Here is a 139,091-nt window from a genome sequence, read left to right as displayed (position 1 = left end):
TAGTCTGTGGACTGAAGGGTCCCAGGTTCAATTCCAGTCAAGGGCCTGTACTTTGGTTGCGGGCACATCCTCAGTAGAGGGTGTGCAGGAGGCAGCTGATTGATGTTTCTCTCTCATCAATGTTTCTAACTCTCTCTCCCTTCCTCTCTGTAAAAAATCAATAACACATATTAAAAAAATAAAAGTAAATAAAATAAAATAAAAATCAACGGAAAAATATCCTCAGGTGAGGATTAAAAAAACAAAACAAAAACTCTTGTATTTCCTAAGTAAGAAGAGCGTAAAGGTGTCTTAGGGAAAAAAAAAAAAAGACTTGGGGTCAAGAAAGAAATGGCCTGTTGGAGAGAAGCAAGTACTTTTGAGTCGGTGGAGCCAAGGAGAGTGGCAGGAAATGAGGCTGAACAGGTGAGCGGGAACCAAACCTGGAAGGATCCTGTACATCATGTAGAAAAGAGCAGACTTCGTTCAAGGGGTGGGGAACCCCTGAAGGATCTTGATCAGTAACATGCTTAGGTTCACATCTGAGTGAAGAAAAGACCATGACCCTTGAAGCAAGGAGATGCGTTAGCAGACTAAGCATTTGTTTAGGTTAGAGAGGCAGTGGCCTAAAATAAAAACCAAGTTACAAGGGGGAAAAATGAAAAAGATTCAGGGGTAGAATCAGCTGGCCATGTTGATTGATTGATACTAAGAGGAGGGAAACTATTTTATCTACAAATCAAAAGGAAATACGTTTCAACTAACTGTCTCCTGCATTTGTGATGAGCAGTTACGCATTCTCTGTGTCTCTGCCTCCCATGTCCTCTCCAAAGCCCAGAGGAGCACTGAATAGTCTTTGGTTGGAGTCTTCCTCAGGGTGGTTGAGGAAGGATGCTGCTCAAAAGCCTGCTCTAGAGTAATATAACTTAACAGGGGTTGGGACTCTCGGGAAGTGTTACATAAATGAAAATCACAATACTTTGTTCATTCAACAAATATTTATCAAAGGCCCAGGATGTGCTAGATACTCTTCTTGGCACAGGGGATACAGCGATGAACCAGAAAATCTTCATTCTCATTTGCTGCAGCAGCAGAAAATTAAACCTTTTCTCTTAAATGTTTATTGAGTCCACTTGTGTGTCTTCTATAGGTACTGCAGGGTACAAAATCGTTCAGTCATTATCAAATATTCAAATGTCTCTTCTGCTCCAGGCACTGTGTTAGGCAGGAGAATACTTAGGCATGCTCAGTCCAATGGATGATTATGACAAGTACATAGGGAATTTCAGTTCCAAGTAGTAAGTTCCTCCAAGAGGACAACATTCAGGGAGCTGGATGTAACAGAAATGGGGGTTCTCTGGGGGAGCTCCAGGTAGTTCTGGATCGCCACAGCATAGACGAGGAGGTAAGAACTGTAGATAGAAGTGAAGAGCCGGACATAAAGGACCTCATGGGCTATGCTAGCGAGATTTACTCTAAGAGCAATGGGAAGGGATTCAAGGGCTTCAAACAGAGAATTAACATTATCATATTTATATTTTAAAAGAATCAAAGCTGAAAGAGTAAAGGATGGATTGGAGAGGGGAAAGAGATCAAAGGCAAGGAACCTGGCCGGTGTGGCTCAGTGGTTGGGCATTGACCCATGAACCAGAAAGCCACTGTTAAATTCCCAGTCTGGGCACATGCCGGGGTTTTGGGCTCAATCCTCAGTAGGAGGAGTGCAGGAGGCAGATGATCAATGATCCTCTCTCATCATTGGTGTTTCTCTTTCTCCCTTTCCTTCCTCTCTCTGAAATTAATTTAAAAATTTTTAAAAACATATTTTTATTGATTTCAGAGAGGAAGGGAGAGGGAGAGAGAGATGAAACATCAGTAATGAGAGAGAATCATTGATCGGCTGCCTCCTGCATGTCCCCCACTGAGGATTGGGCCCATAACCCCAGCATATGCCCGAACCAGGAATGGAACCGTGACCTCCTGGTTCATAGATTGACGCTCAACCACTGAGCCACACCAGCCGGGCAATAAAATAAATTTTTTTTTTAAAGATCAAAGGCAAGGAGACCAGTTACAATGTGGTTACAGGAATCCATGTTAGAGATGACAATGATGTGAATTAGGGATGGAGCAGTGGAAGTGGAGAGTAGATGTACAGTTGACCTTTGAACAACACAGGTTTGTACTACACAGGTCTACTTATACATGGATTTTTCCCCCCAATAAATATAGAGTTGGCCCTCCATATCTCCCTGTTTCACATTCATGTATTCAATTAACCTTGGGTCAAAAACAGTATCTTCATTTTGTGGTTATGATTCTGTGGATGCAGAGAGCTGACTGTGTGCATTGTTCTACACTATTTTTCATAAGGGACTTGATTATTCAGGATTTTGGTGTGGGAGGTGGGGTCCTGAAACCAACCCCCCTTGGATACCCAAGGAGGATTGCAGTTAAGTTTCTGGGGAGACAAAAGTAGTATGCACATTTTCAACTGCACAGGGATGTGGGATGGGGTTGGCATCCCTAACCCCATGTTGTTCAAGAATCAACTGTATTTAGCATTTACAAAATAGCATTAGCAGGATTTGGTGGTTAATGGTGAGAGAGTCAAGGATGGCACATTCCTGTTGGAATACAGGTGAAATAGATCAAGAAAAACACTGGCTCATTTTTGTTGTTGTTAATCCTCAACCAAAGATATTTTTTCCATTGATTTTTTTGAGAGAGTGGAAGGGAGGGAGAGGAAAGAAGGGAAGGAGAGAGAGAGAGAGAGAGAGAGAGAGAGAGAGAGAGAGAGAGAGAGAGAAACATTGATATGAGAGAGACACATGGATTGGTTGCCGCCCGCATGCGCCTCAACTGGGGCTGGGATTGAGCCTGCAACCCAGGTATGTGCCCGTGACTGAGAATTGAATCTGCAGCCCAGTGCTTGGGCTGGTGTTCTAACCACTGAGTACAATGGCCAGGGCAGGATCATATATTTTTTTTTTTTCAGGATCATATTTTAATGTCTTCTCATTGGTGTGGTTCAGACTGGGTTGAGTTGGCTCCTCGGTCTTTGTCACCCTTTCTATTCACTCTCTAATACTTAAGATTCATTGCTAACCCTTGAGGAAGACATCCCCTATGCTTTTGGACTCCATGCCTCTAATGGCAGAGTAAATACCCATTCAGTGCTATTTCATCTCCTCCCTGACCTATTCGGCCTCTGGAGTATTCCTTGTGCCTATAGCCCTGGGAATGAAGATATCTCAGTTGCCCTCATTTTACATTTCTGTCAGAGTAATTCAATAGTTGAACAACTATTGGTATAGTGCTTTTAAGTTTCTATATTGTAGTTAGCAATTACAAAGAGTTCTCCTTCCTGAGAAATCCATTGGTGTTGAACACTTCTGCCCATTAGTCAAAATCCAATCTATTCTCAGATCAGGATTTAGCCACTGGCTACCTGAGAAGTCGGGGTCTTCTTTTTAGTTTCAATATGCTTCAGTTCTGGTCCAGATCATCTCCTCTTTTCCTGGCTTCCCATAGTGTCTCTCCTGGTCTCCAGTTCTTACTCTCAAACTGGAATTCTTCTGTTCAAAGGGTGTACATAGCCCAAGTCCTGGAAATTGAGAAACGAGGAGCTTATTCCTGAGAATGGGTCCACACCCTGCTTGGAAAAATAACAGAATGAGACAGGTTCCCTGAAATAGTTTTCCTGGTGTTCAGCTTTCACCAGTATGGAAACAACTTGCTGCCTTTTTGAAACCAGCCTAGCCGCTTAAATTCTCCACTGGGCTTTTGCTGCTGACTCTCAAGGATCACTCCTCTCCTCCCGTCCCCCCAGAGGAGCCGGCACCTAAGGTGTTGAACTCACCCATTAATTGCGTCTGATAAACTTTTAAGGGCTAACGTGACACACCACATTTATATCCTATGCCCAAGAACATAAAATCAGACCACTCACAGAGTGAAGCCTAGTGGTGCTGGGAGCTTTGGGAACAGGAGAGAGGGCAAGATTTGTTTGTTTTGAGAGTTTAGCAAGCTTGAGCACAAGCTGTCCTTGGAATTGGGTTATAACTGGTGTTGACATAAGAACCTGTAGAGAACTTTTATTAAAATTTATTTGAGTTAAACAGAAGATGCACCTGGAAGCAAGATCTCAGAAGACTGAGATAAATGCTTCTGAGAATAACAGTTTGCTATTTCTTTTATGCATTTCAGATTAAGGAGGGAATGTAAGGAAGATTGCATGAAGGCGGGAGAAAGCAAGGCACGGATTGGATTACAGGATAGTTAAGATTATGTTCTCATGCTTTAGAAGCAGGGGTCTGAAAGGGTGGTCAGGTATTAGAAGGAAGAGTCTAAAAGGGGACATTTCAAAAGTGTGTTAACCTGGATGCAAAGAAACAGTGCACAGGGCTTGCGTTAGGCAAAGATAAGCCTTTTACTAAAGAAGTTACATGCCTGGGGCATGACTACTTATCATGACCTGCCCAGTTAGGAATTTATGATCAGACCACCCTGTGCGGTTACTTTCCCCAGAATCCCTTTTTTCATCCACACTGTCCAGTCTTGAGAATTCTGCAGCCTGCGTTCAGGTTTATACACCAGGTTTATAGACCGTTTGACATAAGAGACTTGAGCATCTGCAGATTTTGGTGGATACTATCTGAGGATGAGAGAGTTGGACTAGCCCTCCCAAGCTCTGTGCAGACGCCCTCAGAACTCTTCCCACCCCCCTTCTCCAAGTCTGGGAGGCATCAGCCCTGAGAATTGGGGTGTGAGATAACAGGAGTTACCTTCAGGCCTGGGCTGGAACAGTAATGAACAGGATTAAAATGGGGCTCCCCGAGGTGGCAGGGTGCACTCTGTCTGTCTCCCTGCTTTTCAAGTGTCCCGTTTTTCTCTCCTCCTCTCAGCTCAGGAGCCTTGCTAAGCTCATGCTGGGGAGAGAACTATTCAGCTCTTGGAAAATGCTGAGCAGGGTGTTTGGGCTTCTTGGCTGAACTCAGTACTGGATGGTGATTCAGCAAAAGCTCCAGGTCCAGCAACTGGCACTTGCCATTGGAGGGATTAGGATAAAAAGGAAGGGGAAGGGAGAGCCATCAAAGGAAGGGGTAGAAGTAGGAGCTTAGCTGAAAGTTCCAGGAACAGCTGTGATTCAGGGCCTCCAAAAGCTCACAGCGTCTCTGCACCACTCCTCCTCTGCTTGTCATTGGAGGAGAGAGGCCCTTCCAGAAGGCTCAGCACAACTCCTCTTCTCAGAGGGGCTTCTGAGACTTCTCAGTGTTTCAAGAAGAAAGGGGCTGGGTGAGCGGGGCAAAATGTTACTGTGGTGTGGGTGATGGGCTAGATCTATTTCAAAGCCTGTTCATGGACCTAACAGGAGCTGGGAGCAAAGCTTAGTTTATAAGTACGGGCTACTTTGATATTTTGGGTTGCTGTTGCTTTGTTCTGATAGATTTGTCTTTCACCAATCAAATTATTTACGCGTACAATAATACTAACGTTTGTTTTTAGAGACTCGAGACTTTATAAGGCGGCTCCTCACCCCATATGAAACCGCCTTGGCCCCAGGCGAGCAGGGAAGGATTAGGACGCTGGCTCTGTATTCACAGTCCTACCACAATCGTCCTCCAGCCTTTTTGAGGAACGAGCTCGGGCTGGTCTGCACGGGCGGGCGGAACCGGGACCTTATCTGAGCCTTGGGTTGCGTGCCTTAGAACTCAAACAGGGCTCCGTGTTTTCTTTGCCTATCAGTGCCTTTTGGCAGCCGGCACTAGTTACCTCCTAGATCTGGAAACGGTTAGGCAAACCAGCCCAGAGCAGCCTTTCCACAATTAGAAACACGTGCCCAGTTCCTTCCAAGAGCAAAGGGAGCCGGCCAAGGAGCCCGTCCAGCCTATCACAGAGCGGAGCGTCGCCACACCCCTTCCCCTCCCGTCCTCTCCGCTGGCTGGGTGCTCTCCGCACGGCTTGGGCACAGGAGGGCTGCTCTGAGGGGCGGCAGCTCGCCCCTTTTGCTCCAGGTCCAGAGGGAGGGAGTCAGGGGAAGCTGGCCAGAGCGTGGCAGAAGGCAGAGAAGGGCACACACAGCCAAAGGTGAGACAGACCTGCACTCTGCCAGGCACATAACCAGGTGAAACTTACGCTGCTTGGGAGGGTGAGGAGCTCCTTCCCAGAAAGGTGCTTACTTTGAAGTTATGAAAAGGAACAGGCTGTTCTATTTCTACAAAGTGGTGTCACTAGCTTCCCTGTTCAGTAACTGCCTGCTTAGTACATTCCATCTTTCTTTTTTCTGTCCTGGCCCCTTCTCTCTCTCTTCTGCACCTCAAGATCTCTCTCTCTCTCTCTCTCTCTCTCTCTCTCTCTCTCTCTCTCTCTCTCTCCACTCTCTTTCCCCATCCCTCCTTCCTCCCTTCTATTGTTTCTCATGCTCACTCTTCTCTCTTCTTCACCATCTGTCTTCACCCTCCCTACTGCCTGTTTTTTCTGAAAAGACAAGGAGAGGCCTGGTTTTGGAAATTCTAAAGGAAAACAAGGCTTTCCAAGTTCCCTCCAGCCCAGTCCTGAGAAAGGGGCAAGCCAGCAAGACCAAGAAATCCAAATGGAGTTCCCTGAGTTCCAGGAATGTGTGACGATGACATTGACAAGGGCCCAGGGGAGAGGACACAAGGCAGAGAAACAAGTCTGCCTGTGAACAGTTATGTTCTAAATCCCTGAGGATAATGGACATGACTCTCTTGGTTTCTGAGGAGCAGTCATCTTAATCTTCACCTTTTTGCCACGTCTTATGTCCAGCTGCCCAGAAAGCAACCTGGTCAGTGTCTTCAGGTAACAGACTCAGAGCCCAGTGGCACTGTCAGCAATGCCCATGGGCACCACTGACAAGAGCCGGGTGTGGAAGAGCTGGGATGCTCATGTGGTGTGAAAATTTGCCAACTAGATCAGCACATGGCTGATCTCCCTTTCACTGCCCACTTACAGAGATCAACACCACTTCCCTCCACTTGGTGTCTTGCAAGGCAAGAGAGGGACTCCTTTGGGGTCCTGGTATATGCTGCCTGGTTGCTCTTTAAAAGCTTTTCTCTTTAAGGATATGTAGTCGTCCTGCTTCCTGGTCTATCTGTATGGTGTTTGGCCCTGTATTAGTTTCCTGTTGCTGCTAGAACAACTTACCACCAACTTAGTGGCTTAAAACTACACAGATTTATTATTTTTTTAAAAATATATATTTTATTGATTTTTTTACAGAGGAAGGGAGAGGGATAGAGAGTTAGAAACATCGATGAGAAAGAAACATCGCCCTAGCTTGTTTGGCTCAATGGGTAGATGCTTCTCTCTCGTCAATGCTTCTCTCTCGTCGATGTTTCTGGCTCTCTGTCCCTCTCCCTTCCTCTCTGTGAAAAATCAATAAAATATTAAAAAAAAAAAAAAAAGAAACATGGATCAGCTGCCTCCTGCACACCCCCTATTGGGGATGTGCCCGCAACCAAGGTACATGCCCCTGACCAGAATTGAACCCGGGACCCCACAGTCCGCAGGCCAACACTCTATCCGCTGAGCCAAACCAGTCAGGGCCCACAGATTTATTCTTATAGTTTTGGACTCCAGAAGTCCTAAATTCAAGGTCAGGAAAGCTGTGTTCCTTCTGGAGGCTCTGCAGAGAATTGTTTCCTTGACTTTTCCAGCTTCTAGAGGCCCCCTACATTCTTTGGCTCATGGCCCCTTCTTCCATCTTCAAAGTCAGCAGGATGGCATCTTCAAAGCTTTCTTTCTCCTCCTTTGATCTCTGTTTTGGTCATCATATCTCCTTTTCTAACTCTGACCCTCCTGCCTCCTTCTTAAAGGATTCATAATTACATTGGGGAGAAATAATTACATTGGACCCAGTCAGATAATCCAAAATAGTCTCCCCATCTGAAGATCCTTAACTTAGTCACATTTGCAGAATTTCTTACATTATGTAAGGTAACATATTCACAAGATTAAGATTTTGACATTTCTGGGATGCGATTCTTCTGCCTGTCCCATGAGCTCTGATGCTATTGTCAGAGGGAAGAAGTAAATTAGAGGCTTTTGTGACTCCCCAGGGAGCAGAGTCTGGGGCTCAGAGCTGAGAGGGGGCCAGAGACGCCTTCTCTGCAGGAAACTTGGAGCCCACCCCTCCTACTTGGCAGTTGAGAGGCCCTGGGCCCTGGGCTCTGGGCAGGGCATGAGATTACTGGGGTTACTCTTGCCTGACTCATTTTTTTTAATCCCTCCTGTCACCTTGACATTAGGCTTTTCAAACTGGGCTAATTAAAACCAACCCCTGACTTAAGCATCTTCTTGATAGTCTTTTCACCTTTATTTTTTTAAGCCAGGAAACAAAGAAGAAAAAGCCCAAGAAATACAGACAAGCCTGGGCCTCCATGGGGACCTTTAGAGAAGCAGCACCTGCCCTAACAGGCAGATTACAATGAACAAGAACCAGAGTTTTATGCCTTTTTATTATCTTGTCCAGCTGGGCCAAAATTATAAAATTCTCCCTGTTGCTCAGGTCTCCCCTTCATATAGGAAGCTTCTCTGATTCCCCCGGGCTGAGTTAGGGACTCCTCATGGACACACGCTGGCTTCCACGAGAGCTCTACCATTACCACATTGTTTTGTGATTGTCTTTTAGCTTGCCCATCTCTCCTCTTATGATGTCAACTTCCTAAGGTCAGGGACTTGAATCTTATTTATAACTCCCCCACTTACTAGAGTGCCTAGCATGTGTAGGCCCTTTATAGATGACAGCTGCATGGATGGATGGATGGATGGATGGATGGATGGATGGATGGATGGATGGATGGATAGGTGGATGGATGGATGGATGGATGGCTGACCGGCTGGATAGATGGAACGATGGATGAATGGATGGATGGATGGATGGATGGATGGATGGATGGATGGATGGATAGGGGGATGGATGGATGGATGGATGGATGGATGGATGGATGGATGAAAACCCTCACATTGCAAGCTGCAGTGGCCACTGGTCCCCATCCACATGTGGCTTCCCTGAGATCACTGTATATCTCAAGCATACAGAATTCAGGATCTGGCTGAGAAGAGAGAGAAAACATAGCCGTCAGCAACAGAAAAGGATGCTGGATAGCAGACCAGCAGAGTCAGGAAGCCTGAGCAGGGCAGAGATTTGGCAAGCACCTGGCAAGTGTTGCCTTCACTCACTGACCTTTCCTCTCTGGATGGAGGCTCAGGTTTCAGCTGCTGTGAGGGAAGCTGTCCTTTGGTACCAGGAGACTGAAAGTCCCTCTTTTCCTTTGGTCACATGCTGTGGTGGCCTAACTTCGGGTGAAAGGTCACCCAAGGCCTGCAGCCATTGTTCCAAGGAGATTAGTGTCATAGGCAGCCTGTCTCCCCACCTCATTCTCAGGAATTCTCTTTTTATTTCTGAAAGATCCCTGTAAAGGGGAAAAGTTAAGTATTAGCCAAGGACTGGGTTCTTGTGAAGTTGTGGCGATAAGCAGGACAGAAGACACATACCTCAAGTTTGTTTGACAAGTGTCCCTTCTTTGAAACATCTCTGATCCTCCCAGGCTACTGTGGGGCTGACCTTTTGAAGGAGTCTTCCTGACTGCTTTAACAAGGAGATGATTTTGTGTTTTCTATCCCAGCACGTGGAAAAACGGCCACATTCCCCCCCTGCTTAGTTGTCCTGCTCTGTCCTTATTTCCCTCCATGCACTTTCTTGGCACATCCTTGCCTCCCGCTCCTCCCATTGGTGGAGAATAATTTTCTTCTCTGCCCCTTGTTCTGTAACCCTTACCTATGCCTGAGCCACATGCATAGCTTTTATGTTCTAAACTTCCTTTCTTTCATAAATCAATCTCCTTTATCTTTTAGTCATTATTACTTATATCTGCTGAACTCCTGGCACCCAGGGGCCCAGCCTCAACCCTAGCATGCCTCAGAGCCCTAGGAAGAAACCCAGTTGCTTAGAGTGATTTGGGTTGGATTGTCATGAGGCATGTGATCCTGAAATCCTTATTGAATTGAGTAAGATAAACCAAATGTGTATTTATCAAGGACATCCCAGTCCATCTGGAACATTCGAGTATCTACTAAATGCTCTCCCTGTTCAGGCGCTTAAAATCCTTCCTCCCGCAACATGTGTTGGTTCTCCTGGTATGACATTATCTTGGATAACAGCCCCACGACGAGTTCAGAGCTTCTACTCTTGAAGTCAAGTTTCCTCTTGCTCTTTGGCTCTGTGAAAGCAACTGAGGATTGTGTCTCCTTTTGATGAGTTTCTTGGAGAGCAGGGGGATTAGTGTGCATTGTGAAATGTGTAGACTGTTGAGATTGGAGGGCTAATGAACTAAGACATTTTCTTTATTCAAGTATCAAATATTTGCTGAGCACCTAGCAGCTGCAGGCATCAGTAATATGCTCTGGGATTAAAAACATGAAAAAGTCACAGTCTCCGCCCTCCTAGTCTACCAGGAGACAGAGAAATAGAAACATCATTATAATATAAAGAAATAAATGCCAAAATTAGATATAATCAGAGTGGTCTGGGAAGACAGCGGAGGGACAAACTTTGGTCCTTGTCTATAAAATGCAGCTGATAAATCTTACCTAACAGGCACATTGTCAGGAATAAGTAAAGTAATAATGACTCATGGAACAGGTGACATTTGAGCTGGTCTTGAAAGATGAGGAGTTTGCCAGGTAGAGATGGCACAGGGAAGAAGGTTATAGAAGAATAATGTCAGGTCCTTACTCTGTCAAAATGTTCTCAGAATCAAGGTTGGAAAATATTTGGAAAGTAAATGCACACTTTCAGGATAAGCTATTGATAGAACTTGATCAGCTGTATACTAGTATGTGAAATCAGGCCTGGTTAGTGGCTTGAGGGAAGAGAACGAGTCTTGTGCTTTTACGCATATGAATTGTACCCTTGGAGAACTAAGGGGCATCCTGGTCACTGTTTCAGAGGGAGAGGAGGAGGATTTTAACTTTCCCCCCTTTATTCTCAAGCACTTCATAACCACCAGGAAGTTGACTGAGACTCCTGTTCCTGTATCACAGAGCTCCCGTGGCTTACTTAGGGACTGTGATGGTAAAGCAGTGGGCCCCTCCATCGTAGCACTCAGCCTGCGCTCTCCTGCAGCCCCGGAGGTTACACATTCTTGGGATCTCTGTGAGAGCCTATGACTCCTAGGAAAAGAGGCAGATTAAAAGTCCCCCAATCCCCTCCAAGAAAATATAGGGATAGTAGGAAGAAACACAGGAAAACATGTTCAACATCATTAGCCACTAGGGAAAGGCAAATCAAAACTATAACAAATAAGTGCCCATCAGCAGATGAGTGGATTAAAAAACTGTGGTACATCTACACAATGGAATAGTACGCCGCTATAAAAAAGAAGGAACTTTTACCTTTTGCAACAACATGGATGGAGAGCATTATGCTAAGCAAAATAAGCCAGTTGGAGAAAGATAATATCATATGATCTCACTCATATGTGAGATATAATGATCAACATAAACTGATAAACAAAAATAGATCCAGAGACAAATGGTAGGGGAGCTGGGGGGGGGGGGGGTTAGAGATCAACCAAAGGACTTGATGCATGCATATTAGCATAACTAATGGACACAGACACTGGGGTAGTGGGGGCTTGCCCTGGGGAGGGGTGAGAATGGCTAGGGGGGGAGTCAATTGGGGTGGGGAGGAGACATATGTAAAACTTTAGACAATAAAAAAAAAACTATAACAAAATGCCACTTAACACCTATTAGAATAGCCAGACTTTTAAAGCCGACAGTAGTAAGTGCTGGCAACAATGTAGAGCAGTGGGAACTTGCACACATTGCTGTTGGAAATGCAAAATGATGCAGCCACTTTAGAAAAACAGTTTGGCAGTTTCTTACAAAATTTGATATACATTTACCATATAGCCCAGAATCCCACTACTGTGTATTTACTTGAGAGAAATGAAAAACCCATTCAAAGACCTCTACAATCTACTTAAAGATTTCTGTGCAAGCGTTCACAGCAGCTTTGTTAATAATAACCAAAAGTGGGAGCAACCCTAATGTCCACCAGCTGCCAAGTGGAAAATCAAACTGATTCATTTATACAACAGAATACTACTTGACAATAGGAAGGAACAAACTAATATATATAGATAGCAACGTGAATGGGTCTCAGAAGCATGATGATAAGTGAAAGGAGCCAGACATGAGGCTACACATTGTATGATCCCATATATGTGACATTCTGGAAAAAGCAAAACTATAGGGTCAGAAATCAAATTAGTGATTGCCAGTAGGGGGAGGGACTGATGTCAAAGAAACACAACATACAAGAGTGTTGGAAATAGAAAGTGTGGTAGTGACTAAACAACTGAATACGTTTGCCAACTCTCATCAAATTTCACATTTAAAAAACGAATTGTATTTTATATGTATAATGCCTAGGTAACAAACAGTTCCCCTAAACCTCTGTTGCCCCAAAACCAGGCTCAGAAAGATGAAATCAAGGATCCCACCAGCTGCTCAGAACACTCCTTGAATATACAATGGCTTGAAAACAAAACCTACAATGGTGCCCTGATCAGCTACTGATTTCCCCTCCAAAGCCAGGGTCCACACTTCCATGCCTACTTCTGGCTTCCAGCCCTGGGCAGGGCATATTCTGACCAAGCTCTAATTTGTGGCATGTAATCCCCATTCATAACCCACTAACCGAGCCAAAGTTTCTGGACACTGGGGCTGAGCTTGCAGATTTGGCTCGTCTACTACCATTCCATCATTAAGAGCAAAGAGCATTTCTGCTTCTGTGCAGAGAGTGTCCTGCAGCTTCGTTATGGCCCCTGATGGTATGTTTGGGGTCTTTCATTTCAGTGCTGCTCACGTGGGTCAACTGCTCCAGTGTGCGGTGGGCCACCAGGGTTCAAGATATTTTCACAGCTGGGAAGCTCCTGGCCCTGGCCCTGATCATCGTCATGGGGGTTGTACAGATCGGCAAAGGTGAGTGTCATTGAAACCACAGGGCCCCGCCCCTTGAATGTACACCCACCCACCCCTCATACTGTCTTTGGGTGAGTGCCCACCCTGAGATTTCCCAATTCTGGCCTTAAATGACTTCCCTTCCTCACTTGCTTGACAAAGGGGAAGAGAAACCATTTTCCACAGGAAGTAGAATGTGCCTTGCCTATTAGCAGATTCAGTCTTTCCATGCTGACCTCATGACTCTGAAGACCCCTGATCTCTGGACTCCTATTGCCCTCTCACCCCAACCCCAGGGAAGCTACCTGCATTTTATATCATACCTTGTCCATATCTTCAAATGGGGGGACAGAGGAGGAGATTTTATATGTTTTTAAATGCCTCATAAAATCTGCAAGAGAGAGCTCTGCGTTCCTGGGGCCCTTGCCAACATTCCCCACTGGATTTGGCCCTTTTCAAGCCTCAGTCTGTATTTGGTTTCCATGGGATCCGAAGCACCACAAGGCTCTGCCCAGTGTCACTGCCTCCTGGAGAAAGTCAGATGACAAGCCCGCAGGCAGTGTGGGTGCCTGGATTTTCACTCCAGGAAACATAATTAAGGTTCTGCTATATAAAATGTCCGCAGTTATTTTAATCAGTTGGATTAAGTTCTTTAGCAGGTTATATTGTTTTCAGGAATTTAGACTTAAGGAAATCACTGTGCTGTGTTTTCAAAATAGAGTCCCTCCTAATCTGGCCCCAGTGCTTTCTCCTGATCATTCTAATCTCCTTATTACTGTCCCAGTGCCAGATCACAAATGAATAAGTAAAGTGTGAGCAGTTACTCTGTGTCTCACTACAACCTCAGTCAGCAACCTTTCTGGAGGGACCTCTGTGTGCAGGGCACTGTGCTACAGGATGGGAAGGAAACGTATAAACTCTTGGCTGAAGGTCCCTGTCCTCAGCAAATCGATGCCATGAAAAGGGAGACCAAACACACCCCTTAGAGACCGTTGGAGCTTGTCAAAGAAAGCAGGGCAGGTTTGAGCTAATATAGCATTATGGAAGCTTATGTTTTGAATGTTTGTTGTTCTTGACACTTTCTTTATGAAAATGTACAAATTTAAATATCAGGGAAAGTGCTCAGGAGACTGCAAGGGCTCTAATCCTGCCTCTCCAAATCCCAGCAGGCCCGCTCCGATTTACCCTGCTAGTCCCTCAAGTTACTTTCCCCTCCCGGTGACCTTCCCTTGACCTTTCCTTTCAAGTCCCTTTGCTTTGTAAAAAAAGAACATTCAGAGCTGCGCTTTGAATCTGAGCCCCCATTGAACTAATGGTTAACAGGTTTGGGAGGTCCTCAAGTCGTATTTCCCTCCTCCTATATGGGTCCCACTTCTCCAATCCTTGAGGCTGACTGGAGACAAGACAAAGAGCTGGATCATCACTGCAGGGAGAGGTGGAAACCAGACCAGGGAGGCCAGTGGCTGCCAGGCCTCTGACTGGTCTTGCTGAGCAGCCTCCTGCCTCTTGTGTCCACAGGAGAATACTTCTGGCTGGAGCCAAAGAATGCATTTGCGACTTTCCAAGAACCGAGCATCGGCCTCATTGCACTGGCTTTCCTTCAGGGCTCCTTTGCCTACGGAGGCTGGAACTTTCTCAATTACGTGACTGAGGAGCTTGTTGATCCCTACAAGTGAGTTGAAATAGCCCAGCTCTTCCTCTCTCCCTGGAAAGGCCGAGGCACCTGCTACTGGAAAGAGGGAACCAGGTGTCCACTGCCCAATTCTCCTCCTCCTATCCCCGATTCTGACTATGACCTGGTCTATCCTGAAGAAACCGTTATTTCCCAGGAACTTAGACCACTTGCCACTCAATCTGCCAGGAGAAGAAAAATGACCTGGTGACTCTACCAGAGTAGGTTAAAGGCTGAACATGGTGCTGAGATAACACTACTGCCTTAGAGAATGAAATGTGCCCTGAATGGTTTCCAGGCATCTTACTCACCTGTTTTGGGACAGGTGGGTCTTTATGTCTTGAGGCAGGGGAAGGGGTGCATTGTGGAGATTCTGGTCAATAAAAAAATCAATAGGCGTGGAATGTATTTCCAGCCTAAGCTGTTTCATTTCCTTTAAATTATCGTGCCCATATTGAGATAAATTCCTCCCCCCACCCCTTCAGGAGGAGGAAACATCACAGAAGGCTGCAAGGTCAGCTTCATGCAGCAAAACAGAAGGCACTCCCTGGACCTCATGATGAGGCAGATGGTCCCAGGTGCCAGCCCTTCCCCCTCTCACCTCCTCTCCCTCTACAGGAACCTTCCCAGAGCCATCTTCATCTCCATCCCACTGGTCACATTTGTGTATGTCTTTGCCAATGTCGCTTATGTCACTGCAATGTCCCCCCAGGAGCTGCTGGCGTCAAACGCAGTCGCTGTGGTAAGAAATCAAACTCACAGTCCCTCAAACCAGGAAGGTTGACATAGATTTGCCTGCTGAGCTACCCCCACTTTCCCCTGGCCCATGGATTTGTGGAATGGGAAGTCATCCCAAGTCCTTAGGGCAGAAACCACACCTTCAGGTGCCCAGAAGCAAGCTGATGGCCACGCTGAACCTAGGAGAGCCACAGCGGCAGAGCTGAGTAGTTACCACAGAGACTGTATGGCCTACAGAGCTGAATTATTTGTTATCCGACCTTTCACAGAAAAAGTTAGCTGACTTCTGATCTAGGGCACTGTAAACTCTAAATGTGATGATTGTATAAAGGGGACAGGCTTCTCCCCAGAAAGATGCAGTCTTGCACAAGACATGCCATTTCTCTCTGCCTCCATTTGCACCTCGGGAAAGCATGCAATCTGACTCCTTCACTCATCAGGGAAAAGTGTATGCCAGTAAACAATTAGGAAGTAGGATGGATTGTGCTCTTGGGGAAAGAGATCATGCAGGTCCAAAGCTTTGGGGTCCTTGATATCCAGGAAAGACCTAGGAGACATGCTGCGCCCTCACCTGGCTTCACCTGGGCCATGACCTCTCCCTGCCAAACAATGTCATCATTTGTCTCATTGAAGACTAAAGGAAGAGGCCCCCCAGTGACCCATGGCAGCGTGTTCCAGGCTAGCCTTCCCCAGCAGAATAGCTATTTTAAACAACCACTCCCCATAATATGCTATAGGTCAAGTGTGTACTTGGTTCAGAGAATATAGAAACACTGGTCCCCTGATATTTTATATTCCTTCCATGCATGAAGACTAGTCTATAATTTTACCACCTTTTCTTTCTCAGTCTACCTAATAGCCTCTTCTTATCATTCCCCCCAATATAATTTGTTCTATGAATTTAGAAATTCTTACCCTATGAATTACAGATGGGAAAACTGAGGCTCAAAAATTAAGAACCTTGCTCAAGATCTTACAGCTCCTAAATCTTGGGCTGAGATTGGAGCCCTAACCAGCCTGCCTCACCAATGTACAATGTAGTGAGGCCTGGATTCACATGGCTGGTGTCCAGTCCTGGGTGTATAATCTTTTGCTTTGTGCCTCAATTTCTTCATCCATAAATCAAGGATAACAAGTATTAGCTCATTATTAGCAGTATTAGTATTGGTATTATTACCAAACACTGCTTCCTTCAGTTAGCTAGCCCAAACCAGTTATTGACTCCCTGCTGTGTAGTGGTCTCTGTGGGAAGTGGTGGTGTAGGATGGGGGACAGGGCATGAACATCTCTCCTCTCAGGGGCTTAGTTAGAGACTCAGTAAGGGTGGACCTGGGAGGGAGCATTCCTAGCAGTGATGCACAGGTGCAGAGATATAACCTCTCCTTTTCTGCTCATCCCTTGTTTTCTCTCCTAGACGTTTGGAGAGAAGCTCCTGGGGGTCATGTCCTGGATCATGCCCATTTCTGTTGCCCTGTCCACATTTGGAGGAGTCAATGGGTCTCTCTTCACCTCCTCCCGGTGAGTGCTGTCCAGGTCCATTCAGGGCCAGGGGCCACACTGCTGTGCATATTGCTCTGTGTATATGTAGGGGGCTTGTCTCCGTCAGCAGGGTCTGTGTGGACACCTGGGCAGTGACCTTGCAGAGGGTGATTGCTCACATGAGGGCATGTGTGTATCAGTGTAGACGTGGAAAGGTGTATGCTGCTTATGTGGTTACTTATGATGTATGTGCCTTCACATGTAGTGGTAAAAAGCCCCATTCCACCTCATTTCAATAGGAGCAGGAGGCTGAGGAGGCCCAGGCTGCCTGACGCAGTCCCAGGTCAGGGACTGCAATTGGTAGCAGGACTGTCTCCAGAGCCCCTTTTCCACCCTTCTGGAAACAGGCTGTGCTGGCTAGAAAGGAACCCCACTCTGAAAGGGATCAGAAGGGACCTGTGCCTGGGGCCTCTGGGCTGGCCTCCCAGGAAAGTTCTGGGACCAGTCTACAGGTGGGATAGGATCATCTTTGAATGCCCTGTGGGCGCAGGCTCCTCTCTGCTCCACAGACAGGCAGCTGTGGGAGGTCTTCGAGTGGCCACCCCTGAGACCCAAGTGGACTCACTCATGTGAAACGAGAGGGCTGGGAAAGAGTGAAAAGAAAGCATTTGTCTAAAGCTATGTCCCTCATCCCTCTTAGGGAAGCCAGAAACTCAAGTGGACCCAGGAGTCCCCATCTCTCGCCTCCATATATCTGCTGAGAACAGCAGATGCTGGATAAATTCCATTAGTGTAGTTCAAGGGGTCTTCCCAGGGTTCTTAGAAAGCCCCTCTGCACCCGGGGCACAGTCCTACTCAAAAGATACAGCCAAAGGAGTAAGTCCCTGAGTTCAGCTACTTCTAAAGCCACCCATCACGTCAGAGAGGAGTTCCTGTGGGATGACAAAGGAGTGCCATGTTTTCAGGATCCAGGCAGGAAAAAGGGAGTGTGGGTATCCCTGTTCCCCAGGACCCTATGACACACCCAAAGCAACCTCGTGTTACACAGGAGCAGTGGCCACCTGGAGGCCCCAGCCAAGGTCGAGCGGTGGAAGAGCAATGACCCATGAGGCTCTCTGGGATCTATTGGAGGAGAGGGACTGGCTACAGTCACTTTAGAGTGGGGTTTGTCCCTCAGGCAGGCCAAGCAGTGGTCTGCGTGCATGTGGTACAGCTGTGTGTGCATGCAGGAGATGTGGCCTGGTGTGACCTGGTGTGATCAGCCTCTGATTCAGAGGCACAGCTCACCCACCAGGCCTCCTCTGCTCATCTTCCAGTTCCTTCTTTCCTTTTTCCTCTTTCCCTCCTTCTCTTTCTCTTACTCTTTCGTGCTTTGGAGTATGGAGAAGATGATCCTTCCTGAGGAGTAGGAGTGTGTGTGGGTGTGTGTCATGCTTACTGTCGTTGTCTCCTCCGTTGTCAGCTAGCTGGGCAAGGATTGCTACTTGTGAACTTGACACCACCACTTGCAAATGCTATTGGATCTGGACAACCCCACTTGGTCCTGGCTGCCTATGGAGGAGGGATCTGAATGTGGGACCCTGGCTATGTGCATGATGAGGCCCACAGAGCACCTGGGGCTCAGATGGGTGCATGAGGCTGCATTGTAGAGGGCCAGTGCCATGTGGTTGCATGAAACTAGTGGCACTGGCCTAGGCATTTGATGATGGCAACTGATGGCACTCAAAGGAAATATATTCCCTATAGTATGTCTCCAAACCATGACATTATGAAAAGGTCCTAATGCCATTTGCAGAGAATGACCAAACAAAATCAGTTCTCAGCAGTCTTTGATTCTAAATATCCAAAATTCTACTTTAAAATAAGTAAGCTATTTAGTGACTGTCAAGTACTCACTTAGCATTCATCAGATGTGAACACAGATTCAACCCTAAAATAAACCGAAAGAATAAGAAAATTTTCACTCAGAGAAGAAAATTTGGGTATTTGGGACCATAATCAACTCCCACATGTCTGATGAGCTACTGCTTTTAGCTTCACTCTCCCCATGCACAAATTACAAAGTAAATGACAGTTCTCTTTAGAACACCCAGTGTGCTGGTTCTATGCATTTCTGTCTCCATCACATCCTCCCCTTTCTCTTAGCCCTTAAGCACTTCTTTCCCTACAAAATCTTAGAAAAAAAGGAAAAGTGGCCCTAGCCAGTTTGGCTCAGTGGACAGAGTGTCGACCTGCAGAGTGAAGGGTTCTGGGTTCGATTCCGGTCAAGGGCACATGCCCGGGTTGCGGGCTCAATCCCCAGAGTGGGATATGCAGGAGGCAGCCAATCAATGATTCTCTCTCATCACTGATGTTTCTATCTCTCTCTCCTTCTCCCTTCCTCTCTGAAATCAATTTTTTTTAAAAAGTGGTATAATTCACACTAATATATAAATGACTCCTAATAGTTTATAGTATTCTCTTTTATTTCTGGAGAGGAAAGGGGAAGAAGGCCTGTTTTTTATGTTAAAATTCCTCTTTTTATAAATAACTCGAATACATCAATATCTTGATCTTAATATTATACTATAGTTTTGCAATATGTTATTAATGGGAGAAACTGGGTAAAGGATATGTAAGATTGCTCTATATTATTTCTTACAATTGCATGAGAATCTATAATTATCTTAAAATAAAAAGTTTAATTTTTTAAAGTTAAAATATAATATTTATTTTGATTGCAAAATTTTTTTCTATTTTAGAATTTTAAAATTGCTTCTATAACATCTAAGGAAGAAAATTTAAATAACTCCTAATCCCACTACCTAGAAATAATTAGTTGGCATAATAATGTATCTTTGTACATGCCCCATAAATAATTTTTCAATTAGTTGGAATCATAAAGTATGGAATCATCTGCTTTCTTCATTTACCATTATAGTGTGAGCATGTTTCATGTAACCAGTTTTTGTTTGCTTATTTGTTTGTTTTGGTTAATCCTCACCTGAGGATATTTTTCCACTGATTTTTAGAGAGAGTGTAAGAGAGAGGGAAAGACAGAGAGAAACATCTATGTGAGAGAAACATATCAATTGGTTGCCTCCTGCACGAGCCCCTACCAGGGCCAGGGCAGGGGAGGAGCCTGCAACCAAGGTACATGCCCTTGACCAGAATTGAACCTGGGACCCATTGGTCTGCAGGCAGACGCTCTATCTGCTCAGCCTAACTGGCTTTGGGTGTAATCAGTTTCGTTTCTATAACATTGTTATGACTGCACAATATTCCATAGAATGAATATACCATAATGTTATCAATCTCCTACTTTTAGGCATTTCGGATATTTCCCTTTTTTTTATTATCAGAATATCTTTGTATATACACCTTTCACTAACTCTCTATTCATTTCATTAGGATGGCTTTTTAGGAAAAGTTAAGTAAGTTAAAGATATAAATTTTTAGGTACAATTTACATACAAAAAAATACACAGACCGTAGATGTTCAGATGGATGCGTTTCAACAATTGTAGACAGACTTGTAACCACCATCCACAAGCTCTAGGACAGTGGTTCTCAACCTTCTGGCCCTTTAAATACAGTTCCTCATGTTGTGACCCAACCATAAAATGATTTTCGTTGCTACTTCAAAACTGTAATGTTGCTACTGTTATGAATCGTAATGTAAATATCTGATCTGCAGGATGGTCTTAGGCGACCCCTGTGAAAGGGTCGTTCGACCGCCAAAGGGGTCGTGACCCACAGGTTGAGAACCGCTGGATTAAGGCCTTCGGCAAAGGAGAGAAGCACTCCCACGACAGCACTCTAGCATTAAGAGAGACCCACAGAGTGACAGCACAATCATCAGTAACCCCAAGCCACTCAGGCCACACTCAGGGTCTCCACACACCCAGGGTCCATCCACTTACCTACGGCTGCTTCCGGTTTGCCTGCATCTGCATTTGGGATTGTGGGTCCTGTGACTAGGGGGCTGAGAGATGTGCATGGGAAGGCGGTTATCTGTTTGGAGGGGCGATGCTCCTGTGTGGGCAGAGGCGGGGGTGGGGGCATGGATGAGGGAGCCTGGTCTGGGGAGGGAGCTTCCTTTTGTCGTCTGAGGGCCATCCCAGGCTGATCTGCTTTTCTCTCTGCCAGGCTGTTCTTTGCTGGAGCCAGGGAGGGCCACCTTCCCAGCGTGCTGGCCATGATCCATGTGAAGCGCTGCACCCCCATCCCAGCCTTGCTCTTTACAGTAAGGGCCCCTCCTTCTGCCAGTCCTACACACACCCTTCCCCTTGAGCTTGCTCTGAGCTGGGAGTTCACACTCCCATACACACCCCTGTAACCCTTCCTCTGTTCCTGGGTTTCACTGGTCCTAGATAGTCTGGCAATGGCATGCATAGGCTTTACTAATATCAAGAGATATAGCAAGGAAAGAACCTGAGTTGTGAAAGACTTTAAGGCTCTCAGGCCAGGTCATTTCCATTCTCCCATCTTTTGGGGTAAGAATGAAGTGATTTCCTCAAGATTTTATAACCTCCCAAAGAAACGTCTTTTTTGGCTCTCCTCTGCACCTGTTGCCACTTTGTGTCTCTGCTCCCAGCCGATCACCACACACTCCTACCCCTCCCCATTGATCTTCATGCCCTAGGAGGCTCTGCTAGTCTCTTGGGAAATATCACTGAAACAAATTCAGTGTTAAGAGTACACCAATAAGGAAAATAAAGAAAGGAAGACTGGTACACTGAAAATGGAGGAAAGGAAACTTGGGATGGGGGCGGGGGGGGGGGAATGGGAGTAAAATGACCCCAGAGTAGAATCCTTTAGAGAGAGCAAAAAAGAAGGAACAAAGATTTATCCCCATGAGCCTTATAAGTTCTTGTTTTTCCTTCTGGATCCTGAATAAAACATTGGAAATTACTGTGGTCCACCAGAGAAGCTGTAAGACTAGGATAGTAGAGCTTCTGGGAGTCAAGGGCATTCGTTGTATAACATTGAGGGAATTTCGGAATGTTGGGCACAGAAAGGTCATCATGATTGGTTAGTTGTGAAAGGTGGCTGGAGAAAACTCAGTATTCCCAGCGGGCCACAGAGTTTTTTCAGTTTGAGCCACTGGTGCAGCACCATAACTACAAGGCAAGTACAGTAAGAATCTGGCTTATTTATTCATTAAAATCTTCTCAATTATTTTCACCTCAGATCTCACAGGAAAACTGAATCTTCTATTGGCCTTAACATATTAAGGGGCAGCTGAAGAACATTGTTCCGAGAGCCACTGAGATGATTTTGAAGTTGGAAAGTAGATTCTATCAAGAAAACTCCACAGGGATGTTATGAGGGTTAAACACGTTACTATTTGTAGAATGTGAAGAATGGAGCCTGGCACCTAATAAGTGCTGTAACTGTTTATCATGTTTAAAAAAGAAAGAAAAGGAAGGAAAAAATAAATTCGATGACTCAGACAGGAGAGGAGGATGATAAAGGCAAGATAAAGCCTTAATCTGCAGTCAACAATCTTCCCTAAAATGATAAAATGAAATTAATTAGAGCTATACCCAAGGAAGAAATATAAATCAGACTAGGGTGGACATGGAACCGGGTGCCATCCGTGTGGCCAATCCAGTTATTTTTGGCCAAATTCTATTCTGGCTGGTTAATGCCCATGCCAAACCAATGATTAAATATTTTGAATATCCCCCCTGCAGTCAAAAAGAACTTCCTGGCAATGAAGGTGTTAGCAATGACCTGGGTTTCTAGGGGAGGTTATACACTTTCTGTTTTGAGACCTCCTTTATGAAATGGCACCATCTGCCTGAAGCAAGGGCACAGTCCTGACCTATGAACAGCTCCAGTCTCCAAATACCCTTTCTATCACTGACATGCTTCTCCCACTCCCCACAGTGCATCTCCACCCTGCTGATGCTGGTCACCGGCGACATATACACACTCATCAACTATGTGGGTTTCATCAACTATCTGTTCTACGGGGTCACAGTTGCTGGACAGATAGTTCTTCGCTGGAAGAAGCCCGACATCCCCCGCCCCATCAAGGTGGGAAAACCTCCTGCTGAAGGCCCCCCCTCCCCCGCCCCTTCTGGTTCCAGCTGCAGCACAGATTTGTCAATCACCCTGTTCTCAGCTGCTGATCATAGATCATCTCTATGATGGTAACAGACCCTTTGGGAAGCAAAGCCATATGTGAATGGGACAGCCATTTCTTTCCTTTCTCTGCTGGGGATAGGACCAGAGCAAACTGTAGCTGAAAAGATGAGTTAGCTTAAATTCTGTTTTCATCGCATCATTCCTTTGTTTCCTATGGCTGTCTTAAACTCCACCTGATTGTTCAAGGCTCCTTTATCTCTCCAACATTTCCCTGGACCCCCTAGTCTGGCTAGTCTCCTCCTTGTCCCTCCAGATAGCTAGAGCCACCTGTGCAATGTTTCTATCCCAGAACAAGTTTCCTCCTCCCATCTGCCTATCCAAATTCTAACCATTTTCCACATAAGCTTCAAGCACCTCCTCTTCTTTGAAGCTTCCCAGTTCGCTCCAGCCATCCATGAGTGAGCCTTCCTTTTTAAACTACTATGGCTCTACACGTAGTAGGGTACCCACTGAGCCTATTCATACAAGAAATAACTTTGTGATGGAAATGACAAGATTGCTCAGAATGAAATATGCAATCGTGCTGTGGTATTCCTGCAAATTGGAAGAATAGAGTATAATCCTGAATTATTTGAACAATTCTATTTTGGAAACAGAGGGAGATTAGATGCTTCTAGAAGATTCTTCCAGTTGAGAATCAAGGGCTCTCCAAATCTCTGTTTCCACTACCACTTTCTACCACTCTTAGGAAGCCTGCTAGAGGAGGAGGTGGTAGAAGAAGCCCATCTCCCCACCACATGCCCTATCCCTGGGAGGAGAGGACATGGAGGAGAAAGGCAGTCGAATCTAGATCAGCGGTTCTCAACCTTGGCTGCACATTAGAATCACCTGGGAATCTTTTTAAAATCCTGATTTCTGGGCCTCATCCTCCAGAAATTCTGTTTCTTTGTTATGGGGTGGGGCCACAACATTAGTAACAAAGAAACAGAATTTCCGGAGGATGGGGCCCAGAAATCAGGATTTTAGAAAGATTCCCAGGTGATTCTAATGTGCAGCCAAGGTTGAGAACTGCTGATCTAGAGGCTTGATGAGGATGCCACTGGGGACTCCCACCTATGGTTAACAAGAAGGAATGAAGCTCAGAGAGCGGTGCTTCTTTCTGAATAAAGTCAAGGCCCCAGACTGCCTTACACTATGCTAGGTTTCCTGATTTCTTGGGTCTTGGAAGATTTTTCATACTGCTTGAGAGAAACAAATTGGGACTGAACCTGGAGAGGGATGGTTATTTGCCATGTGCCCAGATGAAGGCCCTGCCTAGATGTGGGCGAGGGGCAAGGAGACTGACTGACCCAGGCCGTTTCCTCCTTGCCCCTCATTCATTTCCCCACCTCTCCTCCACCTTAGGGTCTCAGCAAGCATATACCGTACCAATGTACCAGCAAGCTTCCCAGTCCCCTTGGGCTGCTCAGGCTGCCACAGGCACATGGCCTGGGTGGCAAGGCCTTGATTTATCCTACCCAGGAGGGAGGAGATAGGCAGTGAGGATTGTTCCTTCCTTAGATTCCCCCTCCTCTTCTTGTCCCACGGCCCAAGTTCACCAACATCTGCTGACACAGCATTGCCCTATCATCCCTCAGGGCGTGGGAGCCTCGTAGCTGAGTGAAGCCAGCCTTTGCACTCAGGTGCTCCCTGCGGGTGAAGAAGAGGGAGGTTGCCGTGATCCTGGCGCCATGGGACCCACACAGCTAACCACGCCTCTGCTCCACAGATCAGCCTGCTGTTCCCGATCATCTACTTGCTGTTCTGGGCCTTCCTGCTGGTCTTCAGCCTGTGGTCGGAGCCCGTAGTGTGTGGCATTGGCCTGGCCATCATGCTGACAGGAGTGCCTGTCTATTTCCTGGGTGTTTATTGGCAACACAAGCCCATCTGTGTCCATAACTGCATCAGTGAGTTGAAGGCCCTGGGTGGCAGGAGAGCCTCCTGGTCTGGGACAGAGTGGTCAGCAGTCTGGCAGGAGAACCCCACCAGAATCAGGAGGCCACGGCTGGGCCACAGAACTCTGGGGAAGGAGTTGTGGGCAGGAAAGGGCAGGTGCCTTCCCAGGTACCTCTGAGGAAAGAACGACTGCCATTTCCACACAGACTTTAGGCCTGCACGAATAGGCAACTTGATCGCTATCAAGAGCTGCCCTGGGCTAGGTGGAGACCAGTGGAGACCCTGGAATTGGTAGTCAGTGGGCAAGGGGATGGTGGAAAACTGGGATCTTGCCCAGAGATATAGGAGGTGGGTGAGGGTCATCCCCTGGAGGGAGAATTCTCTGAAGGCAGGCGTGGCTCTGCTAAGGCAACAGCCAGGACAGGAGAGCAGGGAAGAGCATGGTGGGACACTTGGCACTGACCTAGTTTTTGTGTTACCTCTTCCCACAGAGTTGATAACCCTGGTGAGCCAGAAGATGTGTGTGGTTGTGTACCCCAATGTCGGAGAGAGCTCAGAGACAGAGATGATAAATGAGAACACGGAGGAGCAGTGGCAGCCCATCAACCAACCCATTGCCTCCAAAGACAAGAACTCAGTGAAATAGCCCCAGCCTTGAGTACCCTCTCAGTTGCCTCTGCCCTCCTTCACCCCCTTTCTGCCCTCCTTCCTTGCCTGGGGCCCCCCAACACCTGCCCCCTCTGCTTCTGTCAAGCAGGGGCAGGACCTGGGGGTGAGTGGTAAGAAACTATAAACAAAGACACTGACATTTGTATCCAAAGAACCAGCCCTTCACCCCCAGGACCTGTGCCCCAGACCAGGGCTGCCCATGTGCAAGCTGTGAGAGGAGAGTGGAGCTGCAGGAGTGCCCTCCTGCCCTCCGGCCCACACCTGGTTGCCTCCTCAGGAGCCTGAGTTCAGTTCTGCCTTCTCTTTCCATCCCTGAGCCAACGGCCTCAGCTCTGAGAAAAGTGGCAGCAACAAGCAACAGTGAGTAGGTTGGGGAGGGACAGACTCGAGCAAATCTGTCACCATTAAAAGTCATCTGGAGAGACCTGTATTCCCTCCCTTCACTAGGGACCCAAGAAATCCTCTGCCCTCTTCCCCACTCCTCCCCGCAAGCCTCTACCCACCCCAGTGTGGGCTCCCTGTACAGAGTAAGATTCCTTAGGACACTACCCCCACTCCTACAACCCCCTACTTAACCTTCCCCCACACCCCCTCTGAGCTAAGGACCAATGAGGCAGGGGAACTATCCCTCCCATGACCCCAAGCCAGGCCTATAGAACAGATTGGGAAAGGCTCAGATTGCAGAAACCCAGCCCTGTCCCTGTCCCCTGCATCCTGCCCCCAACTGGGTGCCAAAGCTTCCTGAAGCCAGAAAGTTCTCTCCTAATGACAAAGCGGCTCAGCTCCTCCTCCCTCCCCACCCCCCTGAAGGAACAGTCACCTGTCACCCAGCAGCTATGCTCCCAGCACATACCACGCAGCCAGCACTGCCTGCGCCCCCATCGTGCCCTTTTCCTCCTCTCTGGACCTTGGCTCCTGAACCTAGGACTGGGTGTGAAGGTTCCCCAAGCCCTTCAGGCCTGAAACCTGAGCCAAATCTGCCTTAAGTCACCTCCCATCCAAGAACTGGACCTAAAAATACTCCCTTATTTCTAACCTTCAGGGCAGACCTGGTATGAAAAGTTTTCCCAGGAGAGAGGGTGCTTTCCCCGTCTCCCCAGAGGTGCCATCTGGGGCGAAAGTGTGTTCTGAAGGCCAGTTCCTCCCTCCTCCCCCAACTCAAACAACCCTTCCCTCTTTCGGGTCTCACCACTGTCCTGCCTTTGGATGGCCTCCAGGGCAGGGTGAGAAGGCAGTGGCCGAAGGCGCCCTCTGCGGAGGTCCTCAGGAAAGCCTGTGTCCATGGTATGAGGACTGACCGAGGCGGCCTTTCCCTGTGCTCCAAAGGAAGGAGGTAGTGTTTGCCCTAGTCCTTGAGCCTGCCCACCACACCTGTTGTGCTAAGAACTAGGACCCTTTATCCCAAAGCAGGAGTTCCCCCAATTCCTTAGCCCATCTGATTACACCGGAACACCCAGGGAGCCCCTCTGGCCCACTCCTGTCTCCCAGCTTCCTGCCCAGCCTGCCTGCCCCTGCCCTGGTGAGATGCCAGGTTTGGTCTGAGTTATGGTCCCTCTGACTGGACTCCAGGCAGACTGGGGCTGGCCCCTGGAGGGTCAGGGGACCATCCTCTTATTCCTTCTTCTCATTCCTCCAACCTCCTTCCCACCTTCAATTTATTGTTTTGTGTGTGTTTTTTTAGTGGATGCCTTACTTTTTGGATAAATATTTTTGAAGCTGGCATATCTATTTCTTTTGGATTTTTTAATGTAAGGTTGTTTGGGGGAGCAGGGAGTTAGTTATATCTGGGTAATAATTTGTCTTTGAGTTGGTTTAAGTTTTAGAGGGTTGGTTGGTTGGTTTTGTGGAGGGCTTGGGATTTTTCCTTTTGATGTAATAAAATTTTTAATGGAAATGAGGTTGGTGGTGTTGATAATTCAATGACCTTCTGAGACAGAGTCTCCAGGCATTTCCTATCTTCTTCAGGAGGTTGCCAGTTTCCTTCCAAGATGGCACTCCTGAAGGCCCTCGCTCTGTCCCAGGGACCCAATGTTAGTACTTTCAAATAGCCACCTCTCAGTTTGAACCAAAAACCTTCTCTCGTTTCTTCTGTGAAGTCACGAAGTGTTATTAAGCTCCTGCTCTGCACACTGTGCTGAGAACCTGCAGACTAGCAGGCTGGGAGGAACCTCATCATTACCCAAGGTGGCAATGTGGGCACCAAGCTGAGTGGAGGGAGGTGAAGGCAGAAGTGGTCCCCACAGCCTAGTCATCAAAGGCCTCTGGTGGCAGGACAGCCAGAGCCAAATGGAAAAGGGACAGCCTGACCCTGTGGGGAGACACAGAGGGCGACTTAGGAGAGCACCCAGCTGAGTCCAAGGGGCTTGATGGGAGAGGCTGGGGATGAAGTGGGGTCTGCTTAGCTGTACAGAGCGCCTGAAGGAGATTTCTAGGTGAAAGACTAGGAGGGCTGAAACTAAGCCTAGTTAGACTAGAACAAAGGAAGAAGTGCTTACGGAAGGGACAAGGACCTCCTGATGCTTTGGGTTAATTGCTAGAGGAAGTTGATGGGATTAGACCCTGTCCTTGTTTGGAGTCACTCCTTTGCGGGCAGCCCTCCCACTGCCTGTCCTGGGACGGCATTATTCCAGAGCCAGCACTGCTGACAGACATGGGCAGGAGGGGAAGTGGGGGTGGGAGGGTGTTAAGACATCACCTTCCACCACCTTGGCCACTGTGAGGACACAGACAGGCAAGATGCCTCCATTCCCTGTCCTGGCTGGTCCTAACACTCTGGCTTTATGGCTGATGTTCATCTAGACCAGTGGTTCTCAACCTTCTGGCCCTTTAAATACAGTTGCTCACGGTGTGACCCAACCATAAAATTATTTTCGTGGCTACTTCATAACTGTAATGTTGCTACTGTTATGAATCGTAATGTAAATATCTGATATACAGGATGGTCTTAGGCGACCCCTGTGAAAGGGTCGTTCGACCGCCAAAGGGATCGTGACCCACAGGTTGAGAACCACTGATCTAGACTGAGGTTGGAAGCTTGCCATTAACAGGGGCACAAACACTTGGCTCTGAGTCCCAGGTCAGCCACCAAACAGCTGTGTGTCCTTGGGCAAGTCAGTTAACATACTTAGCACTTTTAGGGGGTGGGGATAAAAGAGCATGGACTCTAATCTCACAGTGTTCCTCAATCTCCCAGCCCAAGGCTGTCCCGGAAGAGTGAGGGACAACTGGACAGAGGCCAGTCTTCTGCAAGAAGCCCTTCTCCAAGCTTCACAGCCCCCCTGTGAGACCCCTTCTACCCCACAACACACTTTGCCTTTCCCTGAGTGGCCCAAGGTCTCCTCCATGTTGCCCCATTCTGGCAAGTCTAGACCTCGCCAACCGCCTCTTGCTCCATGGAGACACTTGTCCCTGGGGCCCTCTGTCTCGCTGTAAGATGACACTTGCTGATCTGTTCAACCTGGTCAAATGAGTGAATGTGGGTCTCCTCCTGAGCAACATGCATTTATTTTTAACCTGGGCCTTTCACCTGTCTTAATCCTGTCAGTCACTTTAATGCTAGGAACTCAGATGCTCAGACCTTAGGGAACTTGGGGGACTTTTGGAGGTCACTGAAATCGTAGCTGCTTAAGCATTCACTTATTAATATAAATGAATATATATATATTAATATAGTCACAAACCAATTTTTGTGTGAGTATATTGTGTACAAGAATTTTGTTATAAAAAAAAAGAATTTTGTTATATGCTGTGGAATAGCCAACTTATTCCTGAATTTTTCAAATCAGCACAGACTTCACATATTTTGTTCTGTTTTTCTCATAAGAATATTCATACATGTCAATCCACCTGTTCTTATTTAATTCAAGCAACATGGTCGTTACAGCTGAAGAGGTCCAAAAGATGTATCTGACCCTCCCCTCAAAGAGCAGATAGTCTATGGGGAGGAGAAGGCAAGAACACACATGGCAGCCCTGGCCAGGTAGCCCAATTGGGTAGAGCATCATCCCAATACCCTAAGGTTGCAGGTTTGATTCCCAGGGTACATACAAGAATCAACCAATGACCTAACTGGTGTAGTTCAATTGGTTGAGTGGTGTGGCTCAGTTGGCTGAATGTCATCGACCAAAAGGTCGATGGTTCAATTCCTGGTCAGGGCACATGCCTGGCTTGTGGGCTCTATCCCCAGTGGGAGGCATGCAGGAAGCAGCTGATTGATCAAAGTTTCTCTCTCTCTCTCTCTCTCTCTCTCTCTCTCTCTCTCTCTCTCTCTAAAAATCAATAGAAACATATTTTAAAAAGAATCAACCAATGAATGCATAAATAAGTAGAACAACAAATTGATGTTTCTCCCTCCCTTCTCTAAAATCAATAAATTAAGTAATTAAAAACAAAGAAAGGCACACACATGGCACAGATGTGTGCCCTTCACGGCATCACTGACTGCCCACTCTGACTGGACTCCAGCTGCTACAGGCAGGGGCTGATCCTGCCAGGCCCCCAGAGCCCATGCAGTGCCTGGTACCTAAGTGTTCAAAAGCGCTTGTCAAATTGAAGGATCAGATGAGGCTGCAGACTGTATCCCTTTATCTGACACAGATAAACTGTAATGGGTGGTCAAAGGAAGGGCAGAAAGAGACCGAACACTACTTTCCTTGCGTTATCTTATTCAAAGTTTAATTAAACAACCTGATCAAGTAAGCACGACTACTGCCATTTTACAAGATTAAGTAACTTGTCCAAGGTCACGGAGCTGGTGACAAAGGCAGGATTTGAGTCCAGTTATCTCTGACACTTCCCCGCCGTGCTCAATTGCCTCCCTGTTCGAAAGACTTGGTAAAAGAGGCGGCCTTTGAACTGAGGCAGGTTAGAGTCAGTAAGATAATACACATGCATTGCTTCAGTTAATGCAAACAGGTAGCAACTGCAGGAGCTGGGAGAAAATGATCCTGCTGACCAGGGAGGGTTTCTTTCGGCTTCTGAACAATTATGCTGAACCCAGGTATACCCGAGCCCTGGATTGGCTCCGCCCTCCCCACCCTCCTTCCAGCCCAGCTCCCACTCCTCCCCTGCCCAAACATCCAGAACAGCTCTAGCCTGGCCAAACCCCTCGGTTACTGGGAAACACTGATGTCAGTGAGCCAGCAACGTCAGCCACCAGCCTGGAAGGTGAGAGACCTGAGATCACTTATCTTCCCACCAGAGCTGTGCGACTTTCTCATTTCCTGCCGGCTTTATTTGCACACCTCCCTGCTTCTTCCAGTGCCTGTTCGCTCACTGCTGATGCTCCCCCCGTCCCCCAGGGTGGCTGACTGAGCCAAAGAAGGCTCTCTGAGCCACACAGTTCCCCCATTTCCCTGTCCCTTCTTGCTGAGGATATCAAGAACTAACCCATTGCCCTTTCCCCCAAGATCAACGCAGCATGCTTGAATGACCTTGGGCAGCTCCGCTTGTTTTCCTCGTTTATAAGGCAACAATAAAAATATAATCTGTCTTGCTTACCTTCCTACTTAACTCACAAGGAAACTGTCAGCATGAAAAAGTGTATGTTTCAATGATTGAAAAAGCATAACACCAGAAAATGCCAGGTCTTCACTGCCATCACTAGTATTTTCAAAGTTGGGGGGGGATAGAATTTCTCCTCATTGAGACAGGCCCTATGAGCCTGTCCACTCTCCCAGTAACTGTACCATAAGTCTTCATCCCAGCTGTGCTCCCTCTTCCTCCTTCCCTACAGACCCCCGGCTGTCTCCCGGGGTCAGGACTGTGGGAGACTGCCCTCTGTCGGCCACCTGATTCCTGACCACAGCAGCCCCTCAAGTCCAGATTTTGGGCCAACATTGCCACCTAATGGTCCACAGAGGCACTGCCGCCAAACTGAATTGGCTCAGCTGTGGTACCTGTTTGCCGCAGGGTCTTGAGAAACCAGGAGAAGGCGGAACAAATCTCCCAATTTGGTTCCTGAGATCTGTCTCTGGGATGCACACAGATCTTCCCATGCCAGGTCAGGGCTTTTATTAATTTACTAGGGGCCCGGTGCACGAAATTTGTGCACTGGGTGTGGGGGGGGGGGGGGGAGTGTCCCTCAGCCCAGCCTGCCCCCTCTCACATACTGGGAGCCCTCAGGTGTTGACCCCCATCACCCTCCAATCGCAGGATCGGCCCCTTGCCCAGGCCTGACGCCTCTGGCCTAGGCATCTGGCCCGGGCAGCGGGGACCCACAGCTGCAGCGGCCCCGCAATTGTGGGCTTCGCTTTAGGCCCAGGCAAGGGACCCCTAGCTCCCGGGACTGCCAGCTTCGACCGTGCCCAGCTCCCATCGCTGGCTCCACCCCTACTTCCTGCTATCACTGGCCAGGGCGGAAAAGGCACCTGATTCTCCGATCATGGCTGGGGGGCAGGGCAAAGGCGGCCCCAGGGCCGCCTTTGCCCTGCCCCCCAGCTCTTAGCTCCCCCCTGGGTTTCTGATCACTGTCAGTGGCAGGGGGCTTCTTCCTGCTTTCCCTTTCCCCTCCCTGCATTGTGCCTACATATGCAAATGAACCGCCATCTTGTTGGCAGTTAACTGCCAATCTTAGTTGGCAGTTAATTTGCATATAGCCCTGATTAGCCAATGAAAAGGGTATCGTCGTACGCCAATTACCATTTTTCTCTTTTATTAGTGTAGATTTTTTAAAATATATTTTTATTGATTTCAGAGAGAAAGGGAGAGGGAGAGAGAGAGAGAGATAAAAACATCAATGATGAGAGGGAATCATTGATTGTCTGCCTCTTGCACACCCCCTACTGAGGATTGAGCATTCAACCCTAGCATGTACCCTTGACCAGAATCGAACCCGGGACCCTTCAGTCCACAGGCTGGCGCTCTATCCATTCAGCCAAACCAGCTAGGGCCAGGTCAGGGCTTTTGTTTATTTACTAGAGGCCCGGTGCACAAAAACTTGGGCACTCCTGGGTGGGGGGGTCCCTCAGCCCGGCCTGTGCCCTCTTGCAGTCTTGGACCCCTCGGGGGATGACCATCTGCTGGCTTAGGCCTGCTCCCCAGGGGATTAGGCCTAAGCTGGCAATCAGACATCCCTCTGGCACCCCGGCAGCCCTCAGGGGATGTCCACTTGCCAGCGGGGAGCAGACCTAAGCTGCAGTCGGACATCCTTAGCACTGCTGAGGAGGCAGGAGAGGCTCCCACCACCACCACTGTACTGGCAGCCATCAGCCTGACTTGTGGCTGAGCAGAGCTCCTCCATGTGGGAGCTAACTGACCACCAGAGGGCAGCTCCTGCATTGAGCGTCTGCCCCCTGGTGGTCAGTGTGTGTCATAGTGACCAGTCATTCCCAGTCTTTCTGCTGTTAGGGTCAGTTTGCATATTACCCTTTTACTATATAGGATAGAGGCCTAGCGCACAGGTGGGGGCCGGCTGGTTTGCCCTGAATGGTGTCCTAGATCAGGGTGGGGGGTCCCACTTGGGTGCCTGGCCAGCCTGGGTGAGGGGCTGATGGCTGTTTTCAGGCTGCCCACACCCCTTCAGGGTGGGCGTTCCCACTGGGGTGCCTGGTCAAGCCTGGATGAGGGGCTGATGGCTGTTTTCAGGCTGCCCACACCCCCTTCAGGGTGGGGGTCCCCACTGGGGTGCCTGGTCAGCCTGAATGAGGGCTGAGGGCTGTTTTCAGGCAGGCCAAGCCTGCAACTGAAGCTCCCAGTCTCTCTTTTCTTTTTTTTCTTTTTTATTCTGGGATTTATTTACCTTCTGTAATTGAAACTTTGTTGCAGCTCCAGCTCCGAGGCCAGCTGGCTGAAAGCAGGTACCTTGGGATTGTTTAGCTTCTATAATTGCAACATTGTTGCTTAGAGTGCAACTCAGAGCTGGGCTGAGGCAGGCGGGGAACCTTGGCTTCCTCCATCACTGGAGCAAGCAAACCTCATGTTCGCTTCAGCTGCCTGGTTGCCGGCCGCCATCTTGGTTGGCAGTTAATTTGCATATCCTGCTGATTAGCCAATGGGAAGCGTAGCAGAGGTATGGTTAATTACCACGTTTGTCTATTATCCTATCTAACTAGAGGCCCGGTGCACGAAATTCATGCACTGGGGGGTGGGGGTTCCCTCAGCCCAGCCTGCCCCTCTCACAGTCCAGGAGCCCTGAGTGGATGTCCTACTGATGGCCACAGTCTGGCAGCAGAGGCTTGGAGCAGGTGTCCCATGTGTGTGTGTGTGTGTGTGTGTGTGTGTCTGTCTGTCTGTCTGCTAGGGCCTGCCCCCAGCCGTGCCACATAGGCTCGAAGCAGTTGCAGTGTGTGTGTGTGTGTGTGTGTGTGTGTGTGTGTGTGTCCCCACTGGGGGTCTGCCTCCAGCCACATTGGAGGCTCAGAGAAGGCACTGTGTGTGTGTGTGTGTGTGTGTGTGCGTGTGTGTCTGCTGGGGGCCTGCCGCCAGCCACACCATGGAGGCTTGGAGCAGGAGCCCCTCTGTGTTGATCTCTCAGGCTCCTGGCCTCCACTGCATGTTGTACCCTTCCTTGAGCTATGGCCAGGATGGGGGTGCTGCTTGCAAGCCGGGCTTTCCTGCTCCCAGATTGCCATAGCAACTGGGGAGCAGGCCCAGCTGGGGGCTGCCCTCAGGCCAGGCTTGCTTTCCTGCTCCCGGATCACCATGACAACTGGGGAGCAGGCAAAGTTTGGGGCTGCCCGCAGGCCAGGCTTGCATTCCTGCTCCCGGATCCTCATGGCAACCGGGGAGAAGGTGCAGCTGGGGGCTGCCTGCAGGCCGGGCTTGCTTTCCTGCTCCTGGATCAGGCGCAGCTGGGGGCTGCCTACAGGCCACACTTTTCTACCTACCAATGGCCAGATCACCACAGCGACCCAGGGCCCAGCAGCACTTTCCTGCTCTCCAATAGTCATAGGGTCCCAGCTGGGGGCGGGGCTTATCAGTGCGGGGCTTAGGCGGCACAGGGGTCCCGGCTGGGGGCTCAGGTGGCACACAGGGGTCCCAGCTGGGGGCGGGGCTTATGCCCCGCTGCCCAGGGCTGCACATGGGGTCCGGATGGCAGCTCGTGCTGTCCTGCCCTGCCTGTAGTATAGGATAGAGGCCTGGTGCACGGGTGGGGGCCAGCTGGTTTGCCCTGAAAGTGTCCCGGATCAGGGTGGGGGTCCTGCTTGGGTGCCTGGACAGCCTGGATGATGGGCTGAGGCTGTTTGCAGCTGGTCACACCCCCTTCAGGGTGGGGGTCCCCACTGGGGTGCCTGGCCAGTCTGGGTGAGGGCCTGAGAGCCGTTTTCAGGCTGGAGGGCAACTTAAGCTCCCAGCCTCTCCTTTCTTTCTTTTTTTTATTCTGGGATTTATTTACCTTCTATAGCTGTCACTGGAGCTGAGAGCCGGCTCCAGCTCTGAGGGCTGAAAGCAAGTTTCTGGGTCTGTTTGGCTTCAATAATTGAAACTCTATTGCCATCACAGCAGCTCTAAGCTCTGAGGCCGAAGCTGGCTGAAAGCAGGTCTCTGGAGCTTATTTAGCTTCTATAATTGCAACATAGTTGCTTAGAGTACAGCTCAGAGGCTGGCAGTGGCAGGCGGGGAACGTTGGCTTCCTCCTTCACTGGAGCAAGCAAACCTCCTGTTCGCTTCAGCTGCGTGGCTGCTGGTCGCCATCTTGGTTGGCAGTTAATTTGCATATCCTGCTGATTAGCCCATGGGAAGGGAGTCAGGGTTATGGTCAATTTGCATGTTTCTCTTTTATTAGATAGGACTAGAGACCCAGTGCACAACAATTTGTGCACTCGGGGAGGGGGGGGTCCCTCAGGCCGGCCTGTGCCCTCTCGCAGTCTGGGACCCCTCGGGGGATGTCCGGCTTGTTTGTTCCCGCCTCCCTCAGCCGCCCAGCCAGGTTGTTTTGATCCCACCTCCGCCGCCCAGCTTGTTTTCGGTCGCCTGGCTTGCTATGCTCCCAGCCGACATATGCAAATTAACTGCCATCTTGGCTGGCAGTTAATTTGCATATCTCACTGATTAGCCAACGGTAATTAACCATAACTTCGCTACCCTTCACATTGGCTAATCAGTGAGATATGCAAATTAACTGCCAGCCAAGATGGCGGCCGGCAGCCACGCAGCTGAAACGAACATGAGGCTTGCTTGCTCCAGTGATGCGGCCCAGCTCTGAGCTCCGGATGCAACAATGTTGCAATTATAGAAGCTAAACAAGCTCCAGATACCTGCTTTCAGCCGCCAGCGGGCTCAGAGCTTAGAGCACCAGTGATGGCAACAGAGTTTCAATTATAGAATCTAAACAAACCCAAATACCTGCTTTCAGCCAGCCACGGCCTCAGAGCTGGAGCAAGCTCTCAGCTCCAGTGACAGCTATAGAAGGTAAATAAATCCCAGAATTAAAAAAAAAAAAAGAGCCTGGGAGCTTCAGTCGCCTGCCAGCCTGAAAACAACCCTCAGCCCCTCACCCAGACTGGCCAGGCACCCCAGTGGGGACCCCCACCCTGAAGGGGGTGTGACCAGCTGCAAAAAGCCATCAGCCCGTCATCCAGGCTGGCCAGGCACCCAAGCGGGACCCCCACCCTGATCCGGGACACCCTTCAGAGCAAACCAGCCGGCCCCCACCCGCGCACCAGGCCTCTATCCTATATAGTAAAATATGCAAACTGACCCTAACAGCAGAAAGACTGGGAATGACTGGTTACTATGACACACACTGACCACCAGGGGGCAGACGCTCAATGCAGGAGCTGCCCTCTGGTGGTCAGTGCGCTCTCACAGAGGGGAGCTCTGCTCAGCCACAAGCCAGGCTGACGGCTGCCAGTACAGCAGTGGTGGTGGGAACCTCTCCTGCCTCCTCAGCAGCACTAAGGATGTCTGACTGCAGCTTAGGTCTGCTCCCCACTGGCAAGTAGACATCCCCTGAGGGCTACCGGGCTGCCAGAGGGATGTCTGATTGCCATCCTGGCCCAATCCCCTGGGGAGCAGGCCTAAGCCAGCAAGTGGTCACCCCTGAGGGGTCCCAGACTGCGAAAGGGCACAGACCGGGCTGAGGGACCCTCCTACCCCCGAGTGCACAAATTTTTGTGCACCGGGCCTCTAGTTAGATAGGATTTTCTTGTATTTTATTGATTTCAGAGAGAAAGGGAGAGGGAGAGAGAGATAAAAACATCAATGTTGAGAGGGAATCATTGATTGGCTGCCTCCTGCACACCCCCTACTGGTGATTGAGCCTGCAACCCTAGCATGTGCCCTTGACCAGAATCAAACCCAGGACCCTTCAGTCCACAGGCCGGCGCTGTATCCATTGAGCCAAACCGGCTAGGGCCAGGTCAGGGCTTTTATTTTTTTTTCTTATATTTTATTGATTTTAGAGAGGAAGGGAGAGGGAGAGAGATAGAAATATCAATGATGAGAGAGAATCATTGATTAGCTGCCTCCTGCACACCCCCTACTGGGGATCAAGCCTGCAACCCAGGCATGTGCACTTGGCCGGAATTGAACCTGAGACCCTTCCCTTCAGTCCACAGACCAACGCTCTATCCATTGAGCCAAACCAGCTAGGGCAGGGTTTTTATTTATTTATTTAATATATAAATATATTTTTAAAATATATTTTATTGATGTTTTACAAAGAGGAAGGGAGAGGGATAAAGAGTTAGAAACATCGATCAGCTGCTTCCTGCAGACCCTCCACTGGGGATGCACCCGCAACCAAGGTACATGGCCTTGACCAGGATTGAACCTGGGACCCTTCAGTCCGCAGGCTGACACTCTATCCACTGAGCCAAACCGGTTAGGGCCAGGTCATGGCTTTTAGAGAAAGCACCTCAAACCCTGCATGGGGTATTGTGGTGTTGGGAGGGAGGAAGAGGACACTAACTGGAGGGGTAACTTGTCTGACCTTTAGGCGGCTCTATTTGCATACTTCATTTTAGTGTTTAATGACACGCCTATCGCTTCTGCATTTTCCCCACTGTGGCCTGGCCCTTGGTGTGCCTGACCTAGACTAGTAAAACCTTCTAGCTCCCCACAAAGCACTCCCAGCATTTGCTGGTGATAAAAGAGCCAGTAACACACTTCTGTGTGTCCTTCCTTTTCACTGAGCTATATAGTCCCTTTTATAGATATAATTCGACAGGTGAAAAAAGGGACACAGCTGGTGCCTCTGCCAGAAAGGAGTGGGGAGTTCCCAGAGAAAAAGAAAAGGGAAGGAAGAAGGGACCTCCCATGAGACCAAAAGTACAGAGAGCAAGCCCTGAGCTTCTCCTGAAGACCCTGAAACAGAGCCCCAGGAAGAGGTGATGACAAAAGACACGGCTTCTCAAGCCTCACAAGAGGAAGTGGACCCAAGAGACATGCATCGAGGTCAGAAAATGGCATTGCAGAAGGAAAGACAGCAAACCGAGCTGTAGAGAGTGCCCGAGCCCTGCAGCCAGGGCACAGGGAACGGGGCAGAGCCCCAGGACCAGAGCAGGGCAGAGCTCCAGCCTGAGGCTCTGGCAGCACAGGCAGCAGGAAAAGAGGCTCTGGAGCCACCAGAAGAGCGTGACAGTCCATCCTTAGGGCAGCAACTTGCCTGTGCCTGAGGCACAGGGTCCAAGACCTGATCAGGAGCCTCAGCCAAGCCGGGCCACTCAGGGCCAGTGCCAGGCTGCTAAAGCTAGCCACAGCTGGAAACATATGAGGGTTTGGGCTATTGCACAGACCTTGTGCAAAAACCTAGCAAATGAGCGGGCTCTGTGACTCGGTCCCAGAACCTATCACTGTTTCCTAAACCCCTCAAACGCCCCCTGGCCTGCACCAGGAGAATGCCCTGGGAGGTGGGGCTACAAAAGGAACTGACTGCCCCTGGGAGTGGGTGGAGCCCAGCCTTTTGGGGGACTGAGCGAGAGGTGTGTTGAGGGAGGAGCTCAGCCAAAGCTGGGGGTCGGCACTGGAAGAGGGTGTTCTCTGTTCATTCTGACTTGGCACCTCATTCTGCACAGAACTTTTTGGAAGTTGGAGGGAAGAGGACACTCAGAGGGAGGTGTTGCCCTCAGCAAGGACGCTGGCATGCCCTGGACTCAACGGGAACAGGGGAGGTGTTCCCAGAAGCACCAGCTCCTGGACAGCTCAGAACTCTGACTTGGATCCTGACCAAAGAGTGCCCAACCGCTAAATAGGCTGAGGGCCCATTTCTCTAAGGCCCGCATCCCTCCCTCGGGGTGCGCCCTGCCCCTCCCTGAGTCACCCCAGGGAGAGAGGGGGGAAAAAAGGGAAGAGAAAAGCTGCATTGACTACAGCGGAAGGAAAAGGAAACAGAGGAGGGAGGAGAGAGGCCAGGCAGGAGTGGGTGACAGAGAAGCCCGAGAGGGCAGATCTAGGGCAAATCTAGGGCAGGGGGAGGTCGAGGAAGGGCAGACCGAGCATCCCAAGGTGCCCCAAGAGCAGGACCCGGGGGCGGGGAACCCAGGGGGCGGACCGGCCATGTCCCACGGGACCTACTACGAGTGTGAGCCCCGGGCTGGCCAGCAGCCACTCGAATTCTCAGGGGCCCGAGCGGGGCCTGGGGAGCTGGGGGACATGTGTGAGCATGAGGCCTCCATCGACCTCTCTGCCTACATCGAGTCTGGGGAGGAGCAGCTTCTCTCGGACCTCTTCGCTGTGAAGCCATCACCGGAGGCCCGAGGCCTCAAGGGCCCCGGAACCCCTTCTTTCCCCCACTACCTGCCACCTGACCCTCGGCCCTTCGCCTACCCCCCACATACCTTCGGCCCCGACAGGAAGGCGCTGGGACCCGGCATCTACAGCAGCCCGGGGAGCTACGACCCCAGGGCTGTGGCTGTGAAGGAGGAGCCTCGGGGCCCCGAGGGCAGCCGCGGGGCCGGCCGCAGCGGCTACAATCCTCTGCAGTACCAAGTGGCACACTGTGGGCAGACGGCCATGCACCTGCCCCCGGCTCTAGCAGCGCCCAGCCAGCCCCTGCGTGTCCTCAAGGTAAGAGCAGGTCAGTTCTCCTCCGTGCCTTCCAGGGGCTGGAGAGAGGTCGCCGTGGATGGGGGAAACTCTGAGCTTCCTGCTTATTCTTAGCGAGTCTGTGTTTGGTGTTGCTTTGTGAAATTGGCTCACCCCAAAGCTCTCTGCACCCACCACCCAACCACGACCCCGCTTCCTTCTCTGTGGATCCACTCCCACCTTGAAGCCCGTGTGCTGCAGTCCCTGTGGCCAGCTGGCCTGCCTGACCTCAGGCCCCCCAGCTTCTCTGCCGCCCACCTCTTGTGTCTCTGCCGCCTGCTTCTAGAAGAGGAAATGCCGGCTGATCACAGAACTGGAGACTCAATATAGACTGAAGGAAAGTGTCCTCAGAGAGTGTGGAGCATGGAAAGGAATTTTAGTCAGAGCAGGGACCCTGTGCACCCGGCAGGCAAAGGCTGCTCTGACTGGGACCCAGGAGCTGGCTCTGGAATCCCTTGTCTCTCTGAGGCCCAAGGGTGCTCTGGCTGCCGGCATTCCTGCTCTGCCTCCACTCTGCTTCACTCTGCTTCCTGGCCAGCCCTCACCTCTTGTCCCTCTGTGCCTTCCCCTCCAGGCCCCTATGGCTGCTGCCGCGGCCCCCTGCAGCCCCCTCCTAAAGGCTCCCTCTCCAGCTGGCCCCTCGCACAAGGGCAAGAAGGCGGTCAACAAAGACAGCCTGGAGTACCGGCTGCGGCGGGAGCGGAACAACATTGCCGTGCGCAAGAGTCGGGACAAGGCCAAGAGGCGCATCCTGGAGACGCAGCAGAAGGTACTGGAGTACATGGCGGAGAACGAGCGCCTCCGCAGCCGCGTGGAGCAGCTGACCCAGGAGCTGGACACCCTTCGGAACCTCTTCCGCCAGATCCCCGAGGCCGCCAACCTCATCAAGGGTGTGGGGGGTTGCAGCTGAGTCCAGCCGGCAGACTGTGGGCACCTTACCCCCCGGCCTGCCCCTGGGGACCCCTGCTCTGCTGGGGTTCTAGAGCCCCTCACAGGCCAAGCCTAAGACATACATCCTGGACAAATGGCAGCAGGTGGCAAGGGAGGAGGGCGGGCCTCAGCATTATGATTCTGAAGCTGAATAAAATTGCACTATGACTTGGTACTGGGGCTGTACACCGGGCCTGGGCCTGTGTGAGTGTGTGTTTGTGTGTGTGTGCCTTGGCCATGCAGAGGAAAGACAGCAAGTGCAGCTGTAGCAAGCGCCTGGGAATGCATGTGGCTAGTTCTGCATGCCTCTTGCTTCCGTGCCCAAGGGAATATTTGGGAATATTTCCAAACATTCAGCAGATACGCTGCCCACAGCTCTCCCCCAAAACACCACCTGGACAGTCAGTGTGTCTGTCACTCTGTCTTCTCTCCTCCCCCCTCCCACCGCCCCCACTTTGTCCTCTGGACACTGAAGGCACCCTCCTGCCACCCCACAGGACCTAAAGTGGCCTCTGATTACTGTCCTAACAGAGCTCTGTGGCTTGGAGGAAGACCTAGCACCACCCAGATCCTGCTGACCCAAGCCCTGCTCTCTGTCCCCTTGAGGTATCACCTGGGAGCTCCCCATACTTGCGGACCCTTAGCTCTTGATCCAGGACTCAATCCCTTCTCTCCAGATCCACAGCTTCAGTCTACCACGTGCGGGCGTGCACGTACAGTGCGATTGAAACTTCGTGGCCCATGCGCAGAAGTCGGTATTTTGTGGAAGAGCCACACTCTAGGAGCCAAAGAGCCACATGTGGCTCGCGAGCTGCAGTTTGCCGACCACTGGTCTACCCAATTGACACATCCCCATGGCTCCCTCCCACCCGCTCCCATCTTTGTCCCTCATCCCCATGGGCCCTAAAGCATGAGCATCTGAGTGCTTAGGGGATGAATCCATTGGGAAAAGTCCTGAGGCCTGTTTGTATATGAGAAAATGGATCATGAGGAGGACAACAGTGAAACCCCATGTTCAAAGTATTTTCTTTTTCACAGAACTCTCATGTAAGACGCACAGTAGTCCAGTGCTTGAGGGCCTCCATTTGAATTTCCCTCTGCTGCTTACTAGCTGTGTGACCTGGAGCCAGCTACTTCTCTCTGTGCTGCAGTTTCCTTATCTGCAAAATGGGAGTAGGCCTAGCCCCCACCTCATAGTGCTGTTATGTTCATAGATAAACAGGGCCTGGACCAGGGTCAGTGTGAATAGTTATTAGTCCATTTTGCTAGAACTGACAGGACCTCAGAGATCTCATGTAAACTTCACATTTTTTCAGGTAAGAAAACTGAGGCCTCAGAGAGGGGAAGGGACTTAGAATCACACGATTGGTTAGAGACAGAACCAAAATTAGCTCCATAAAATTATACATCAAAAGAGGAGCTAGAAAAGACCTCAAGAGATCATCCAGTGGTCTTGGCCCTCAGAGAAGCAAGATAATGTGAGCCACATTTTATAGATAACGTGGTTGAGGGCATAAGAGACATTGTCCTAAAGCTCACTCAGTCCCTTTGCTGTCTCAGCACAGGCACCTGTCTCTCTACTCTGAGCTCACACCTCCCCTCAGAGGTATGCAGCACATGGCAGGGCAACTAAATTCATTCATAAGTGATCAGGAGTGCCTGACAGACACAGGAAGAGAGACACAATACAGGCTAGAGTCTCCCCTAGACCACCAATGACTTGCAAGCCACTGCTGAGAAAGCCTGCGTCAGACATCAAGGAAACACTCTGTGAGACGCAGAAACACTGGGGTCCGGATCCTCCCTGTTCTCTCTTTCTCCACATCCCCAGGGTCAGAGCCTTCCCACATCCTGGGCATTCGTGGGCACCATGCCTGCCTTACCCAGGACTCATCCCTCTCCTGCCTTTGCCTCGGTGTCTCTCGAGCACCATCTCTCCTACATCTGTGCCCTGGATCCCCTGCCCCAGGTCTGGTTTGGGCCCACAGATCTGAACCTCACCCACTGGAGCCGCCTGAGTTTGGAAGGGGGAGGTGCCAGTTTCTGTGAATGCCTGGGAGAATCCTGCACCTTCCTTTCAGCCCAAGGGGATGGGTTGCATAAGGGGGGTTTGTACAGAACACACTGAGTGACTCAACCTCCGGATTTCCTCCTCCCACCTCAAGACCACTGTCCCTTGACTTATTTTCAGGGTTCTGGGTAATGGGACCTGGGTTGCTTAACCATTAACCCCGCGCTTCTTTCCCACAGCTCTGAATTGTGTCTCCTCCCAGCCCCCACCACCCCAGGGGCTCCTGAGGGCCAGGCGGCTGGCACCAGGACTGGAGAAGCCCCACTGGGAGAGAAGGGTACACCCGGCCCAGTGAGACACAGAGTGACGAGCACATCCCATCCTCTGTGGTACATCATATTCCAGGGGGAGATGACAGATAGCCAGATGTCACACCTTTTAAATTTTTCTTTTATTTTTTAAAATATATTTTTATTGATTTCAGAGGGAAAGGGAGAGGGAGAGATAGAAACATCATTGATAGAGAGAATCATTGATCAGCTGTGTCCTGCATGCCCCCTACTGGATATTGAACCCATAATCCAGGCATGTGCCCTGACCAGGAATCGAACAATGACCTCCTGATTCATAGGTGGAGGCTCAACCACTGAGACACATCCACCAGGCTATTTATTTATTTTTAGAGAGAGAGAGAGAGAGACAGAGAGAAACACCGATCGATCGGTTGCCTCCCATATGCATCCCAATGGGGTATTGAACTGGCAACTTAGGTATATCCCCCTACCAGGGACCAAACCCAAAACCTTTTGGTGTACAGGATGATGCTCCAACCAACTGAGCCACTGGCCGGCGCCAGAAGTCACACTTTTTGAATGCGGTTTTTAAGCCGACCTCAACTAGTTTGGGCCAAAGTAACACTTGACAAGTATTTGTTGAGCATCTTTCCTGTGCCAGGCCTTTGCAAGATGTCCAGAACACTGTGGTGAATAAGACAACCAGCTCCTAGCTGAAGGGGTAGAAAGAAAAAGGCAGCAAAAAATGTGCTGAGTGTCTTCCTCTGCCCCTCCTTGTCCATCTTGCCACGTACCAGGTAAGACAGGAGAGTGAAGTGAGGCGCTTGTCCCCAACCCTTCCTAGGACAAGACAGATACTCTTCACAGCTCCTTTTCACTGGATTCCTGCCCAAATGGCCTGGGGGTGATGCCCCTCCTGCTGCCACCAGGCCTACTTTACCACTCCTTGCTGCCTTCCCTTAATCCTGTTTGTTCTCACTTCTGCAGAGCACCTTCACTAAGTTCGTTAATTACTCCATTTGCATATGCCCATTGGGGAAACCAAATAAACTAATAGGTGGAGAAGCTATTTTAGCTGGAATGGTCAAGAAATGTCTCTCTTGTCCAGCCGACATGGCTCAGTGGTTGAGCGTCAACCTATAAATCAGGAGGTCAGGGTTCAATTCCTGGTCAGGGCACATGCCTGGGTTGCAGACTTGAACCTCAGTGTGGGGCCTGTAGGAGGCAGCTGATCAATGATTCTCTCTCCTCATTGATGTTTCTGTCTTTCTCTTCCTCTCCCTTCCCCTCTGAAATCAATAAAAAATATATTATCTACACTAATAAAAGAAAAACATGCAAATTAGTGTCACTCCACTATGCCCACCAGCTGATCGGATGACTATACAAATTAACCCAACAAAGATGTTGGTTAATTTGCATACGCAGGTGCAGAGCAAAGACTGGGTGGAGCGGAGACTGAGGGCTCCGGAAGGCTCCGGTGGAGCAGAGACTGAGGGCTCCGGCGGACCAGAGACTGAGGGCTCCGGAAGGCTCCAGTGGAGCAGAGACTGAGGGCTCCGGCGGACCAGAGACTGAGGGCTCCGGAAGGCTCCAGTGGAGCAGAGACTGAGGGCTCCGGCGGACCAGAGACTGAGGGCTCCGGAAGGCTCCAGTGGAGCAGAGACTGAGGGCTCCGGTGGAGCAGAGACTGAGGGCTGAAGAGGCTTGGATTCTCTGCTGTGGCCGGAGTGAAGGCCTGGGTCCTGGGTGCTGGAGGAAAAATGGTGCCGGCAGCCAGGGTAAGGGAAGGCCTATTGCACGAATCTCTTCGTGCATTGACCTCTAGTATATATATATATAAAGGTCTCTCTTGGGGAGGAGATAAGAGGGGGTGGAGGGGTGTTAAGAGGTGGGGGGAAAGGAGGGACATCTAAAGCATTCCTATCGCTTTAGAATCCACAGCCTGGACCCACTTTCCTTCATGAGCATAGCTGGGGAGCAGGATGAAAGTCCTGAGCTGAGAGATAGGATGTCAGGCCCCAGGGAAGCCGCAAGGAGGAAGGCTGTTTGGAGATACCTCTGAGAGGGGGAAGCTGCCCAAGGTGAGCCTCCCAAGGTCAGTCGGTGGAGGCTGCTTGTGAAAGCCTCTCCCCCTGCTCCGTGCACACCTCCCCACCCCACCCCACCCCCCATGGATTGCCACATGCCTGGGCCCCCAGGGCCCCCATCCCAGTGTTGCAAGATCCCGGTTGGGGTTGTGGAGGTAGAAAGGGGCCTCTTCATCTCCACCCCCTACCCTGTCCCAAGCCAGTGAGGGGACTATGGGATGGAGGGGGCTGCAGAGGAGATGCTGAGGCAAAAAGAGCCAGGGCTGGCTGAGGGCCTGTGCATCTCCTTTTCCACAGGCCAGTCACTTCCCATCACTCTCACCAGCCCCCAGCAGGCAGACCTCTCTCTCCTCTCAGTACTCAGCCTGGGCTGCTCCAAAGTAAGAATGGTCCACCTGGGCGGGACTCCTGGTGGCCACTCTCAGCTGCTCCTATAAGCAGGCCTGGCCTGGCCTCAGAAAAAACTTCAGTGGCACATAAAAAATTCCCCAGGGCTAACCCATGGAGAGATGGCGGGTATTTTCAGAGGAAAATGCTTGCAACTGGCCACCAATTCTGGCTTCAGGGAGCAGCAGAAGTATCCTAGGACTTGGGGAAAGGAAGGCTTCCTAATGAGGAGAGACCCACCTACAGAGCCTCCCCCTTCTCTTTTATAAACAGAGATCTGGGGTAGGTAGAGGCAAGCCATACACAGATTGGGTCCATTCCCCATGCCCCTCAAGCCAAGCTTTGCCCCCAACCCAGCCTCAAACTGTCCAACCCACTGCCCCCACACCTAGCACTGTCACCGCCGGCCAGGCCATCCAACCCTGCTGCAATCGGGACGGTTTGCAAAACGTCTGCGAGCTCCCGCTTTGTCACCATCTGAGGTTAGGACTGTACTCAGGAGATAAGCCCAGGCCCCACCCGCCTGTCCCGAGTGAGACTGCTGGCCTGCTGCAATCGGGACGGTTTGCAAAACCCCTGCTGGCTCCAGCTCTGTCACCATCTGAGGTTAGGGCTGCACCCCAAGATAAAGTCTAGCCCCGCCCACCAGCTCTGCCTTCCAACCTCCCAAGCAGCCTTTCTCAGACCCAGAGGTCCTCTCCTCATCTCTTCTTCCCTCCATCCCTAGCCTCACCTTTGCTCATTTGCCTCATCACCATCTTCTCTCCTCCCATCTCCCATCCTCATCCTTCCTCCTCCCTCAGCTCCCTCCCCGCCTTCCCACTACAGTCACCTGTTTGCCCCCAAAATACTTAATAACATCTACTCCATGCCAGGCACTTTGCTTGTTGTGGGAGCTGTGGGATAAACAAGGAGGACGGTCCTTGTCCTTGTGGGGCTTACAGATTTGTGAGGGGGGCAGACTAACGGAATCTCACAAGTAAATGTATAACTCTAAATTGTGGACAGTGCAATGTGGCAAAAGTAAAAAGGTGACTGTGACAGATATGTATAAGGCTCTCGATTTGAAAGTGTCAGAAAAGGCTTCTTTGAGGAAGTAATATATAAGTGGGTATCTAAAAGGTAAGTAGGTGTTAGTCTGCAAAAAAGTGGGGTTCCTAGCAGAAAGAGTATGCAAAGGTCCTGAGCTGCAGGTTCTTCTCAGTCACTGACAGAGACCGGGGAGGGGCAGGCAGACTAGACAGGGACGGGGGGAGGAAGGGGAGGTCAGAGAGGGGCCGAGACCACATCCTGCTCCAATAGATGGGATCCAGAGCACCAGAGGGAGGAAACACCTTCCAAAGGAAGAAGGTTTTTTTCCTCCTAATGGGAAAAAGGGATGGCAGCAGACACAGGTGGGTTAGTAGCAGGCAGAGGCTGACTTCTGTCTCCCGGGGGAAGAAGAGGTGACTGCAAGTGACTGACCAGGAGGCTCAGAGGAGGCTTGAAGATATAAAATCCTAGTCGCTGAGGGTGGAAGAGGAAGCTGATCGCTGGTATTTCTGACTGGGAAGCACACAGCTAAAGTGGATGATGACAAATTTGGAGTGACAGCTACCTGTTCTGGGCTCGATTTCCTTCAGTTGTCCTTAGCGGCTCGGCAACAAATGGATCTTATCCAGGGAGTTGGGGTGGACAGGACAGACTGGGAAGGGGACCTAAACAGGGGTTGAGTGGTGAACCTGGAAGCTAAGGTGGACAGGAGAGATGAAAAGACAGGAAGGGCCAGTGGTTCCTCAATGAGCTCGTAGAAGAGCTGCAATGAGCCGACTTGAGCAAACAGACCATAAGGAAAGGAGATCATATCAGAGTGGGATGACTGATTCGGTTATTTCATAGGTGCTACAGTTTCTGGTGATGATAAGGCTCTGGGCATGACTCTGGGAGTGGCTTGCTAAGGTGGAATTGAGAAGAGTGTTCGAGATAAAAGGGTGAAAGAACTGAGAGATCAGCATCCTAGGTGGATCAGCCCTGTGGTTGATACACCACGTAGGACAACTGCTCTGCTCAGCCCCATTCACTCTCCGCCTCCCACATTGTCCAACATCCCACATCATCTCTTTCACCTCTGCCCCTTCCTCCTCAACATCCCCTCTCCTTATACCTATCTAACTTCCTATCTCCATGCCCTTCCTCACCTTCATCCCCATCACTCTAACTTCCATTCTCCTAACTCCACCCTCTCTTATCATAGCCTTCACCTTCTCCTTGCCCATGAGCTCTCCTCATCTCCACCTTTTCTCTTCAGCCTCATCTTTCTCATTCTGTTCCTCTCATCACAGCTTTATTTCTCCTCCACGCTGGGCCCTTGAGGAGCACTACTGCATGATGGGTTGAAGCTTGTGCTCAGGAGCCTTCCTATGTGGGTTCAAATCTCACATTTTACCACCTACCTATGTTGACTAATTTCGCTGTGCCTCAGTTGTAAAACTGGGACTATAATGATACCTACATTGTATGGTTGCGGAAAGTTTAACATGAGTCTAAAGTGCTTGGAACAATAGGCACAAAGGAAGTGCTCAATAAAATTATTATCCTCACCCTCTCTCCTTATCCCCTTGCTCTAGCCTCACTTTCACCTCTCACCTCCACTACCTCTCTGCACCTACTTCATACCTCTTCAAAGAAGCAGAGCTGAATCAGCTTCAGCCCCCCGCCCCCAAGTCTAGCAAGGAAACAATCACAAAAATAAGTGTCAGGAGACTATAATAAGAGCTACTTCAAATATGTGGGGGAAAAATGCTATTAGTGACCAACCAGAGGATGTGCAAACTAACTCAGCTCGGGGAATAAAGTCTCCACAGGCAGATACCCTCTCTGCTGGGTCTTTAAAGATGAGGAAGAATTTGCCAGGCACATTCAGCAGAGAGGTATTCCAGCAGAAGGCTTTCCTTGGGCTTCCTCTGTGAGAAGGTAGGGAGTTGTGTGAGTGTGTGCGAAGTTAGGGTGAACCCCTACCCTGGCAGGGCATACCCTCCTCAGTATGACCACAAGGGGGCAGCAAAGCACAGGCGGGGCTCCAGGTGGGAGCCAGAAAACCTGAAGAGAGCCACACAGACCTTGAGTCCATCACCTCGAAGTTTTGTTCACAGTTGCCCCGTCCCAGCCAGGAGAGAAAAAGGCTTCTTCCAACACTTGGAGAAAAAGACTAGGTTTGTCTTAGAGAAAAAACAAGAATCAATTTTTTAAAAATATTGCAAAAAAAAACAGACAAAAAACAAGAGTCCCCTAAAGATTTTTACACATGATAAGAATGGAATATTTCTCCACTGAGTTAAAATGTCTATAGAATATGCACGCTTTGACTTCGTTACCATAAACCAGACATTGTTCTCAGCACTTTACAAATCTTACTCCTCATAAAAACACTATCAGGCAAGTGCAATGATCCCCATGTTTTAAATGGAAAAACTGAGGCATGTGTTTAACGTTACATAGATAGAGTGGGCCAGAGCTGGTTTGGCTCCAGAGTTTGGATACCTCCCTTGTAATGGATAGTGCCAGCCACAGCTCTGGACTGCAAGAGTGTAACATTCAGTCTCCCCAGCCTTCTCTGTCAGGAATTAGCTATTCTGTCTTACGTCACTGCACCCTGGACCTGCCTCTTCAAAAGTTAAATAATAGGGTTAGGTTCTGTCCCTTGTCCACAAACTGAAGACTAAGCCCTCTGAGCTATGCCGAGTGCTGTGGATACAAAGCCAGCCAGGAAGCAGGCACACCTTGAAAGGGTGCAGGATGTGCAGGGAGAGCCACTAAGCCAACAATTATAAAAGATGACAAGTGTTCTGTTGGGAGCAGGAAGGAGAGGCTGCCTCCCCCTCTGGCAGGTGTGGAATTTTGGCTGGAGGTGTTAAGAAAGGCTTCCCAGCGTAATTACAGGGAAGGTAGGAATTAACCAGGCAGGCGGGGAAGGAGGGGTATCCAAGCAGAGTCAACAGGATGTGAAAGCACAGAATGAGCAAAGAAAACAAAGGGAGTTCCAAGAGTTAGGTGAGGACATCTTTGAATGTTTTCCATCACTGTCCATTTTAAGAGTCTCCTTTCCCTCCCCACATGCCCGTAAATGGCTTCTGTGAATACAACAGCCTCTCCTTGGAGCTGTTAGTCAACCAACATGTATTTGTTTTTAAATATATCTTATTTATTTCAGAGACGAAGAGAGAGATAGAAGCATCAGTGATGAGAGAGAATCATTGATGGGCTGCCTCCTACACACCCCAACTGGGGATAAAGCCTGCAACCCAGGCATGTGCCCTTGACTGGAATCAAACCGGGACCCTTCAGTCCGCGGGCCGACACTCTATCCACTGATCCAAAACAGCTAGGGCATATTTGGTTTTTTTAAATGCTCACCCGAGGATATTTTTCCATTGATTTTTAGAGATAGTGGAAGGGAGGAAAGAGGGGGGAAGAAAAAGAGAAACATCAGTGTGGAGAGAGAGACAAAATTGGCTGCTTCCCACATGCACCCCAACCTGGGCCTGGGATCAAATTGCAAACAAGGTAAGTGCCCTTGACCAGGAATCCAGCCCGTGCCCCTTAGCTGCCCAGGCCAATGCTCTAACCACTTAGTCAAACCAGCCAGGGCCCAACATGTATTTGTTAAGCACCTACTAAGTCTCCTGCACAGATGGAGGAGATGCACTAACCCAGGGGTGGGCAAACTTTTTGACTCGAGGGCCACAATGGGTTCTTAAACTGGACCAGAGGGCCGGAACAAAATCATGGATGGAGTGTTTGTGTGAACTAATATAAATTCAAAGTAAACATCTACACTAATAAAAGAGAAAAATGGTAATTGGCATACAACGCTACCCTTTTCATTGGCTAATCAGGGCTATATGCAAATTAACTGCCAACTAAGATGGCAGTTAACTGCCAACAAGATGGTGGTTAATTTGCATATGTAGGCACAATGCAGGGAGGCGAAAGGGAAAGCAGGAAGAAGCCTCCTGCCACTGACAGTGATCGGAAACCCAGGGGGGAGCTAAGAGCTGGGGGGCAGGGCAAAGGTGCCCCTGGGGCCGCCTTTGCCCTGCCCCCCCAGCCATGATCGGAGAATCAGGCGCCTTTGCCGCCCTGGCCAGTGATAGCAGGAAGTAGGGGTGGAGCCAGCGATGGGAGCTGGGCACGGTCGAAGCTGGCAGTCCCGGGAGCTAGGGGTCCCTTGCCTGGGCCTAAAGCGAAGCCCACGATCGCGGGGCCGCTGCAGCTGCGGATCCCCGCTGCCCGGGCTGGACGCCTCAGCCAGAGGCATCCTGCAGGGGCAGGGACGGAGCCTGCGCGATCGCGGCGCCCCCCGCTGCCACTGCGGTCCCCGCTGCCCAGGCCGGACGCCTAGGCCAGAGGCGTTAGGCCTAGGCAGGGGCAGAGCGGGAGATCGCGGGGAGCTGGGAGTCCCCTGCCCAGGCCTAATGCCTTGGCCAGAGGCGTTAGGCCTGGGCAGGGGCGGAGCCTGCAACCGCGGGGAGCTGGGGGTCCCCCACCCAGGTCTGACACCTCTGCCGGAGGCCTCAGGCCTGGTCAAGGGGCCGATCTGGTGATTGGTGATCGGAGGGTGATGAGGGTCAACTCCTCTGGCCGAGGCATCAGGCCTGGGCTGGGGGCTGGGGGTCCCCTGCCCAGGCCTGATGCCTGGGCCAGAGGCATCAGGCCTGGGTGGGGGGCGGAGCTGGGGATTGGGGGGATATGATGGTCCCCTTGCCCAGGCCTGAAGCCTGGGTCAGAGGCGTCAGGCTTGGGCGGGGGGTGGAGCAAGCGATCAGAGGGAGATGGGGGTCCCCTGCCCAGGCATGATTCCTGGGCCAGAGGCCTCAGGCCTGGGCAGGGGTCAGAGCCAGTGATTGGGGGGAAATGGGGGTCCCCTGTCCAAGCCTGACACCTCTGGCAGAGGCGTCAGGCCTGGGCAAGGGGCCGATCAGGCGATCGGAGGGTGATGGGGGTCTACGCCTCTGGCCGAGGCATCAGGCCTGGGCTGGGGCCAGAACCAGTGATGGGGGGAAATGAGGGTCCCCTGCCCAGGCCTGCAATTGGAGGGTGATGGGGGTCAACGCCTGAGGGCTCCCAGTATGTGAGAGGGGGCAGGCTGGGCTGAGGGACACTCCCCCCCCACACACCCAGTGCACAAATTTCGTGCACCGGGCCCCTAGTCATTACATAAAAGGGTACGGTCTTTTTTTTTTTTAGTTTTATTCATTTCAAACGGGCCGGATCCGGCCCGCGGGCCATAGTTTGCCCATGGCTGCACTAACCTCTGGCAGTTTAGAGTCCACCGGCTCTGATATGGGGCTGGTGAAGTGCAGGTGCCTTGTTTGCCCATCTCCATGGACTAGGCAGATACTTATGAAGCAAAGAATGTCCCACCACACACACACACACACACACACACACCCCATTATGTTAAAACCCACATTTTAGTTCTGGGAAGGTTCTGAGGTTGCCCACTCAGAATGGCAGGGGAGCCCTGGCAGGTTTGGCTCAGTAGATAGAGCGTTGGCCTGGGGACTGAAGGGTCCCAGGTTCGATTCTGGTCAAGGGCACATGCCTGGATTTCAGGCTTAATCCCCAGTAGGGGGTGTGCAGGAGACAGCCAATCAATGATTCTCATCATTGATGTTTCAATCTCTCTCTCCCTCTCCCTTCCTCTCTGAAATCAATAAAAATATATTAAAAGGAGAAGGAGGAGGAGGCGGGGAGGGGGAGGAGGAGGAGGAGGAGGAGGAGTGCTGCAGGGGAGTTAAGATAAGAGAAGGAAGCTTGTTAGGTGAATTCCTTCGCAGGTGGGCCAGGCCTTGGGAATAACACTGCCCCTCACCCAGCTCTCCACCTCTGGCACCTCTGGGAAGAGACAACTTTGGCTCTTGTGATTCACATCCGACCTCCTGGCAGGAATTGTAGATTTAGCCAACAACACTCAAATCTTGAAAAAATAAGCAAAAGTGGTGGGAGGAGATATGCAGAGAGATGGTAAAGAAAGGAAAGCCAGAAGTCAGTGAGGCAGGGAAGAAGGGGCAGGAAGAGAGCCTCAGGGCAGGCTCTGGAAGACACGACAGAAGATGCTGCTGCTGCTGCTGCTGCTGGGGGCTGCCACACGCAGGTGTCTACATGACGAGACACAGAAGTCTGTGAGCCTTCTCAGGCCACCTTCCTCCCAACTTCCCTCGAACATCCGCTCTTCCCCTCTCACCTTCCCTGGCTCTCGTGATCCTCAGCCCCTCCGAATCCAAACCTGCCATATAAGAGACCCTGTGTCAGGTGGAGCTTGGGATCCTGAGGGAGATGGGATGGGTGGGGAATCCCGAGCCCTGGCCGCAGTGAGAGAGGCTGCTCAGCGACTCCAGGGTGTCCTAGCAGGTGAGTGGATGAACAGGAGTCAGGGAAGACTGAGGAACAGAGGGAGCTGAGGCAGAAAACCACCACAGAAGAGGACTGGAACTCCAAGATACTGAGGTGAAATGGACCTTTCATCTTGTTTAGTGCCTCCGGTGCAAGGACCCCTGCTTTTGAGCCGAGACCCTGCACAGTACTGCCATGCTGTCTGGGGAGACCCAGATACTCCAAACTACCACAGGTGAGTTCATGTCATTGTGAATGTATACAATGCCTCTTCAGGGCACCCAGAAATGTCTCCAGCTTACCTACAGATATTCATTCTTTGCAGATGCAGCCTCTTGAACCCAGGGTACAAAGGAGAAAGTTGCCTGGGTGCAAAGGTGAGATTACATTCTCAGCTTTGGAGATCTGAAGATCTAGAGCAGCCGTGGGCAAACTTTTTGACTCGAGGGCCACAGTGGGTTCTTAAACTGGACCGGAGGGCCGGAACAAAAGCATGGATGGAGTGTTTGTGTGAACTAATATAAATTCGAAGTAAACATCATTACATAAAAGGGTGCGGACTTTTTTTTTTTTTTTTTTAGTTTTATTCATTTCAAACGGGCTGGATCCGGCTGCGGGCCGTAGTTTGCCCACGGCTGATCTAGAGCCTGCTTAGATCTCTCCAAGACCAACAGCATCAGAATTACTTAATGTGCTCCCTAGCAATACAGGTTCCTGAGCCCCGTGTCCCCCTGGCAATTTATTAAATCAGAGATTTGGGGTAGGGTGGGTGATGGTAGAATTCCTCATTCTAACCAGCCGCCTAGATGACACTAAGACACACTGGACATAGAAACTCTTTGCCCCTCACTCCTAGTACCCAGTTTCCTATTGTCATATCTTCCAGCCCATCTGCTAATTTAGATGTCACATTTCACTCCCTGCCAGATCCCTGATGCCCATCTCCGTGGTTATGCTTTGTGGCCAGAGCAGGGTCCCCCGCAACTGATCCAGCCAGATGGGCCTGGGGTCCAAAATACCGATTTTCTCCTGTATGTGCGGGTTGCCCACACTTCCAAGTGCCACCGAGAGGTGAGGTTCAAATCAAATCCCTTTTCCCTACTCTGCCTCTCTTAATCTTAAACGAGGGGCAAGGAGCATAAAAGCAGTTTTTATTAAATTGTGCTTATTTGGCGTAACTTTGGACATGCTGATGAAGTTTAGGTGATGGTTAAAAACCCTCTAAAGTTTAAACCATCCCTTGGTAACACTGAACCTCCATTTTCAGGAAGATTTTTTCTATGTTACCCCACTTCTCCCCTTTCTGCCCATACATTGTCCTGATTCATCCACCCACAGCCCTCTATCATTGCCTATGCTGCCTGCTGCCAACTGGACTCAGAAGACAGGCCCCTTGCTGGTACCATTATCTACTGTGCCCAACATCTCACCAGCCCCAGCCTCAACCATAGTGACATCGTCATGGTGACTGCTGTATAGTGACAGGTTGGGTGAGGTGGGGCAGGTCACTCAGCTTCCCATGAAGTGGAAGAACCTATTAAGGATGGAATAGGCTCTCTCCCTCCCCAGAGCACACCTGCCCATACCTTTCCCTTCCCTTCCCTTCCCTTCCCTTCCCTTCCCTTCCCTTCCCTTCCCTTCCCTTCCTTTCTTTTTCTTCCTTTCTGTTCCTTTCCCTTCTCTTCTCTTCCTTTTCTCCTCCACCTCCCCACCCAAGGCAAGTTTCCATTAGCTTCCTCATTCCCAAGCTCCAAGGACCCTTTCATTATCTCAATAAAAGGTGTCTCAAGTTCTAAGTGATGGGGCAGAGGGGCTATAGAGTGGCTGGCTAATCCTGTTGCAAATCCAGTTCCCTCTCTCTGCTGTCATTTGTCCTTAGGCAACACTACATGAATTGCTCCATGCCCTGGGTTTCTCTGGACAACTCTTCAAGAAGTGGCGGGATTGCCCCTCAGGACCCAGCGGTAAATGAGAGGAATGAGGAAGAGGCCTTCCCACAATGTCAACTACAAGGAATCACTACTATCTCATGAACTTCTTCCTTCCAATTCCACCTCACCTTTCCTCATATTGCCTTCTCCCCTTTCTGTACTCAGTTGGAGAGAACTGTTCTACAAGGCAACAGGTGACAAGGCGAGATGAGTGGGGACAGCTACTTCTCACCACCCCAACTGTTAGCCACAGCCTGGCCAAACACTTGGGAGTGCTAGGGGTTTCACTGGGTGCCCCCTTGGAAGAAGAGGTGAGAATAAGAACACCTTGGGGTGATGGAAGGAAGAGGGAGTAGCCAGGTAGCAACCAGCTAACTCCTCCACTAGGGCCCTTTGTCTTCACACTGGGAGGCCCGACTACTCCAAGGCTCTATAATGACGGCTATCTTCGATGGTGCCCAGCGCACTCGACTAGACCCAATCACTCTTGCTGCTTTCAAAGACTCAGGCTGGTACCAAGTCAACCACAGTGCTGCCGAGGAGCTGTTGTGGGGCCATGGTGAGAAATACCGGAGCATTACAGAGGGCACACATGACCGAAGTCAGCTTGGGGGAAGTGAGAGAAGCTGGAAAGAATATCTGCTCCTAAGATGTAATGGAGGCTGTAAGCATAGCTAGCACTGGAGGAATGTTTGGGGCTTCATTTGTTTTGAATGTTCTTTCTCCCTATCTCTCAAAAAGGATCTGGCCTGGAATTTGGCCTGGTGACCACATGTGGGAGTGGCTCCTCAGACTTCTTTTGTACTGGCAGGTATGTGTGTTGAGTGGTTGAGGGGCTGTGCAGCTGTCAGTGATCCGAGTGTCACGCTACCATTCCTCCTGTACAGTGGGCTGGGCTGCCACTACCTGCACTTGGACAAGGGAAGCTGCTCTTCAGACCCTGTGCTGGAAGGCTGCCGCATGTACAAGCCCTTGGCCAACCGGGTGAGTAGATTAGAAAACAGTGAAACTGAATGGACAAAGAGAGGAGTCAACTTCAAAGGCATCGAGACAAACACTATTCTGTCTTCTGCCCTGCTCTTCAGAGTGAATGCTGGAAAAAGGAAAATGGATTCCCACCTGGGGCAGAGAATCCCCATGGGGAGATCTACCATTCCCAGAGTCGTTGCTTCCTTTCCAACCTCACATCACAACTGCTCCCTGGGGACAAGGTCAGACATCCCTCTCAGATCCCACACCTGAAGGAAGAGGAACTCACTGGCCACTGCTACTTACATCAATGCACAGAGAGGGGAGCCTACAAGGTGCAGTTGGAGGGATCCCCCTGGGTTTCATGCCCTCCAGGAAAGGCTATTCAGGTGGGTGTCATAGGTGAAAAAGCTGTAGCACACTGGCTAAAAGAAATTTGGAAATGTTTGTACAGTGGTCCTAACCAAACTATTTTCTGTTCAGTTTTTACCAAGTAACCTCTGAGCCCAAGACTCTGATCTAGACCGTACATTTTCTTAGGAGGACTTGAGCAAGTAACTGACTATAACCTGCTACATGTTTCCTTGTAGATACCTGGGTACTATGGTCTTCTCTTCTGTCCCCGGGGTCGGCTGTGTCAGACTAATGAAGATACAGATGTTGTTACTTCCCCATCTATGAGTCTTTCAACCCAAGACCTGTTATTCAGGCTGTCTTTCGGATTAGCTGGGCCCCCAGGCCATTCCCTAGGGAAGGAAGAAGGACAAGAGTTGACTGAAGCAATCCTGCAGTCTCTGGTGAGCAGAGGAGGCGCTAGAAGGTAAAAAGGGACAATTCAGACTGAGGCTTTTTATGATGGGCCATAGAGAATGCTTAAGTCCTTTACTTCACAATTGTCTTCTGGAGATTTTCTGTTCATCCCACTCCTAAGCATGCATGTTTCATGAGATATGGCCTTCCAGGGACTATCGCTCCATTAATAGATCCAAATGTCTATTTAGGTGCTATTTCCACAGCCCTTCAATTACCACTAGTCTGGTGTTCACTGTACATATGTGGAAGCCCCCTGGTTGCCAAGGGCCTTCGGTTGGTATGCTGCACAGGGCCCTGACCCTGACTCTCCAGAAGAAGCCTCTAGAAGTATATTATGGAGGAGCCAACTTTACCACAGAATACAGCAAGTAAGATAACATTGCATGTAGATTTTTTTTTTCCAATTCCTAGTCCAGATGTTTGAAATTGTATTTATTAAGCACCTACTCATGTGTATACATGAGTTTATACAGGGTTATTTCAGGAAATAAGGATCCCTGACATGATTATCTCCGGCCTATCATTATAGGACACCCCTCCCATCATGATAGTGGAGTTCCCCCATCTCTAGGACATAGGGATCCTACCACCCCTTCTTTTTTTAAGCACGATCCAGGCACCAGGTCTAACTACCTAAACACTAGTTTAGCCAACCTCCCCCTTAAGCCACTTCCCTGTCAAGTTAAGTCTCCTTCCAACAATCTAAGACGCTGAAGACTTGGATACTATTTTCAGGTTCTGTAGTCACTCTTATTTTCTGTTTAGTTTACTGTTTGCATAAAGCGGGGTTTTATGAGCTCTATGTATAATAAAGGTAAAGCCCTTCGCCTCCTAAGCCTAGGCATTATTCCAAGCCAAATATTACTTTTGTTCCTAGGTTCCTGGTTACCTCGGGTCATAATTCCTCCATGACCCACCTAGGTTTGTCAGTAGTGCTCTGCCTAATGCTGCTTATCCTGGTGGGTGCACTGGGAACCGTGGCCTATCAGAAACGAGCTACTCTTCAGGTGGGACCATCTGCCCCTTACCATTCATCAGAGCTCCAAAGCCCAAGGGGCTCATTTGGAGGAATAAGGGAGGTGTGATGTCACCCAGAGCATGATGGGGGCAGGACAGATTATTTCTTGGAAGACAACTGGATGGGAGTCAATCTGCTAGCTACACTTAAGTTCTACTTTTCTCAGAATGCCTCTTTTCATACTGGGTTTGCAATGAAAAAACAGGTAGACTTATGATTCCAAAGATTCATTCTTTATTTTGATACAAAAAAATAAACCCTTCAACCTCTAAAGAATGTCACTTTTTTTTTTCATATTGTTATAGAGCAAACTTACAGAATATCTTCTAACAGCTCCAAGGATATCACATATGCTTTTGGAAAAAGTCATTACTATTTGGATTCAAACACACATCAGTGTGGAGGAAGGAATAATTATCTCCCTCTTCTGATTTTTCCATAATTTTTTCTAAATCATCACAGGAAAAGCTAGTGGTTAGGATGTCACATAATTATGCCTGAATCTGCTAAGGGAGGTGAAACCAGACATCTGAATCCAGCTAAACATAAAAACGTGACCTTTTATTGCTCTTCTCTCCTGCTTCTGGAGTAGGAAGGTTCTACTTTATATCCCCATGGGCCAGCAGTAAGCTTGAGTTATGTGTAGGTGCCTTTTGGTTATAGTTGCAAAAGAAGCCATTAAATTCTTGAGGGTTTGACATCTCCTGGAAAGAAGTAAGCTAGAGGCAGACTGCTACTCTGGATTTGCTTAGATGGAACACATTTACACTAGTAGTCCAGCGGATGTGCCGTAAACATTGAAATAACCAGGCCTGTACTAGTCAGCAAGCTCAGTCAGTGAATCAGGATACCATCCCCAGACCTTTAAGTGGCACATCTGAAGTTCTCATTGTAGAGTTGTGGCTTTGGCTCCATCAACTATGGTTGTCTTCTCTGACTTTAATGCCTATCAGTCTTTACCAGCTGTAGCAGCCACTGCTTGGTAAAACTTTGCCACGAAGTCTGGCTCACTGACCTCCAGCTGCCTGACAAATTCATTGCGCTCCTCCTCAGCCCAACCTCGAAACCACTGATCCCAAAGACGTAGTTGGCACTCAAAGATACAAGGTGGTCGGTTGGCTCCAGACACACTAAGCTGCTCCAGACCTTCTAGCAATGGCTGTAATTTTCCTGGCACTGCTTTAGTTACCAGGTCTTGTAAGAAACGTTCACGCTGGGGACCTGACCAACTGGCAAACCAGTGAAGAATACACTTCATTTCCTGGGAAGTGATGTAAGACATTGGGGGAAGGGAAGAGTTAATAGAATTGCCTGGCACTGAGGGTAAGAGAGAAGAGAAGGATAGCTGCATCGAAGATGATGATTCCAGTGGCATCCTGAAACATAAAAGCAGTTATATACTCTTCAGAGAGATCAACCAAAATATAACTTCCCAACAACAAGGAATTTTATCACATCCCATCAGCATTTAGAAGAAAATTACTTTGCCTGGCCGGCATAGCTCAATGGTTGAGCATCGACCTATGAATCAGGAAGTTATGGTTTGATTCCTGGTCAGGGCACATGCCCAGGTTGCGGGCTCAATCCCCAGTATGGGGGGTGCAGGAGGCAGCCAATCAGTGATTCTCTCTCACCATTGATGTTTCTATCTCTCCCGCTCCTTTTCTCTCTGAAATCAGTAAAAATATATTTTTTAAAAAAATACTTTTCACCAATTCAATTTACCAGGAAACAGGGTCCTTTATTTCAGTTGTTATCCAACGACTTTAGAGAAATTTTCCGAGAATAACTTCATTTTATATTTGCCAACCTTCCTCTCTTTTTCAAACCTATTACCCTCCCTAACCACTGTTTCCCTCCATAGTCCTTATAATCTAAAAATAACCAACACTTTTTCAAATGACCAAAAACAATTTTTTTTTAAATATATTTTATTGATTTTTTACAGGGAGGAAGGGAGAGATAGAAAGTTAGAAACATCGATGAGAGAGAAACATCGATCAGCTGCCTCCTGCACACCCCCTACTGGGGATGTGCCCGCAACCAAGGTACATGCCCTTGACCGGAATCGAACCTGGGACCCTTCAGTCCGCATGCCGACCTATCCACTGAGCCAAACTGGCTAGGGCCAAAAAAATTTTTTTAAACATATATATTTTTTATTTCAGAGAGGAAGAGAGATTGAACTTGCAATCCAGGCATATGCCCTGACCGGGAATCAAACCATGACCTCTTGATTCATAGGTCAATGCTCAACCACTGAGCCACACTGGCTGGGCAAGTGACCAAAATTTTTGGACTAAATTCTATTTCATGCATAAGCATGTCTCCCATTTATTAGACTATAGCAATGAAAAAAAACAAAACAGATTTGTACAGAACTGTGAAAATGCCAAGGGTGAGGGTAGTTTACAGTTTTACTGTAGGATAAACATATATTTTCTCAAAAAAACCTCTTTCCCTTTGGCCATATCAACTCTCAGTTTAGATAATTAAAAATCACTTCTTCACTTCTCCAAGATGTTTGATGCTATCATGACCAACATCTGGCCATTTTTCCTGAATGACATTAATTATGTCATCTGTAAAGTCTCCTTGAATGATGATTTCATCCTCTTGTTACTTTGGCACCACAGGAGAATTTTTGAAGGAAAAAAAGATATTTGTGCTTCTTTAAGATCAATTTCAAAAGTTGCAGGGCCAAATACTCTTGTTACATACATCTTCTTTGCTCTGGGAATTGTGGCTATGGTAACTTTGAGTTATGTGTAGGTGCCTTTTGGTTTTGTTTGACCCCTTCCACCTCTCTTTTGTTTTTTCTTCTCTTCCTCCTTCCCTGCTGTTCCTTGACCCTCAATAATTCCAGCTTCTCCAATACATTTCTTGCTCATTTTCTCCTGCCTATTCCTATGTTTCAGACTGAGTAAAGGTAAAAAAACAATTATTAATGTTGGTCTATCACATCTTCCCTAAGTGAAAAAAAGGAACCCATTTTTTAATCAAGTACATGCAGCTGGTCAGGGAGGATCTAGATACTAATCATTCCAGCAACATCAACAGTGAAGGGGAAAAAAACATTATATAACATTTATCTATTTATATAAAGGGCTAAGCGACCATACGACTGGCCACTAGGTATGACATGCACTGACCACCAGGGGGCAGATGCTCAACTCAGGAGCTGCCGAGCTGTGGTCACTTGGCAGTGGCAGTTCTGGGGTTATGCACCCTGGAACCAGAGAGGAGAGAGCCTGATTCTGGGAGTGTCACCTGAGAACTGCCTTCTTGCAATTCTGGGACCCCTTGGGCCAAGAGACTCCACCTGCCAGAGGGACCCCGCTCACTCCACAGATGCCCTTCGAGTCCAGGTGCTGCCCTAGGTGTGGCCAGCTGGGGAGGGACCGAGGGAGGTTGGCTCCAGGGCGTGTTCAGCCCGTCCCACCCCACCAGACAGCTTCTAATTAATTTCTTTTAAATGTGCACAAATCCGTGCACATGGGGCACTAATACACACACACACACACACACACACACACACACACCTCCTTTGCAATATGCATATAACTTCTAAAATATGCCAAGAACTTCATAACATCCATTACTTCCTTATACTTTCTGTAAAGCACCAGGAAAAAATTAAAAAGCAGAATAAGTGATGGGCGCCTGGCCCAAAATAAGATAAAAGAGTAAGATAAACAAGAGAATAACCTGTTTATATAAGGCTGAAAAAAGTCTAATTGGTTTGGTGGCTTAAGGATTGAACAGTGTTACTACACTGCTGTAGATGACAATTCATGTCTTTGAAAATTTGTCCTTAATGTTTAATATAATACCTATTGAGCCCAGGGGAGGTGGCTCAGTTGGTTGTAGCATCCTCCCATGGCAGATTCGATTCCTGGTCACCACACAGGTTACAAGTTCAATCCCTGGTCAGAACACGTTTGGGAAGCAACCGATCGATGTTTCTGTTTCTCTTTCTCTCCCTTCTTCTCTCTAAAATCAAATTTTAAAAAGTTAATATAATACCTATTGATGCCCTGACACTGATTTGCATCACTAATGCAACTAGATCAGCCTACATGAATAGTTTCCAAGGCCCATAATTGAATCTCCAACAATGAAAACCTTAAACTACTATTGTATATGAGCTATTTTACTGTTTGCATTTCTTCTACTGCAAATTGGATTATTTGCGGTGAGAAAGAAAGGAACCCCCAAGCAATAACATCAGTTCAGTACCAAAACAGTCCTGAGAAAGGCTGTCTTTTTTCAGCGGCCTTAACAGGAAGCAATTCCTCAGAAAGGAACTTTAATCTCGTTTCCCGGGAAAGGGAGAACTTTTCCCAAGTCTTGAGACATGGCTTCCATGGCAAACGCAAGTTCAGTGATCATGAATTAGTTCAATCTGAGTCCGAAGACACGGTGCTGCCCACTTTGGAGGCCACCAAGCCTGGAATTTCGAAGTATGAAAGAACAACGTAGCCTTAGATGCGAGTGGTGGGGATTTAATAGGATGGGAGGCGGCAACTGTTTCCGTAGAAGAGCGGGAGACTTGCCCTACGAGGGTGACCCGCAAACACCGAGTCTCACCCAGCCCAGGGAGGGGCTTCTACCCCGCTTACCTCCCCTTTCCTCTCACAGGGCACCGAGAGACCATCAGAGTACTTAGGCTCCAACTATCGCCACCGCTTCCATGTTTCCTGAAAACCCTAAGCAAGGCCAGCCAGGCAGCCCACGCACTTCCGGTCCCGGACCAGCTCCAAACACCCAAGCACCTCAGCGCCTCAGCTTTAGGTCCGAAGAGAGCCGAATGACTCCGATCATGGTTATGCCAAAGTCGAGGGCTTCCGAATAGATTCGATTCAAAGCCTCGGTGAAACGGAGATAACCGAGTTCTAAAAGCAGGGCGAGGGAGGGGGGAAGCATCTAGGAGGATGGAGAGAACCGATTGGTGCCGATGTGGAGACGGAAACACCCGAGCAGTTCCGGAGGAACCCGGAGAGTTCTGAGTGGTAATCGAGGGGTTGACTACGGCAGTGGGCGGGGTCAGATCGGTACGTTCGAAGGGCGTTGGCGGAAATTACCGAAGATGCCCGAAGCCGTCGGGACGGACCCGAGTACCTCACGCAAGATGGCGGATCTGGAGGAGGTGACTCTGGACGGGAAGCCTCTTCAGGCGCTACGGGTGACCGACCTGAAGGCCGCACTGGAACAACGAGGCCTAGCCAAGAGTGGGCAGAAGAGTGCCCTGGTCAAGCGGCTCAAAGGGGTGAGGAGACGGCTTTGCCGGGGTGTCGGAGGGGAGCGGACCCGGTAGAGACGAGTCTCTGCCGCGGCGCAGGCGCAGTGTCCGGGCTCGGCGCGAGCTCGCTCAGGCCGCCAGCGCGAACCTCCGGAGCCGCGCGCACGGTGGTTGGCGAGGCTCGCATTGAAATTGAGATAGCGCCGGTTCCCGCCTTAACGGCAGCGGCGCGAGCCCAAAATGGGAGGGTGCGCGCTACTCTCCCGGAGTGTCTTAAGCTCCTTCCTTCTTCCCCCACCCGCTCCTTGTTTGTGTCTGTGGTTTCGGCGCATGCGCTGCAGAAGGAGTTAAATCCCACTACAACCACCGGCGTTGCTGGCTGGGGGGGGGGGGGGGGGCGGGTTGGGCTGGGTCGGAGTTAGGGGTATAGTTGGGCGGAGGGGTTGATGGGCTTGGTATCGGTATCCAGAATAATAGGATTGGAGTAGAGTAAAAGTGTCTGATTATATTAGGTGAGGTGAAGAGAATCCTTAATTTGAAGGGACATGGTTAGAGAGGGGTGTATAATTAATAGGGCATTCAAAAGCAATTTGAGTAGATTGGAGTTCGGTGAATGTTGGTAAGAGGTGAGGCAGGTTGGTGTATGTTGGGGATTTTGAATCGGTTTGAGTAAGTTGGGGTGGGATCATCATGCGGTGGATGGGTGGATTGGTGTGTATAGGTTTGTGTGAATGGAGGGAAGGTGAGGATGTCTTGGTTTTAATTAGGGTTAATTAGGATATGTGGTGGGTAGTATTGGGGCTGGGTTGGCTCAAGGGTTAAGTTGGCAGACCGTTGCTTATACACAAGCTGACATTTCTTGTGCGCGCGGGGGTGTGTGTGTGTTGGGTTAGAGCACAGTTTACAGAGTCTGAGCTCATTCTGTTCTGTAGCCTCCTTTTTGAAAATGTTTAAATTTGATAAATCTACGTGTCACTCTTTTGAAAAGAATCTCGATTAGATCTAGTCCTGGGTAACTGTTTGACGTAGTAGTTCAGTCAGCCCACAGTCAGTAGCCTCATGTTGGTTTCATGTATTTGAAGCTGATTTGAGTATTTGAAGTAATTTTACCAGATTTAGAAGGAGCCCTAGTCAGAAGTGCAGAAGGTAATAGGGATTTTAGCACTGGTTCTGTCACTGATTTTATTACATAGCCAAGTCCCTGATTGTCTCTTGTGTGCCTACATTTTACCTCTGTACATTTGGGAGCAGTAACCATGGCTACCTTTAAGGGTCTTCTGAAGATAAATGAGAACAGTATTAGTGAAGGGCTTTTAGGTCCCTGGAAAAGGAATACAGTTTAAGTGTGTATGGTTATTCGTTGCACTTAATGAAGAGATTGAGGGAGGGGTGGGTTTTTGTTTTTTCTTCTTCTCTGTTTTCTGACTTTTTGCCCTTTTCTATACCAGGCTCTAATGCTAGAAAATTTACAGAAACACTCAACGCCCCATGCTGCATTTCAGCCAAATTCCCAGGTAAGGAAGAAGGTTCATTAGATGGTAGGCTCGTTGGATGTACAGATACATGGAAGGACACGATGTATATTTGATGTTTAATTCCTTACCAATATTTCCTAAGTTCCCTGGGTCGGAAATGTTCTCATACCAGGGCAGTTGAATTCTAATAAAGAATTCAAGAACAGAATCAGAGGAGCTGTTAGTTGATTTCTGATACTTGAAATGGTGTGTGCAGAAAAAATGTGGCTTCAACTGATGAAGTGTTGTACTGGGATCTGTAGTCATTTATTTGCTATTGATTTGGGGGAAATAGTGGTCTTTGAATGTAGATATAACGTAAGGAAAATGCTTGGCTAAGATTTTCCAAGAATTCAATCTTTTGGAAATCATCCACCATTAAAAGTGTTAATACTAACCATAGAGTTACTCCTAAACATTATTAATTGCTCTGTTATTTAGGGCAAGGTAATTAACCTTTGAAAGCCTTGGTTTCCTTAACTTCCCTGTGTATAAGGTAAAGAGGTTGAACTAGATCCATAGTACTGTAGCTGCTCTGCTGGGGTTTTTGTGGAGTTGCTTTTTGAGGGCTGCCGAGGAAAGATACCTTTTTCCCAAGTAAGGAGAGATTCACACTCCCCTCTTAAACTAGATTAGATCTATTTTTATCTGGTTTGTATATTGAGTTTTTGCATAAGGTTTTTTTAGAAGAAATCATCCCACAGTTTAAAAAAACAACAACCTTGAAAGCTAACATTTTAGCTCTATCTTAGACTGTATGACCTCTTAAGATTCTTTTCCATTTTAAAATCTCATCATTGTAGTGTGTCATGCACTTAAAGGAAAAAATCCAGATCTTTGTTATTGCAGTGGTGTGCAGCTCCAGTACTAGATGAAGTCCCAAGATACTCTGGAAAAATTCTTACTCCCTTGTTATCACCTCATTAAGCTGTCTTATAATATAGCTTGTTCACAGAGATTTAGTTAAGCATAAGACACTGCATAAGTTAATCAGTTTATGGTTATATTCCTTTTGCGTTTTAGTCTTTGAAGCTTTGCTTTTAACAGAATTTTTGCAGTAAATACATATATTCTCTAATACATGCAACCCACACTTCATCAATGTCCATTGAGTACCAAGAAACTCATCTTACTTTAGGTGAAAGCAAACATTTACTATGCTTAGGAAAGATGACTAGTAACATAGAACATATTTAGTTTTTTTTTCCTTTTCCTGGAGTTCTAATAGCATTTGTTAAGCAAGAAGGCTCTTGGGTGGAGGACTTATGGAGAGAAAGCTGAAGGGCAGAAGAGTGATGTGGGAGTCTGGGTTGCAAAAAAGAGTATGGGAAGGATTAAGCGACTGCATTTTAAATGTTGTTACCAAGTATTATCACCCAAAGAAAGTGGAGTTAGAACTCTGTCTAAAGCTGAATGGATATCCCTTTATGTAGTCTCTTGCTTTCATATTTTTTAAGGACTGTACTTGAATTTTGGAGATGTTTGTTAAACTGTTCCCTAGATAGGTAGAGATTGGTCTTTTGTTAACAATAAAAGATGAAATAGTATGACCTAGTATTGTCCCCTTTTATTTCTTGATATTACTAAAAAATTTAGATTATTTTTAGATAATATTTCCTATTATCTAAAAATTTAGATTAAAAGACATTTTACAGGAATTTTTATTACTTTTAAGTTGTGCATCACTTTTTGGGTGGGAACTGAATATTTAAAATAAGAAATTATGGCCCTAACTGGTTTGGCTCAGTGGATAGAGTGACGGCCTACAGACTCAAGGGTCCCAGGTTCGATTCCGGTCAAGGGCAGGTACCTTGGTGCGGGCACATCCCCAGTGGGGAGTGTGCAGGAGGCAGCTGATCAATGTTTCTCTCTCATCGATGTTTCTAACTCTATCTCTCTCCCTTCCTCTCTGTAAAAAATCAATAAAATATATTATTTAAAATATATATATACTTAAAAAAATAAAATAAGAAATTATGTGCACTTCCTCTTTTTGCTATTTTTTGTGAATCATAGGACCATTTATTTTGATCTTCAACATAAAAGTCGCTTAAAAAGAAGCCGTCCAACATTTTAATCATCTTTCTTGAGTCCAGATATAAGGGGTAGATCTTTGCTCCATGGAATTTTCTTCCTTGCATTTTCCTAGTTTGCTTTCCTAGACTTTTTTTTTTTTTCATGTCCTCAACACAGATTGGCGAGGAAATGAGCCAGAACAGTTTCATAAAGCAGTATCTGGAAAAGCAGCAGGAGCTACTTAGGCAGCGTCTGGAACGTGAAGCTCGAGAAGCTGCAGAACTTGAAGGTAAGCCCAGACTGTCACTTCTTACAAGGAGTTCTTCATTCTTGTTCCTGTAACTGAGTAGATGGGCCTGTTTAACTAGGCAATTTCAGGAATAAGTCAGCCTAAGACTATTTTATTTGCTTTGGTAGTTTATGCCAAGTGAGTTACTATTTACCTTTTGTCAGGAAAGAAGACAATTTGACTATCTTATTAGAAAAGGATTCCTGCCAACAGGAAGAGTAATAAGTAAATTAAGGCACCCTTTTAGATGAGGAGGAGCTTAATCCTAGGGAGTTTTTCTCTATGTAAAGCTCTCTTTTTAGTATATACTCTGTCCATGACTTTGCCTAATCTCCTTCACTCCTCTACATATTCCCACATGCTGAGCCCTTCACTCCCTCCCTGCCCCGACCCAATCTGTACTTTGCAGAAGCTTCAGCTGAGTCGGAGGACGAGATGATCCATCCTGAGGGAGTGGCTTCCCTGCTGCCTCCTGACTTTCAGAGCAGCCTGGAGAGACCAGAGCTGGAGCTCAGCAGACATTCGCCCAGTACGTATCTCCCTCCCCACTGCGCAATTTTGTCAATCCTGCGTAGTTGGTGGGGGGAGGTAGTTACACCTCCTTTCATACTAAGCCTCCATTAAAGTCCCAGGGAACCTCTGTGACTTGATAGTTGACATGTTTTTCATGGAAATTATGTCCTTTTTGAAGTCTGCTTTCACCTCTGTTGTGTTAACCTCTCAGAATGTTTTGTATGGTGGTATGATTTTTCTTCTCATCTCTACCTCTTTAACCTCTTCTACCTCTGAATTTAGCAACAGTCACGACTTTCTTTTACCTCTTTATCAATTATATATATTTTGAGTTGCACATCCAGTCATCCCCTCAAAGGGCATTTGCTGCAGTTTATTAATTCATAATTGTTATTGAACACCTGTTTACACCAGGCATGTACAAGGCACCAGGAATATAGTAGAGAAATACAAGTCTCTGCCCTAATGAAATCTATAGTCTAGTGAGAAGATGGACATAACCAAATTATTACATAATTAATTACAATTGTGCTTTGTGCTGTGAAAGTCAGTACAGAGTATTACGTGAGCTCTAACCCACTGTGTGGACTAGGTTCAGGCAAGATTAAATTTTTCACATTATTAAGCACTTAGTTTTGCATAGTATCTCAAGCAAAAGTCTGTAAATTCAGCCTTTGTTTGCTAGGAACTACGTATCTAAAACAGTATCCTTTTATTTATTTTTTTATTTATTTAAATGTATTTTTTATTGATTTCAGAGAGGGAGGGAGAGAGATAAAAACATCAATAATGAGAAAGAATCATTGATCACTGCCTCCTGCACGCCCCCTACTGGTGATCGAGCCCACAACTTGGGCATGTGTCCTAACCAGGAATCAAACCTGGTTCGTAGGTCGACAGTCAACCTCTGAGCCACACTGATTGGGCTAAGACAGTGGTCGGCAAACTCATTAGTCAACAGAGCCAAATATCAACAGTACTTCTTCAAAATAGACTCACCCAGGCCAAAAACCGACCTCTGCGCATGGGCCACGAAGTTTCAATCGCACTGTACATGTGCGCCTGCACGTGGTATTTTGTGGAAGAGCCACACTCAAGGGGCCAAAGAGCCGCATGTGGCTCACGAGCTGCAGTTTGCCCACCACTGGGCTAAGACAATATCCTTTTAGGAGAATATGTATATAAGATGTGTGTACAGTAGATAGCTATATTAAACCAATGTGTAAATTAACAAGTATTTTGAATTACTATTAATGTTATTGTTTTGAATCATTAACCATATCAGTGGTCTTGGGGAAGGTGATAATTTCATATTTAACATTTTTGAAATGTTTGAAAGTTGCTGGCTCTTCTGATTAATATAGAATTTCTTCCTGAAAATAGATTTTTAGGAGGTATTTAATGATTGGAGAAAAATACATTTTTTAAGAGACTTCTTTTCTCCTCATATATAAAAGTAGCAGACCCTCAATTAATCCATTTCACTCTTAGCACTCTTTTTTTCTTAATTGTAAAGCCAAGAGGAAGAGGAAAACTTATAAATTAGTTGTCAGTGTTTCTTAAATAAAAGTCACTCAAAATATTTACTGAATTTCTGCTACATACATATCTCCATATGTATATGGGGAGTTAGCACATTTGTAAAATCTAGGGAGAGAAAAGATAATTGCACATAAAATTAACACTAGAATATGATATGTCAGGTTTTTAAGTGACATATAAGTAGTACAAACACACGTACCATACGAATTCAAGAGTAAAAGCTTTCTGAGGACTGGATTAGAGAGAGCCTCATGAAGGTGTAGGATTTGAGCTAAGCCTTAAAAATGGGTAAGATTTGAATTGGCACAGAGGAGATTAGGGTATTTTTAGGAGGGAACAAAGGTATAGAGATAGGGATGATTGTGATATCTTTAAAAGAGAGGTATCAAACGAATTTAGCCAATGTAAAGTATTTCATATTCAAGAATAGAGAAACAATTTATTTTTTTAAAAATATATTTTATTGATTTTTTACAGAGAGGAAGGGAGAGAGACAGAGAGTTAGAAACATCGATGAGAGAGAAACATCGATCAGCTGCCTCCTGCACATCCCCCACTGGGGAAGTGCCCACAACCCAGGTACATGCCCTTGACCGGAATCGAACCCGGGACCTTTCAGTCCGTAGGCCGACGCTCTATCCACTGAGCCAAACCGGTTTCGGCAGGAACTCATTTTTAAAAAAATATATTTTTATTGATTTTCAGAGAGGAAGTGAGAGGAAGAGAGAGATAGAAACATTAGTAATGAAAGAGAATCATGGATTGGCTACCTCCTGCACACCCCCCACTGGGGATCAAGCCTGCAACCCGGGCATATGCCCTTGACTGGAATCGAACCCGGGACCCTTCAGTCCACAGGCTGATGCTTTATGGCATAGAGTCTATGCACTGATCAATGTTTCTCTCTCTCTGAAACCAATTAAAACAAAGCAAAACAACCTGGCTGGTGTAGCTTAGCAGTTGAGCCTCGATCCAAGAACCAAGAGGTCATGGGTTTGATCCCTGGTCAGGGCACTTCCCTAGAAAGGGGTGCATAGAGTCTATGCACTGAGCCAAACCAACTAGGGTAGGAACTCATTTTAAGAAAAAAACCTGTCTCAGTTTGAATGTAATTTGAGCCCTAGCTGGTTTTGTTACGTGGTTAAAGTATCAGCCTGTGAACTGAAGGGTCTTGGATTCTATCCTGCTCAAGGGCACATACCTCGGTTGCAAACTCCATCCCTGGCTCCCGTCGGGGTACATGTGGGAGACAACCAATCAATGTGTCTGATGTGTGTCTCTCTCATCGATGTTTCTATCTCTCCCACTCCCTTCCACTGTCTCTTAAAAATAAAATTCAGTGGCCCAGCTGGCGTGACTCAGTGTTTGAGCGTCATCCTATGAACCAAGAGGTCATGGTTCAATTCCCTGTCAGGGTACATACCTGGATTGCAGGCTCAATCCCCAGTATGGGGTATGCAGGAGGCAGCCAATCAATGATTCTCTCTCATCATTGATGTTTCTATCTCTCTCTCCCTCTCCCTCTCTAAAATCAATTTAAAAAAAAAAAATTTAACCAATGGAAAAAAATATCCTCGAGTGAGGATTAATAAAAACAACTGGAATTTGAAATGAATGTATCCTGACATAGAAATAAAGTTTCAAAAGCAAAGATGTAGAGTGAGTGTAGCTAGTCTCTTCAGTGCTTTATGTCATCAGCAGGACCCTGCCTGTGGCTGTCATTAATGGAGGGAGGAGTAAGGACAGGTAAAAGAAAAGGCAAGAGAGAGGTGAAAAATAAAAGAGATGAAAGTAGTAATTGTAATAGAGTAAGGGAGAGGGATAGAGAGAGAGAAACACCGATGAGAGAGGAATATCATTGATCAGCTGCCTCCCATATGCACCCCCTTCTAGGGAAGTGCCCTGACCAGGGATCAAACCCATGACCTCTTGGTTCTTGGATTGAGGCTCAACTGCTAAGCTACACCAGCCAGGTTGTTTTGCTTTGTTTTAATTGGTTTCAGAGAGAGAGAAACATTGATCAGTTGCCTCCCTATACACCCTGACTGAACATGCCCCCTATTGGTGCTCACAATGACACTCCAACTAACTGAACCACACTGGCCAGGGCTAGTTTACTGTTTTTAAGAATATGGATTCCTGCCCTGGCCAGTTTGGCTCACTGGATAGAGCGTCAGCCTGCGAACTGGAGGATTCCGGGTTCGATTCCGGTCAAGGGCACATGCCTGGGTTGTGGGCTCTGTCCCCGGTGGGGGACTTGCAGGAGGCAGCCGATCCATGATTCTCTCTCGTCATGGATGTTTCTCTCTCTCCCTCCCTCCCTCTTCCTTCCTCTCTGAGGTCAATAAAAAAATATTAAAAAAAAAAAAGAAGAAGAAGAAGAATATGAATTCCTTGGCCCTACCCTGAGAAATTCAGGGAATGTGACTTCTGGGACTCTACATTTTTTAAAGTCCTCTTATAGTTCTGTTGATTAATTTATGAATGACTAACTGAAAGAATAGTTTTTCAGTATTATATTTCATCAGGATCCTTGACTTATATTCTGGCAACCTCCAGTTTATGTGCTGTAGACAAAATTCCAAATAGGAAGGAAGAGTCTATATATATAAAAGCCTAAGCAACTGGTCGACCAGTCACTATGATGTGCACTGACCACCAGGGAGCAGGCACTCAACACAGGAGCTGCCCCCTGGTGGTCAGTTCACTCCCATAGCGGGAGCGCCGCTCAGCTAACGGATGGGCCCCAGACACAGCGCCCACGGCTGGTGAGTGCCGCTGTGGCAGCGTGAGCCTCTCCTGATCTGGTCTGTTTAGGCACGAGCCCACCGCAGGCGCAGTGGGGCCAGGATGAGCAGGAGCAGCAGGTGGCATTGGACTGCCGGTTTCAGCCCAATCCCCACAGGCCACACCAAGGAACCCCACCTGTGCACGAATTCGTGCACTAGGTCTCTAGTTCAGTGGTCGCCATCCTTTCGGACCTCACAGACCACCAGTGGTTCACGGACCACCGGTTGGCGACCACTGCCCCAAAGGTTTCCTTAAACCAGCGGTCGTCAACCTTTCAGACTTCACGGACCACCAGTGGTCCACCAGTGGTCCGTGGGCCACTGGTTGGCAACCGCTGCTCTAGTTGGTTTATAAAATCCTCCCTGGCTCTCCTTGACTTTGTTTTTTGTTTTTTAATTTTACTGATTTTAGAGGGGAAAGGAGAGGGAGAGAGATAGAAACATCAATGATGAGAAAGAATCATTGATTGGCCGCCTCCTGCACATCCCACACTGGCGATCGAGTCCACAACCGGGCATGTGCCCTGATGTGGAATCAAGCCATGACCTCCTGGTTCATAGGTCGATGCTCAACCACTGAGCCATGCCAGCCAGGCGTCCTTCTTGACTTCTTAACTCTCCATCACTTTTATCAGATTTTCTAAGGTGTGGGGAGTCACTGTCCACCCTCCAATAGTCAGAATTTGTCTGGATTTCCTTAAAGATCATAACTGGGTATACAAAAATCCTTGTTAATTTCTTCAACAAGAGCTTGATGTAGGAAAAGTAGGAAGAAAAATTCCAAAATATTTTAAAATGAATATTTAGAATACAGGTTCTTTAACAAAGGGATAGCCCCAGGGGATTGTAGCCAGCCTTTGGCTTACAAATCATGTGGTACTTACTCTTTGTCTCATATTAAATCTGGATACTGCGGTTCTAGAGGAATGCTAGATAATGTTACTTATATAGCTACCATTACTCAGATTTAGGTTTGGCATCATTGCCTGGTCTCCATTCTCTTAATTCCTGCATTTTATTCCAACCTAAGGATACACTTTGACCACAGGTTTTGCTGTGATCTTTAGTTACCTTACTTGGGTCCTGCAAATACTGCCCAGGGATTTGTTTTCTAGGATGAAGAAACTACTTTCCAATATGACTCTTATATTCTTCACCTTAATACATTCTACAGTGACTAGCAGCTAGCAGCCATATTTTCCTTTCTCCTGAAAGCTTCTGGCTTTGGAATCTTGGAGATCTTATAATTTACCCTGACTTGCTTTTCAGTTCCTGAAATACATTTATTAATCTGTTACCACTATTTTTAAAAAATTTATTTTATTGATTTTTTTACAGAGAGGAAAGGAGAGGTATAGAGAGTTAGAAACATCGATGAGAGAGAAGCATCAATCAGCTGCCTCCTGCACACCTCCTACTGGGGATGTGCCTGCAACCAAGGCACATGCCCTTGACCAGAATCGAACCTGGGACCCTTCAGTCCACAGGCCAACGCTCTATCCACTGAGCCAAACCGGTTAGGGCAACCTGTTACCACTATTAGCCCCACCTTTTGCTAAAGATGCTCAGTTTCTACACATTATTCACATCTGGTTTAGGACACTTAGTGGCCATGTACTCATAATAGAAGATGGCAGCTTTCCCAGAAGCTTGTCTTCATCCTATCAGCTTTGTACAAAGAGATTCCTCATCTCTTCTTTACATTTTGTATTGCTTATTAAGCTCTTGTTGCTTGTCACATTTTTTACAACACAGTGATGACCAAAACTTTCTGAACAGCCCTGCTCATTTTATCCTCATCTTTTTTTTTCTTCTATATTTATATTGATTTCAGAGAGGAAGGGACAGGAAGAGAGAGAGAAACATCAATGATGAGAGAGAATCACTGATCAGCTACCTCCTGCACGCCCACACTGGGGATTGACCCCTTGACCCAGGCATGTTCGATTCTGACTGGGAATTGAACCGTGACCTCCTGGTTCATAGGTCGACACTCAACCACTGAGCCAGGCTGGCTGGGCTACCCTCATCTTTTTGATGACTTACTACTCAAGTGCTTCCCGAGGGGTAATCATCTAGAATCCTGTTGCTGCCATTTTACAGTATCAAAATAATATGATCCAATAGAATAGTATGCAGCTTACAATAGATGGAGAAAGAAGCTATTTGCTTGTATATACCTCCTAACTTTAATACATTTATGTCTGGCCAACTTTGTACACACTTTCTCCCCCACCCCGAAAATTATGTTTATTTAATCAGAGCATATATATATTTACTGAAAGCCTGTTATTAACCACAAAGTATCTCTCATACGACTTTAAGTATGTGCTTATAACTCTTGTTTATATATTGAAAATAAAAAATGTTTCTTACATAGAACTTGCAGTGATAAAAGTACTTGGGATGGCTAGGTCTATGAATTTTAGCAGTTTATTGTATTTGAGGAGTATTTGAGAATCTCTATGTAGGTTTTCTATCCAGAGCTTAGGATTTTATTCTTTTTTTTTTAATTGATTTCAGAGTGCAAGGGAGAATGAGAGAGAGAGAGAGAGAGAGAGACATAAATGATGAGAGAGAAGCATTGATTGGCTGTCTCCTGCACACCCCCCACCAGGGACCAAGCTTGCAAACTGGGCATGTGCCCCTGACAAGAGTCAAACCCGGGACCCTTCAGTCCACAGGCCGACACTCTATCCACTGAGCCAAATTGACCAGGGCAGGATTTTATTCTTTTAAAAATGTTTTTTTGCCCACTGGTGTGGTTCAATGGTTGAGCATCGACTTATGAACCATTAGGTCAACAGTTTGATTCCTGGTCAGGAAATTATCTATGTATAAGCTTAAAATATCTGCAATTTAAAATTTTTAACTTTCCCTCCAACCTGATTAACATTTTTTCTTTTTTTTTAATTCTCGAGCACCTGGGTAATGGTTTTTGTTTTTGTTTTTTAGAGTAGTATTAGGTTCACAGCAAAATCAAGAGAAAGGTACAGAGAGTTCCCATATGTCCTTTGCCCCACATATGCATAGCCTCCCCCACTATCAACATACCCTTACCAGAGCGGTACACTTCTTAAAATTGATGCACCTATATTGACACATCATAATCACCCAAAGTCCATAGTTTATCTTCGGGTTCACTATTGATGTACATTCTCTGGGTTTCGACAAATATTAATGACATGTATTCATCATTACAGTATCATACAGAATATTTTTGCTGCCCTAAAAATCCTCTGTGCTCTGCCTATTCATCTGTCCCACACCTACCTTTTTTCCCCCTTTTTATAAAACTATCAATAAATCTGTTCCTCTCCTTTATACTTGCAAAGGAGCTGTGCTTAGGGGAAATATCTTTTTGTTTTATTAATTTTATAATTTAACCTATTCTGGTCATTTAATTATGAAATTATTACTATAGCCACTACATTATTTATTGGTTTCTTAGATTATTCTTTACATGTTTAGTAAAGAATCTGGCCTGTCACTGTATATCTTAACCATAGATCCTGTACACACACCCATAATGCAAGTCTTTATTCACTAACCCAGAGAAAAAATGGTGTATATGCAGAGATCTTGTTAATCAGGTGATCATGGAGTAAAGTTTTATAAAATATGTGCAGTCTTCCAGTTCATTTTAGATTGTTGAAATATAGAAATAAATCCTGCCCTTGGGTTAGAGCTCATACCATCTGCTTTATTTGCCACCAGTTTAAATACTATTTATCCACAGTTACCATCCTTCATGAAATGTGAGAGAGTTTTTTCAGTTTTACATGCATTTATTATTTGGAATGACCTAGATTGGTAATTTCCAAGCATTCTTTTAATATAACTTACTTTTCCTTTAAAAAAATCTCACTTTGAGCTCCATATCTATACTAATAAACCACAAAGATACCTTCACTATGCCCATCAGCCAGTCAGAAGACTATGCAAATTAACTCAACAAAGATGGGCGTTAAATTTGCATACTGGAGGCAGGGCGGGACCGCCATCCACCGCCTACCCCGCCGCCATCCAGCCTTCCCACATGCCATGCGACCTGGGGGGAGGGGGGGGACAGCAGTGATCCGCCAGCCCATCCGGCCGCCATTCAGGCCTGCCGTGTGCGACCCTCCTCGGCAGGTTTCGCTCCCTTCTCTGCTTCACTCCAGCCACAGGAAGCCCTATTCTTGCAGGAATCTTCCTGCAGTGGGCCTCTAGTATAATACATAATTGAGAAGGGCTCATTTCTGAAGACTTGTCCTGTTTGCTTCTAGTAATTTCTAAGAACTTTAAGGCTCTGAAAACCACGCATATAAGTACTTATTTCATGAGATTGTTATTTTACAAACTGGCATATTAATCATAATATTTTAGTCAAAACTAGTGGTAGCAATAGGAAACTAAAAAAAAAGACATTGAACCTAGTGAAATCTTGAGTTTTAATTCAGAGTGAGAAAACATTTTATAGAAATAAATGCACTTTGGCCCTCGCCAGTTTGGTTCAGTGGATAGAGCGTCGGCCTGCGGACTGAAGGGTGTTCTGGGTTCGATTCCGATCAAGGGCACATGCCCGGTTGCGGGCTCAGTCCCCAGTGTGGGGTGTACAGGAGGCAGCCAATCAATGATTCTCTCTCATCATTGATGTTTCTATCTATTTCCCTCTCCCTCTCTGAAATGAAAAATATATTGCACTTAGTATTTGTACATCTCTGCTAGACAGTTTGAAGCCCTTGGTAGTTATTTTACATTTGAGTTATTTGTACTAAGTGAATTGGCTTTGAGATACTAAAAATATTTTAGATATACATAGCAGGAATTATTAAGATCTTGACCCTTAGGGCTTTATATAGTCTTTTCTTCTACATAGAAGTCAAAGAAATTGATAGAAATATGTATTAACCAGTTCATATGCTATGATTGATTATGTTTTAGAAAACAGCCTTGAATGAGTGTTCATGTCATGAATGTGACTGATTTTCTTTCATTTGATAGGAAAAGGCTCCTCTATTTCTGAAGAGAAAGGTGACTCTGATGATGAGAAACCAAGGAAAGGAGAAAGACGATCATCCAGGGTCAGGCAGGTAAGTCAAGTACCTCTTAAAGCAGGGGTCCTCAAACTACGGCCCGCAGGCCACATGCAAATATAGATATATTTGTTCCCATTTTGTGTTTTTACTTCAAAATAAGATATGTGCAGTGTGCATAGGAATTTGTTCATAGTTTTTTTTTTAAACTATAGTCTGGCCTTCCAACGGTCTGAGGGACAGTGAACTGGCCCCCTGTTTAAAAAGTTTGAGGACCCCTGTCTTAAAGCATCTATCACCTCTTTGGGTAATGCTTTGGATATCTCCTGCTCTTCCTTCTCAAACTATTTCAGAGTTGGTGTCTCTAGATTTCTATACACTCATCTTCTTTCTCCTCCCTTTCATCTTTTTTTTTTAATTTAAATCTGCTCTGGCCTTAGATTTCTAAGTAATTATTCAGTTAAAACCTTAAAGCTATATGATATGTTAAGTGAGCAGAATACAAAAGTGTATATATATAGTCATCTTATTTAAATTTTTCTAGGTGTTCCACTAATAACTTCATTTTTTCAGAAAAATATATTTTGAACTTATCCTCAAAGATTGATCTTAATGATGGCTGTTGAGGAATAAGGAATGTGAAGAGCAGAGAAAGAGGGAAGAAGATGTAGCTGCAAATTGAGAATATATAGACATGTACTTTGCTGTTAATGGGTTGAATTGTATCCCCCAAAAGATGTTGAAGTCCTAATTCCAAGTATCTGTGAATGTGACTTTATTTGTAAACAGGGTCAGGTTAAAATGAGGTTATCAAGGTGGGCCCTTATCCAATATGACTGTATTCTTATACAAAGGGGAAATTTGGACTCAGAGACAGACACATGCACAGAGAGAACACCACTCGAAGTGTTCAAGGAACTACTAGAAGGTGGGAGAGAGGCCTGGAACAGATCCTTCTAGTGCCTTGAGAGTTTTGGCTATCACCTAGATCTCAAACTTGTAGTCTCCCAAACTGTGAGACAATAAAAATCTGTTGTTAAGCCAAAAAAAAAAAAAAAAAAAAACAACAACAACACAAAAAACTGTATGTATAGTGTAATTATGACTATGGAAAAGAAATAATGGGGGGGAAATAAAATATACCAAAATGACAAAAATAATCACGTTAAGTGATAATAGGTCAGTCTCCCCCCCCCCCCCTTTCTTGATGTTCAATTTATATTTGTTTTTCAAGCTTGAAGCTAAAAAATGAACCAGAAGTTTCATTATTGTATTCCTTTTGGTCACTATTTTGCTTCTCATTAGAGTCCACATTAGTCATGCTTGTCTACTGTCACACTTATTTCTATGTTGCTGAAAGCACATGTCATTGAGTTTCTCTTTCCTGTGTGTGTCTCGTTAGATACTTTTTCTCTTCTGTTGATAGTGAGCTAATATACTTGGAATCATTGCATATCTATCTTTTTTTTTCTTCTTTTTTTTCAGGCAAGAGCAGCTAAACTCTCTGAGTGCAGCCAGGCTGCTGAGGAAGAAGAGGATCAAGAAACACCTTCCAGAAATCTAAGGGTCAGAGCAGATCGAAATTTGAAAACAGAGGAGGAGGAAGAAGAGGAGGAGGAAGAGGAAGAAGAGGAGGAAGAGGAAGATGATGATGAGGGGTTAAAATCGAGGGATGCGCCAGTTCTGAAACAGTTTGAAGAAGAAAAAGAGGGGAAAGAGATGCCCAGAGCAAAACCAGAAGAGCTGATGGATGAGAGATCCCAAACCATAAAATCCCAGGAACAGGAGGGGTTAGAGAGAGGAGGGAGAGTTACAAGGTCCCAGGAAGAGGCTAGTAGAAAAAGTCATTTGGCCAGACATCAGCAGGAGAAAGAGATGAAAACGGCTTCTCCCCTTGAAGAAGAAAGAGAATTAAAGCCTTTAAAAGGCGTAGAGGAAAAATCAAAGTCCCCTTCCCCTCCTCGATTGACTGAAGATCTAGAGAAGGCTCCTCTTATGCTACAACCAGAGCAAACTGCCAGTGAGGAGGAGACTCCCCCACCTTTACTTACCAAGGAAGCATCCTCACCACCACCTAATACCCAACTTCAGAGTGAAGAAGTAGAGCCCATGGAAGGCCCAGCCCCCCCTGTTCTCATTCAGTTATCTCCTCCTAGTACAGATGCTGAGGACAGGGAGCTATTAATAGCTCAGCATACTGTCCAGTTGGCGGGAGGCTTGTCTCTCTTGTCAAGTCCTGCAGACACCAAAGCAGAATCTCCAGCAGAGAAAGTGCCAGAGGAGAGTGTCCTGCCTCTGGTTCAAAAAAGCACACCAGCTGAATCCTCAACCCAGAAGGATCTTGAAACTGAGTTAGACAAATCTGGTCAACCACTCCCTCTAAAAATTGAGGAATTAGCACCGGCCAAAGGGATCACTGAGGAACAGTCGTCTTTGGAACAGAAGGAAGGCAGAGGGGCTTCTCACACCCTTCTCCCAAGCCACAGATTGAAACGGTTAGCTGACTCATCCTCTAGCCGGTCCTCCTCATCTTCATCTTCCAGTTCCAGATCAAGATCTCGCTCTCCTGATAGTTCAGGCTCTCAGTCTCACTCACCTCCGAGATCTAAGCAGAAAGATGCATCTCATGCCAACCCTCGTGGTAGATCCAAGATGGGTTCCAGATCAACATCAGAGTCTAGGTCACGTTCCCGTTCTCGTTCAGCATCGAGCAACAGCAGAAAAGTAAGTATGGGAGTACCCAGGGGCATTGATGTTCTGCCTGATGCCATCTGTATGCCAGTGTTTTTCAGTCACAGGAGAACCTATCATATTTTCTGGCAGAAATAGGAAAAGCTTCCTTTAGTCCCCAGTTGAGTGATTACTTTCCCCTCATTTCAGAATCTAATTTTCAATTCATTGATCCCTAAATGGGTCCTTTTTTATTTTGAGCCCCTTTGACTCCAAAGAAAAGAATTTGAATTTTGAACTTTTTTTTAGTTCATTTATCCATCTCCTCTACTGAACTATAAACTTCTTGAGGCTAGGGACATGCCTTTTAACATGTGTATTCCAGTACCCAGCACCTAGTGGGGGTTAATGAGTAATTCGTTGAATAATCTAAGAAGCCAGGGAGGTCACTAACTCAAACAGGAATAAACACAGGGACAAAAAGGTTGAAAGTATTAAATTGGGTCAGCAGAAGTTGGAAAACCAGTGACCTATTGAACATACACCATATAAAATAATTTGCCTTATGTGTTTCATTTCTTCAGTCTCTGAGCCCTGGAGTCTCCAGGGACAGCAACACCAGCTACACTGAAACCAAAGATCCCTCTTCTGGTCAGGAGGTTGCAACTCCACCAGTGCTACAACCGCAGGTCATTGAGCCAAAGGAGAGGACCTCCATATCATCCTCTATTCAAGTGAGGCCTATGAGCCAACCTGGGCCAGCCGAAAAGCATGTGACTCAGAGGGTACAGCCTGAACGGGTAGGCTATTATGCCCTCTCCTTAGAGGGAGAGAGAGGATTAAGCATGATTTTCCCTTTTGTCTTAGCTATAAAACTGAAAGGTCAGTCTGGACAAGGCTCATTAGAAATGTATAAGGTTGGGGATACCTGTTAGATTCCACTCAACTCATTTCCAATTCCCTGGTTCATGTGGCTAAATTCTCAGGTCCAGGACTCTCGGGGTCAATTCTTCCACAAAACTCATTTTTTCTGCTCAAAAGGAAGCCTTTTCTTGGTTCTCTCGAAAAAGAGTTATAATAAAATGATTGCTGGCATGGAAATTCTTTAAGCAATATTCCGTTCCGCTTTATAAAATGAAATAACAAAGATATATAGAGCTATGTGTAGAGTTGGTACCGTGTATATTCTGCTATGCCTTTTACCAGCTCCAGATTAAAGAAAAGGAACCCAGCAGATTTAAGTATGTTGCTATGTGTGTTTTGCTATGTTTGTCCTGACAGGAGAGCCCAAAGAAGTGTGAAGCTGAAGAGGCAGAGCCACCAGCTGCCACACAGCCCCAAACCTCAGAGACTCCAACCTCTCACCTACCAGAATCAGAAAGGATTCATCACACTGTGTAAGTGATATATTTCGACTCGAGTATAACAAGAAACTAGGAAAGTAATTCTTTGCTCGCAAGAGTTCTTTGACTAAGCATGTCCTAGTTTCCTTTTAAAACATGAAGGCAGAGCTTTATCTGGACAAAGGCTAGACTTCAGTTACTATGTTGGGAGCTACCACCAGAAATCTTTTTTTTTTTTTTTTTTTTATATTTTATTGATTTTTTACAGAGAGCAAGGGAGAGAGAGAGTTAGAAACATCGATGAGAGAGAAACATCGATCAGCTGCCTCCTGCACATCTCCTACTGGGGATGTGCCCACAACCCAGGTACATGCCCTTGACCGGAATCGAACCTGGGACCTTTCAGTCTGCAGGCCGACGCTCTATCCACTGAGCCAAACCGGTTTCGGCCAGAAATCTTAAGATAGTCTGAAAAGTGGTGGTAAGAGCGTAAAGAAACATATCTAGGATCACTTGACCAAAATAGTTGAGGAGCAGGCAGCCGAGACTTCTGTCTCCAAACTCAAGACAGTGTGAGGGACTTGATCCAAAACATCTTAACTCAATTTTTAACTCATTTGCCAACTACATCTAAGCCCGGGATACAGGTTAATAAAGGATATTGAGGGTCTACAAAGAAAGACACAGAAGGGTGTTGCTTTGTTTTAGTTTCTGTATTTTTCTTGTTTATTTGCTATCATTTTATTAGACACAGTTATCTCTTATAGCATACAGCAAAATATGAAATCCATATCAAGTCCAAAGTTAATTCTTGGGTCCCTAAGACTCTTGAATTGATTTTATCATTTAGATAATTAATGTTTTTTATTTCCTTGTATTTAGTTCTAGAAAAATACTCATATCAAATTAAATTTGTAATTGAACATTTATTATTCTGAGCCAAGTATTATAAATTAAAAAGCCATTGAACCAGAATTTCTGACTTCAAATTCTCATGGGAAAAGAAAAAGAAAAGCATTGTGGAAATAAGATGCTTAACTTTTAGACATCAGGAATCTGGTACTGTGTTGGTGAATGTCCTACATAGACAGTTGGCCTAAAGTTTTTTCATGATTGTTTCTATGTAATTTTAACACTATACTATCAGTATGTATAGTATTTCCCTTTATCTAAAAGTCTAATAATTTACACTTTTCTGAGAACTTTAGACTATCTTTTTACTTCTGATTTTGGAGGGTGGTGGGCAGGTGACATGATTTTATTATCTCATTTTTTAATGACTTTAATAATAGTTTTTAATTATAGTAATACTCTTTACTATATAGCTTTTGCCTTGGCACTACCCTTGTTACTGTCCATTACAACATTCTTGCCTCTGCTGCCATCTTGTGGGCATTACATTTTATTTTATTTTTTTGAAAGCCAAAAGTTCATTCTACTTCCGTTGAAAAGTTTTTGTTTTTCCTTTTTGGGAATAGTACATTCTCCTTTGGAAAAGGGTTTTTCTTCTAGGACCATAAAGTGAAAACTCAGCGGATTCTGGAAGGTGTTGAGGATTTCCCCAGCTACACCATCGATGAGGAAATGGGGTGACACCTTCCCTTCCGTGTCCATCAACCAGTGATAATACTTGCCTCCCCATCCCATGGGAGTACAGCATGGCCTTTACATAATGGCAGTTTGGAAGTAGGTGTTGACAACCTGCTACTGACTGGGCATGAGAAACTGCCTCCTATCACTTTGAGAAGCAAGTCATTTTCTAAAAAGCTCTTTGCTTGCCCTAAAATCCTGTGGGTCTGTGAGGTTCTTTCTGGCAGCAGAACAGCGCTTTAGGCTGTTTGGAAGCACCTTATTTCTGGACTTCCACGTGGATTCCAGGGCAGATGAGGCCTGGAGTCATATACGGTTTTTCTCCCCAGTTAAAGGTGGCTTTGATCTTCATTTTATGACTAAAGTAATCTAATCTACATGATTCTGGCAAGGTGATAGACAAGTGGCACTTGGGGCAAATACTGTGATTGTCCATTGTTGCCTAGGCACGGTTCAGTGGGACAGCCTCTAGATTAGAAATGCATGTGAGTTTAGGAGAGTTCACACACATTCCTCTTACCTGCTTTCCTTCAACCTATCTTCAAATGGTCTAGTCCAGTGGTCGGCAAACTCATTAGTCAACAGAGCCAAATATCAACAGTACAGTGATTGAAATCTTTTGAGAGCCAAATTTTTTAAACTTAAACTATATAGGTAGGTACATTGTTATTAACTTAATTAGGGTACTCCTAAGGCTTAGGAAGAGCCACATTCAAGGGGCCAAAGAGCCGCATGTGGCTCTGGAGCCGCAGTTTGCCGACCACAGGTCTAGTCAGCAACCTAACGAAAAGACATGACCAGAGGCCTAAACCCATAGGCTGTTCTGAGAGATCCTGATAAAACTAATTCACAACACTCCTGGTCTTTCACATCCCCCACCTCCCCCACCCCAGCTCTAGTAGCCAGTGACCTTGGGAACCCTGGCCACTTTTAAAAGTGGGATCAACAGTATTAAATGGGAAAGACCTTTTGTGGCTTAACCTTGGTTTTGCTAACAAGAATTCACATGACTTTAATAAAAACAGCAAAGGTCCTATTAATTCAGTAAAGTGTTAAAAAAAAATTAGACTGTACTTCAAGGACCTCTCACCACTTGGAAGAGATTACCTAACTTTTTTGCTGTACTTGGCTAAATCCATTCTAATTCTGATTGTGCCCTGAGGAATTCTAGATTTATGGGGTAAGGCAGGGGTCCTCAAACTACGGCCCGCGGGCCACATACAAATACAAATATTGTATTTGTTCCCACTTTGTTTTTTTACTTCAAAATAAGATATGTGCAGTGTACATAGGAATTTGTTCATAGTTTTTTTTTAACTATAGTCTGGCCCTCCAACAGTCTGGGAGAAGGTGAACTGGCCCCCTGTTTAAAAGTTGGAGGACTCCTGGGGTCGGGTATCTTTTTCATTGCTTGGAGCAGGAATTTGTGAGCTCCAGTTCTATTTCGGAGCCCTATTCCAGAATACGATCTCCCGCCTGCTATGGATATAACAAAAATGTCCTCATAAAGCAGAAAATAAGGATATTCTCTTTTTACATTTAAAAAAAAAAAATAGGGAAAAAACTTTATGGGAGCAGTTGTTGATTCAAACCTGAAATTTTCTGAAGACAGCCTTACTGTGTATACAAACCTTGCAAGAGAAATTTAGGGCTTTTTGCCTGAATAGGAGGAAGGAAATGGTCCTTTAAGCCAATATGACACCGTAATTGGTACTCCTCAGGGGGGACCTTCAGTGCCAATATGCCAAATGATGCATAATAAAAATGTAGAATTTATTGTCATCAGTAGAATTTGCTCATTGAGAAATTGGTATCTCAGGACATATTCCCCCAAAATCATACTGTCCTTGTTATCTTAGAACTAGTATGCACCTGAGAGTATTCTGTATTAAAATCTCAGTGCCTGGTGGTAGTTAAGTTCCACTGTTTTTTATTAACTTTCACATCATCTCATGAATTTTCTACAAAAACTAAACTTCAAACATATGCTTATAAAATTTTCTTTTCCATTAGCCTCTCTGAATTTTATTCATATTCAGTTGTTAACTGTAGTGTGATGTTATTAGCCTCCAAGCAGTAATATCCTTTTCTTCTGGGTTACAAATGCTGTTTAATTATGGGTAGATAACCCCCAACCCTAACCCCCATGCAATTTCACATATATCCAAAGAGATCAGAAACATTTGTGTAAGAACTAAAATAAGTGGGAAGTCAGAGACTACAAGGAAAAGCTGTGTGGGACTCTGACATATAGCTAACAAGGCTCTTGGATTGGTCCTGCAAGTAAATTGAATTCCCTTTTGGGGTAATTTCAAGAGTTCTTCTAAAGCCTTGGGAAGTTTTGTTTCCTACAGAATTGATTATGGGGCAGTTTCACAAACTTGCTGTGCCTTAAGAAGCCCAAGGATAACACGGTAAAATTCTTATTTTAAAAAAGAGGTTAAAAAAAAAATGAAATTTCCAGTAGAGAAAAATTTATTTCTCCAAGGAAACTACTTCTGGAGAAGCAAATTGGCAGCTGAAAGTATTTTAGGGCAATTGATGGACAAGGATTATTTATTTCAGGAATTTCAAAGGTAACATTATTTGTGGGAATTCCAGCCAAAGAAATGTTTTAAGAGGAAAACTTATAGTTGAGCAAGCACTTATTAAAGTGTCCACTTGATACCCACAATGACATCCTAATTCAGAAGTATTTACTGAGCATTTCTTTGTGTTAGGCCTTGGGCTAGGGACCAAGGGCTGTAGTCTCTGACCCTGTGGAACCCTGCAGGATGGATGTGAGGGGCAAATAAACCAGTAGTTATACAGCAGTGATGGCAAACCTATGACACACGTGTCAGAGGTGACACGCGAACTCATTTTTTTGGTTGATTTTTCTTTGTTAAATAGCATTTAAATATATAAAATAAATACCAAAAATATATAAATCTTTGTTTTACTATGGTTGCAAATATAAAAAAATTTCTGTATGTGACAGGGCACCAGAGTTAAGTTAGGGTTTTTCCAACTGCTGACACGCCGAGGTCAAAAGGTTCACCATCACTGTTATACAGAGTGATAAGGACATTGCTGAAACTCTGTCAGGCCAATTACTGAAAGCCTTTGTATCAGAGACAGAGAAGTCCACTCTTTGAGGAAAGAAATTTTTTTAAAAAGCTCTATAGGTGACATCAAATGAGATAATGGCCTATAATCAGACATGTATGTATGCACATTCTTACCTGACTTGAGGTGTCGTTCAAGCCAGACCCTTAAGTGTGAACCGTTATACTGTTCCACAAGATACGTATTGTTATTTTTCCCACTTTACAGTTTAAGAAGGAAATGCACAGAAAGAGTTAAAAACTTGCCCATATCACACAACTTGTATGGGCCCTAGCCAGTTTGACTCCAAAGCTCCTAATCTTACTGAGGAGACAGGGAACTTCTACAATAATGTATAAAATAAACTGCATGACCTCTTTAGCATTCATTTGGCATGTAAGTTTAAGATTTTAAGCAGTGAGGAGGAAATTTTATTCTTGCCTAAAAGCTCTGGTATTGCAGATGAGATAAACACTAAGCTTTTGCTTAGGTCAGTGGTTCTCAACCTTCCTAATGCTGCGACCCTTTAATACAGTTCCTCATGTTGTGGTGACCCTTAATTTCATTGTTACAAGTTGAACGTAATTAAAGCATAGTGATTAATCACAAAAACAATATGTAATTATATATGTATTTTCCGATGGTCTTAGGCGACCCCTTCCCACAGGTTGAGAACAGCTGGGTTAGGTACTCAGAAGCTTGTCTTAGTGTTAAACCTCTACTGCTACTAGGATACAAAAGGAGCCCCTTTGTAGTCCACAAATGATTATATTGAGCATCTACTGAATGCTTTATGAATGATTGGAGTCAGTTTCCCTTCTCACATTTAGGCTGGTGAAGATGCCCATAATAATTTCCACTTAGTTCCCACTCTGCCCAGCAGATCACCCCCACCTGGTGTAACCGCTCTCTCATTTCAGTTTCTTACCCACTTCAGAGCCCTCGCCTTGGAGCCCTTGCTCCAAGAATTGCCTTCGTGCTTCCGCTATCCAAGGTCCCCTTGCCCTGTTTATCCTTTTCTGTCTCCAGTGGACCCTGGGGCAGGGTGACCTTATTAAAGACTCTATGAAACAAAGTTGTCTGTCATATCTTCAGAGACACCTTTCCCTCACCCACCCCCACACACCAACCCCCACACTGGTAATTGGGAAAGGAACTGTCTATCCACTTCCAACATCCGCGGGAAAAGGACAGGTTGGAGTGAAAGACGTCAGTGTTGGGGGCGAGCAGCGAGTAACTGTAGTGATTGGATAGTACTAGTTCTTACCCGACCTCCCCACCTTGACCAGCTGGCTGGCTGATCTGGTTTCGAGGTTTCATGGCTGGTTTCTTAAAGAGAGGGAGGTGGGCACATAAATTGCTTGCGACCCTCCATTCTGTGTCTTTCAACTTTGACATTGTTTTCTGCCCTCTTTAATCGTTTTTTCACTCCCAGCTCTGCAGTTTTCCTTGCTTCTATTCTCTGGAATCTTCCAGGCAAGCAGCTGTAACTTTGTATGTCCTCTCTACCCAGCCCCCTCCCCGCCCCTGGGAAGAGTAGGAGAGAGCACCCTCTCCCTGCGGGGTTAGGCCTTGGTAGCTGCTGTAACCTGAGAAAAAGGAAAAAGGCCAGACGGATGGAGCCAGCGCAGAGCTCCCGGTGGCCTGCCAGGGGAGGAGACGCTCGCTCGCTCAGCGCCGCCCTCCTTCCCCTCCCCTCCCCTCCCCTTCCCCTCCTTCCCCTCCCCTCCCCTTCCCTTCCCCTCCTTCCCCTCCCCTCCTTCCCTTCCCCTCCCCTCCCCTCCCCTGCGGCAGCGGGCCCTCCCCTCGCACACGGGCTGCTGGGTAAGTGGCAAGATGGCTGCCCTGCATGTCTCCGGCTGATCGCCGCTGCTCCGCTAATACAATAGAGCCAGCCACTACCAGCAGCCTGGCCCTCTTCCTCCTCCTCCTCCAGAGAGACCCGTCCAGCCGAACTCGGGGTTTGCCGTGAGGACTTAACGCTTATCTCTTAAAATTCAGATCTATTTTAACCTCCCTCACCACCACCACCACCTCCCCTTCCATTTACCATTTTTTGGATCCCCAGTTGCTCCATCTCGATTTTCTCTCTCTGGATCGGGTGGTTGGGGAGGAGGTGGTGGGATCTTGGGACAAGGAAGGTGTTTTGTTTTAATTTTTTAGGATTTTTTGTTTGGTTTTTGTTATTTCTTCCATTCCAGAAAGGGATAAACAGCACTTCCAGGGGGAGAAAAAAAATCATGTTATCAGAAAGCAAAGAAGGGTGAGAGCTTCACATTTCCATGTATCCTCTTTCCCCACTGACCTAGCCCACCCCGTCTTCCTTCTCTGCCCCCGGCTTTCATTCCGTCTTTGGTTTTGGTTTGTTTTCAGTCATTCTGCTTTCCCCCTTTGTCCTTCCTGCCTGGTTTCTAATTGGCCCCACTTGTCCTCTCTCTGTAGGAAATAGGTATTTTTTGGATAAGCCTTTTCTTTAGATTTAGGGAGTTGAGTCTTGTGTTTCTGTGGGGGCCTGTTAGCTGGGGGCACAGTTCCGATTTTCCCCTCCCCCCTTCCTGTGCATCCCTCCCTGCTTGCTCTGGGGAAGCTGCTCTGACCTCTGAGTGTCAGTCAGCCCTCGGGAATGCTGAATTTCCCGGTGGTGATTATCAGCCTGGGGAGGTTTGGTTTCCCTTCTGAGACCTAGGCCCCTGATCATCTCGATTTGATTTTTTTTTTTAATCCCAGTATATGGGTGATAGTGGGGATGAGATTAGAGGTAGAAGTTAGGGGGGAAGACAGAAAAAGAAGAGAGGAAAATAGTTTATCTGAAGTGAGTCTGGTATTCATTGCCTTAAATGAGAGAGAACGTGTGTGACTGTGGGAGAGTGGAAGTGGGTTCTGTATTTGTGGGGGAGGGTGTGTCCTGACTGGGAGGCTGCTCTCTGTCTCTTGGAAGTTGGAATGAGGGAATGGGAGAAACTGGGCGAAAGCAGAAAGTAAGAACAATTCCTACACCTCTGAGCAGGTAAAAGTGGCCTGATTTCTTCTCTGAGCTTTCATACTCTCTCCAGCAGTTTTAGCTTTTCCTTTCTGATGAGAGAGGGTTCTTGTGAGCTTGAACCCTCACCACCCCTAACTTCTCTACAGCCCCCACCCCTACCATCTCTCCATTCCTGGTGTCTCCAGATCCTATGGGTTATAGATCTTTACTTATTAAGCAGTTGATTAAACACAAGATTGGGATCATTTGCCACGGCTGTGATCATTCTTTCTCCCAAGAATCAGGCTTCCCTTAGTTTGTATGCAATTTTGTTAAATACAGGTGCCTGTGACCAGGGGACAGCGAGGCCACAAGGTTGTAGACAAATCACAGTCATTTTTGAGGGACTGGGGGCTGATTGTCTTCATGTAAGAGTACTTTGATTAATTACCTAAGAACAGTTGGAATCCTGGCCCAACAAATAACAGCTTTATCCCATCTGAGGTTGCTCTGATCTATGCACTTCCCCAAGGAAAACTGTTTCCCACTTTTCCTGAGGGGGGAAAAAATCTCTCGTCTGGTGTGAAAAGCAGCTCTCCCAGCCCATCCAAGTGATGAGGCATGGAGGTTTCCTGATCCAAAACCTAACATTTTGTTCTCTCTTCCCCTTGGTTCTTTCCTGCCCTTCTCTCCCAACCTCTCCCCATACTTGTCAGTGAGGAGAAGGAGGAAGTGACCATGGATACAAATGAAAACAGACCTGAAAATGAGGTGCCAGAGCCCCCCATGCCTGTTGCAGACCAAGTCAGCAATGATGACCGCCCAGAGGGCAGTGCTGAAGATGAGGAGAAGAAAGAGGTAAATCTTCAAGCTGCCCATTAGGTGGGAGGGAAGGAGTGGACCTAGGGGAAGGAGTGGACCACCCTGGTGATCCCTTGTCCACAGTTGGATAGCTAAAGAAGGGGATACGCAGAGGCTCCCATCAGAGTAGGGCCAAGGGAGAGTTCGCTGGTTTAGCAAGGGAGACCCCTTGTGATGGGGACAGGGCTCATTATTTCCCCTTTCCTTGATGGGGAAGTAATGCAGTCCAGACTCTGGAAGTTTGTAACTAATGGGAAAGTCAGTTAATGGCCCTTTATCTAAGACCTGGGCTCAGCTTTCCCTGCCACCTTCTCCAGCTTTTCCCTGTGGGAACTCCTTTAGCTTTCCCTCCTTTTAAAAAGTCTGTTACCGCTAAACGCCATCTAGTGGGCTTTGGTGGTTCTCAGCTGACCAGCGGTGCTGAGGAATTTTTGTCATCTGCCCCCCAGTGGTCTCATGGCAGAGATGTAGCTACTTAGAACCCACAACCTGGGGTGATTCCAAAGGCCCCTTCTCCACTTCTGTGACCCCTCCACTTCCTTTTTTGTCATATATATTATCCTGCACCCAGTTCAGGGGCCTCCCCCCATCAGAGCCATCGAAGTCCACCTGGCTCTTAAAGTAACAGAGAAAGAATTAGCTGGGTTTGGGAATGGGGTAACAGGGTGGGAGGGACTGTTGTGTGTGTAGCCTTTCTTTGGTGTGTGTTGCGGGGGGTGGGGCCGGTGAAAGTGATTTGATGTGCAGAATATTATTTATTACAAGGTCCTTCTTAAAACTTTGTCCAAGTACCTCATGTACGATAATCCGCCCGTAAAATATAACCCTGCCCAACTGGCCAATCGCTGATGCCGCCTCTTCCTCTGGACCCACCCGCTGCTACTGAGCTGCCCAGTCAGAGCCGAGTCTGCTGTCCAGGTGTCTTGGCCAGAGGGGGGCATGTATATGGGATCCTGTGATGGGCCCCCTTTTGCCTCCCTGCCTTGCTCACATCAGGGGGCCAAGAAGAGCACTGTTCTGGAGAGACTTGTATTGAGAAAGCAAAAAGCATTTGGAAAGGGGTGGACTTGCACCATCTCCCTATTTGGGACACCCCAAGAAGAGCTTGTATCAGTGCTGGGGCGCCTGCCCACATGCCCTTACTCTTTTGAGGACTGTGGGTTACTTCCTTTGCTGCAGACTGTTGGGATCCCCGTCTAGGGCACCGAGACCTCCTGCAGAGTCAGTGTTTGTGATCACAGTGCCATGTTGTGAAGTACCGAGTGGGGCTCTTGGCTTAAGCTGTGACGACTAGGAACCCTGCGGAGAAGTCTAGGGTCTGAGCCCAGGGATTTAATGCTGATGACAGCCCCGCCATGTGTCATCACTTGCTCATCAGATGGACTTTCCTCTGGTCCCTGTTGTCCATGATGAAGGGCAGCATGTTGGTTGCTCCAACTTCTCCTCCATCCCTGGAGGCAGGAGCTCATCCATCCACCTGACTGGAACCACTGTCTCAGCTGGAGTCCCTGAGAAGATGCCACACACAACTCGCAGAAGAAAAGCATTCTGACCTTGATGCTGAATGTGTGCCGGGTCCTGGGGCTATCACCTTCTGCCCCCAGGCTGCCTTCATCAGAGGTTCCATGATCCCACTCGGTGAGAGGACCCCCCTCCCCAGTTACAGGCAGAGGAGAAAGGGACTCTGGAGTCATCACCTGGATTCCAAGTATTGGGTGGTGGTATTGCTGCAGCTTGCCACTGGTGGACATAGGGTCCTGCCTGCCTCTCACGATAAAAGGCCAGGACCATTCCTGCTTCTCACAGGCCATCTCATCAGGGACTGCAAGATGATGCCCCTACAGAGCTGGGACTGATGTCTCTGCCCCTTTTTCCCCCTCTGCCCCTCGCTGAGCCTGGCTACCACCAGTGAACTATATTGACATCATGGAAACTGGGCAGCGTCCCCCCACACGTTTCCCTCCCGCCCCCCCTGCGCCCCTGGGAGGACTCTGGCATTGCCGTGCTGACCACCACGCCGTGCGCCCACCTTTTTTGCCAACCCAACCCCCCACCAATTGCACAGCGCCTAGCAGGGAGGGCTCATTCTGATTGGACCGGCGGTTGACTAGATACAGTACACAGTGAGGTGCGATTGGCTGAACTGAAGATCCCAGGTGTGAGATGGTACCTGGAACATTTGTCATATTCCTAGTTTATTTTCCTCTTTATTTTCTTCTTTTTATTTTATGTTTTATTTTAATTTTTTCTTTTTCTTTATTTTCCTGATTTCTTTATTGGATTTATTTATTTGGTTCATGTTTTTCCTGTTTTAATTAAGACTTTTTTTTTTTTTTCTTCACTAACTTACCCATCAAGAGCAGCCTGGCTAGGGGTCAGACTGGCCCTTAACGGAGACCAGGGAGACTTGGTTAGACTACACAGATGGGGCTGTGGGGGGTGGATGGTGAAAGGTTATTTTATCAAGAGGGTACTTCCCTGCTCTTAAGAAGGGTGGTAGTTCTTAGTTTTTCCAGAAATAAGCATTAAGTCTAAAAATGCTCTATTCCCCTTTTCTCTCTCTCTTCCTCTTTTTGTTCTGTCCATAGTCTTTCTCCCACTGAGTGTTTGGGACAGAAAATTACTTGAAATCAACTTTGGAGGTTTCTAGTCCTTGGCAGAGCCCCTAAGGCTTAAGCCCTGTTCAGAAGGAAACAGTAAGGCTTTACTAGAGTTGCACAATGCTTGGAAAGTCTGAGACTCCTGGGGACAGTCTGCCCTTCATAGAAACCTTCCTTTACCAAAGACACCTTAAAATTCTTTCCGGGCACTTTTTGCAGGGCCTCACCTCCAGTGGGTCCAGTGCTGCCCTTTCCCAGTGTGGTGGGGGTCTGGACAATCTTGACAGCTGTCTTAACGACTCAAAGCCACTGTGAGTGGATGTCAGACTGGACATTGAGAAAAGGAGGATGGTTACCTTTTTAAAGTTGCCATCCCAAAGTTGGTTTCCTCATGTTTTCCCCAAATTAGCAAGGAAGACCTAGGAGGCCAGATGACCCAGTTCTGGGCACAGCCTGTGTCCTCTTACCCCTTAGAGACAGTGGAAGAGGCTCTGACCAACAACTTGGAAGGGCTGGGAGGCTACTGAATTCCTCTTCCAGCTTATTTCTGGTTAAGCTAATGCATAGGTGTGGTATGAGCTAGAGGACTTTCCCTGCTGTGATGTTTGGTTTTATTTTTTTCTCTGTTTCTCTAACTTGCATTGATTCTGCTTCGTTTTTGCCGTTTGCTGCTTCTGTTTTGGTCTCTGTCTGTCTCTGTGTCTCTCTCTCTGTGTCTTTGAAGCTTAAGCTAAGACTGCCCCATCTAACCTCCTTCCCCCCTCTCTGTGGGGTGTGTCTCTTTCTCTTTTTTCCCCTTTTCTTCTCTATACAGAGTTCGCTGCCTAAATCATTCAAGAGGAAGATCTCCGTTGTCTGTAAGTCTAGCCCCAAATCCCTGATAAAGGCCAAGAATAGCATAAAAACCAGAGTTCGCAGAGAAATAAATTCCCATTCTCTCTCAATGGCATTCTTGGGTCACCCACTCCTGCCTCATGACCTCCACACAGCAAATCTACATCTTTTTGGCATATGTAGGGTTCCATTTTGAAACTCAAAACATTAAATAATCCCTGTCATTTTTCCCCTGTCACATTTCTTTCTCAACTCTAGTGAGGTAGGTTGTGAGAAGTTTCACCATTTCTTATGTAGTCCTACATGTATTTATTGTTTCAGGTATCTGAACTCTCAAAACCAGGAGTGGGTTTGAGGGACTCCTATATAGTGTTTACCAGATTATGCCTTATTCTAAGAGATTATCTGAGGAAAAGAGAGTGCCCCACACTTCAAACAGTAACATGTTTAACATTTTTCCAGTGCAGAACTCTAAATTGACAAAAGTGTAATAAATCTTTATAACTTAAATATCAATCTATAGTGTGAAAATTAAAATAAAGCATAATCAGATCACATCATGATCTTAGATTTTAGTATTATGGTTTTATTTATTTTTTTCTGCATTACCATATCCTCCTCAATCTTTCTTCCCCAGAACTTTAGGTGTTTCTACCACTAAAAATTTAAACTGGTTACTCTTCCTTGTTGCCTTCAGAGATGAATAGCTTTTATTTGTCAGAAAGTGGCTCCAGTCCTTTTATTTTAAAGCATGGCTTCCCCAGTCCCATATAAGTTCCTTAAGTTAACCTTTTACTAAAATTCCAATTGAAGGCTATCTGGGTGTTGTATGAACCAGTAGAGGGCCTGAGACTGTCTAACTTTTGGGTCCTATTTCTTGGCAACAGCAGCTGCCAAGGGGGTGCCAGGTGGAAACAGTGACACAGAGGGGGGCCAGCCTTGTCGGAAGCGGCGTTGGGGAGCCAGCACAGCCACCACACAGAAGAAACCCTCCATCAGTATCACCACCGAATCACTCAAGGTGAGGTGGGAGGAGCCAGGGAAGGGAGGATGAGACACATTGAGGTGGGAGTAGACATGGGCCCAGTGTAACGGGGTGGGGGGTATCTGTGTCCCAGAGCCTCATCCCCGACATCAAACCCCTGGCGGGGCAGGAGGCTGTTGTGGATCTTCATGCTGATGACTCCCGAATCTCTGAGGATGAAACCGATCGCAATGGTGACGATGGGACCCATGACAAAGGGCTGAAAATATGCCGGACCGTTACTCAGGTAAGGTTCCTTCACCCCAGTGTTGAGTGAGGGAGTAGTGGAGGCAGAGCAGGCAACCGAGGAGCTATGATGGAGTCTGCCGAGAGTTGGGTTAATTGGTTCTTTTAGGAATCTGTGGACTACTAAATCCAACCTGTTGCCTGTAATAAAGTTTTATTAGAACACAGTCACATCAGTTCATGTACTCTTGTCTGTGGTTCCTCTATGTTATAAAGTCAGAGTTGAATAGTTGCAACAGAAACTGTATGGCTCACAAAGCCTAAAAATATTTACTATCTTACCCTATCCAGAAGAAAATCTATGGAACTCCTGGCTTAGTTTTCCTCATGACAAAGTTGAGGCATTAACAATCCCAAGATGTGGGAGGACATGCTGGGTTAACTGTACGACCCTCTCTCACAGGAAACCAGAGGCTGAAAAGAATATGCTAGTGTTTAAGAATCCCTCCGCACCTGATTCTTTATAGGTAGTGCCTGCAGAGGGCCAGGAGAATGGGCAGAGGGAAGAAGAAGAAGAAGAAAAAGAGCCTGAAGCAGAACCCCCTATACCTCCCCAGGTTTCAGTAGAGGTGGCCTTGCCCCCACCTGTGGAGCATGAAGTAAAGAAAGGTGGGTGAATCACTGAGTGAAACAGTGCAACTCCCCGAATCCCAGAGCACTTTATTTGGACTTCTTTTAATGTTTTCCAGCGTTATATAGTATTGTACATATCTATCTTTCTCTGCCCCTCCTAAGTTATTAAGCTACTTGAGGGTTAGTTTTGACTCTGTTTAATCTTTGAATTCCCCTTAATGAGATTAGCCTAGACAATACCTTGCACATTATAGGTGCTCAACATTTAGATGGAAGAGTGACTCCTGAGTTGGGAAAAGTCATGTTGCCCTGGTCCTTGTGGCTCAGTTGGTTGAGTGTCGTTCCATGTACCAAATGGTGGGCACATGCCTGGTTTGCGGGCTTGATCCCCAGTAGGGGGCATGCAGGAAGTAGCCAATTGATATTTCTCGCATCTGTGTTTCCCTCTCCCTCTCCCTCGCTCTCTCTCTCAAAAAAAAAAAAAAAAAAAAAAATCAACCAAAAAGAGTCATGTTGTTCCCTACTGAAAACCATTTGTGTGCTCTATTTGTTAGTGACTTTAGGAGATACTTTAACACGACGTTCCATTAGCCAGCAGAAGTCTGGAGTTTCCATTACAATTGATGATCCAGTGCGAACTGCTCAGGTGCCCTCCCCACCCCGGGGAAAGATCAGTAACATCGTGCACATCTCCAATTTGGTAAGTTATTTTTCCTACAGTGCAGCCTGGTTGAGTTTGAGCTTTGGACTCATACTTCTTAGGTTCAACTCCTAAAAAGACAGATTGAGCAAGTTACTTAACCTCACAGTCTGTCTTTTCATCTGAAAAATGGGGAGGAAAAAATATCACCTTGCAGAGTTCTCTTAGAATTTGCAGAAGGGCTGGCACATAACGCCTTAGGGAGTGTTACCATTCTTCTCACAGTACTACCAGAGGGTTCCTCACTTCTGTGCCCTCAGCAGACTTTGAAGCTGTACTCCTGTGACAGTGGCTTGGGAAATCTTGATATTAGTTATCTGAGTATTGTTCTTCCGCTTTCGTTGGCAGGTTCGACCCTTCACTTTAGGCCAACTGAAGGAATTGTTGGGACGTACAGGAACTCTGGTGGAAGAGGCCTTCTGGATTGACAAGATCAAGTCTCATTGCTTTGTAACGGTGAGGAGCAGACGAAGCTCTAGGTTATGGCATGTTTCTTTTTTGTGACCAGCGTGTCAGGTTTGAGGGCATTGTAGCAAGTGGGCGAGATTAAAGGCCTATTATGACCCCTCTGCCTTCTCCCTTCCCCCGCCAGTATTCAACAGTAGAAGAAGCAGTTGCTACTCGCACGGCTCTCCATGGGGTCAAATGGCCCCAGTCCAATCCTAAATTCCTTTGTGCCGACTATGCCGAGCAAGATGAGGTAAGAAACTGTGGTAGGGGCAGGGGAGGCCGCCATCTCCTGAGATTCCTTTCTCTCTCCTCCCTCCTATTTGGTTCCTTTATTTAAACCAGGGGCTCCGAAGCCTCTGTCCTCTGGTACCTAGGCCCCTTCTGTGGGAGTGATGTCTCTATCCTGACTGTCCTTGTCCCTCCTCTACTCACAGCTGGACTATCACCGGGGCCTCTTAGTGGACCGTCCCTCTGAAACTAAAACAGAGGAGCAGGGGGTACCACGGCCCCTGCATCCTCCACCCCCGCCGCCAGCCCAGCCACCACAGCATCCCCGAGCAGAGCAGAGGGAGCAGGAGCGGGCAGTGCGAGAACAGTGGGCAGAGCGGGAACGGGAAATGGAGCGCCGGGAGCGAACTCGATCAGAGCGTGAATGGGATCGGGACAAAGTTCGAGAAGGGCCCCGTTCCCGATCACGGTCCCGTGACCGCCGTCGCAAGGAACGTGCGAAATCCAAAGAAAAGAAGAGTGAGAAGAAAGGTACTTAGCTGTGGGGCACACGTATCCACTGGTACATGGCACAGGGACCCAAGTGGGAGGGGACATGGAGTGCTGTGCATCAAATCTGACTCATTCTCTCGCACCTCAGAAAAAGCTCAGGAGGAACCGCCGGCCAAGCTTCTAGATGACCTTTTCCGCAAGACCAAGGCAGCTCCCTGCATCTACTGGCTCCCACTCACTGACAGCCAGGTGGGTGCCGGCCTTCCTGCCCGGCTCAGAGCTGCAGCAAGGCTGGGGCCCAAGGAACGGCTTAGGGTAATAAGGGAAGAAACTGAGCATCACGGAAAGAGGCAGTTTTAAGAAACAGTTGATGAGACTGCCCTGGAGAGAAGCCAAACCTGAGAGGGTGGAGGTAGACACAAAGACAGAACTGTGTTCACATATCCTAGCAAGCTGGCTGTGCCAGTCATGCTTCTTAAAAATTAATTTCAGGTAGCAGAGAAATCTGTTTTATAAGCTCACCCATTTCTCTCTTTTTTTAATACATAGGGTTTTTGCTTTTTAAATTTGTTTTTTTGTAACAGGCCTTTTGGGAATTTTAGGTTTATGCCACTCAACTAAAGAGAAAAGAGATTTGTTCACATGTAGGCAGCTAGGGAAATAACAGAGGCCAGGTATGGATGGTGCCCACTGCCTGCTGTGAATGTAAAAGATAAACACTTGGAGGAACTGGGACTCTGAGGCAAGGACAAATGTCATTGCTGCGTGCCCCTCCCCGCCCCCGCCCCCGCCCCCAACACACACATATTCTTCCTGCTTAACAGCAAGGCCAACAGTCACCCTGAGCTAGGAGTGCCTGGTCTAGGTGCAAATAGACAAAAGCAGGACTGATGTGAGCTGGACTAAAATGCCTATTGCCTTTCCTGCCTGCTGCAGATTGTTCAGAAGGAGGCAGAGAGGGCTGAACGGGCCAAGGAACGGGAGAAGCGGCGGAAGGAGCAAGAAGAAGAAGAGCAAAAGGAGCGGGAGAAGGAAGCAGAGCGGGAGCGGAACCGACAGCTGGAGCGAGAGAAGCGGCGAGAACACAGCCGAGAGCGGGACCGGGAGAGAGAGAGGGACCGGGAACGTGACAGGGGGGAGCGTGACAGGGACAGGGAAAGGGAAAGGGACCGGGAACGAGGCAGGGAGAGGGACCGCAGAGATACCAAGCGCCACAGCAGGAGCCGGAGTCGGAGCACACCTGTGCGGGACCGGGGTGGGCGCCGCTAGCTGGGAAAACGGAGAGCTGCAGGCACCAGCCACCCTGCCCCCGGGTGGGGGCTCAAGGCCACAGAGGGATAGGTACAATCTCTTTCATGCCATTTGCCCAGTGCTGAAGTATGGCTGCCACCTGTCCCTACATACCAAATGGAGCAGTGGCCATCTTCCTCCCCTGTACCCCATAACCTATCTCGGGATTTCTCCCTCTCCTCTCTCATTTCCCATGAAGTCTGTGAGAGGGAAGAGCTCGGTTAGAGAGGGAGGTGGTGGCCCAGAGTTGGGGAACAGCCAGGAGCCCCAACCTTTTTCATTTTTCCTCCATCCTGTTCACCACCTCCTTTGGGTACTCACACCCCTTCTTGGGAACAGCTGGGGCCAGGACTGGGTCACCTATGAGCTGAATCAGCCTCTCCTGAGTCCCAGGGCCCCTGCAGTTCCCAGTCTCTGTCCTGCAGCCCTTGCCTTCTGCCCGCCGGTTTCACTTTATATCCACCTTTTCCTTTTGTTCAATTTTTATTTTTATTTTTTTTATTATTAAATGATGTGGTCTATGGAAAAATAATAAAAATCTGACTTAGTTTTAACTAGTGTGTGAGTGGCTTTCCTTGGGTAGGGCCCTGGGTGATGGTGGATTTTGGCCGGAGCCAGCATAGCTTTGCGCAGACTGCTGCTTCCCAGAGCCGGACTGACCACCTCCTTCCCTGCCTTGGCTCTAATCACACAGATAAGGGGCTACCTCACTGGTGGGTAGCGGGTAAGGCCCCCTGGGTCCCGCTGGAGGCATTTTGGTCACCTGCTTTTCACCTTCAAGGTGCCTCCCACAACTGCCGCCAGGGGGCGGCAGCCGCCCGCCCGGTAGGCGCCTGTTAATGGGCTTCCCAAAAAGGCTCCACTCCCCACCTCCGTTCCCGCCAGCCTAGCTTCCTGGGCCCAGCCCGGGGACTCCCTGGACCTTTATGCCATCCTGAAGCGCACCCCAGCAGGCTCGCTACAGTGTCCTGCACCGGCTGCCCAAATGCCGCCGCCTTGCGGCCAGGGTCCATACCAGCCCCCGAGGCCGGTCCGCGAGCGCGAGCGGGCCTCTCCGCAGTGGCCCCTAATTCCCCTCCTAGCCTCCAGCTCGCCCTGCGACCCCGCTGTGGGGGCATGCAGCCCCCTTGGCACTCTCGGGTGCACCCTCCCGCCAGCTCTGGGGACCTGGCCTGGGCGTCCCCCCAAGTGCCTCGCTGCGGGCCGGGCCCAGGAGGGGTGGTGCATCTGTATGCGCCCCGCGGCCTGGCGGCGCCGCCCCCGCCCCCGCCGCGCGGGCCGGGCTGGCCGGGGAGGGTCGGAGGCTGGGCTCTCCTCTCCCGCGCGGCGCGGAGCTGCCTCGCTCCTCCGCAGGCGGAGCCTCTTCCCCCGCCCCCTCCGTCTCGCTCCCTTGTTCTCGCCGGGGCCGCTCAGACCTGCAGCGGAGCCGCGGCGCCCGCTCGGATCGGCTCGGGCTGCGCCCCCGGGACCCGGCGACGGGGGCGGGCGGGGGTGCTCCCGCCGGACGGGGCCCGTCAGCGCTGCCAGGTAAGGGCCTGTCCGGGAGCCCGGGGTCGGGGGTCCGCGGAGGGGCAGCGGGGGGCCCGCAGTCTGCGGGTGTCTTCAGAGCAGTGCGCTCCCGGCTGAGAGCCTGCCGCCGGCTCCCTTCTCCCGCGCTCTGCCTCTCTCTTCTTCCCTCGCACCTCCCGCCCTCTTTTTCCCATTTTCCTCTCCCTCGATGTCTCCTCTCTCTGCCAGTTTGCCATCTCTGCCCCTTCCCTGTCTCCCCAGCCCTTCTCTCTCCCTCTTGACCTGTCTTTCCCCATCTCCACTTCCTCTTTGCCTTTTTCTTCCTCTACCTTAGTCTCTCCTTTCCTGTCTCTCTCCTCTCTTCCCGCTCTCCTTTCCTTCCCCTATTCCTGCCCGCTCCTCTCCCCTTCCCACTATCCTGTTTTCCACTCTATTCCTTCCTTCCCTCCGCGTCCCGCCTCCCTCTCTGGTCCCCGGCTTCTCTCCCGGCTTTCCTCTTCCCTCGGGAGGGGAAGGATAATCAGGTGTGTGTCTGCTCCCGGGGAGGATGGAGGCGGCCACAGCTACCTGCGGGTCCCCCCCCCCCCCACCCTAGGACGGAGGGAGGAGATGGCCGTGGGAGGGGTCCTCACTCTAGCTCCCACCCGAAGCCCCTCCTAGCCACCCCCTCTCCCAGAAGGAAGTTCAGGCGGCCTGGTCTGACCCCTGCAGCTGAGGCTGACCTGCCTGCCCATCACACACGCCAAGCCCCTCTGCCCCTGCCCTTCCATTCCCCAGACCAGTACCTATGACTCTTGTCTGCCTTTCAGACACCAGGCAGCCTCCTTTGCTCTCTCCTTCAGTCTCACTGCCATTCTGTCTGTCTCTGCTGGACAGTCCAGTCTTGGTCTCACCCCCCATCACGCTGTGTCTTCCTCCTCCCCAGTCTACTGGCTCTGCCCCCAACTCTACCCCCTCTTCCTTCAGCTCTGGCCCCCCACTCTGCCTCATGAGCCCAGGTCCCTTCCAAGGACTTCAGCTGGCAGTGCGGGCCCGGGGCAGCTTCCTGCGGGGGGAGGGACTTGCAAGGGCTCTCCAGCCTGTTTCAGGCTGCACTCCTTGTGATTTCAACCTGACCCTACACAACTCCACGCATCCCAACCCCCGGGTGGTCAGCCTTTCCCGGGTGGCACCCATCTCCTGCAGCCCCTGCTGCATGTGCAACATGGGCTTTCATGCCCTCCCAGCACCCCCTCGCCTGTTTTCTTCCCCAGCTTCTCTATTCAGAATTGACTGGCTGGAGATTTATCAGCTCGGAGGGCTGGAGGTGAATACAGGCAGAGCTGGGTGGAGGGGAGGACCAGACTGTCTGCTCTCTGTCTTCGTCTGGGTTCTGGGCAGGGGGAGTCTGGTTCCGTAGAGCATCTACCTCTGGTTTAGGGAGGGTTAAGTGTTTCCTTGACCCTGAACAGCTACCTGTCCTGCAGGTGTGGATCCATGGGATAGCCCCAGCATGTGCCCCTCTGCCCCAGTCAGCTCATGCCTCAGCACCTGGGGACAGTGAACAGAGCCCTGGCTAGAGCCCAAACATGTGGGGCCTGGTGAGGCTCCTGCTGGCCTGGCTGGGTGGTTGGGGCTGCATGGGGCGCCTGGCAGCCCCAGCCCGGGCCTGGGAAGGGGCCCGGAGGGGCCCAGGACCAGCACTGCTGCGGACCCGAAGGAGCTGGGTGTGGAACCAGTTCTTTGTCATCGAGGAATATGCCGGTCCAGAGCCCGTCCTCATTGGCAAGGTAAGGATCAAGCCCTCCTATGGCTACCTTGACTCTCAAGCCCTGCCCTGTCACTTCATCATTTCTGCAATGACCTTGGTCCCTCAGGACTCCTAACACTCCACTCAGTCCTAGACTTAGACTCTTTAACCTGCTGTTCCTATGTGTGGAACCTGCTGCCATTTTCCTCTGACCCTCACAGCTGCACTCGGATGTGGATCGGGGTGAGGGCCGCACCAAGTACCTGCTGACCGGGGAGGGGGCAGGCACCGTGTTTGTGATTGACGAGGCCACAGGCAATATCCATGTCACCAAGAGCCTGGACCGGGAGGAGAAGGCACAGTACGTGCTACTGGCCCAAGCCGTGGACCGAGCCTCCAACCGTCCCCTGGAGCCCCCATCAGAGTTCATCATCAAGGTGCAGGACATCAACGACAATCCCCCCATCTTCCCCCTCGGGCCCTACCACGCCACGGTTCCCGAGATGTCCAACGTCGGTGAGTACCCCAAGTCTAAACACGCAGATCCCACCTCCTCTTTTCTCCTTCCCCTTGCTTTCTGCCCCAAAACCGAATCCTTCGATTCAGGCCTGCTCATGTCTGGGTTCCCCTCATCTACTATTCTCCCCCTCCTGGGCCTGCCCCTGCTGAGTGGGGTGCCGGGATCCCCCACAGGGACATCAGTCATCCAGGTGACTGCTCACGACGCCGATGACCCCAGCTATGGGAACAGCGCCAAGCTGGTGTACACTGTGCTGGATGGACTGCCTTTCTTCTCCGTGGACCCCCAGACTGGTGAGGACAGGGGTCGGGAGTGGTGGGGCAGCCATGGGAGGGGCACCCCTTGACCCAGTGTCTCTCCCTAGGAGTCGTGCGTACCGCCATCCCCAACATGGACCGAGAGACACAGGAGGAGTTCTTGGTGGTGATTCAGGCCAAGGACATGGGCGGCCACATGGGGGGGCTGTCGGGCAGTACTACGGTGACGGTCACCCTCAGCGATGTCAACGACAATCCCCCCAAGTTCCCTCAGAGTAAGGGGCCAGTGCTGCCACCTGAGCCATCCTTTGACCACCCACCCCACTCCTCCCCTAGCCAGACTCCGGAAGAAGGAAGTGCTGGGGGAGGGAGGAGGGTTGGGGACCTCTCTGAGAATGTCTTCCCTCCATCCACCCCCAAGGCCTGTACCAGTTCTCGGTGGTGGAGACAGCTGGGCCAGGCACCCTGGTGGGCCGGCTTCGGGCCCAGGACCCAGACCTGGGGGACAACGCCCTCATGGCATACAGCATCCTAGATGGGGAGGGGTCCGAGGCCTTCAGCATCAGCACAGACGCCCAAGGTCGAGATGGGCTCCTCACTGTCCGAAAGGTTAGCCTCTTGTCCGCTAACACTTGCAGACTCACTCATACCCACCTCCTGCCCCTGGGACACACTTCTCGCTGGCCTAGAACAGACCCAGGAAGCTATGTTAGAGCTCAGAAATCATAGCCATTCCCTCATCTTTCAGATGAGGGCCTGGGGCTCAAGACTTATATATCAGAGTCTGTGATAGAGCTGGGGATAGACCTAGAGTTACTCACAAAGTCATCTGCCCCCACCCTTGACCACCAAGGCCACTGGCCCTCTCTGAGGTGCTTCTGGGGAGAGGACTCCTCACCCTCCGGGAGCCTGGGCCTGCCCTGGTTTCTGCACGTCTCAGTCACTCCACCTCCCCTGCCGTAGTCCCTAGACTTTGAGACCCGTCACTCCTACTCCTTCCGTGTGGAGGCCACCAACACGCTCATTGACCCAGCCTACCTGCGGCGAGGGCCCTTCAAGGATGTGGCCTCAGTGCGCATAGCGGTGCAGGATGCCCCAGAGCCGCCCGCCTTCACCCAGGCGGCCTACCACCTGGTGGTGCCCGAGAACAAGGCTCCTGGGACCCTGGTGGGCCAGGTCTCAGCCACTGACCTGGACTCCCCCGCCAGCCTGATCAGGTGAGTGGAGGGTGTCAGGGCAGGGCCAGGCCTGGGGGAAGGTGCCCAGGGGCGGTCTAGTCCCTTGGAGGATGTCTCACCTGCCTCCTGGCAGAGGTCTCCCTCCCTGGGGGCCTGGGGCCAGGGGAGGGCCGAGGACCTGGCTCCACCCTCCCGACTCTCCACCCATCCCTCTGGGTGGATGAGAGCGGTGCCTCCTAGTGGCAGTGCAAGCAGATGTGATGTCATCGGCCGAGTGTGCTTGATCCTGGTCGCTCTCACCGGGTCACGCCCTCAGCCTGTCACACTGACATTTAATTCTCACAACTGCCCTATGAAGGAGCGTCTTCGTCACCAGCCTTGCGAGGCTGGGCCCTGTGAGGGTTAGCAACTTGCCCAAGGTCACCCGGTCAGTGAGTGGCAGAGCTGGGCGTCAAACCTGGGATGAGAAGCCCGTCGCCACCACCCAGAGAAGAAGCCCTCTTCCCACCTCCCAGCACTGAGGGAGGAGCTGGTCTCATGCCCATTTTGCAGTTGAGGAGACAGGTTAAACCATTTGCCCGAGGTCCCACAGTGGGTCTGGGGCAGAGTGGAGCTAGAACACAGATCCCGGGGTCCCCAGAACAGAGCCCAGAGTCTGAAAGACAGGCATTGTCTCCCCACTTCTACCCGACCCCTAGGAAACCCAGTCCCCCTGAGTTTCATGACAGGTATTTAATGTTGATGACTTCCCAGGGACAATGTCTTTTAAGGGGACCCTATGTGAGTTATGGTTGTGAGTGCATGGGGCAGGAGGCCCAGTAAGGGGAACAGAAGGGGGGGGCGGAGAGCAGCAAGCTGTGGCCCCCAGATCAGCCCCAGTTCTACTCTGTCTTCACCAGATACTCCATCCTCCCCCACTCGGATGTGGAGCGCTGCTTCTCCATCGAGCCTGAGGACGGCACCATCCGCACAGCTGTGCCCCTGGACCGCGAGGCTCGAGTCTGGCACAACCTCACAGTGCTGGCCACAGAGCTTGGTGAGGAGTCCTGGGCCCCCCGGAGGCCCTGGAGAAGGCAGCAGCCTCCTGGCAGAGGGACTGTCCCTGAGCGTGGGCGCGGGGGGGGGTGGGGGGGGAAGGGTACTGCCATCGGACCCTCCCCCGTGTACTGGGTCCCCAGTCTGGATCACCACCATCAGGCAGGCCTGCTCTCCTAGGCTGGTGGGTCTGCTAGAGCATTCTGACCTTAAATTCACTCCTATACCTGACTTCTCTCATCTCCAAAGTAAGTGTAACCTCAAATAGCTCCCAACCCCTAAGAATCCCAGCCTGCACCCTGGTAGACCCGCCCTGTGTACTCTCTGCTTCAGACTGAAGCCAAGGGCCGAGGAAGGGCTGGGACCTGCTCTGGGGGCTGATTGGGGGGCCCTAGTGGCCACTCCCAGGGAAGCCCTGCAGGGAATCCTCAAGGTAGGGGAGAAGGCTGGCTCCTCTCCTGCCCCTGTCAGTCGCCAGTCACCAGCAGCATGGTTCAGCGGCCTCTCTCCGGGCAGCTCTGGCCCATGGAGGCAGGGAGCCCCCCCCCCCCGCCCCCGTCAGTCTCTCCTTATCACCCCTGCTCAGGCCCAGGGTGCACTACGTTTGCTGTGTCCCGTCCATGGGAGTTGTCACTGTGGTGTGTAGATGTTTGCATGTCAGTCAAGAGCTAATGTATGCGTGTCTGCGTGTTGTGCACTTACTTGTGAATATAATTCCATGTGTATGGAAAGTATATATGCTCACATACATATTTATGAGTACATGTCTATATATATGTATATGTAGTTGAGTGTGTAGAATTACATTTACATTATTTATGCATATGTGCAATTGAATGTGTATAATGATAGGTACATGTAGCTGGTTGTGTCTGTTGTTTTATATATGTGAGTGTTTATGGACAGATAATAACTTATTACTTATTGTGTATCAGGCACTGGTCTTAGCACCAAATGTAGATTTATTCATTTAATCATCACCACAAATTTGTGAGGGAGGTATGATTATTTCCCCATTTTACAATGAGAAAACTCAAGCAAAGGCAAGTTAAAGAGCTTTCCAAGGTCACACAGAGATGAAGTGATGGAACAGGCAGACCCAGTCAGGCTACAGAGTCTGAGCTATGTCCTTTCACCACGCCGCTGTCATACGTGTTAAATCGTACTTGTATAGGTTATGTCCATGCAGCTGTGTGTCACGTGGCAGTGCATGCCTGTCTGTCCCTGAGTGTTCCTGAGTGTATATATAGTGTGTGTTATGGCTGCCTGTGTACACATAACCAGCCGTGTGTGTGTGTGTGTGTGTGTGTGTGTGTGTGTGTGTGTGTCCCCTCACTGTCTTTTCACCCTTCTGCCAAGTCCTGCTCCCCGCTGGAACCCCAGTATCAACTAGCAGATCCTGGGCCCTTAGTGCAGTGAAGGAATGGATCCCAGCCCCATCCTGTCTCTGGTGTATCCCCAGCCTTTAGCCAGGCAGCCCACTCAGCCTCCTTTGCCAGGCTGCGACCTTCAGCTCTCTTCGTGTGGGGGGTGAGGGCGATATTAAAGGGATCAGCCTAGGAGAGGTGAGCACTAGGGTGAGCAGGGATGCACATATTTCCATTCTCTCTTGGGGCCACTGGCAGGGAGGAGCAAGACAGGGTAGTGGTGGGAGCCACCTGGTGAAGGGACGGGAGAAGAGGGGCCTGCATCTGCCTGTGGTGCCCAGGCTCTGTACCCTGTGCAGCATGCAGCGCCTCCCTCCCCAAGGTCAATTCTAAGTGATACTCATTGCTGCACCACAGCCTTCCTCTGATGGGGCGTGGTGTGTGTGTGTGTGTGCGTGTGTGTGTGTGTGTGTGTGTCCTCCCACCAATGCCGGGCATGAAAATGCATTATCTGGACCCTGGGGGTTGGGGGATAACTGTACCCACTGTGTACACTGAACATCCACTTCATGTATGTTGCATTTATTTTCAATGCTGAGTGTCCTAATATATGGTATGCCTGTGCTTGTGTATTTCATGGCTGTTGTCTAAATGCAACCTGTATGCACCTTCTATCTACCCTTCATTTATGGTGTATGTGCCCTACATGTGGGTTATTGTTTGTGTAAATCATGGGTGCTACCTTCCTGTCAATGTATATTGTGTATTGCACATGTCTTGGGCACTACATGAATGTTGTATGCACTTGGTCTTGTTCCATTCATTGCAAAATGTTTGCTACTTGCAAATGGCATGCATATGTGCTGCATGTGACATCCATGCCCATGCACCATGTATGTTGTGTCTGCGTGTGTGGGGTGTATGTGTTCATGTTCTGGCTTCAGACAGCTCCGCACAGGCCTCCCGTGTGCAAGTGGCCATCCAGACCTTGGATGAGAATGACAATGCTCCCCAGCTGGCTGAGCCCTATGACACCTTCGTGTGTGACTCTGCAGCCCCTGGCCAGGTGAGCTGCTGAGACAGAGGGGCTGGGACCGCAGACCTCTGGCTGCCCACTCCATACAGGCCTGTTTCCTTCCTCCCAGCTGATTCAGGTCATCCGGGCTTTGGACAGAGACGAAGCTGGCAACAGTAGCCGTGTCTCCCTTCAAGGTCCTCTGGGCCCTGATGCCAACTTCACTGTCCGGGACAACCGAGGTGGGTGGCCTGCCCATGCTTGTTTCCTCCTCCTCTCTAGCTCCAGCCTACCTGACCCCTGCCCGCCTATCTGGTCTCTCCTCCTAACAGGAAGGAGATGTGGCTTTGCTCATGTTTGCTGACTGTAAACCTCCCCCATGGGAAGCTGTCTCCGTGGGCCAGCCTGACCCTACTGGGCAGGTATCCCAGGAGATGTCGTAACACCTCCTCTCTCCCACAGATGGCTCTGCCAGCCTGCTGCTGCCCTCTCGCCCTGCTCCGCCCCGCCAGGCCCCGTACCTAGTTCCCATAGAACTGTGGGACTGGGGGACCCCAGCACTGAGCAGCACTGCCACAGTGACCGTCAGTATGTGCCGCTGCCGGCCCGACGGCTCCGTGGCATCCTGCCGGCCCGAGGCTCAGCTCTCACCTGCTGGGCTCAGCACCGGGGCCCTGCTCGCCATCGTCACCTGTGTGGGCACCCTGCTTGGTGAGTGGGGCCACAGCGGGACGTAGATGTGGGGTCCAGGTCCTTGGGGATGTGGAGAGGCATCAGGACCCTGGGCTTAGGGAAATCCACCCTCGGGCTTACAGGAACCCTCGTGCCTGGGTTGTCACACTGCCTGATGCATCCAAGAGAAACGCTCTGGCCTCACGTGCCTGACCTGCTGGTCTGCAATGGCAGTAACAAGCCATAAAAACTGTTTATTGAGCCCCAACTCTGGGCCACAGGTGGCCCTGGGCACATCACGTAATGGTATTGCATTTCATCCTTTTGACAACCCTGCGAGGTAAATGCTTTCCCTGTTTTCCATACGAGCAATCGATCTAAGGGTCAGAGAGGTCTGGACAAGTTAGGCAACTCCCCATGCTCACACGACAGGTAAGGGCTGAAGTCTGGGCCCACACGGAGTTCACTAGACGTCAAACCTAGGGCTTGCCACCCCCAGGCCACACTGCCTCCTCCGGCACCCACCCTCTGCCGCCCGCGCTGGCTCAGCGCCCGTCCTCTCCCGCAGCCCTGATGGTGCTCTTCGCGGCCCTGCGGCGCCAAAAGCAGGAAGCACTGATGGTGCTGGAGGAGGAGGACGTCAGGGAGAACATCATCACCTACGACGATGAGGGCGGCGGGGAGGAGGACACGGAGGCCTTTGACATCAGCGCCCTGCAGAACCCCGACGGCGCCCTGCCGGCCCCCGGGCCTCCCGCGCGCCGGGACGTGCTCCCCCGGGCTCGGGCGCCGCGCCAGCCCCGGCCCCCGGGCCCCGGCCCCGCCGACGTGGCGCAGCTCCTGGCGCTGCGGCTCCGCGAGGCCGACGAGGACCCCAGCGTGCCGCCCTACGACTCGGTGCAGGTGTACGGCTACGAGGGCCGCGGATCGTCCTGTGGCTCCCTCAGCTCCCTTGGCTCCGAGGCCGGTGGCGCGCCTGGCCCCGCGGAGCCGCTGGATGACTGGGGGCCGCTCTTCCGCACCCTGGCCGAGCTGTACGGGGCCAAGGAGCCCCCGGCGCCCTGAGTCGGGCTGCCCTGCCGGCCATGGTGGGGGAGCCCGCACCGGCCCTCTGAGTGAACCCCCGGTGTCCAAGCAGGCGGCAGCAGCCCAGGGGCCCCAAGCCTTTTCCCCATCCCTGTGTCCCTGGTCCCCCAGGCACCCCGCTCCTCCCTCCCTCCTCCTGAGTCTTCTGTGTCTCTCTCCAGGGACCTCTGTCCCTGGAACTCTGTCTGGGCCTGGGTTGTGTGGCTCCGACTGAATCTCTGTTCTGTCACTGTGATTCCACCTTCTCCGTGGCTGTTTTTGTCTCTGGATTCTAAACCTCACATGCTCTCTGTCTCCCTTGCCCCCACACACATGCTTGTGTCTGTCTCCTGCCCACATCTGCCCCATTTCTCTCTGGGTCCCTGTGACTGGATTTCTGTTTTTTGCCGTTGTCCAACCCAAACGCAAGAGAAACTTCCAGCCACTGCTGCCCATCTTCCTGCAGGGGATGTTCGGCCCCAGGTCAGTGCCCCAAGATTGTGTGGGGCGCAGGTGGCCCGAAGCCCTCCCCCACTCACTACCTCTAACAAGGCTCTCCTGTCTTTACAGACCTTCCCGCATGGTTCCATCCATCACTCATGGCCCATCCTGGCGCTCCTGGCCTCCAGCAGAGAAAGGGAGCCAGCCCACCCCCGGGGGAGAGCTCCAGCACCACCCCACACATACACACACACTTGGCTGCCTCCCTGGAGCTCTGCCAGGCTGTTGGCATCCCAGCTCTGGGCATTGTCTTGTGTGCTTCCCAGGCCCCAGCGGGAGGGGAGGGGAAGGAAAGGGGGAGGCAGCTGGGGAAGGGGAAAGAGGGAGGACGGGGAGGAGCCTCCATCTCTAATTTCATAATAAACAAACACTTTATTTTGTAAAGCTGAGCCTGTTCTGTTTCTGCACTCGGGCTTCTGTACGGAGCTTCACTGTGCCAAAGGGCGGGAGGCAAGGCCTAAGCTCATTCCCGCCGGCTCATTCTTCCTCCTCTGGGGGGCAGTCCACTTCAAGTCCCTCTCGATCAGCGGCCACCAACCTTTCCGACCTCACGGACCACCAGTGGTCCGCGGACCACCGGATGGCGACCGCTGCTCTAGACAGAGGAGGGTTTGCCTTGCTTCCATTCAGGAAGTAAGGAAATAATGACTTGTGCCCCACTTCTACCACCAACTCTTTGGGTTCCCTATTGTTCTCAAACTGTCCTAGGAAATTAAGATGTGGGGACTGGCCAGAGGGAAGGATGGAAAGAAGTAGAGGGTGAGGGCTACAGAGAAGAGAGGAGGAGAGATGAAAGAAGAGCCCTAGCTGGTTTGGCTCAGTGGATAGATTGTTGGCCTGCGGATCAAAGGGTCCAGGGTTCTATTCTAGCCAAGGGCACATACCTTGTTTGCAGGCTCCTCCCCAGGCCCTGGTTGGGGCTCCTGTAAGAGGCAGCCAGTCAATGTGTTTTTCTCACATCAATATTTCTCTCTGTCTTTCCCTCTCCCACTCTCTCTTAAAAAAAAAATTTTTTTTCAATAGAAAAATATCCTTGGGTGAGGATTAAAAAGGCTAAGAAGAAAAGAAGAAGGATTTCAGACTAAGAAAAAATGTTTGTGTCGGGGGGACAAGCCATTCTCTCTTGGGACCTGTGGTGCCTACTGGGCAAAGGGTGGGCCAGTGTGAGATGGCACAGTCACACTGAATCTGGGCCTGCTGCCCCAACCTTTAACTCTCCCCAGTCCACTGTCTTATTCTCTTTTCTATATATACTAGAGGCCTGATGCACAAAATTCATGCAAGAGTAGGCCTTTCTTCCCCTGGCTGCCTCATGGCCCCACAGCCCCACCCCCCACCTACTGGTTGTTCTGGGAGGTCATTCTGGACTGTCGTTCCAGTCTAATTAGCATATTAGCTCTTTATTATATAGGACTCGAGGCTCGATGCACAAAATTTGTGCAAGAGTAGGCCTTCCTTCCCCCAGCTGCTGGCACCGGCTTCCCTCTGGCACCCGGTACCTGGGCTTCCCTTGAAGCCCCGACTTCTTCCGAAAGGTCGTCTGGAAGGACGTCTGGTCTAATTAGCATATTATGCTTTTATTATTATAGATTTGTTTTAATTTATTTCAGAGAGGCAGGGAGAGGGGAAAAGAGATAGAAACACCAATGATGAGAGAGAATCATCGATTGGCTGCCTCCTGCATGCCCCCCACTGGGGATCAAGCCTGCAACCCGGGCATGTGCCCTGACCAGGAATCAAACCGTGACCTCCTTGTTCATAGACCAACACTCAGCCACTGAGCCAGCTGGCCGATCCATTGTCTTATTCTTCATGGAGCACAAAGGAGGAGGGTGAGGACCAGAGAGGCAGAATCAAAGCCAGCTGGGGTGGGAGCTGCATGGGAGCAGCAAGCATCGCTCAATGTCCACTCTCTGAGCAGAGAAGGGATCAGCGTGAGTACGCAGGCCTCCCTCCTAACTCCAGGGGGCGGCGGGGGGCGGGATCTTGTAGACTCGAGTAGGTGGGTCAGGACAGGTCCTTATGTCCCTCCCCTCCAAGTGTGAGCTGCTGGCAATCAGGAAAGCTGCTCTCAAGGGTTACTGCCTTCTTGCACACCTCCCACACCTGGTTGGTTAGGGCAACCAGGTGGTGGGACAATAAGGACCCTTGCCCCAGGACTGGAGTTGTCATTTGCTCTGCTGAAGGCTGGAACTGGACCCCTGGCTGCCAAAGGCCTGTGCAAGAGCAGGCCGTCTGCCCCCCAAAGGCCTCAGGTGACGGTGAGGAAGCAGCACACCCAGCAGGGTGTCAGAGGAACAAGGTCTTCCAGCTCAGGGCAGGACAGCAAGATCCCTACCCCTTTGGTCTCTCTCTGATAGCTGCATCAAGCTTCAGGAATAAGTGGAGAAAAGGAGAACTGACCGTGGGCCACTCCTGGGTAGTAAGGGGTGTGTTGACGTGAATGCATACCCTCCTCTGGTCCGGACCTCCCCAACTCATTAAATTTAGGGGGGACAGGGCATGGGAAACAGGCTGGTCAGCAAGACCCTTGGGCTTATCTCTGGTCTCAAATACTTTATCTTCCGGAAGGACAGAACCTGTCAAAGGAGTGAAGGAGGGCAGGACCATGAAAGGAAAAGAAAAGGGGAGAGGCAATGGGTAAAGGAGACGCAGAAAGGAGGACGCCCCTTCTGTGCTGCCCTCTTTGTCTGGGTTCCATCCTCCCTCCCAGTCTATGGGAAGTGGAGGGGCACAGAACATCCCAGGAGACTGAGCTACATGCAGTTCCCAGAGAGCCTTTTGCTGGGCTCAGGTGGCAATCCAGGCTCCAGACCACCACTCCCTCCCTCTGCTTCTCACTCCCAGGCCTCAGGACAGGGGTGGGAGGGTGCAGAAGGGGTGGGATGAGGCCTGACCCCACCTCCTCTTTACTCTGGAACAGTGGGTTGCCAACCCATGGTCCGCGGACCACTGGGGGTCCGTGAGGTCCAAAAGGTTGGAGACCACTGCATTTTCCCAAAAGAAGTGACAAGGCCTGGCTTTCTCCCCAATAAGGTCTTGCTCTCCTTATCCAAGTGTTGCTCCTTCTTTTCCAGTCTGTCTCCTGTCTCTGCACTCAGGAACCACACATGCATCACCCGTCACACACCTATCCTGGATCACTCACACCAGGACACAAGACCCACACACAGCTCTGCACATGGCGAGGCACTCTCTTATGCCTGATTCCATTAAACACTTGAGTCCTGGGCAGAGCTGCCCTTCCTCCTGTGCTCCCCCAGGACTAGGCTAGCCAGGGTCTCTGACCTCCAGCTATTCTTTCCAGAGCCCCGCCTTCCCTGCCCTGCGGCTGAGGAGCAGGCGAGGGGTGAAGAAGGGTTGCTGAACCGGCCACTGGCCAGATTCTGGACCCTGGCTCCAAGGCTAGTCCTCCTACTGGGCACCTTTTTTTTTTTTAATCCTTACTCCAATATATTTTTTCCATTGATTTTCAGAGAGAGTGGAAGGCAGGGAGGAGGAGAAGAGAGAGAGAAACATTGAAGTGAGAGAGACACATTGATTGGCTGCCTCCTGCTTGCCCGCACCAGGGCCAGGGATCAAGGTACAGGCCCTTGACTGGGAATCGAATCCATGACCCTTTGGTCCATAGGCTGCCACTCTAACTACTGAGAAAAACCAGCTAGGGCCTGGACACCTTTCTCTTTTCTTTTAAATATATTTTTATTGATTTCAGAGAGGAAGGGAGAGGGAGAGAGAGATAGAAACATCACTGAGGAGAGAGAATAATTTATTGGCTGCTTCCTATACACCCCCCCCCCCCCGCCAACCCCCTCCACTGGAGATCCAGCCTGCAACCTGGGCATGTGCCCTGACTGGGAATCGAACCATGACCTCCTGGTTCATAGATCAATGCTCAACCACTGAGCCACACCAGCCAGGCCTGGGCACCTTTCTACAGTCGCTTTTCCCTATCACAATTTCATCCCCTTTGTCCCCACCGCTTTCCTTCTTAGGGCTCCCTGACCTTTCCTCCCTCATCTCCAGTCATCCCCCCCCCCCCCCCCCCCCCGGCCCAAGGCCTGAGCCTGGAGGTCTCTGTCTGGCCAGCTCCTGCCTGGATGACCCCTTAGCCTGAGGTGCAGGGTTGGAACATAAGGAAGGCCTAGGGCCTGGGAGGCGTGTCAGGAGGGGGAAGTGGCTGTTATCTGTGGAATGGAAGCTGCAGGAGTGGGATAGAGAAAGACGGTTCAGCAGCCTTCCTTCAGGTCCCATCTCCTGGCTGACGGTGCTTTCCCGGGGAATGGGAGGGGCTGGAGGGTGTCCCTCCTGGAGCTGTCAGCCTGCAGCTCCAGGTCAGGGCTCACAAGGGAGCTGGAGGGGGCCAGGAGGGGCAGGAGAAGCCCACGGGCACAGCCATCTCCCTCTTTCCTGCGTGCCCCAGAGGCCGCTACAGGAAGGAGAGGCTGGAAAGAAGGCAGAGGGAAGAAGGAGGAGGAGAATCTGGCAGCAGCAACAACAGACCCGAAAGAGCAGCGCACAGGTGAGCTTGGTGCCGGTTCCAGGCCCTGGCAGGTAGGGCACATGAGGCTCAGGGGGAGCAGCCTCCCTGGGCCACCCCTCCCTCCAGGCCCTCAGGGTCCTCTGGGTTCAGTGATCCCTGGCCACGGGCATGGGCTTGGCCCGCTCCTCTCCCCACCTCCCGCCCCAGATGCCTGCAGGGCTCTGTCCTGGTGGCAGGGAGGAAAGTGAGGCAGAGGACCTGGGAGGAGAAGTTGTGCTAAAGCAGCATTGCGCTGGAGCCCGAGGTCTGCCGCTTACTGTGTGACCTCAGGCAAGGTTTCCTCTTCTGTAAAACGAGGATAATTTTTACCTCAGAGAGTTACGCCGGGAACTGTACTCACTCAGTTAGAATGAAATGGGGGCGGGGGAGGGACGGCAGAGGAGAGCAGATGAGAAGCCCATCGCCACCCACCAGGGCCCCCCCCACCCCACCCCCACCCCCCACCCCGCAATGCTCTGTCTCCAGCCTGGGCCCTTTGGGCTACTCCCCACCTCACCCCCCTCCTGGCTCCCCCACCTTAGCAAGCTGAGAAAATGACAGACTCTGAAGCTGAGATAAGGACTAAAATGGGAGGAGGAGGAAAGACCGGGGGTAGGGTGGAGAAAGCAGAGAGAGGATGGCAGGAAATGAGGGTCTAGCACCTCGCACAGCGTCTGGTGCACAGCAGGCGCGCCGTGAGGATTTCTGAAAGAAGGACTTGGCGCTGGAAGGAGGCTGGACCAATCTATTGGGCGCCAATAGGGACACGCTGGACAGAACCATCACAGGTCTGGGTTGCAGAAAGAGAGGGAGACTTGGAACAAATGAAACGGGCCACCCCTAAGGGCTGGAGCCAGAGGCTGTGAGGCCGCTCACACCCACCCTTCACCCGCTCCCTGCACTGGGTCCCCCAAGTCCTGCCACTTCTTACGGAGTCTCAGCCTCTGCAGGGAGCCCCGAGTCTCCCGGTAGGTGTCCCACAGGAAGTTCCCCACCGTCGCCAGCTCCGTGGGGGGTGGCAGGTCCGGGATGGGCCCGGCTGGCCTCCTTCTCCTCTTGCTTCTCCGGCTCCGGGAGCTTCTGCAGCTCCGAGTACAGCACGCAGGCATCGTTGCGTGACACGTACTCCCACCCACTCTCTCGCACATGGAAAAGGTCCACAGAGCCCCCAGAGTAGGCGTCACGGTGGGTGGCGTGGGCCACGGCGCGGCGAGCCAGGGCGTAGGCCTCCTGAGTGGTCATGTCGTAGCGGTAGCCGCGGTCCAGCACGCCGTAGGCATAGGGAGACCCCGAGCCCACCGAGAAGACGTCCCCCTGCAGGCGGGTGCCATCGCTGTAGACATAGAAGAGGGCAGGGCCGGAGCGGTCCCAGCCACAGAGAGCAGTGGCCACACACAGATCCAGCCCCCGGTAGCGGGACATCATGGTGGACAAGAGCTTGGCGGCGCTGGCCACACTGGGCAGCCGGCCCTCCCTCAGCGCCCGCAGCCGCAGCTCCCGCTGCAGCACCCGGTACCACGTGGTGCAGTCAGCGGAGGTGCCGGACGTGGTGCCCAGCAGGTGCTGGTGGACGGGGATGACCTTGCGGGAGGCTGGACACGCCACGTAGTTGCTGCAGGAGGAGCGGGTGTCGGCCGCAGCGATGACGCCGTGACGGAAGCGGAAGGCCAGCGTGGTGGTGCCGTGGGCCAGCCGGGGGCCATGGGTCCGCAAGAAGGTCTGAGGGTCACAGCCGCGGGGCACAGCCCCGCCACCGGCCGGAGGCAGGTGAGGAGACAGTCCCTGCGTGTCGGGGGCCTGCCACTTGCACACATCCTGCAGAGCCATGCCTGGAGCGGAGTGAAGGTTGGAAGGAGCAGCACAGGGCTTTGTGTGAGTGTCAGGTGGGGGAAAGGGACGCTAAAGAAAAGCTGTGCCGCAGCCAGAACGGGCAAGGAAGGCGTGTGACTTGTGGCTTCACTTCTCCCTAGTCCCAGATTAGGCTGGGGGACTGGCTGCTGGAGCAGCCCCCTCCTCAGCGGAGGAGCGCTGAGGGAGACAGGACGAGGCCAGCGGAGTTTCCAGTGCTGGGAAGACGCTGCCCCTGACACACCTGAGCTTCGCCCAAGGAGTCTCCTGTCCGTCATCCTCAAGCACCTGGAGAAGGTGCGGCTGGGTAACTGCCCAGGGAAGGAGGTGCGAGCCAGAGGGACAGAGCCGGCTTCCTCTTGTTTTTCCTGTCCCTGCCCTGAATGACCTCCCAGCCCAAAAGGATGAGTCAAGACAAGTCAGTCCTCTGAAGTAGTCAGAACAGGGTGCTGTGGTCCCACCGAGACGGGGGTTCTGAATACGGGGTTTTCGCCTCAGAGGTATGGGGCCAGAGAACCATGATGCTCCCTCAGCTCACATTTTCACCTCATGGTCAAGGTGGGGAAAGAGCAATGGGCGGAGACAAGGACAAAAGAGAAAAGAGCAGAAGAGCCTCGGGGTGGGGGAGACTCAAATATCTTTTAGAAAAGTAAGGTACTGAGGGGCCAGGGGTCAGGGAGCTCTCTTTCTCCTCTGCTTTGGGGGTGTATATGAAACTCCGTCTGCATCCAGAGACGGCACTCCTGGCGGTTCTCCAGCAGCATAGCTTCTCTGACTTGTGTTATAATTCTGAGTATGTAGCTGAAAAAAGTCCAGTGGTTCCCCTTCTGCCCAATAGTTCTCAATGGCAAGAGAGTGGCTTGTGGTTCTAAGGCAGGAGAAACAACTGACTTTGACCCCCTTATGCTGAGTCTAAGTCTTAGGCCAACCAGGGGTGGTTGAGCGATGAAGTTGGTGGACCCTGACAACTGGCCCTACAGAAAGACAAAGTAGACTAGAGCAGAGTGACAAGCTGCAACTACTTACAGCACCACATGGAGGATATTTTACTAAACATTGCAGCTTACACAGGTGGCGTGGGAATGGCTTTATTCAAAGAAATAGACCCATAAACAAAGAAAAGGGCCTGGACCCTCCAGACTTCATGATGGTGGGGCTGTGGCATCACCGTTACCTGGGGTCTCAGTACAAAGGCAAGTGTAAACGTGTCATGGGAAGACTAGAGAATCCAGGAGGTCAGGCTAAGGTCCAACCAGTCCTTCTCCCTTCCTTTGTGTAGGACCACATGGAAATCTTACTAAAGAGATAAGAATGTCTACTCTTTCTCAAGACTAAGCCTTAAGACTCTTTGTATATGGATGGATGGTCACCTCCCTAGGTCAGGCCAATATCAAGTCCGATCTGAATAGTTGAATGGCCTTATAATTAGCCACCCTCTAATCTCCCCATCTAATCTTATCCTCCACACTGATGTATTTTCCTAAGTTATCACTCAAATCCTGTGTCTTTTCTACTAAGAAACCTTGAAGGGCTACAAGATCAAATCCAAACACTTCTCCACCCTAGGCTGGCATTTAAGGCCTACTATAGTTCAATCCTAATCCATCCACCACAACCTCTTTTCACACTATCTCCCATCTTCTCTTCATCTATTTGAATCCTAACCTTCAAAGTCTGACTTCAGTACCACCTATTCTGAAAATTCTTCCCAGATATGGATTGAGAGAGGAGAGCCTGTGGGTTTAAGGAGCAATGGGACCGCATTGGCACTTAGGGAAATAAATCCAGACCTCCTTGGCAAAGCCTTCCTGGACCACCAACCTCACCCCAGTCTATACTGACCTCCTCCTCCCACCTATGAACTTACAGCATTTATCATTTTCCTCCCCCCACCACCTTATTGAGATAAAACTGACATATAACATTGTGTAATTTTAAGGTGTACAATATGATGATTTTATATAAATGTTATATATATATATATATACATATATATATATATACACACACACACATTAGTGTCCCAGTGTACAGATTTGTGCACATTGAAAAGAAATTAATTAGAAGAAATATTTTAATATTGCTATTCGCCCTTTCTCTATAATGTAAGTGTCAACCAAATTTACAATCGACAATGACAGATCAAAACACACGCATGCGATTGGCACCAGCAAGAGCTTTATATGTATCGCACATGTGTGAGTCAACTTAGCCTTTTATGTATATAGATAAATTTGCTTAATTAGACCTGCTTTCTGATTTAGCTAAACTTTTTCCAGCCCAGTGAAGCACCCCAACTTCTCTTTCAGGTAATTGTTAACAACACAGCAGTAAATATCTACACGAAGCACATTATTTATTTATTTTTTTAGTATATTTTTATTGATTTCAGAGAGGGAGAGAGAGAGAAATAGAAACATCAATGATGAGAGAGAATCACTGATCAGCTGCCTCCTACATGCCCCCCACTGGGGATCAAGCCCACAACCCGGGCATGTGCCCTTGACCGGAACTGAACCCAGGACCCTTCAGTCCACAGGCTGATGTCCATCCACTGAGCCAAACCAGCCAGGGCACAAAGCACATTATTATTGTAGATCACGCAGGGAGAACAAAGGGTAAAATATTTAACTGCAGCAGTGTTTGACTATATTCTGTGCAGTGAGAAAACCTGAAGTCATTTTCAAGGTCCACCATTTCTTACTTTTTTTCAGTCGGGTCAAGTTTCTAAACTTTCTAAATCTCTGTTTCCAGCTAATGAAAAGAAAATGGGATTCTACCGAGTCTCCTATCTACCTACTCCAGGACTTCTGTGAGGATCAAATGAGATGAGGCACAGGAAAATGCTTCACAGACATTTGGTTTGCACCTGGCTATAAAGCAAGTCAGGTTCCTGCGCTGAAGAAACTCCAAGGAAGCTAGTCTTTAGGGCAGTGATGGCGAACCTTTTGAGCTCGGCGTGTCAGCATTTTGAAAAACCCTAACTTAACTCTGGTGCCCTGTCACATATAGAAATTTTTTGATCTTTGCAACCATAGTAAAACAAAGATTTATATTTTTGATATTTATTTTATATATTTAAATGCCATTTAGCAAAGAAAAATCAACCCCAAAAAATGAGTTCGCGTGTCACAGGTTCGCCATCACTGCCCTGGGGAGAGGAAGCCCGGCGTTGCTATGTGATGTCATTACCCGGCGCCCACAGCAGCTGTTTCTGGGACGGGCTGTGGGCCACATTTTGTGCCATGGGGTCTTGGCAGCATTGGTTGTGATTTGGGGGTGTCGCTCCCGGGTGGTGGCGGGGGCTGTGTCCCACTTGGGGAAGCAGAGTGTTGGTTTGTCAGTGCCAGGTCCGTGGTGCCATTTATTTTTAAATGGCCAGGGTGCCATGGCAGCTCCTGCACTGAGCATCTGCCCTCTGGGGGCCATAGCTACCGGGCGGATGGACACTTAGCCTTTTATAAATATTGCAAAATGTTAACCACAATAAGTTTAGTTTACACACACTTCACTGCACATTTTTGTTATTGTTGTTATAAGAATATTTTAAGATCTACTCTCTTTGTAACTTTCAAGTATACAATATAGTGTCGTTAACTATAGTCATCATGCTGTATATTAGATTCCCAGAATATATTCTTCTCATAACTGGAAGTTTGTACCCCTGGACCAATTTCTCCCCATTTCCCTAACCCTCGGCCCTGGCAACCACCACTTTATTCTGTGGTGGTTTTTTTTTTTCCTTTTTGCTGCGCTTTTTCCACAGACAAATGTGGTTTAACTAACTTCGTAGGAAAATGACCTCAGAGCAGATCATTATTTTATCCAGTAAAACAAGATGGCATTTCCATTTCAGAGGCGTCCCTGGGTGCTGAAGCGGGGGAGACGGGAGGCGTTGCTGGGACACCCGGCCGGGCGGGGACCACTCGCAGCTACGCGTTCAGAACCGTTTTCCCCAGTCACGCCCTTCTCAAAGATGGCCGGCCTGGCTTCCCACGCAACAGGGACCTTCCCGATCGCTCCCTAGGGATTTGAGGTTAAGCTAATCCAGGGCCGCTTGCATGACAAAACCTAAAATGGCAGGCATATCCCTTTAGAATTTAAGGGCAGTGAAGCCACTTTTTTTTTCCGCTCGGCGAAAATGGTCCCTTGCATCTGGCTCCGGTCTTTGGAGGCGTGGTTGCCAGGAGTTAAAATGGCTCCTCCCTGAGATTCCATAGGAAGTGAAGCTGTGACGGCAAGACGTTGCCCGGCCGTTATCTCCTGGGCGTTCTCGGACGCGGCTCCCAGTGCCCTTACTAGACATGGCGCTGGCCAGTGTGTTGGAGAGCTCGGTACCGGCGAACCGGCACGGGTTTTTCGGACTCGGGGGTCGTGCAGATCTGTTGGACCTGGGTCCAGGTAGTCCCAGCGATGGGCTGAGCCTTGCCGCACCCAGCTGGGGTGTCCCAGAGGAGCCGAGGATCGAAATACTTCATGGGACCACCACCCTGGCCTTCAAGGTGCGGACCCGGCAGCTGAGCCGGACCGGAGCCCGCAGTGGCCGCGCCGCGAAGCCCAGGCCGAGGCTCGGGTCCTTCGTCCCGACCCTGACGGTGTCGCTGTCTCATTGCCCCGGGAGGCCTCGGTGCTCGCTCTGGCCGGGAGCGGGTGGGCTGGGCTGGGCCTGGGGCTGGGGCTGGGGCTCGGGCTGGGGCTGGGGCTGGGGCTGGGGCTGGGGCTCGGGCTGGGGCTCGGGCTGGGCCTGGGGCTCGGGCTCGGGCTCGGGCTGGGGCTGGGCCTGGGGCTCGGGCTCGGGCTGGGCCTGGGGCTGGGGCTGGGGCTCAGGCTCGGGCTGGGGCTCGGGCTGGGGCTCGGGCTGGGCCTGGGGCTGGGCCTGGGGCTCGGTCTCGGTCTCGGGCTGGGGCTGGGGCTGGGGCTGGGCCTGGGCTCGGTCTCGGGCTGGGGCTGGGGCTGGGGCTCGGGCTGGGACTGGGGCTCGGGCTCGGGCTGGGGCTGGGGCTCGAGCTGGGCCTGGGGCTCGGTCTCAGGATGGGGCTGGGCCTGGGCCTGGGCCTGGGCCTCGGGCTCGGGCTCGGGCTCGGGCTAGGTCTCGGGATGGGGCTGGGCCTGGGGCTCGGGCTCGGGCTCGGGCTCGGGCTCGGGCTCGGGCTCGGGCTGGGGCTAGGTCTCGGGATGGGCCTGGGGCTCGGGCTGGGGCTAGGTCTCCGGATGGGGCTGGGCCTGGGCCTGGGCCTGGGCCTGGGCCTGGGCCTGGGCCTGGGGCTCGGGCTCGGGCTCGGGATGCGCCTGGGCCTGGGGCTCGGGCTGGAGCTGGGCCTGGGGCTCGGGCTGGAGCTGGGCCTGGGCCTGGGGCTGGGCCTGGGCCTGGGCCTGGGGCTCGGGCTGGGCTGGGGTAAGAGGGAGAAAGCGCCCGAGGCCTCTTAGGTTGATTCCTTGGCGACTTCAGGTGGCTTCTTCCCAGAAAAGGGGAGGCAGCAGCAGCAAGGAACTTGGGCAGAGGGAAGGCGGTTGGTTGTAACCATTCACCAAAGGTTATGGAAACGGAATGGTTACAACCGGGCGAGGATAACGAACAGGCTGTGGCGAGAGGGGGATCTTGAGAGGCAGCGCCTGTCCCAGGGGCCGGACCCGGGGTTCCTGGCCCAGCTTTGCGGTAACTGCTCGCGATCTTGGACTCGTCGTTCTATCGCATTAAGCCTTCTTCCTCAGCCATAAAGTGAAAGAAACACCGTTTACACCGATGTCACGGTATTGATATGAAGCTCAAGTGACATTAATATGTGGGGAAGTCTATTGCAGTGATTTTCAACTTTTTTTTAATCTCATGGCCCACGTAAACTAATTACTAAAATTCTGTGGCATACCACAATATATGTTTTTTTGCAGATCTGACCCAAAAAATAAGGTGTAATTTTGATTTGTTCACACCGGGCGACTATTGTGTTGGCTGGTGTCTTTTTTTGACAATCTCAGGGGAAAGACGTGAGGGCCCCTGACTAAATAGGTATTGCATGTTTTAAAATTTCTCGGGGCACACTGGTTGGAAATTGCCGGTAAGTTGTGAAGTGTAAAATGACAGAGAAAGAGATGTACTGGGCTTGCACTGATGCAAAAAGAAATGTCAGGGAGATGCTTTTGTAGTCTAAGTGGCCTGCTTTGTGTTCTCTGATCTGAACAGTTTAAACATGGAGTCATTGTTGCAGCGGACTCCCGGGCCACAGCGGGCGCCTACATTGCCTCCCAGACGGTAAAGAAGGTGATAGAGATCAACCCCTACCTGCTGGGCACCATGGCTGGGGGTGCAGCGGATTGCAGCTTCTGGGAGCGGCTATTGGCTCGGCAGTGTCGAATCTATGAGCTTCGAAACAAGGAACGCATCTCAGTAGCAGCTGCCTCCAAACTGCTCGCCAACATGGTTTATCAGTATAAAGGCATGGGGCTGTCCATGGGCACCATGATCTGTGGCTGGGACAAGAGAGGCCCTGGTGAGTTAAGCTTCAAGCTCATAATTCTTGGGGCTGACACTACAGAGAGGAGGGACTGGATGAACAGATGAGTGAAAAGGGTTTGGATCATTGCTGGCATCTGTCGATCAGTTTCTCGATAATCTTTGTTAAAGGAAGGCACTGTGGTGTGGAAAAGGGCATGGAGTTGGACTAGCTGTGTCTTTGACTACCCATGTGACCTTAGGTGGTTGCTTATTACATGAAGTAATACACATAAAGCATGTAGCTTCTGGCACATAATATTTTTGCTTCTATTCTGTCTCCCATAAAATAAGACGACCTACAAAGAATATATTTGAGAATTGAAGTGCATAATAATAGACATAAAATATCTAGTCAGTGTTATCTAATAGAGATATAATGTGAGCCACACCTGATTTTAGTCTGCGGGCCTACGCTCTATCCACTAAGCCAAACCGGTCAGGGCCACACCTGATTTTAAATTAACAATTTATTTAATCCAAAATACCTAAATTATCATTTCCACAAGTGACATTGGCCCCATTTCAAGTGCTAAATAGACACATGTGGCTAGGGCTACTGTATTGGACCCCGAATATGTAGGAAGTCGCTGCTCAAAAGTTAGTCATTTCTCTTTCTTTTTTCCCTTTAGGACTCTTTGGCCTCGAAAGGGCCTTCATGTACATCTTCTTTCCTTGCTTAATATACTCATCCTAGGTCTTGTTCTGTCATCTCTGAAAAGAAATTCCTTAGCCTAGTTTTCTTTCCAGTACATAAAAACTTTGCCAGGAAGTTCAACCTTATATCTGATGTCAACTCCTTTTCAGCCAATTTTTAAGAAGTATTTTTTTATTGATTTCAGAGAGGGAGAGCGAGCGAGAGAGAAACATCAATGATGAGAAAGAATCATTGATCAGCTGCCTCCTGCATGCCACACACTGGGGATAGAGCCCACAACTCAGGCATGTGTCCTGATTTGGAATCAGAACTGTGACCTCCTGGTTCATAAATCTATGCTCAACCACTAAGCCACACCAGCCAGGCTCAGCCAGTTTTGAATGTTCCTTTAGTCAAATTGGAATACAGCTAGTCACCTTCTGTGTAATTTTCTCCCTTAATGCTTAAAAATAGTTATTTTTGCCCTTGCTGGTTTGGCTTAGTGGATAGAGCATCCACCTGCAGACTGAAGGGTTCTGGGTTTGATTCCGGTCAAGAGCACATGCCCAGGTTGTGGGCTTGACCCCCCACTAGGGGCCGTGCAGGAGGCAGCCAATCAATGATTTTCTCTCATCATTGATGTTTCTATCGCTCTCCCTCTCCCTCTCTAGAATCAATAAAAATATATTGTAAAAAAAAAAGTTATTCTTTTCTCTTACTGTTTTTGATTCATTCATTTACCTGCTTACTAAATGCCTAGTTTTCCTTTGTCCAACGACTATGGGATACCCACCACTTTTTTTTTTTAAATATATTTTATTGATTTTTCACAGAGAGAAAGGGAGAGGTATAGAGAGTTAGAAACATCAGTGAGAGAGAAATATCGATTCAGCTGCCTCCTGCACACTCCCTACTGGGGATGTACCTGCAACCAAGTTATATGCCCTTGACCAGAATTGAACCTGGGACCCTTCAATCCTCAGGCCGAGACTCTATCCACTGAGCCAAACCGGTTAGGGCGATACCCACCGCTTTTTCACTTGCTTTGGAGAATATCAGTTCACTACTCAATGGAAGATGAATGAGGAGATTAAAAAGTAGATGTGAAAGAGGAGCTCAGTTTGTTACTTTGGAAATTGAGACACTTTTCTCTTTGAAAGGTGTGCAAGAACAGTTCATACATGTTGCATGATCTAGGGAAGCACCTTGGAAATGCTGCTTTGAACCCTTAGCTATTTGGTTTGGTACAAATGATGGAAGTAGTGTAACAGTGTACAGAAGCTGGCTAGCAAGAAAAACCTAGGAAGCTAGAGCATAGCTTAAATTCTACCTTCTCAAACCCCTCCTGACAGCCTGTCCCATTCAGGAGAAGTCAACTCCTTGCTTCAAGAAGCAAACTGAGCCCAGCTGGCATGACTCAGTGATTTAGCATTGACCTATGAACCAGAAGGTGGAGGCTCAATTCCCAGTCCGGGCACATGCACAAGTTGCAGGCTCGTCCCCAGTGAGGGGTGTGCAGGAGGCAGCCGATCGAGGATTCTCTCATCATTCATGTTTTTATCTATTCCTCTCCCTCTCTGAAATCAATAAAAGTGTGTGTGTGTGTGTGTATATATATATATTTTTTTTTTTTTTTTTAAGAAGCAGAATGAGAAAGGATCATAGATTACTTAATACAAGACTGAATGAGATGAATACCATTTTTTCTTTTTCTTTTTTGTTTTCCTCACCTGAGGATATTTTTCCATTGTTTTTTAAAGAGTGGAATGGAGAGGGAGAGACAGAGAGAAGGAAGCATCAGTATGAGAGACACATCGATTGGTTGCCTATCACACACGCCCGACCAAGCCCAGGGATTGAGCCTGCAAATGAGGTATATGCCCTTGACGGAATCGAACCTGGGACCCTTCAGTCTGCAGCGCGACGCTCTATCCACTGAGCCAAATCGGCTGTGGCTGAATACCATTTTTTAAATGCTGAAGGAGTTCTGAGGAGGAGAGGATTACTTCTGATGGGAGGAATTGGGGAAGATTTCAAGGACAGGTTGCAGTTTTCTAAGATGTGAAAATGAGAGGAAAGAAACATAATGAACAAAGGAAGGGAGAAGCATGAGGGCTGGGGGGGGAGTATTTGGAAGTCCAATTTAATTGGAACTAAAGGAATGTGAAGAGTAGAGATCCATAAAGCCAGAAAGGTAAACTGGAACCAAATTCCAGCTAAGCAAGGTAGAGGCAGTGGGACTGAGGAGGAGATAAATTGGGGTAGACATTAGAACAGTGATGGCGAACCTTTTGAGCTCGGCGTGTCAGCATTTTGAAAAACCCTAACTTAACTCTGGTGCCGTGTCACATAGAAATTTTTTTATATTTGCAACCGTAGTAAAACACTTATATTTTTGATATTTATTTTATATATTTAAATGCCATTTAACAAAGAAAAATCAACCAAAAAAAATGAGTTTGTGTGTCACCTCTGACACGTGTGTCATAGGTTCGCCATCACTGCATTGGAACCATCTGAACCTGAAAATCGATAAGAGCAGTGATTCTCAACCTGGCTTGCATTAGATCACCCAAAGAACTTAAAAAACAAGCCCTGTGCTTATCCCTCACCCCAGACCAATTGAAAAAGAATACCTTGAGTAAGTCCTAGACATTTTTTTAAAGTTTCCTTAGATTATTCTAGTGCATAGTAAGAGTTGAGAACCACTGAAATAGGAAAAAGATTAGTGAAACCATTACAGAAATTAAAAATACAGCAGAAATTGTGTCTTGATGGGACACAAGAGAGATGAGTTTGGTAGATAATGATAGTTTGGTTGATAGTATTTGAGGACAAGATGTTTGAATCTGAACATGGTGACAAAGGCAGTTGGAATTGATAAAAATTTTATTAAAATCTTTGTCTTAAGTTTTTATCTATATAAGAGGTCAGCTAATTTTTTCATAAAGGTCCAAGTAATAAGTATTTTAGGTTTGCAATCAATATGGTCTTTGTCTCAACTACTTACTTAACTGTCCTTCTTTAGAGTAAAAGCAGTCATAGACAAGTGAGTGTGGCTCTATTCCAATAAAACTTTATTTACAAAAACAGGCAATTGGCCTGGCCAAACCTAGTCTATACTAGCACTATCCAGTAGAAATAAAATGTGAGCCATATATGTAATTTTAAACTTTATAGTAGCCACATTTAAAAATTAAAAATATACATTTTCATAGAATACTTTATTTAACCCACTAGATAAAAAATATCATTGCGTGACGTGGTTCTAGCTTCATTTCAGATGCTCATTAGTCACATGTGGCTAGTGGTTACCACATTGGACAGTGATTTGGAACTCTAGGCTTTATTCTCTACTGTATGATGTATGTCTTATGCTCCAGATAGTCTAAACTTTGAGGGCTAGGATTTTAAAAAATATTATCTCGCACAGAAGTTCTGTGCTTGAAACCTAAGTCATTTGAATTATACTTGCTTTTTGGTTATACAGAGAGGACAGAAGGTGGTTACTACAATGTGAGGTGAGGTGGATTGGTATATTGTAGAATCCCGGAGTCTTAATATTTAATTTGATTCCTCTGGCCTTTTTTTTTTTTTTTAAATATATTTTATTGGTTTTTTTACAGAGAGGAAGGGAGAGAGATAGAGAGTTAGAAACATCGATGGGAGAGAAACATCGATCAGCCGCCTCCTGCACATCTCCCACTGGGGATGTGCCCGCAACCCAGGTACATGCCCTTGACCGGAATCGAACCTGGGACCCCTCAGTCCGCAGGCCAACGCTCTATCCACTGAGCCAAACCGGTTTTGGCAGGCCTTTTTTTTTTTAAGCAATTTTATAGTAGTGCTTTTTTCTTGTATTTGTGTTGGTCTCCCTTGGGTTTCAAGAGTGATGGAGATGTGTTGCCTTGGAGGATGAATTAGATGTCAAAAGGGGTGGTCATTTGTTTTCCTGCTAACCTCATCTCTCTTTCCAGGCCTCTACTACGTGGACAGTGAAGGAAACCGGATCTCGGGGGTCACCTTCTCTGTAGGTTCTGGCTCTGTGTATGCATATGGGGTCATGGACCGGGGTTACTCCTATGACCTAGACGTGGAAGAGGCCTATGATCTGGCCCGTCGAGCCATCTACCAAGCCACCTATAGAGATGCCTACTCAGGAGGTTCGGTCAACCTCTACCATGTCCGTGAGGATGGCTGGATCCGAGTCTCCAGTGATAATGTAGCTGATTTACATGACAAGTACACTCGATCTACCCCCTGAAGGAGGGTGGATATAGCTACTTGTGTTTGGGGTGACTGTTGTTGGTAATAGGGGTACAACTCCCCATTCTATAGTGGAGGGGTCCCCAATTGTATTGATTGTTTTTTTAAGCTCTGGTGCATTAACCTCTATTGTTACAGTTGTTAATGAGCTGTTGCGAAGGTGAAGATTGCTTTTCCTTTCTTGGATGTTAACATTACACTACTGGACCTCAGCCTGTGTTGTGTCTTTTTTCCACCCTGTCCCTCCTCTAAGCACTTTACAGTCAAATAAGCCAGGACAGTGGGAGGGAAGTGACTGTATTACCGGAAACTGTGGTGTGAAGACATTGTCTAGTGAATACATTAATGTCCCCACTGATGAAGCTAATAACAAAGGAGAAGGAGAGAGGAGCAGGGAGGAGGGAGAGGCTTCCCGGTTCCGTTTGCAAAGATGAAAAGTTGATGAGGTAGAAAGATGCACAGGGCTGTACCAGGCAGAGCTGCAGAGGCCCTCACCCTGTGGTGTGGGAGGGTAGACTGGTGTTACATGCAGAGCAGAAAGCGGAGAAGGTAAATCCTGAATTTTAAACCAATTGAGAAGGGAAAGCTTGGACCCCGGGAAAAGAGAAGACAAAAAGGTGAATGCGAAAGCAGTAGTGACCACAGCTTGGTAGCCCCACAGTGTGTACGTGCTGGGGACAGAGAGGGACGATGGTGGCTTATATGCTCCTGGGCAGGAAGCAGCACAAAACTGTCTCTGGAACATGTGGGTGGGGAAGAAGCAGAGAGATGGCTGATTGATCACACCCAGCACTGAGGGGTTCCCAAGCTGGTGGTGGCAGCAGATGGCAAGACCTTCTGTTAAAGAGAAGGCATAGACATAGGGAAGGTGGAGGTTGATGGAAAAACCTTTTAAAAAAAATGGGAGTGGAAGGCATAAACAATACTGCTTTGTATTTAGCAAAAGTGAAGACAGTGGTTGGTGACAACTGAGTGTCATGTTTTGGAGGGGTCATTCATAGAGATAGAGGGGTAAAGCCCCTCCCTGTGCTGTGGCTACCTTTCCTTCCTGCACCCCCTTCCCCCGCAGCCTGTGCAGTCGACTTACTGATTAATGAGGGCTCTCCGCCAGGAACTGATCGAGGCTTGTTAATTCCATTTGTCAAATGCAGGGAAATTGGGAATTAGTGAGATTGGAGAAGGGAGTTTGGAAAACAAATGACTCTCGTGCCTAAGGAGATTCATTTTGCTGAAAAGTGCCTCAGGATTCCCTGGACTCAGGGAGCTGCCAGCGTGGGCCTGACCTGCTCTGCGGGCAAAGCAGGGAGGAGCCATTGGCCAATGGCGAACTGGAGGCAGAGGTACAGTCATCCTCTCAGGACACTGTTTTGCAGATCTTTTTATTTTTGAAATATGCTTGTATTGGTTTTAGAGAGAGGAAGGGAGAGGGAGAGAGAGAAATCATCGATGAAATATCATTGACCAGCTGCCTCCTGTGCACCTCCCATCTGGGATCAACCCTGAAACCCAGGCATGTGCCTCACCGGATGACCGGAAATTGAACAGGTGACCTCTTAGTACATGGGTTGATGCTCAACCACTGAGCCACACTGGCTGGGCTGCAGATCTTTTAAAAAATGAGAAATCCCAAAATCTGAAAGAAATCAAATCAGGTTGAAATAGAAATGAGGGTCCAGAACCTCAACCACCCCTGGAGCCACAACTCTCCCTTTCCACCTCCACCCACCATACATACACATACTCCCTGGCACTTCTTAAAGCCCCAAGGAACATAATTTTTTTTTTTTAATACTTAGCTGAGGGTAGGTTTTTCATTGATTCCAGAGAGAGAGAAAAATCGAATGCTTGCCTTGCACATGTGCCCCAGGGTATCGAACCCACAACCTGGGTATGTGCCCTGCCCAGGAATCGAACCTGCAACCCTTCAGTGCACGGGACTATGCTATAACCAGTGGATTACACCAGCCAGGGCCCAAGGAACACAGTCTGAAAATACCTGCCCTGGGGAATAACCTTAAGGGTGGAAAGAAAGTTTAAGATTGTAATTCTTTATGACCCCAGAGAGCATAAAACTCCCTAGGCCAGTGATGGCGAACCTATGACACACATGTCAGAGGTGACACGCGAACTCACTTTTTTGGTTGATTTTTCTTTGTTAAATGGCATTTAAATATATAAAATAAATATCAAAAATATAAGTCTTTGTTTTACTATGGTTGCAAATATTAAAAAATTTCTATATGTGACACGGCACCAGAGTTAAGTTAGGGTTTTTCAAAATGCTGACACGCCAAAACCGGTTTGGCTCAGTGGATAGAGCGTCGGCCTGCGGACTGAAAGGTCCTGGGTTCGATTTCGGTCAAGGGCATGTACCTGGGTTGCGGGCACTTCCTCAGTGGGATGTGCAGGAGGCAGCTGATCGATGTTTCTCTCTCATCGATGTTTCTGACTATCTCTCTCCCTTCCTCTCTGTAAAAAATCAATAATATATATATTTTTAAAAAAACGCTGACACGCCGAGCTCAAAAGTTTCGCCATCACTGCCCTAGGCCCTTAGCCCATTAATGAAAAGTCAGTCTGGAGAAAAGACATGGTCTTAAAGCAATGTTGCTCTTGCCCTGTTTCTGTCTCATCCTTGGCTTTGCAGTGGTTTGGGTGTTTAATGTAAACACCTACTCTTCACTAGCTGCGTCATGTTCAGGCAAGAAAAAGCATAAGCAACAGTCCCATGTTCTGTTCTGGCATATCCCTGTTTCTGCCCTCTCCTGGATCTTAGATGAAAGGATTACGTAATGGAAGAGATCAACTTGTGGAAGGTTTTTTGGAAAGAGTAGAGAAGAGGTAGAGGAAAACGGCAAGACTCTAGGCCCAGTCATATCCCTGTGTGCAGTGTGGTTTCTTGCTGCTGGGGACTGGTGGGAAGTTGGCTTTGCAGCAATGTATGTCTCTGCTTGTGTGGGATGATGGATGCCGCATAGGGTTGGAGAGATGCTGTTGAGTGGAGTGTACCAGTTCAGGGACTCCCATCAGATTCAATTTCCCAATGCAGTCCTCTTGACAAAGGATGATGGAAAAGAAATTGCCTTAAATAGCAGGAAGATTAATTTCTCTCGGCAGCTCCCAGGCATCCAAGGGACAGGGCTCTTTAAGTGATGTCTGACAATATCTCCTCCTTCCACAGATAGCACAGTAACACCGAAATCTAATTCTTTCTACTGATGGGACTAATCTAATTAAATAGGGAGCAAACACTCCTAGAGGCCCCGTGCTTTCTCTTGCTACCAGGGAATGCTGTGGGGCTGAAGCATCTCCACATCAGGGAAGGGGGGCTGTGGGGAGCAGCAGTGCACTGTGGGGTGAGTAGAATGTTCATGAGGGAAGGTGACAGGTAGGTGAGGACATGGGGAGCGGGGAGGAAGGGCACAGTGAAAGCAAATCAGGACTGAAGCATAATAGTCACTGATTGTTCCCTCTTTAGGCAAAACCAGAAGGTCAATGTCTCTTGTTATCCTCCTCAGCTAGCAAATGAGAAAACTGTCAAAGCTATGTGGGGAGTGGAAGGTTATATCCTTCGAGGGGGAATAAAACAACAGATTTATTCTGGCCCACGGATTCTGTGTGGTCTGTCTGTTAGGAAAGAGGTGGGATGGAAAGGGAGGAAGGTGAAAAAAGGTGGAGAGAAACGGGAGCATGTCCCTTGTCTCAGAAGAAAAGAGGGTGATTGGGTCAATGAGGAATTTCTATGAGACATGAGCCTATCTCATTTGGGGAGTACAGTCAGGTTTTTTATTTTGTTATTTTTGTCATAGTAGAAGAGCCCCTCTTGCCAGGGCTATAGCAGAAAATTAGTTACCTTGAAACTGACCAACAGCAGTGACCTCAAGACATGATCAAGTGCTTTATGGTTTAAAATATACGCATATTGCAACCAAGCATCTCTGCTGGTTTGTTTGTCTTTTAATTCTAGTTTCCCTTTAGGAAGCCAGAATCACATTGGGAAAGTTTTAATTATAGTGAGCAAGAGGAGAGCAAACACAGCAATGAGAACTGCCCTCATCAGCAGCTGCTGCCACCTCCCGCCTGACCTAGGCCGCCCCCTGGGTCCCCGCTCCCACGCTCCCACGTGGCAGCTGACCGCCTGCATTCCTGCAGTGCTCCCCAGGCTGGGCCTCAGAGCCACGTTCTTGCTTCCAGGGGCACTGCCCCACTGAAGCATTTAAATAAAAAATATTTCTAAAATGTCCCATTCACAGCTGTTAGTGGGTCAGGCGGAAGCAATTCTACCCATGTCAGCTTCTTGGGTTTATTTAACCCAACTCACTTTCCCTGAAGCTTTTGCCTGAGTTAGGTGCCAAGTCTCACTGATCTTAACACTTTATAGTCCATATTTAGCTGTCATCAGCCATGAATATCTGACTAGATTATTTGATAGGAAATCAGACATTGTGGATTCAATCTTTTCTGATGCCTCTCCCTACTCCTCACCCCTACCATCCTCTCAGGCTGCCTCTTCTTTCTAACCTCCCTTTGTTTGATTTCTTTATAAAAAATTCTCTCACTTTATAAAAATCCTCTTTTCTTTCCTCCGTAGAATTTAAATAAAAACCAGTCAATCAATAAACCAAGTGCTGCTTATGGACTTTAATGTAACAAGAAAAGGTTATCACTAGCTGCTGGGAACCCAAAAAAGCTGGTTGTTACAGAAGCAAACACAGATGGACTTCGAGAAAGTGAGAGTACAAGAGACAAATGAGAGAAAACAGAAAAGCGACTCATGGACAGCAAAAATAAGATTGAGCAAAGTGGAGAGGAAGACACAGACATGGCAGAGAAGATGGATGGAGACACTGATGGGCAGAGGTGGACTGTGAAGGAGGGTCAGGGAGTGAGAAAGAAGACTCAGAAGGACAGTGATAGAGAGAGTGGGCAGGGGGATAGCGAGGAAGGAGCGGCTGGAAGCTAATGCACAATGAAACATGTCCCCCTGGAGACAGATAATTTCTCCGGCCGTACGTAATGAGCACGTGCCTCTCTGTGTGTTGCCCCTGGACTGTCACAGTCACTTAGATTCTGCAAGAATCTCTCTGTGTCTACACCACTTGTGCAAGGTTGGGAAGATTTGAGCTCTCTCAGAATAACCTCAATCCAGCCAGGCCAAAACCAGATAAGTAGAAACCTCTCTCAGAAGAGCAGCAGGCTGAGTCAGGATCACAGATTTAGTCCCTTTTAACATTTCATTTTTAAAAGTTGTGAAGAGATCCTCTCTCCCCTCACCCGCATACTCCCTGGCCATGCACCTCACCCATCGCTAACACATCCCCTTTTTTCTATACATGCTCAGGGCCAAGGCTGTTCAAATAAAGAGAGAAGGGCCACAAAATTCCAGAAAGACAAGAATAGCGGGTGCTTCAGGTAAGAATGAAATAAGTAGGTCCAAGCAGGAATGTGGGTACACCACAAGGGACCAAAGTCAAGGGGATATTTTTGCAACTACTGCAGCTCTTCTCCCAGCCTCAACACCATCACTATCCCAGGACATCATACATTCTAAGCTTCCCCATGCACACAGAGTAGTACATAGGCCATTGTGTATTACTGTAGCAGCTCATCTCAAGTGCTGACATACAGTGTTGTCTGATTAGAGGGAATCCACTAAGCACCAGGGTTCTATGGAAGGTTCATAATCACCCTGTGTCTCTTGGCTGCACTCACAGCTTAATCATTTTAAAAATTTATCTTTATTGTTGAAAATATTACAGATATCACCCCTTGTTTCCCCCCACCAATGACCCCCTTCACTCTGCACCTGCCCCTTCCAAGCCTTCCCCACACTATTGTTTGTGTCCATGGGTATGCATATCCTAAATAATAAAACCCTAATATGCAAATTGACCAAACGGTGGAACGACCAGTCACTATGATGCACACTCACCACCAGGGGGCACATGCTCAAAGCAGGAGCTGCCCCCTGGTGGTCAGTGCACTCCCACAGGGGGAGCACTGCTCAGCCAAAAGATGGTCTCACAGCTGGTGAGTGCAGCAGCAATGGCAGGAGCCTCTCCCTCCTCTGTAGTAGTGCTGAGGACCCCTTGGGGGATGTCCGACTGCTGGCTTAGACCCACTCCCCATGAGAGGGCCCAGGCCAGGCTGAGGGACTCCCCCCTGCCCAGTGCATGAATGTCATTCACTGGGCCTCTAGTATGCATATAAATTTCCCGGTGAATCTCTCCTCACTCACCCATCCCCACCCCTGCCTCCCTCTGAAATTCAACAGTCTGTTCCATGGTTCTATGTATCTGGATCTATTTTGTTCATGAGCAGATGAGTGGATAAAAAAGCTGTGGTACATTTACACAATAGAATACTCACAGCTTAACCTTTAGAAAAGAGAGTAATAGAGCATTTTAAACTAGAACAACAGATTAAGCATAGTCCCATATTTCTAAGTACCTCCCAAAGAGAAACAATGTGCATTAAGATGGGTCAGCCTTAAGCCAACAGAGCCCAAGTGTTGTCCTTGACTAGGGTAGCAATGTTCCACATCTCATTTAAACAGCCTTAGGCATGTTATATTTAAAGAGCATCTATGTAGGGTCTCTGGTTGTTTCATGATATGTCTGTCTTACTTTTCAGTTAAACACTTACTATATTGTACTTTGTTCCCCAATGTCTGACATGGTGCAGGCTAGTCAGTAGAAATAATAGATGCACTTTAAAGAACAAATGAATGAATGAATGATTTCACTTTGGTGTCCTTATGCCAGTGATTCTTACCTTTCTCAGTATTGTGACTCCATATTATTTTGGGGGGAGGTGGGGAACACACTGGGGTGCTAGGGTGGTGACCCTAGAGAGGGCAGGGGTGATCCCTCTCCCTCCCAGACCTTGCCCCATGCATTTCTTCTATTTGATGGTTTCTGAGTTGTATCTTATTTATTTATTTATTTATTTATTTATTTATTTATTTATTTATTATTTTTGTTAATCCTCACCCGAGGATATTTTTCCATTGATTTTTAGGGAGAGTGGAAGAGAGAAGGAAAGAGAGAAGGAGAGAAACATCAATGTGAGTGAAACACATTGATTGGTTACCTCCTGCATGAGCCTGACCAGGTCCCAGACAGGGGAGGAACCTGCAACCAAGGTACACGCCCTTGACCAGAATCAAACCCAGGACCCTTCAGTCCTCAGGCCGATGCTCTATCCACTGAGCCAAACCAGCTAGGGCTGACTCCATATTACTGTTGAAGTTCAAGAGGCCATTTGCTATTCTTAAAAATACTATAAAACAGATTAATTTTTAAAATTAGGACAAATTAAAATTGCTTGCTTTTTTTTTATGTTTCTTTTTTTTTTTTTTTTTTAATATATTTTATTGATTTTTTACAGAGAGGAAAGGTGAGAGATAGAAAGTTAGAAACATCGATGGGAGAGAAACATCCATCAGCTGCCTCCTGCACACCCCCCACTGGGGATGTGCCTGTAACCAAGGTACATGCCCTTGACCGGAATCTGTTTCTTTTTTTTTTAATTTATTTTTTTTTATTGCTTAAAGTATTACAAAGGGTATTACATATGTATCCATTTTATCCCCCCGCCCTAGACAGTCCCCTAGCCTCCCCTATCCCCCAGTGTCTTATGTCCATTGGTTATGCTTATATGCATGCATACAAGTCCTTTAGTTGATCTCTTACCCCCCTACCTCCTGCCCCCCAACCCTCCCCGGCCTTCCCGCTGCAGTTTGACAATCTGTTTGAGGCAGCTCTGCCTCTGTATCTATTATTGTTCAAAAGTTTATAATGGTCTCTATTGTCCATGAATGAGTGAGATCATGTGGTATTTTTCCTTTATTGACTGGCTTATTTCACTTAGCATAATGCTCTCCAGTTCCATCCATGACGTTGCAAATGGTAAGAGTTCCTTCCTTTTTAGAGCAGCATAGTATTCCATCGTGTAGATGTACCACAGTTTTCTAATCCATTCATCTACTGATGGGCACTTAGGCTGTTTCCAGATCTTAGCTATGGTGAATTGTGCTGCTATGAACATAGGGGTGCATATATCCTTTTGACCCTGTGATCCCACTTCTAGGAATATATCCCAAGAAACCAGAAACACCAATCAGAAAGGATATATGCTTTTTTTTAAATATACTTTATTGATGTTTTTACAGAGAGGAAGGGAGAGAGATAGAGAGTTAGAAACATCGATGAGAGAGGAACATCGATCAGCTGCCTCCTGCACATCCCCCACTGGGGAAGTGCCCGCAACTCAGGTACATGCCCTTGACCGGAATCGAACCTGGGACCTTTCAGTCCGCAGGCCGACACTCTATCCACTGAGCCAAACCGGTTTCGGCTAAAATTGCTTGCTTTAAGGAAGTAATTTTTTTAGTGTTATTCCACCCCTCTTTATAAGTGAAGATAATTAGATATCATAGAAAGTGGCATTTTAATTATGATGTGTCTTGGTGTGGTCCTCTTTGGGTTCTTCTTGTTTGGGATTCTCTAAGTCTATTTTTTTCACCAGGTAGGGGAAGTTTTCTGTCATTATTTCTTCAAATAGGTTTTCAATATCTAGCTCTCTCTCTTCTTCTGGCACCCCCATAATTCAGATGTTGGTACGCAGGAAGTTGTTCCAGAGGCTCCTTACACTATCTTCATATTTTTGGATTCTTTTTTCTTTTTGCTTTCCAGTTGGGTGTTTTTTGCTTCTTCATATTTCAAATCTTTGCCTTGATTCTTGGGATCCTCTAGTCTGCTGTTGGATCTCTGTATATTATTCTTTATTTCAGTCAGTGTATGCTTAATTTCTGATTGGTCCTTTTTCATATCCTTGAGGGTCTCACTAAATTTCTCAGAAGTTTCTAGAAGATTCTTGAGTAACCTTATAACCGTGGTTTTGAACTCTATATCTAGTATTTTGCTTTCATCCATTTCTTTCATTTGTGACTTGTTTCTTTGTCTCTGCATTTTGGTTGCTTCCCTGTGTTTGTTTCTATGTACTGGGTAGCTGCTAAGTCTCCTTGAGTTGACAGAGTGGCCCTGTGTGATAGGTGTCTATAGGGCCCAGTGGCTCAGCCTCCCCAGTCACCTGAGGTGGATGCTCTTGGTGCACCCCTCTGTGGGCTTTGTGCACAGTCTTGTTGTAGTTAACCCTTGATTGCTGTTGGTATCACTGGGAGGAATTGATCTCCAGGCCAATTAGCTGTAATGACCAGTGTTTTCTTTTGTTTGTTTTATTTTATTTTTTGATGACCAGTGTTTACACTGGAAGATCTTTTGTGCAGGAGACACCCTTATGGGGCAGGACTTGCTTCAGCGGGGCTTTGGTGCTCACTGAGTCTGCCCCTTCAGTGTGTCTCTTATGGATGTGAAGAGTTGTAATCTGGTATGGTCTCACTCTGACCACTGGGTTCACTGGCTCTTGGATCTCCAAGGAGGTGCAAGGTCAGCCACTGTCTGGGGCCGCCCAGCAGGAACTACGGAGAGATCTGCAGATTCCTCCTCTTTCGGAAGTGCCCAGCCGAGGCCCAGCTGTGAGGCAAGGCAGGCTGTTGCTGCCAGCCTTGGACCTTCTTTTAGAAGCTTTGGGGCTCTATGACCCAGCTGTATTTTGAGAGGTTTTAGGCTGAGAGAGGACAGGCCATTCATATGCAAAAGCCGATACACAGTTTGGGTGGGGTTGTAAATTGGGTGGGGCGAGGTCTCTGGGAATCATCAGGGGGAGCAAACAGCAATGGCTGCCAGGCAGCCCTGCACCAGGGAGGTCCCTGAGTTTCCTGCACCCCCATGCAGGAACAATGATCGCTGCGAGCACCTCTGCGAGAAAGCCGCCCTCACATTCCTGTCCCGATGCCAGATAGTCTAGTTTCTCCCCGTATATGTCACTGTATGGAGGTCCCTTGGATATCACTGAACAGAAACAACTTAAAATAAAGAGATCTGTTTTATTCAAAGCCAAATAAGCAGCTTTTCCTTAATCAAGTCATCTGTAAAACTTAATATTTGAAACTCAAATGTTTTAGAGTTCAAAATTGTAACTTTTTAGGTGATTAAGGTGCATCTTCTCCCTATTCTCATTACCTAAAAGCACAAAAATGCTTTATTCAAATTTCTACCAAAGATTCCCCAATGATCATTTGGGAAATAAAAGAAACTTTAAAAGAAATGGCTTTTCCAACTTAACTCTGATCTTTGTAGAAATGGACTCATAACTTAAAATATATTGCAGGAGATGTTGTATGGGGGTTGTGAACATTCTATTGATCATCAGAAGAAAGACAGCTTGACTTTCATGAACTCAGAACAAGAGAGCAAAAGAGGATAAAACAGCAAGACAGAGCAGATTTCAATTTAGGCAGAGACTAATTCTGGAGTCAGTGGACCTGGATTCAGGTTCTGATTCCACCATTTAATCAGTTCGATTATTTTGAGTTTAAGTCCCCTTCCCTCTCTGAGTTTCAGTTTTCTCATCAATAAAAGATACAGTCTAATAATAATCTCTTAGAATTGATTAAATATAGTGCCTGACATCAAACAAACCCTCAATAAATGCTGATTGTAATAATTGTTGTTAACAATTCTGTTTATCCTTTATCCCTAAAGTTTATGAAAATAATCACTTGTACACTTGAGAACATGAGCTGTCCTAGTATATTACTATCAAAAGTTAATATTTCCCTAGTGATTTCCTGCTTATATTTTTTAAAAAATTAATGGAGCCCTGGCCTGTATTGGTCGGTGGTTAGATTGGTCCACACACTAAAGGGTTGCGGGTTCAATTTCCCGTCAAGGACACCTGGATTGTAGGTTCGATCCCGGCCCCAGTTGGGGCTGTGTGGGAGGCAACCAATCAATATGTCTCTCTCATGGATTTTTTTTTTTTTTCTCTCTCTCTCTCTTCCCCTCCCTCATCCCCTTCCACTCCCTCTAAAAATTAATGGGAAAAATATCCTTGGGTAAGGATTAACAATAACAAAAAAATTAATGGGAGTCTTAGGAAAGGAAACACAGATTCTATAACCCTTAAGAATATAAATACTAGCCCTAGCCAGTTTGGCTCACTGGATAGAGTGTTGGCCTGTGGACTGAAGGGCCTGGGTTTGATTCTGGTCAAGGGCACATGCCCAGGTTGCAGCCTCAATCCCTAGTAGAGGGTGTGCAGAAGGCAGCTGATCAATGCTGCTCTCTCATCACTGATGTTTCTATCTCTCTCTACCTCTCCCTTCCTCTCTGAAATCAGAAATAAATAAATAAATCAGAAACTCTTTTAAAAAAAGAATATAAATACTGCCACCTCATTTTCATGTAACAGGGAAATCTGTTGTCTGGGTTGCCTAAAATATAAGCTAGTGTGCTGCTAGAGTGAAAATAACACTAAAGGTCTTTCTGCTGAGAACCAGATCCTATCAGAACATCCTAGACTTTGAGAACCAACAAGTGTATGGAGGAGGACTGACTGACCACCAGTGCTGAAATGTGGGGGCTGAAAAAGGCAGCTGGCTTGGGTTTCAAGTCTGCCACTTGTTAGCTATGAGAACTTGCAGTAAACTCTTTCTGATTCTTTCTCTTGTAAATGGAGATGCCAGTAATCTGCCTGTTTAACACTGATACAGTCAGATTATCTAATTTCACATATTTTATTTATCATATTCAATTTTGCCCAATTATCCTGGTAATGTCCATTATAGGTGTTTGTTTGTTTTTCTGACCCAGATTCCAGCAAGAATCTTATTTTGCATTTAGTAATGTCTCTTTTTGTCCTTTAATTTGTAACAGTCACCTTTTTGTGTGATTTCCTTGCATTGATATTTTGGAAGTATTCAGGCCATCTATCTCATGGAATGTTGTGAGAATGAAATCAGGTATTAATATTTTTAAGAGCTGTGCTCTAGAGCCAGTGAGAAATAGTGATTAAGAACTTGGGCTAAGGAGCTAGATTTTTGAGTTCAAATCCCAGGTCTCTCTCTCTCTCTCTTATTATCTGTATAACTTTAGTTAAATTACGACTCTGTTCTTTAATCTCATCTATAAAATGAGGGTAATCATACCTACTCACTACTGTGGAGATTAAATAAGTAAATATATGTAAAGTGTTCATAACAGTCCCTGCGCAGTAAGTATTTATCAACTGTTAGTTGCTATAGAAGGTAAATTCTTGTCATGGGATCTGAGTTTCCAAATTCATGTCTTAGCCAGGAAAAAAAAATCACTCATTTAATTATAAATTGCTTTCCCCCCCCAGTGTTTACTAAATGTCTACAATTATGCCAGCTGGTGCAGTAAGAATGAGAAAAAAAAAAGATTCTGAATGGAAAAAGAAGTTTAAAAGATATGATCTCCGATTTCCAACCACTCACTAGTGTGAAATTACTATGTAAACAATGAAGGTCGAGTTCAGTGCTGCTTCCCTGCGTAAGCAAGCATGCAGCTCACGCTGAGAGGAGGGCAGAGAAGGAAGGGGCCCGTGTTGACTCAAACAGGTGAAGAACGGATAAAAACTGACTAGTCAGAGAAGAGGCAGGCATTATTCCAGGCTCAGGAGACCACCCGGGCAAAGGAATAAGAATAAGGGGTGAAAAGGTGAGAGCCGTGGGAACTCAGAACGAGCAGGGCATGGGGTCAGAATACGGGGCGTGAGTCCAGGCACAGCCCCGGCCGCTGGTGGGGGCCTCGCCCGGGGCACCGAGGGGCGGGTCCGCTTCCCAGGCGGGGCACACACCAGGGCGGAGGTGTGATCCCTGGTCTGGGCGCACGCGGGCGGCCACCGCTCCTCTCTCCCCTCAAATCCATGAAACCACCTCCTCCGCCGGCCGTGCGCTCGCTGGAGTCACCTCCACCCAGGAAGCAAGGCCACCAGCCGGTTCCCAGGCTGGGTTGCGGGATCCCCAGGAGGGGCGAGCAGGAGGCAGCGATCAATGCTTCTCTATCCCTCTCCCTTACTCTCTAAAATCAATAAAAACATATTTACAAAACAAACATATTCTCGGGTGAGGATTAAAAAAAAAATCCAGGTACCAGCAACCAGGTCTTGATGCAGGGACAGGAGGTTAAGAGAAGCCATTTTATTCAGGTCCCTACGAAAGTAGTCAGTCAAACAGAGGAAACTGGGGAGCCAGGATGAGCAAAATCACCTCCAAAAGTGTAGCCTGCTTTCACCTGAGGAGTGTTGTGTGGATGTTCACTTAAAGGTGGGAGTGTCGAGCCGCAGACGAGCCCGGAGACATTGGCCCTGGAAATCTTGAGCTCGGGCCCCCCCCCACCCCCCCGCCCGACAAGTCCTCGTCC

General features: G+C 48.5%; 8 protein-coding genes across 24 annotated transcripts in view; 6 read left to right on the top strand and 2 right to left on the bottom strand.

Moving 5' to 3' along the window:
- SLC7A8 (solute carrier family 7 member 8) overlaps positions 1–27,434 on the top strand; it is a 51,061-nt gene extending 23,627 nt beyond the window's left edge. The window contains exons 5-12 of the mRNA XM_059707997.1: positions 12,865–12,990; positions 14,488–14,641; positions 15,260–15,383; positions 16,794–16,897; positions 20,987–21,083; positions 22,733–22,882; positions 24,702–24,879; positions 25,360–27,434. Of these exons, the coding sequence (XP_059563980.1) occupies positions 12,865–12,990; positions 14,488–14,641; positions 15,260–15,383; positions 16,794–16,897; positions 20,987–21,083; positions 22,733–22,882; positions 24,702–24,879; positions 25,360–25,514 (1,088 nt within the window). The 3' untranslated portion in view covers positions 25,515–27,434. The remainder of the gene's footprint in view (positions 1–12,864; positions 12,991–14,487; positions 14,642–15,259; positions 15,384–16,793; positions 16,898–20,986; positions 21,084–22,732; positions 22,883–24,701; positions 24,880–25,359) is intronic.
- Positions 27,435–37,396: 9,962 nt separating this feature from the next.
- On the top strand, positions 37,397–40,607 carry CEBPE (CCAAT enhancer binding protein epsilon). 2 transcript variants are annotated; one of them, XM_059707984.1, is made up of 3 exons: positions 37,397–37,873; positions 38,494–39,484; positions 40,077–40,607. In XM_059707984.1, exons 2-3 carry the CDS (start codon positions 38,975–38,977, stop codon positions 40,410–40,412), a joined length of 846 nt encoding a protein of 281 aa, XP_059563967.1. In that variant the 5' UTR covers positions 37,397–37,873; positions 38,494–38,974; the 3' UTR covers positions 40,413–40,607. The 2 variants fall into 2 exon arrangements, with proteins under 2 accessions (XP_059563967.1, XP_059563958.1); XM_059707975.1 differs by lacking the exon at positions 37,397–37,873 and having other exon boundaries at positions 38,385–39,484.
- Positions 40,608–52,307: 11,700 nt separating this feature from the next.
- CIROP (ciliated left-right organizer metallopeptidase) lies at positions 52,308–57,385 on the top strand. Its single transcript, XM_059680401.1, has 14 exons — positions 52,308–52,605; positions 52,729–52,822; positions 52,913–52,964; positions 53,515–53,658; positions 53,926–54,051; positions 54,467–54,551; positions 54,684–54,829; positions 54,906–55,077; positions 55,260–55,329; positions 55,406–55,502; positions 55,604–55,876; positions 56,078–56,307; positions 56,489–56,668; positions 57,178–57,385. The coding sequence occupies exons 1-14, from the start codon at positions 52,308–52,310 to the stop codon at positions 57,383–57,385; spliced, it is 2,175 nt and encodes a 724-aa protein (XP_059536384.1).
- A 144-nt stretch (positions 57,386–57,529) lies between these two features.
- On the bottom strand, positions 57,530–62,538 carry C1H14orf119 (chromosome 1 C14orf119 homolog). Of its 5 annotated transcripts, none has more exons than XM_059707942.1 (3): positions 61,941–62,123; positions 60,471–60,547; positions 57,530–58,694 (listed from the first exon to the last, which is right to left on the bottom strand). In XM_059707942.1, the coding sequence occupies exon 3, from the start codon at positions 58,691–58,693 to the stop codon at positions 58,268–58,270; it is 426 nt and encodes a 141-aa protein (XP_059563925.1). In that variant the 5' UTR covers position 58,694; positions 60,471–60,547; positions 61,941–62,123; the 3' UTR covers positions 57,530–58,267. The 5 variants fall into 5 exon arrangements, with proteins under 5 accessions (XP_059563925.1, XP_059563907.1, XP_059563916.1 ...); XM_059707924.1 differs by lacking the exon at positions 60,471–60,547 and adding an exon at positions 60,040–60,237; XM_059707933.1 differs by lacking the exons at positions 60,471–60,547; positions 61,941–62,123 and adding an exon at positions 62,403–62,538.
- ACIN1 (apoptotic chromatin condensation inducer 1) lies at positions 62,261–97,745 on the top strand. 10 transcript variants are annotated; one of them, XM_059707857.1, is made up of 19 exons: positions 62,261–62,587; positions 64,009–64,074; positions 66,268–66,379; positions 66,789–66,908; positions 76,210–76,298; positions 77,727–78,965; positions 79,496–79,711; positions 80,193–80,308; positions 88,610–88,751; positions 92,169–92,211; positions 93,079–93,209; positions 93,343–93,459; positions 93,926–94,067; positions 94,586–94,731; positions 95,080–95,187; positions 95,324–95,431; positions 95,616–95,940; positions 96,050–96,150; positions 96,838–97,745. In XM_059707857.1, exons 1-19 carry the CDS (start codon positions 62,276–62,278, stop codon positions 97,168–97,170), a joined length of 3,966 nt encoding a protein of 1,321 aa, XP_059563840.1. In that variant the 5' UTR covers positions 62,261–62,275; the 3' UTR covers positions 97,171–97,745. The 10 variants fall into 10 exon arrangements, with proteins under 10 accessions (XP_059563840.1, XP_059563822.1, XP_059563831.1 ...); XM_059707839.1 differs by having other exon boundaries at positions 93,307–93,459; XM_059707848.1 differs by having other exon boundaries at positions 93,076–93,209.
- An 824-nt stretch (positions 97,746–98,569) lies between these two features.
- Positions 98,570–108,367, top strand: CDH24 (cadherin 24). Of its 3 annotated transcripts, XM_059707815.1 has the most exons (14): positions 98,570–98,718; positions 99,954–100,006; positions 100,167–100,469; positions 100,651–100,945; positions 101,123–101,242; positions 101,314–101,481; positions 101,628–101,815; positions 102,170–102,423; positions 103,284–103,420; positions 105,731–105,852; positions 105,932–106,043; positions 106,264–106,512; positions 107,042–108,021; positions 108,109–108,367. In XM_059707815.1, exons 3-13 carry the CDS (start codon positions 100,269–100,271, stop codon positions 107,536–107,538), a joined length of 2,343 nt encoding a protein of 780 aa, XP_059563798.1. In that variant the 5' UTR covers positions 98,570–98,718; positions 99,954–100,006; positions 100,167–100,268; the 3' UTR covers positions 107,539–108,021; positions 108,109–108,367. The 3 variants fall into 3 exon arrangements, with proteins under 3 accessions (XP_059563798.1, XP_059563781.1, XP_059563790.1); XM_059707798.1 differs by lacking the exon at positions 99,954–100,006; XM_059707807.1 differs by lacking the exon at positions 99,954–100,006 and having other exon boundaries at positions 98,578–98,704; positions 100,152–100,469.
- A 5,121-nt stretch (positions 108,368–113,488) lies between these two features.
- Positions 113,489–114,388, bottom strand: PSMB11 (proteasome subunit beta 11). The gene has a single exon (XM_059685862.1). The coding sequence runs from the start codon at positions 114,386–114,388 to the stop codon at positions 113,489–113,491; it is 900 nt and encodes a 299-aa protein (XP_059541845.1).
- A 4,282-nt stretch (positions 114,389–118,670) lies between these two features.
- Positions 118,671–126,014, top strand: PSMB5 (proteasome 20S subunit beta 5). Its single transcript, XM_059707787.1, has 3 exons — positions 118,671–118,911; positions 120,591–120,897; positions 125,514–126,014. Exons 1-3 carry the CDS (start codon positions 118,714–118,716, stop codon positions 125,798–125,800), a joined length of 792 nt encoding a protein of 263 aa, XP_059563770.1. The 5' UTR covers positions 118,671–118,713; the 3' UTR covers positions 125,801–126,014.
- The last annotated feature ends 13,077 nt before the right edge of the window (positions 126,015–139,091 follow it).

This window comes from Myotis daubentonii, chromosome 1 (genome assembly GCF_963259705.1).
Source record: "Myotis daubentonii chromosome 1, mMyoDau2.1, whole genome shotgun sequence".
Lineage (NCBI taxonomy): Eukaryota > Metazoa > Chordata > Mammalia > Chiroptera > Vespertilionidae > Myotis > Myotis daubentonii.
This window is presented reverse-complemented; position numbering and strand designations above follow the sequence as displayed.

Excerpts from the sequence above, each read along its gene's own strand:
- CDH24 (XM_059707798.1), top strand. The coding sequence starts at position 100,269 with ATGTGGGGCCTGGTGAGGCTCCTGCTGGCCTGGCTGGGTGGTTGGGGC. Across the intron at positions 101,482-101,627 it reads TCCCCCCAAGTTCCCTCAGA|GCCTGTACCAGTTCTCGGTG; the intron begins GTAAGGGGCCAG and ends TCCACCCCCAAG. Across the intron at positions 106,044-106,263 it reads CACTGTCCGGGACAACCGAG|ATGGCTCTGCCAGCCTGCTG; the intron begins GTGGGTGGCCTG and ends TCTCTCCCACAG.
- CEBPE (XM_059707984.1), top strand. The coding sequence starts at position 38,975 with ATGTCCCACGGGACCTACTACGAGTGTGAGCCCCGGGCTGGCCAGCAG. Across the intron at positions 39,485-40,076 it reads AGCCCCTGCGTGTCCTCAAG|GCCCCTATGGCTGCTGCCGC; the intron begins GTAAGAGCAGGT and ends CTTCCCCTCCAG.
- CIROP (XM_059680401.1), top strand. The coding sequence starts at position 52,308 with ATGCTGCTGCTGCTGCTGCTGCTGGGGGCTGCCACACGCAGGTGTCTA. Across the intron at positions 52,965-53,514 it reads AAAGTTGCCTGGGTGCAAAG|ATCCCTGATGCCCATCTCCG; the intron begins GTGAGATTACAT and ends ACTCCCTGCCAG. Across the intron at positions 54,830-54,905 it reads GTGCCCCCTTGGAAGAAGAG|GGCCCTTTGTCTTCACACTG; the intron begins GTGAGAATAAGA and ends CTCCTCCACTAG.
- C1H14orf119 (XM_059707961.1), bottom strand. The coding sequence starts at position 61,975 with ATGGTCTCTCGGTGCCCTGTGAGAGGAAAGGGGAG. Across the intron at positions 58,695-61,940 it reads CCTGTGAGAGGAAAGGGGAG|GATGCCACTGGAATCATCAT; the intron begins GTAAGCGGGGTA and ends TTTATGTTTCAG.
- PSMB11 (XM_059685862.1), bottom strand. The coding sequence starts at position 114,388 with ATGGCTCTGCAGGATGTGTGCAAGTGGCAGGCCCCCGACACGCAGGGA.
- PSMB5 (XM_059707787.1), top strand. The coding sequence starts at position 118,714 with ATGGCGCTGGCCAGTGTGTTGGAGAGCTCGGTACCGGCGAACCGGCAC. Across the intron at positions 118,912-120,590 it reads CCACCACCCTGGCCTTCAAG|TTTAAACATGGAGTCATTGT; the intron begins GTGCGGACCCGG and ends TGATCTGAACAG. Across the intron at positions 120,898-125,513 it reads CTGGGACAAGAGAGGCCCTG|GCCTCTACTACGTGGACAGT; the intron begins GTGAGTTAAGCT and ends CTCTCTTTCCAG.
- ACIN1 (XM_059707828.1), top strand. The coding sequence starts at position 62,276 with ATGTGGAGACGGAAACACCCGAGCAGTTCCGGAGGAACCCGGAGAGTT. Across the intron at positions 62,588-64,008 it reads TGGTCAAGCGGCTCAAAGGG|GCTCTAATGCTAGAAAATTT; the intron begins GTGAGGAGACGG and ends TTTCTATACCAG. Across the intron at positions 92,212-93,075 it reads GAGGAAGATCTCCGTTGTCT|CAGCTGCCAAGGGGGTGCCA; the intron begins GTAAGTCTAGCC and ends TCTTGGCAACAG.